The following is a 144,179-nucleotide window of genomic DNA, read 5'->3' on the forward strand; positions in this document are numbered from 1 at the left end:
CTATTCGAATTTATACAACTGATGCTGCTGAGAAATGTATCAACTAATGTAGAAAATTGCAACAGTTCAGAATCTGCACCTGAATTACTGAGCGGTCAGAATGAAACACCCAAGACACTAACATTAAATTGGAACTCTGGCTTCCAAACCAAAATTTTATAAAGAGGCCTACATAACACAGAAACCCCTAATATATCGGTCACGGTTACCTGTTACTTCAAAAAGTATGAATAAATGCCATTTTCTATGCTGAAATCTAGCTGTTTAACAGTTCTTCTCTTTCTACATCATTTGGAATACTGACAGGGAAACAGCCTGAAAACAACTGAACTGAAAAAAAGTGTTTGGAAGGTGACCAACCTCTTTAAGGTGCCGATCAGCATGCTCTGCAGATGACCACCTACTGTATATAGTCGATTCAGTTGGAATTACTTTACCTACATTTATTTATTTCTAAGTACATTCCATTCTTATTTAGGCCTTATACACAGGCAACCCACAGCAAAGCTCAGTAAACATTTTTCAGCCAACACCCCATATGTCTCATCAATCTCTCACCCCTATTCATCCCTTACATGAGGCTTCTGTACAAGCAATAGATGTTTCCTAAGGCATTATTTTTTTTCCTTTTACTAAAAATGTCTTCCTTCACCATTAATAATAATGTTTAAAACTATTTTTACTCTAGTAGGTTGTATGTTTTGTGTTTCAGGACTAAAAAGCGAAATCACTAGTAAGACTTTAGACCTGTAATATGCTTGACCCAAGCTTCGGAACTATGTTCACCTTTTGCAGCGATAAAAGGGACTAAGGATGCACCAAACCCAGGATTCGGTTCAGGATTCAACCTTTTTTAGCTGGGTTTGGCCAAATCCAAGCAATTGGCCAAAACGAATCTGAATCCTTAAAATCATGTTACTTTTCGTCACACAAACCAGGAAGTAAAACATTTTTTTAGCTGTGCACACCGTTCTCTTTAGCCCTTCCTGATCCTTACTTGTATATGCAAATTAGGGTTTGGTATTTGGCCAAATCTTTCAAGTACGATCCTTGATTAAACTGTATCCCAAAATCATTGATTTAGAGAATCAGGGACATTCAGTTGTAGCAGTCCTTCCACAGAGAATCAGGGTTGTTGTTGTTGTTAACATGTTACAGTAAAGACAAGAATTCCATCATCAGGGTTATGTACAAGCAAGAAAAAATTCCCGCTTGCCTTGTGAACTATAGCAACCAGTGAATGCACCCATCTGATTGATTGCTATGGCATACAAGTCGGGAACAAATTGCTTCCCCTTTAATGTATAGGAACTGCGCTGCAATGTAACAAGTGAATGGCAATTGGAAGAGAATGTCCATATTGTTTGTACTGTAGGCAGCACATCTGTGGTTTCCTTGAGGTGCACAAGTTATGCGTAATCAGAAATGGTGGTTGGCAGCTGGAGCAAAATACAATTGTCCTCTATGTGCCATCAAATTCTAAGCTTATAACTAGATCTGTAATACAGATTTATAATCTGTTTTACATGGAGATCTGCTACCTCTTTCTCACACATACACACACACACATATACATTTTCTTTTTTTACTATGCAGATATTATCTTTGATTTACTGTGCAAGGTAGTAATTGCAGGTTGTGCTGGGCACACCACTCATCCCCTGTTCTATTACTTTTGAAGAGCAATAAAATATGCTTTTTAATATGATTGTGGTGTGTGTTTGTTGACCTGTTAATTTGATTGACTGTAACTGTGCTATTTGTCTATGCATGTATTCTATTTTATTTGTCACAGAAAACGCAGATCCTTTTTTTTGGGCACATTACCATATTGGTGTTTTGGGCCAAAATAGGTACGTTTGTGATTAAAGTTCAAAAATCTTTGCTATAATGTTCTCTAGGTAATATTTCCTTAAGCATTAAAACTAAGAGATGCATTTCTCAGGCCAAGTGATTCCCAACATATAAGTAACAATAAGGGTTATATCATGTGGATTTGCAGGACTTCATGCTTCATCACCGAAAAAAGAAATCCAGTCTGGGATGTCATGCCTTAAAGGACCTATTTTCCCTTAGGAAATTAACATTTTTATTTAGCTACTAAAATAGTATGTTGAAGTAATAGTTTAGATAATCTTTTTATACATAAAATATGCCCTTAACTGGTCTAAAAAGCACATTTCCTCCACTACCCATTCCTCTTCATGGGTGCCCTGATACTGTTCAAATGACTGAGAAGTTAGATGTTGCCACCTTAGTCTTTGCTCATATTCCTCTCTACAAGTCCCCTAGCCTGTAACCAAAGATTGCATAGAATGCAACTTTTCTTTTATGTCAGACCAGGTGCTGTTATGCACTCCCTAGGGAAGTCGTCTAGGGACCTAATATTTGGTTATAGTGTCACTTCGCTTATAACCGTTACAGATATACATAAATATTGCTGATTCTGTGATTTTGCCAATATCTAAAAAATACTGCAACTTGACCTGCAAGCTTTCTTTGTGACTACTGCTAAGAGAGCAACCTGGCATTGCAAGCATGTCCTGGTATTGCTTGGTACCTGACTCTGGAGCATGGAGAGTTTATATCTTAGGCCAGGGCATAACTTCCTATATTCTGGTCTCAAGGAGACTTTGGCAAGGAAATTAATGGTCGTGTAGTGTGGTCCAACTAAGGCCACCAGGGCCGGAACAAGGATAGGCACAAGAGGCATGAGTGTGCGTGCACCATGGGGCGGGGGGCACGTGGCTGGCTAGACTGGCCCATTACTGGGTTGAACTAACTGTGTCTTTATCCTTTTGCTTAAAACAATGAAAAGATAAACATGAGGACATTTTTCTAGCAAAGTTGTTTAATTAAAACCTAACTGGTGTTTGAATGTAACAGGCAACTACACTGGTAGTTGCCCGTTATGTTCAAACGCCAGTTAGGTTTTATCAGTTGACTGCAGTGTGCATAATGAAAACAAAGCTGTTGCTAAGGCTACTCTCAAACATTGTATTTTAACTGCCAGCTTTTGTACTCTGCCCCCTCTGTTTACATGTGTGTGCATTGACAGGACTTTAGTCTGGATTTTCTGGATGAAATCCACCTCATGTGTGCACTGACAAAGTGATGCACACACATTGAGGTGGACCTGTGTGTGTTCCCAAGTCAACTACAAATTCTCCATTGGATTTAGATCAAACTCTAACTCATGCATTCATTCTACCCTCCCAAGCCTTTCAGGGCCTGCTGCAGAGAAGCACCCTCATGGACTCTTTGACTCTTTCCAGCTTTCAAATGGGGGTCACTGACCCCACCTAACATCCAAATACTACGTAAGGCTACAAATGTATCATTATTGCTGCTTGTTATTACTCATCGTTCTATTCAGGCCCTCTCCTATTCATATTTCAGTCTCTTATTCACATCAGTAATGGTTGGTATGGTAATCTGGACTCTAGAAACCAGATTGCTGAAATTGCAAATGCGGCCAAATGCGGCCGTACGGAGGGGGGCGGGGCCTCATGCATTTTTATATGGTCGCAGAACTCCTCGGTTTATTCACTATATATAATCTTATCTGTAAGTCTCTGGGCTCAGTGCAAAAAAGAACAGGAAGTTAAGCTTCTACAAAAATACCCCAGGCTGGTGAAGTTCTCTGCTAACATGAGCACTGGCCTGGGGTATCAAGTAAGCGATTATATAACCACCGAAGGGTGCCTAACTTGGCACCCCCAAGTGATTTATACCTTTATCTTTCCTTTAATTTGCGCACACACGCATATATTTACCTTTTCCCAAATTTAAGCACGGAGCCCTTTTTTAACACAGTCTCTTTCTCTTTCACACGCAGCATCATGTGACGAGGCCGAGCCTAGGAAAAATACCATGTAAAAAACTTCAAGCAGCAGCCTGGCAGAGACCTGCAGTGTTATTGGGAGAGAAGCGCATAATCAGTGGTTACTGACATTTAAAACACCATTACATGTCTCCTATATGGCTGCCACCGTTTATGTTTTTTCTTTTTCCTTTCTTTCCTCTTTATTCAGAAACGTCTAGCGCAATTTTTAGCACATTTTGGCTATGCCTCCTTTACTGTTCCCATTACACCCACAATATCTGTATATGGCAGACCCAGACCCCTGAAACGTGAAGTGCATTTCACACATCCTTGCCAAATTCCCATGTTTGCCTGTCTGTCAGAGGGTTAGACAGGCAACCATTAAAAAAAAAAAGCTTATATAAATTATATTTAGGGTTGCCAGCTTTTCTGGAAAAAAATACCAGTCTTCCTATATTCTTGCCGTTTTTTTCCTATTAATAACATTGGCGTCAAGCATCATTTTTACCAGGCAGGCCGGGTCGCAACCCTAATAATAATCGAAAAAAATAAGATTTCTGCTTCAGACTTGTTATGGGTTCAGCTTCAGCATTGCTAGTTTTATTTTTTTAACATTTGCAGGGACTTCCAGGAAGGGATTTCAAATTTTCAGGCCAGTTTCGGTTGTTATAATAATAATAATGTTAAAACTGTGTCTAGCAATGGACTATTCTGTATATATTTATTCATTAGCTCACATTAACAATGACATTGAACCTGAAACCTTAGGGGCTCTTAAGAATAAAATGACTTCTTTGACTAGCCCAGTGTATCCCACTCTGTGGAGACGTCCTCCCCCCACCATTTTGTCTCAGTTTTACATGTATTCCACTGCTTTTTGTGTTTGAAAATTTGAAAGCTGCTTGACTTTGCCGCCTGAAACTGTTGCCATAAAACATGACGCGTCACAGCAACGCCGCGCCCACCACGCTCAGCATCCAATTGGAAAGCTCCAATAGGAAGCTCCGCCCGTTTCAGGAAGCTCCATGGAAACTGAGGTCTCTGGGAAGCAGCTGAAAACGTCCCGATCTCATTGTGTCCGCGACGTCCTGAAGTAGCGGCAGGGACAAGCTAAGGACTGAGAATCGGGGCTCCAGTAATAAGGGCAACGGTACGTGTAGCTGAGGGAAATATGTGATCTAGGGCGGGGCGAGGTGGGCGGAGCCGCAGGCAGTTGCACTCGTTCTGCCGTCGCTCGGTTGAGATCGGCTACGTTGCGTCTTCCGGTGTTGGTTCCGTTTGAGTGACAGCTACAATTCCTGACGGGAAGGCCCATCTAAGCAGTGAGTGCAAAGCAGAAGGGATCAGGTGAGGCGGGTGGATGAGCTGGAGAGATCGCCTGTAGGGAGGGCAAATCCGATCATAACAATAACAAGTCTTCAGAGGTGGGAGGCCTCACCGAGTCAGGGTAGAGCAGACAAGGCTTTCGCTCTCGGCCTCCTTGAAGCTTAAAAGTATAAAATAGGCACAATACTTGTTGGTTCGGTCTATTGAGGCGGGATGTTCAACCTGGAGCCCTCCGGCCGTTCTTCTGCAACTCTATTGGTGGCTTGTAGTTCAACAAGAGCTGCAGGTTGGACATCTCCGATTCATGGAAAGGGATCCTAGTCCTTCTGCTGCGGCAGGGGCCTCTCTTTCCTAACTCGGCCCTTGCCTACAAACAATATGGAGGAAAACGCTGCACTGGGGAGAATCACGGAGATCATCTTTTATTGTTAGCTGAGGGGAGACTAGTTTGTAATGGAATTGAATAACTGAACTTCAAATCCCACTTTCCTCTGGCCCTAGATCTGCAGCCAAGGTAGCTTATGCTTTATTCTTTTCTTCTACATCTCTATTCAGCCCATGTATTTGTCAGAAGATTTTAGTAGCAGCACAGGAGAATAAGAAGGGCGTCCCAGAACCATTGCCTTTCACACCAGATCACCCCTTTAACCAGGGATAGTTATTCAAAAAGAAACTGTTTCCAAAGTCTGCAAAATTAAAGGGGTGCTTTGATCCTGCTTGCTACAGCAGTTTAAAGACGTTGTAATGTTTTGGCTTAGATTGTATCCATTATTTATTGGTTCTCCTTTAATTTGTTGACAGTTGGGATCATTGGAAGCTGCGAGATTGTGAGGCACAGCACAGGAAAAAGAGAAATCCCAAGCAAGAGACTGCCTACGGAGCTGTGCTGATATCCAGAATCAATTGAGAGGCTCTTGCATTCTCCCTGCCAACATGGAACAGCTCCCCAGCAATCTGCAGGTTCTTCTGCAAGCTGCTGAGTACGTGGAGCGAAGGGAAAGAGGTTAATATGCATTCATATATACGTCTCCACCTTGTAATGCTCTAGTCCACCAGCAGCTGTCAGGCAATACAGAGAGATGCCAAAAATAGTCTTAGTAGCTCAAGTTGCTGTCCTTGTCCATGGGTTAACCAGAGTCTTAACGGTTTATGGGCTAGAGCAGTGCTTGTTTTGACTTTTTTAATCTCAAGCCCCAGTTGTGGGTCCAACCTTTGCTAAAGCTATCATTAGCTTGTATCAAGTTTACTGATATAGGTGTGTATCAGCCATAGTTTCTAGGATCTTATAGGAAGACTAATGTTGTAGATAAAGTTCTGAGCTTTTATACCAGCCCACAGCAACCACAACCCTTTAGCAGTAAAGATCTGTGTCTCCAAAGATGCCCCAGTAGCTCTACATTTTCTTTTTAGCTGATTTACTGCACATGCTCTGTGCTGCTGTCACTTACTGAGCTTAGGGACTGACTCAAAATATACAGTACACATAGAATAGAAATGTCACATTATAAGGCTAATTTATACAGATAATTAATACATGGCAGCACAGAAACCAGTGCAACTAGCGTTAGAATTTAATAATCAGCCTATTAACTGATAAGTTCAGTTTATAGAATATGGAATTTTTAGCTATATTCATGTTTAGGGTTTAGTTCACTCCAAATCTCTCCCTAACTGACCTATAAGCTTGGTGTAGCAAATTATTATTCCCCCAAATCTCACCATAACTGGTCTTCAGGCTGAATCCTCCTGCTATTGCTTTAGGCCCCATATCTATTATGGTCTACATAGGCCCTGCTGTATGAGGCCAACAATGGGATCAGCCCCATTTGGCCCAGTGCTAAATCTGGCTAAATGACCCGATCTTTCTGTGTATGATCAGCTTTTTTTTGCAATTTACTTCACTGCTGTCCTTGGAAATTGTATAATGAATGTATAAGTTGGTTGTAGTGGTAAATATTAACACGTTAACCAGACTTTGTTATACTAATTTCAGAAGCAGAGCATGGTTATGCCTCCATCTTGCCTTGTGATCCTGCCACCCCTGGGAGGCGAAAACGTCAGAGAACAAACAGCAACCCAGATAATGTCAGGTGAGATCCCACTGAGCGCCCCCTTCCACTAGCAATCAATGCAGTCTTGTAGGTGGCACGCTTCTGATTTTAGTGATGAAACTCAGGCTGTTTGCAGAATATCTATTGGACCTTTACAGTTTTTCCTATGAGAGCTTGTTGTTGTGAATAGGAATAATTTGGACTATGGCTCAGGGGCAATTATTTTAACTAATTCTGTTCAGAAATAAAGGCTTACAAAGTTTTTCTGTGTTTCAAAAGCCTGCTCAGGTAAAATGACCGAAATTGCCAAGGTTTTTCATAATGAAACTAATGCTTACTTAAAGATGTCGAAAGTACAAGCAATCTTAAATAGGCCCCCGTCCTCCATGTACAGGATGATGGCTCTTTATTAGCACACTGACACTTTCACGAATTACATTTAATACATAGAAGAAATTTAAGATAACTCGAAAAATATGTAATCTCTAATCCTTTTAGCACATTCAGTGATTCATAGTCCCATTACCTCCGTGTAATTTATATTTCATGGGCAGAACTAACAATACAACACACAGAAAGTCATTTTTCATGATACTTCACTGTGTGTTGCCATGTGTTTCTAGAGTTTTTCTCTGCAATGGATATTCAGTCACACCGACACAATAACTGTTGGTAGACTCATTGGTCAGATATTGACATTTGTCTTCTCTTAAACCTACAGATCTGTTCACAATGAGCTAGAGAAACACAGGTGAGTCTTATGATCTATTTAAGGTCTCAGCAATTCTCTATTTTATTGACAACTTAAAACACATTAAAGTTATAATTATGGAAAGGGAAACAAAGGCTGTGCCATTCTCTTCTTGCCCAGTGCTGAATGGGTGTGCCATTCTCTGCTTGCCCAGTGCTGCTTTGGGTTGCCATTTTCTGCTTGCCTTATGCTACCTGTGGGATGTAAGCCTGGTAGTGGTTTGTTCTGGGGGTTTAGCATTTCGAAATTGTTGTTAGGAGCCTCTAAAGTGTTTAATCATGTGTTGGGGGGTTGTTGTGTTATCCACAGGGGAGGAGGAGGTATATGGATTTAAGGCTATGTTTTAGCAGTGAGCACCAACCATTTGGTTTTTGGTGTGCTACCACTGTTAATGTGGATATGATCGTAAAAGTTTTTGTGGTTTACAGTGGGTGTGTTTTAAAAGGGGGCGTGGTCAACACTGACTTCCATTATCGGCCCTATACAGTGTAGGCCAGAAAAATTTCGGCCCTCGGTACCACAGAAGTTGGACAGCACTGATGTAGTTTATATATTTTCTCTCACCCAGCAACATTTTTTTTTCTGGGGAGAACAGTGCTGGTAGCAGCTGAGCAGTTTGTCCTCCACAAGAACCACCAAATTGCATGCAAGGGGCTGTCTACAGCATAATTTATATGTGCATAGGAACAAGAGCTTGTAATTGTATTAATATAGGCTGCTAAATATTAGCCAGGGGCATGGTACACAACTGATATTTATTTCTGTAGGCGAGCTCAACTTCGAAGATGCTTAGAGCAGCTTAAACAACAAGTGCCTTTGAGCATGGAAAACTCAAGGCATACAACGCTCAGTCTACTACACAGGGCCAAGCAACACATCAAAGTAAGTCTGAATCTTGTTGGAGGATGGGGTAAGACTGTCTGATTTTAAATAGTGGCTATAACAAAGAAATAATGTATATAATGCACAAATTCCCAGCATCCCCTTAGCTAAATGCTAGTTCTCTATCTAAACTGTAGGGATGTCTTATATCCTAAATGGTTAAAAATGCTGATACATAATAACATTGTTTAACTTGCAATACTCTGGTCAGCACTCACTGGTCACTGTGTTCTGGATAGTTCCATTTCAGTGCAGACCTGACTGAGAGATCACCTGCCTTTAGTCATAGTACAAGGGAAAAGACAATTAACTAGCTGATTAACTTAGCTATGCTGAAATGGCTTTTCCATGCTCATAGAAATGACTGCTTTCTAGTAAAGAACCAAAGGCAAGTAGTGAGGTCAACCAATATGGTTCAAATGCCGTTTTGTTTGATATGTTTAACCCTTATACCAATGCTCTGTGCAGAAACTGGAAGACCAGGAGCTAAGGGCAAAAAGTTTGAAGGAAAAACTGAGGGCTGATCAGCAGAAGCTCCGCCAGAGACTAAAACGGCTTTTACCTCCTAACACTGAGCGGATTCGAACTGACAGCTTAGATTCGTCAAATTTATCCTCGGAGAGGTCTGATTCAGATCAAGGTAGGTAGAAGGGGCTTGAAGATGTGTAGTTATAAAAATGGCAGCTCTGTGTAATTTTCCCCTAGTTCTCATCTGACTGCTAGCAGATTTAGTATTAGAGAAAATATATGGGTTGAGATAATGACTACAAATGCATGTAACAATTAGAGTTTTACAGGGGACCAGGTAAAGCTTATGGCTCTTCATCTTGCCTGTTTTAAATATATCTTTGAACCGATATATCTCATACTCCGTTAGGAAGCACACTGTTTAAATGTAGCTTCTATTTATCAGATGAAAAGAGCTGTTGCAATATTACCTATCTCATACTGTCAAGATAGCAGCATGTTATATACATGTTTTGTATTTTACATCACTAGGAAGGAAATGACTGAAACTTTCCTTGAAACTTGCTTGTTAGTTACTGGGTGTTGTGTTAATGAATACTTTACATTTTTAATGTTTGGTGAACTATTCCCTTGTTCTAACTGATCTCTGTTCTCTATCTACAGAGGATTTGGAGGTAGATGTGGAGGGAATAATTCTGAGCGGCAATGAGGGTGAACTCTTTGTTTCATTTAGTGCTGGGCTGGAACACAGCTACTCTACTCCAGCTCATGCCTGGCTATGACCTCTGATTACCAGCACAGCACATGAAACATCAGCAGACTTACTATATTGGCAGCTCCCCAAATCAACTTACCTTGCAGATCGGAAAACACTTGCTGATGTGGCACACGCAGGATAACTAAAATCATTTGTTTTGGCTCACCTCCATATAAAGATGTGCTGTTACAGTCTTGAAAACATTTGAAGGTGCTTTGGACAAACTATTGCTGGAACAGGTAGCACCATACTAGACTTCTGTTGCCATTGATTGGTAATGTTTACGTTGCAATGTTGAAATGGCAGTTTTTTTTTTTTATTAACTAAACCTACAGGAACATTTTAAGACTGCCCTTTGCAAATCTGTCAGGGCAGTAAGTATTTCATTTTAAAGGTTAGATAAGGGTATAGCTTAGTAAGTTACAATGTCAAATAGCTGGACTGCTGTTCATTTGTTTTGCTTCCTGTCGCTGCTGCCTTTTCGTAGTGAAAATACTTCTTGGAGGGAAGATAGATTATCTTTTTGCTACCCTAATGGGAGGGGGCACATTTGTGTGCCTTTTTTTTTTTTTTTTTTTTCCCCTTCAAGATTGCAATCCCACTACACAGCATTTGATTTCTGCCTTGAGCACATTACATCCGGTAATTATTAAGGATCAGCCAGTGTCCTGACGTTGTATGCCTTGTGTGTGTGTGTGTATACATAAGGGCAAGGCCAGACACTGCGTTTTTAAAAAAGCTCAGTCTGCGTAAATATGTCACTGAAAGCACACGCGACCATCAACATGCGTTATTCAGCAAGTAGGTTTCTTTTCCCAACATGCACTTCTCATTGTTCTCGTTCCCCATAAATCCGCTGGCTGGAAATAGAAAAGCTATTTAGAAATAGAAAAAACTATTTACATGCAAAATGGAGCAGGAATAATCATAAACACACAACGTAATTACGTCACCAGCCGTAAAAACTTATATGCGTCATTTATCTTGCGAGAATTTGGATGGCATATTTAAAAGACGCTGCATATTTACGTAAAGTGTGGTTTCAAACTTGCAGATCCCATAGAGTCTATTGATTTGGTAGTTTCTTGATGTATTGGCGTTTCTGCTACAAAACCCCAAAGCGTCCCATGGCGGATTTCATCTTACAAGTGCCCTGTGAGAATTGTCATAGTGCATTTTCTATTCGTTTCAGTGGTAGGGCAGTTAATGCGTATTTACGCCGACTGAGCTTTTATAAAAACGACATGTCTGGCCTTGCTCTTACACCATTTGTTTGCTAGTGCCCTGGCTACACAGTGAAGTCTTATTCAGAAGCACTTAGTAATTCAGCACTTAATGGGATGCTGCAATTGTACACACTAAATATTTTGTTTTTTAAATTATTTTTTTTTAAATTGCTTACCTTGTTCATGTGGGGTTTCAAACAGGACAAAGTGGACCCCACAGTCAGCTGACACATTTACTGTGGTCCTCCAGCTACCACGTACAAAGGAACACATAGTAAGGCTACTTTTTACTATGACTTTTTATTTTGTTTATGATTCACAGAAGAGAAAACGAAAAAGTGCATTTTTTAATGTCTCTGCCGCAGTGTTGGCACGGAAAGCATTACCTGGGTCTCTTTTTACTCTCTACAGAACTGCTGCTTCTTGCCATATATGTAAAATTAGACGCCAATGATTCCTGCACTTGGGAAAAGTTAGGAGTCTGCTGCTGTTAGATCAACATTCTGACGCCTCAGTACCTGAGGAGCAACAAATCTGGTCCTGCAATAGTATTGCCTGTTCTGTAAAACAAATGGCAATACCCAATGTCTGGGTTTGACAATTATTTATAAAACAATCATCTTAGGATGCTACGAGAAACTGCCCCTTCATGTGCGAGGGTGGAGCAAGACCTTGCTTATCACATTCCTGAACCTGGCAAGCATTTGTTCTAAAGATGTGTTCTGTCAGGCTCTAGAGGACAAATCCTCAGACTTTTTATATTTAACCTATATTTTAGTAAATGTGTTTTGTTCCATAACATGGCTCGTCTTCTTTATTGCTTTTCTGCTTTAAATGTGGCACTCATATTCAACTCTATCATTGTACGTTAAATTTACAAGACAGAGGCTCAGTTTTAACACACAAAACCATCAAACTCTGACCAAGAACAGAGGCTATAGTCTCTAAATATCACTTGCTATAAATTCTAAGCAACATTGTAATTTCCAGAGAGAGAGAGAGAGAGAGATAAATATATATACAGTATATATAGATAGAGATATAAATATATATATATAGATAGATAGAGATATAGATATAGATAGATAGAGATATAAATATAGATATAGATAGATAGAGATATAAATATATAGATATAGATATATATAGAGAGATAGATATATATATATATATATAGAGAGATATAGAGAGATATAGAGAGATAGATATATATATACCACACACAAAAATATATATCCATTTTATATGCAAATGTTATTGTTTGTTTCTCTGGGTCTCACTATTCTAACATTCTAACTGGAATCTATGTTCTTCAGGTCTGTTAAACAGCTGCCTTGCAACAGTTTCAGAAGTCAGAGCCAGGAGTGCAGAGAATAGAATGTCAGACTGATTATGCTTTCGGTAGCAGTTACATTTACAAATAATGTGAATTAAAATTTTAGTGGTTTAATGTGTACTAAAAAAAATCATTTTCTGTCACGCAAATAATTCTGCTGGCTGGAAATAGAAAAGCTATTTAGAAATAGAAAAAAACTATTTACATGCAAAATGGAGCAGGAATGATCATCAATACACAACGTAATTACGTCACCAGCCGTAAAAACGTATACGCGCCATTTAGACGGCATATTTAAAATACGCTGCATATTTATGAAAGTGTGGTTTCAAACTTGCAGACCCCATAGAGTCTATTGATTTGGTAGTTTCTCGATGTATTGGCTAACCAAAAAATGTATTTAATCTGATTCTGCCTGCAATGTTAAAACACCTGTATAATGACTACACAATACATTGTTTTAAAATGTTTATTTTTGCATTTTCAAAACATAGGACATAAAATATCATAAAGAAAGGAAAGAAAGTAATGAAAGAAGTAGAGGTATGGTGCGCTTTGATATCAATGACATAAAAAACAGAATACACATGTCAGAAAAAATTTGGATTTGCTGCCCAGAGGTAAGTAACCCAATGCCCTGTTAGGTTGCTGATCGTCGTTTCACACAACAGCTGTTTAGGAGTCTATATCATTTATGGGATGCGTATCTAGCCATGGGGCCCAAACCTTGTCAAACTTCCCCGGACAACCCCGAGAATCATACGTTCGCTTAATGGAGGGGAGGACTTTATTTACCAAGTTAATCCAGTGCTCCACGTTGAGCGTTGAATTCCCCATCCAGCTCATTGCTATTATTTTCTTAGCGTAATATAAAAGGACCCTTGCTTAGGACCTATTCTTGTTTAAAGGAAGGAGATCGTCCACGAGGCCAAGGAGACAAATTTGTGGATTGCATGTGTTAGGGAAAGCTAAGTTATCCACCATGTACTTAACCACCTCCCTCCAATATGCTTGTATAATTGGGTATTCCCATATTAAGTGAAAGAAGGAGGCATTCTATCTTGGCATCTAGCTTCTGTTTGGCCCCCATCTTTTTCAATTTCAGTGGGGTGATATACAATTGGTGGTTGATTTTAAATTGAATCATCCTATCCTTTATAGTGATTGAGGGGCAGATTTACATAGGGTCGAATATCGAGGGTTAATTAACCCTCGATCTTCGACTGTCGAATGTAAATCCTTCGACTTCGAATATCGTGTGGGGTCGAGTTAGTTGTGGGTCTAGCCTCGTAGTCTTCTAGTTTCCTGTAGGGGAGGTTCTTAAGGGCTTCCCATGACTCTAGTCTAAGGGCCAGGAGAGTCATGCCAGTATCCGTTTCGTTGATGTGTAGCCAGCTATGCACATGGTGTATCTGACTCGCCAAAAAGTAAATATAGAAATGAGGAAGAGCAAGGCCTCCTTTGGCAATCGTGGTAGTTAACAGGGTCCAAGAGAACCGAGGAGATTTATTAGCCCACAAGAAAGGAATGAGGATGGAATTGATTTTCCGAAAGGTTACTTTGGGAATCCATATTGGAGAGTTATGGAGTTTATACAAAAATTTTGGCAGGAAGATCATCTTGAATAAATTGACTCTTCCCCACAGGGTAAGAGGGAGGCCAGACCATGTTGTTTTTGCGGTTCTAAAATGACAAGGGGCGTGATGTTTTCCTCTATATATAAGGAAAGTTCGGGTGATATTGTAATACCAAGATACTTGAGTTTTGTGACCCATTTGGTTTCTTGTGTGCTCACTGGCTGATTTGGTACTGGGTCTATCGGGAGTATTACTGATTTCTCTTTATTAATTGTAAGACCAGAGTATTTTGCAAAGTTTTGAAGTACATCCAGTGCTACAGACTGTGATTCTTGGTGATCTGCTGGAAAGAGGAGCAGGTCGTCTGCGTAAAGTGCCAGCTTGTCCTCCAGGGAGCCCAGCTTAAAGCCCTGTATGTTTGCAGTTTGTCTAATGTGAAGAGCCACAGGTTCGATTGCAATAGCAAATAGGAGTGGGGATAAGGGGCATCCCTGTCTGGTCCCCCGTGAGAGAGGAAAGCGATCCTCCAATTTTTATCTGAGCTGTGGGTTTCTGATACAGCAGATGGATCCAGCTAGTGAATCGCGGGCCAAAACCAAAGGGCCTTGGTGTTTCCTAAAGGTAGGGCCATTTCGACTGAGTCGAACGCTTTAGTTGCGTTCAAAGCCACCATTATCCTAGAGCCATTATCATGAGGGGTTTGTAGGTGGGTGTAGACCCTTCTAAGATTTGTTGCAGTGGATTTGCCGGGCATAAATCCAGATTGGTTAGGGTGAATTACTGAGGTTATTACTTTCATGAGTCTTGTTGCTAATAATTTAGCAAATATTTTTGCGTCTGTATTAGTCAAGGAGACTGGCCTATATGAGTCGCACTGTTCTGGGTTCTTGGCTTTTCTATATATCAGAACTATAATCGCTTTGTGAAAGGATGAAGCAAGAGAGCCAGTCTCAATGGCATTAACATAGGTATAAGGGTAAGCCCACATGAGGAGATTCGGGAAGATTTTGTCGCCTGGCGACTAATCGCCTCGTCTTTTGCGTGACTATCTCCCCGAACTGCCTCTGCGTTTTTCCCCATAGGCTAGAATGATAAGTCGCCTGCGCTAATGCACACGCGGCGATGCGTTTTCAATAGTTGCCCAAAGTTGCCTCACTGAATCTCCCCGAATCTCCTCGTGTGACCTTACCCTTAAGTAGATGTTGAGTGAGATTTTTGACATGCAATGCATACCAGGCTGCTGGGAAACCATCTGTCCCTGGTGTTTTACCTTTTGTTAGAGATGCAACTGCCTCAATCACTTCCTCTTCTGTAATGGGGCTGTCGAGATAAGCGATTTCATCTGCTGTTAAGTGTGGAAACTCAATGTTGTTCATGTAGTGGTTCAACTGCTCAGTGTTATATGCAACCTTGGACTTGTACAGTGTTTCATAGAAAGAGGCAAAGCTATCTAAGATAGTCTGAGGGTTAGTAACCAGGTTCTCTTCAGTGTCCATGATTAGAGTTTGGGTGTCCCTACTTTTTGCTAAATGGGCTGGCTAGAAGACTCCCAGCTTTGGCGCCCTGGTCAAACACACGTTGATTAGAGTATAACAGCCTTTTCCTAGTCAATTTAGTTAGCGCTAGTTCAAAGTCTCTTTGTGCTTGTGCTAGAATAGTCTGATTTCTCTCTGACTGGGCGGATTTGTATCTGCTTTCTGCCTCCTAAAGAGCTTGCTGTGATTCCTCCACTTCAATGGCATTTTGTCTTCGGACAGTCTTTTTTAGAAAGGGTCAGTGGCTCCCATTTGAAAGCTAGAAAGTCAGAAAAAAAAAAAAGACCAACTGAAGAGTTGCTTAGAATTTGCCATTCTATAGCAAACTTAAAGGTGAACCACCCCTTTAATGGCCTTGTGCATTACAGCACCCTGTACCTAAATACATGTAGGTCTGATTTATCAGCCTTATGGCCATCAGATAGTGTGCAGTAGTGATGTGCGGGCCGGCCCAATACCCGCAGGTCGGACATGTTTGGGCCGACCTTGCTGCTCCTCTTGTGGGTCGTGGTTGAGCTCTTGTGCCTGCTGTCCCCGCCCGCGACCTTAGAATGCCAGCTTCCTGTTTTATAGGCTTGCTTCTGCCCCGCCCAACTTGTATTAACCTCTTATCATTGCCCCAAGCAGTATTGGTGCTTAACATTGAAGTACTGGGGTTTGGGGTACATTTCTGACTAGGGCACCGTCTCTGTGGTGGAGGGTTGTGGGTTTTCCCCATATTTGAGTGACTTGGATCTGGGGTCTCTGATTTTCTTTAACAGCCCAGACTACATTCTTAGGTTAAAGCTAAAACAGACCCTATTGTGAATAATAAAACAGGGAGAGATGAACATTATAAAACTATCTACTAGTTAATATACTAAGGACTGTGATAGATGTCAGTGCTATATAAAACAAGGCTGTTAATTTTAAAAAAAAAACTCAGTCAAAGAGCATAAAACGTAAAGGAAAACTTTACCCCCAAAACAGACATTTTATATTAAATTCAGTGGCATATTAAAGAATCTTACCAAACTAGTACATATATATTTAAGTAAATATTGCCCTTTTACTTATCCTGCCTTGAACCACCATTTCATGATGGTCTGTATGCTGCCTCAGAGATCACCTGACCAGAAATACTGCAGCTCTAACTGTAACAGGAAGTGAGGAAGCAAAAGACAGAACTCCGTTAATTGGCTTATGTGACCTAACATGTATGGTTTGTTTGTGTGCACAAAGGGACGGTCCTTATTTTTTTTTTTAAAATGGTAATTTTCTATTTATGATTACCCAATGGCACTTACTACAAGAAAAGTATATTATGAAAATGGTTTATTTACATCAGGGATCCCCAACCTTTTTTTTTTTTTACCCATGAGCCACATGGAAATATAAAAATGATTTGGAGAGCAACATAAACATGCAAAAAGTTTTTGGAGTGCCAATTATGGGCTGTGATTGGCTATTGATAGCCCTTATGTGGACTAGTAGCCTACAAGAGGCTCAGTTTAGCAGTACACTTGCCTTTTATGCAACCAAAATTTGCCTGGAATTCAAATATAAGCACCTGCTTTGAGGCCATGGAGAGCAACATCCAATGGGTTGGTGAGCAACATGTTGCTCATGAGCCACTGGTTGGGGATCACGGATTTAAATATGAGCGGTTTCATTCAATATCTTTTTCTATATTATACATTGTTTGGGGCTGCATAATTGAGGGTGTTGGAAACACACACACACACACTACAAGGCATTTCAATTAGTTATTTAATCATAATTTAAAGCATAGAAAAGAGTAATTTGTTATTCGTTGTATTCACATTTTCGTTTTCTTTTTGGATCATAAAGGAACTAGAGGAAAACAATATGATTTCTAGTCATAGTAGGGTGGACATTGGTTCAGGTGATAGATGAACCCAGCATAACTGCCAGCTTCTGGTGCCTGAATGGAGTAGCCCGTGGTCAGGGCCAACAAACCTTCACACATATTGCTGCTTCTTCGTTGTAGTTGCCTTGCTGGCCAAGTCTTTGGCTTTCTCCTTTGCTGCCAGTGCAGTCTCCTTTGCTTTTTCCGTTGCTTCTTTCGCTGTTTCAACAAGGGTCCTGTGAGGCACATCACCTGAGATGAGGGGGAAATAAATCCGTTATTCTAAAAAGCATCTCTTATTCATAAAATGTCTGCAGAAGTAGTGGGACAAAAAAAAAACTATGCAGCATAGTCTTCCTTTGGGTATTTATTTATTTTCAGTTCCTTCATTTCTTTATTTTTATCCACCTACCGTGCATTTTTCCCAGAATGAATTCAAAGCCCTTCATTGCCTTGGTCACATTACTTTTAAAGCGAGCGAGACCAAACTCCTTTGGAAACAAACAGAAGAATTGCCATTGTTAAACCAAATATATTTAGACCTTTTCCTCTAACACAATCACAAAATGTAGTTGTGTAAACAATGGATCACTGTGTATGTACAGTAATTAAAAGCATGTTCCAATTTATTTGAATTAGTCTTATAGTGCATTGCTGTTGTGTTGCTTCCCACAGTTGCTCATAACCCCTCCTCCCCCACAAAAGGCAACCAAAGAAGCCTTATGACATAAGAATAGTTAAAAGTATCATTCTTATGGGCTTAAGTTGCGAATTATGTGGAAAAGAATCCTATAGCTGTATCCATCCACCACCCATCCATCCTATGTACTTGTTGAAGGATAAGGCCCCCGGTATTTTCATTTGCATAAAGATGTTCAATTGTGATGATATGGCCAATTTGTTTCTTTTTTAAAGACCAGAGAGTCAGGGAGGTTAAAGGAAAACTTTACCCCCAAAATGAATATTTAAGCAACAGATTGTTTATATTATATTAAGTGACCTATTAAAGAATCTTACCAAACTGGTATATATATTTAAGTAAATGTTGCCCTTTTACATCTCTTGCCTTGAACCACCATTTCGTGATGGTCTGTGCGCTGCTTTAGAGATCACCTGACCAGAAATACTACAACTCTAACTGTAACAGGAAGTGTTGAAGCAAAAGACAGAACTCTGTCTGTTAATTGGCTCATGTGACCTAACGTGTATGGTTTGTTTGGTATGTTTGTGTGCACCGTGAATCCTACGAGGGGGCGTCCCTTATTTTTTAAAATGGAAGTTTTCTATTTATGATTACCCAATGGCACATACTACTAGGAAAGTATATTATTATGAAAATGGTTTATTTACACAAAGCAGGGTTTTACATATGAGCTGTTTTATGCACTATTTTTTTTATAGAGACCTACATTGTTCAAAGGTATAGTTTTCCTTTTAAGGAACAGTAACAGCAAAAAAAAAAAAAAAATATTGTTTTAAAGTAATGAAAATATTATGTACTGTAGCCCTGCAGTGGTAAAACTGATGTGTTTGCTCTAGAAACACTACTATAGTTCATATAAACAAGCTGCTGTGTAGAAATTGAAAAAAGGCTATATGGCACAGTGGATAACAGATAACACCATTATGTTCTACAGAGCTTATCTGCTGTGTAAAGGAGTCTTTTCTACTTTGGATGGCTGCCCCATTGCTACACAGCACTTTATTTATATAAACAATAGTAGAGTTTCTGAAGCAAACACACCAATTTTACCAGTGCAGGGAAATACTGAATTATATTTGTATTACTTTAATTAACTTTATTTTTTTTTTTTGATGTTACTGTTCCTTTAAGGGTTAAGGGGCCAACCATATGGTACAGTAAACCAAACTCATCTGTCCAATTAGGCCCAAGAACAGTCTCAGTATTCACTAAAATATTATTCACTATCCCAAACTGTCATATTGGCTACTTATTGATTTATATATCTGGCTGGCTCACCTGAATAGCCCTGGTGAAACCAAACACTTTGGAGGACACCCATGCTTCGCGTTTGATCTCGGTCCAGTTACTGTTCTCAGAATTTTCACAGTACACACAGCGCTCCTCCACAGACTGCAGCCATTAAGAGAATCAAGACAGGAGTGAAATAAAGTACATGCACAATTCAATGGCCAACAACATAAATTTGGATACAACATTGTTACTGAGGCTTGAAGTCCCTCTGATTTCCAGAGTTCAGATAGTGTTTATGTGTGTTTTTTTTTTAATAGAAGATCAAATGTGTGTGTCAAAAAGGGAGTAATTTTTCCCTTGAAAAGAGGAAGAGAATGCTCTCTGTTGCAAAGACAGGCGTGAGCTGAAACCATAGGTAGGGTGGATTAGGAAAGGGCCAATAGCAGACTGGATTAGGAAAGGGCCAATAGCAGGCTGGTAGATTAAAAAAAGGCAACCGTAGCAGATTAGATAAAGTAGATTAGGAAAGCACTTGTAGTAGGTTAAATGCAGTCTAAGCATCACATGAAAGCCGGTGGCACATTCCTGCTAGCAGAGAACCACATACACAATGTCATTCATATGCCATGTTTTCTGGTTGAAAACAAATGTGCCTTTTGATCTACAGCTTTCATTCCTATCAAAGACAAGAAGCATGGTGGCCCTAAGAAGCTTTTTGTGCCTGGTTTAAAGTGGACCTGTCACCCAGACACAAAGACTTGTATCATAAAAGTCCTTTTAAAATTAAACATGAAATCCAATCTCTATTTTTTATTAAAGCATTCATAGCTGTTGCAAACTCATTTGAAAATCTAAGCTGTCAATCAAATATGGTCTGCCCCTCTATGCCTTAGGCATAGAAGGAAAGAAATGTGGTGTTTCTTTTGACAGAGGGCTTAAAACAGCATTACTTTGAGGGTTTACTTGTGTATTTATATAGACCTTTCTGATAATACTTACTTAATTTTAGCCTTTCCTTCTCCTTTAAAGGTGTTGTTCACCTTCCAAACACTTTTTTCAGTTCAGTTGATTTCTGATTGTTCCCCAGAAACAAAGACTTTTTTTAATTACTTTCCATTATTTATTCTTTTTTTCCAAAATCTAAGTTTAAAGTTGAATGTTCGTGTCTCTGGTGTTTCAGTCTGGCAGCTCAGTAATTCAGGTGCAGACTCTAAACATTTAGTTGATATATTTCTCAGCAGCATCTGTGGAGTATTAGCAACTATTGTATCAATTCTAACAGCTGCCTGTAATGAAACCCAGAGATTCTGCTCAGCAGGGACAAAGATGAGAAATGTATCAACTAAATGTATCAATTTAGAACTGTTTAGAGGGTCGGCGGCCCCCCCTCCCAGAGCTGCTTTAGAAGGTGAAAAAAAGACACTTAACACTTCAATATTAGAAAAACATCGACATAGAAAATAGAAAGTAATTGGAAAAAGTTGTTATTTCTGGTGATATACGGAAAACAATTGTTTGAAGTTGAAAAACCCCTTTAAGGAGCCTTATAAAAGTAAAAAGAGTAAAAGTAAAAGAACCGCACAGCCGCTAAACAGAAAGAAGTTACAAAGATCCAACTTACCATGATCGAGACATGATTGATGTTCCATGTATATGTGGTCATGGTTCTGCTTAAAGGATCTATGATGGAATCTTCTATGACATGCACAGCTTGGGCCACATTGGCTGGGAAAATGCGCTCGGCCCATCGGGGCAATCTATTGGTCTTGGTTAGAAGTCTCCTGGTCAGCAGCTTGTGGTCAGGTGTCACCTCACGGTACAGAATGTCTTCAGTTAATACATGTTTGCTATAAATACAGGGAGAGAAAACAGAAGTCATATGAAGATTACCCTCATTTCTATAGAAATGTAAAATAGGTATAGCACATTTGTATCACTGATTGGCTAGTTATAATACCACAGGGGTTAAGTGAACGAATGAGTTATTTAGACTATTAAAAAAAGGATGCAGAAGGATGACCACCTGAGGCTGAGTTGGGTGGGTGGGCATGAGGCAAAGATTGCCCTGAGCCTTCTATGGCTCCAGTCACTTTTTATTTATTTTTTTTAATAATTTTTTACTGTTTTTCTAAAATGTACAGTTTAAAAAGTAAATTTTATTTTCTCCCCCCTCCATCATTCTAAACTATACTTCTGCACTTAAAGGGGTGGTTCACCTTTAGGTGTACTTTTAGTATGTTATAGAATGTCCAATTCTAAGTAACCTTTCAATTGGTCTTCATTATTTTTTTTTTATATATAGTTTATGAACTATTTGCCTTCTTCTCCCGACTCTTTCTAGCTTTCGAAAGGGGGTCACTGACCCTATCTAAAAAACAAATGCTCTGTAAGGCTACAAATGTATTGTTATTGCTACTTCTTATTACTCATCTTTCTGTTCCGACCCTCCCCTATTAATATTCCATATTCTCATTAGGGATGGGCGAATTTGAGCCGTTTAAATATCACTGCCGGGGGAAAATGTTGGCAATGCCCATTAAAGTCTATGGGTGTCAAAAAATTTTTGACGCACGGCGAAATTTTTTTTGATGCACGACGCCATACAAGTCTATGGGCGTAATTTCTGCAAAACAAGGCGAAAAAAATTGCCCATCCCTAATTCTCATTCAAATCAATGCTTTGCTGGCTGCTAGGGTAATTGCTAGATTGCTGACACTACAAACTGGAGAGCTGCTGAATAAAAAGCTAAATAACCACAAATAATAAAAAATTAAAACCAGTTGCAAATTGTCTCAGAATATCACTCCCTACATCATATTAAAAGTTAACTGAAAGATGAACAGCCCCTTTAAGAAACTTAAATTGTAGAAAAACAGCAAGCAAACCGCATTTGGAAAAATTTCATTTCTGGTTTACTATTTGTAAACTAAGCTTTGCAAAGGTGAATTGTCTCTTTAAAACTAAACTGTAGGGGTTGAATGTGCCTTTTAACGTCAACAAATGAGTGCTAAGGAGCTTTCGTGTTGAACACTTCTTTTGCTACATAGATCTTACAGGCTAATCAGGAAGTTCGGAAAGCTATTAATCCAACAGCCCATTGCATCAGCTTCAGAATGAGGAAGGCTGGATTTAGAAATGTCCCAGAAAGCAGTACAGCACACAACCAAATTAATATAAGAAAAGGTAGGCAGTCATTAAAATTTCAATAGGTTCTTTTTTGTATTTGCCATCTGTGAAAAGGCTCAGTCGTGTTCTAAAAAAAACAAACTGAATTTGAATGGGTCAGCTAGAATTAATGTTTGCCAAGCAGTAAAGGAGATGTGCACACTGGGAGATGTCTTGAACTAAAGGCAGAACTGGGGATTCAGTAACAGACCACAAATAAATAAATATATATATTTCTTTTTTTGTAATCTGTTGAACGCTTTTAAATTTGACCCCTATTTCCGCTTTAATAAACTACAGACAGACTATGTCATTCAGCTGGCTTACCTTCTGCCACAGTACTACAGAGACATACTACATGCGTTACGGGTTTTTATTATAAAGGGGTGGTTCACTATTAAAATTAACTTTTGATATGATGTAGGCATTCTATTTGCAATGGTGCTTTTTTTTTTTGTGAGTTGGCTTTTTTGTCAGCCACTCTGCAAGTTAAGCAGCTATGGATGCTATGGTCCAGTTTACAGTGCCATGTAGTTTGAATAAGAGACTGCAGGATGAGTAGGGAAGTGATGTAATAGAAATATAAATGATAAAAAGTAACCATTATAAAATTGCAGCCTCATAGAGCAATAGTTTTTGTCTGAAAGCCGGAAAAAAATAAACAATGAAGACCAACTGAAAAGTTATTTACAATACAACATTCTATAACATACTAAAAGTTTTAAAGATGAACTAGCCATTTAACTGTGCAGAAAAGATGTATCCATACTGCTAGAGCACTTGTGTATCTTTAGAAAGAGGCAGAAATTCTCACCTGTAAGGGTTTGGATAGCGCTGCCAAAAAGCAGCAGATACTTGGTCCCATGAGTTTTTCAGGATACTCATTCCTAAGAAATACTTCACCATTGTTCCCAGTCACAGTAGAAATCACTGTGTCAAACAGGGCAGGCTGCTGAAACCATCCGAGGCTGGTAGTGAAGGGGTGTGGAGGTATCCTGGCAGGAACCGTCTGGAGCCAGCTTGCTGCTGGAGAGCGTCTTTCTGTCTGAACAAAAAAATACAGGTGCTGGTTCAGTAAGTACAGGTATGGGACCGGTTATCCAGAATGGTAGAGACCTGGGGGTTTGCAGGTAAGAGACATTTCTATAATTTGGATCTTCATACCTTAAGTCTGCTAAAACATTACTGAAACATTCATTAAACCCCATACTATTCTTGCCTCAAATAAGGATTCATTATATCTTAGGATCAAGTACACGGTACTGTTTTAGTATTACAGAAAAAAAGGGAAATCACTTTTAAAGGAACAGTTCAGTGTGAAAATAAAAACTGTAAATAGATAGGATGTGCAAAATAAAAAAAATGTTTCTAATATAGTGAGTTAAGCAAAACTCTGTAATGTATAAAGGCTGGAGTGACTGGATGTGTAACATAATAGCCAGAACACTACTTCCTGCTTTTCAGCTCTATAACTCTGAGGTAGTCAGTGACTTGAAAGGGGCCACATGGTACATATCTGTTCAGTGAGTTTATAATTGATTCTCAACATTAAGCTCAGATTCAAAAGCAACAGATATGACCCATGTGGCCCCTCCTCAAGTCACTGATTGGTTACTGCCTGGTAACCAGTCAATGTATACCAAGAGAGCTGAAAAGCAGGAAGTAGTGTTCTGGCTATTATATTAGACATCCAGTCACTCCTGCCTTTATACATTACATTTTTGGCTAACTAACTATATTAGAAACATTTTTTATTTTGCACAGCCTATCTATTTACCCAGTTTTTATTTTTACACTGAACAATTCATTTAATGATGTAATTTATGAACAGAAGCCACTTCCAATTGTGCAACAAAAAAACACATCATTACATCCACAATAAGTAGAAAGAGATGAACATGTTATTCACTGCCTGGTGTACGGAGTATACATCTACATGCTAACAATACCTGCCTATGCACCAAATACTTTAAAACTAGACAGACGCTTCATCAATACTTTATAACATGGTCAGCCTAGAGGAGCGGTGTTATAGAATTACAGCCTGACAGGCATGGGGTTTGATTACAGTCAAGGCACTATCTGCAATGAGTTTGGATGGTCTGCTCCCAGGTTTCCTTTCACACTCTGAAACCAAACAGGCAGCTTCATTTTTCTCCTAGGTTTAGGGTTGTCACATTTTCTGAAAAAAAAAAATACCGACCTTCCTATCTATTTTCCCTTTTAATAACATTGGGATCAACCATCATTTTTACCGGCTAAACTGGTAAAATAGCAGCCGGGTGGCAACCCTACCTGTGACAGGAATTGTAGATTGCAAGCTCCACTGTGGAAGATATCTGCTATCTGTATAAAACTGTGGAATATGTCAGTGAAGCATGAAAATAATTATAATCCCTCCTTTTAAGCCAACCATATCAAGACTCCATCAATTTCCAGCAATCCAGTGTATAAAATATCAACAAGCAACACTGGTATTTCATTTCCTCCCAGATCAGGTAAAAAATAATCTGGATTTTTTTTTCTTTTAGCCAATTTTAGTAGTATAATCTACTAATTTAAGGCAGCCACAATAAACTATGTGCATGTCTTGCGCTCCTATAGCCCTGCACTGATGAAAACCATTAAACATCACACAAGTACATTTCCAAGTTGTTTTAAAATAGAATCACTATTCTACAGCCTCTGTCATTCACAAGCTGACACCACCCCTCCTGTCATCCGTTTACCCACCTCATTCGGATACTCTCATCTTCCCTGAGCCGCCATGAGGGTACAGTAGGACATCATGACACTTCCGGGCTCGCGAACTACCTCTCTCAGGCACGTGACCGCTAAACATGTACTTCCGCTAGCACGTTGGAGCCCTTGAGCAGAAAGAGTAGACGCCAAGGAGTAGTAGGCGGGGATACTGAGTTGAGGGCGGAGCCGAGCCCTCGGCAAGGCTTTGCGGTGGGCGGGGTATAATATCGCTGGGCGGGGCAACTGTAGAACAGTGACAGATGAGAGAGGCCGCAGTGGGAGCTGCTACACCATGAGATTTGTGTTGCTGCGTTAGTGACCTACACAAAGAGGGGTGAGCTTTCGCTTGTAAGACGGGGCTTGTAACATCGCTCAGTCTATCAGGTTAAATGATGTATATATTATATATATATATATATATATATATATGGCTGAAATCTTCTGTCTGGCTACTGCAGTACTACATTTCCCAGCATTCTAGCCTCGCCTGGCGCTGAGGGAGAGGGTGGTAATGATAGTTAACTGCACACTGGCCTGAATACACATGAATAGAACTAGCAAGTGGTGGGGGAGATTGACTGATACTAATAGATAGATAAATAACGCCCTACTAGTTCAAGGGGTTTATCCTACTTTCCTAAGGTGTGTTATTATTATTATGGTTTGTATGGCTCATGGTATCCTGGGTGAGAGTAACCAAACAAGCAGGGAGAGTGTTTGTTATCCCTAGGGTTTTGTCTTCATTCAAGCCAAAATGTCTGTTTTTCACTTTGTTTGTGAGCCCTTGCCTCATGGGGGATAACTTTTCTGTTGCAGTTAGAGGGAGATTGCTTTCCCCTCTACTTTTTATTGCATAATGAAAGGACATTTTAATTCAACGCAACTTTCCAGTGTAGATTCATTCATTTTTTCCCCCAAGTGGCTCATTCTAAAGTTATTTGTAAATTAAATTGCTGGTGAAGGCAGTTTGTTGCCTGCCCTTTGCTATTGCTTTCCCCGTTTGCAGATACCTTCTATGCAAAATCCTTTCCACCAGCCAAGCCTCTTATTCCCACAATGCCTTGCACACTTCTGTTATTCCTCCTCTTCTTTCCAGGTCTGTTAATCATGGAACATGTTAGGCATTGTTGGAAATGGAATCTTGCCTGGAGGAGAGCTGGCTACTGATGCAGTGTTACAGTGGGAAGACACGTGCCTATTAAATGCCTTTTAAAGAAGACTGCATACAGTCGACCAACGATGATTCTTATATACTTACCTTTTTCTAAAATAAGTTGGCAGTTTCATAGCAACTTTCTAGCTCCAATAATTTGATAGTGATGTGTAAGTTCCTCTTTTATGTTGTAACTATCACAGAACAGCCGATCTCAACTCCTGTGCTCTGTTCAGCAGATGCCGTTGCCCCTGGGCACTCACCAAACTGGACAACTGCACTTACTGATCCAAGGCACAGTGCTTGGGTAACAAGGAGGGCAGCATGAGTGGGCAACGCGTGGACGTTAAAGTGGTGATGCTGGGAAAAGAATCCGTTGGGAAGACAAGCCTTGTGGAGAGATATGTGCACCACCGCTTCCTTCAAGGACCCTACCAGAATGTGAGAGCTTGCGTAGTCTGAACAATTGGCCAATACTTGTATTAAACCAAAAGTGAAATGAAACTGCATTCTTTTCGCAACCAACCTCTGAGACACGACTATTCCTGAAAAGCAAGATTTATAGGAAGTCAAGCTTACTAAACACAACGGGCTTAGTTCCTTAGTGCCGAAGTACTTTGTACTGGGAGTAGTGTAATAACGGCTAGTAAGTTCTATTAACTCATAGCAACCAATTAGCATATATCATATTTACTAGCTTGTTGTTTGAAAGCAGTTGTTATAGATTACTAGACCTGGAGGAAACATTGCACCAGTTATTACATCACCCCTGTGTTGTATTACTGCACTAATCCTCAGGGCTTCTGCTGCTTTTAACTGTAACCCTCATCTGTGACACCACACGTCTCACCAGACGATGCTAAACAATGCCAAGCCATGTATTTCAGCATTGACTGGAATGGCATACATAGGACAGGTTTCAGCCTACCACTCAACTGTGCATTTTCATGCAGATATAATTATTTTTTTAAAATGTAATGGCTGGTAAGCCCATCAGCACCTTTGAGATCCTCACATGTTTCGATGATGAGAAAATAATACCTGCAAAAAATTTAAAGAAAACTGCTAACGCGTCAAAAAATCTCATTCTGCTTTTTTAAGTCAAGCTCAATCTGCTGAAGGATGTCATGGATGTTAATCAATCTGCCCTGAGTGTAGGGTTGGGAGAGAAGGCAGCCTATCTGCATGGACTATCTTATTTTTCCTTATTTAGTTTACTTTCAGTACGTGTATATCTTATCATGGCACATAGTTGTTAACAGAATGACCCACACATAAGCATTAATAATTAAACATCTGGCTATTAGCGTTAAAGGCTACATAAACATTAACAATGATGATGCATAGCCAGTATTTATTACCCCCATGTATGAAGATATGTCTAAGCAGTTCCAATTGGAGAATAGATGATTTATTAGTATCCTTTATTGATGTAGCACAATCATGGTATACAGCGCTCGGGTCCACTGTACAGGAATTCTCAGTCATAGAAAGTGCTCTAATCGCTCCCTGATATAGGCTGGTACATCCTGCATGGCTGTTTACTGGATGCCTGCATGCTGGATGTGACCCTCTAGAGTATTTTTATGACCCTCTTTCTACTTAGGCCTCTGTAGGCTGCTGTGTATGATATCTTCAGTTTGATTTCAAATGTAGCATGCCAGCTAACTGACCCACAGCAGGGAAAGCGTTGGACAGCACTGCTGCAAGGTATCAATGATTTAAATCACTGGTGCAACCATTGAGGAATCATGCCCTGTGTTTGTTGGGGGCCCCCTCCCCAGCTACAATCCTACCTGCAGGCTCAGAGTTAGGGGGAGCCTGGCGCCGACCAGTTATGACACTGATTTAAAAGGTCCCCTGGAACTCTAAAGTACCTGCACTTATAAGGGTGATTTATTTAGCATAATTAGACTGGAAGGTCCCTTGGAACTTTTTAGTACCTGCACTTATAGGGGTGATTTATTTAGCATTATTAAACTGGAAGGTCAGACTAAAAGTAAGCCTCCCATTTGATTGATACTTAATAATTATGTTGGTTAATGTTAGATTAAGGTTCACATGACTATAGAAATGGTAAATGCTGGAGGGATGGATGCATGATACAGAGATAGTCACATGACTAGTAATCAGCCTCGCAGGAAATGGTCTTTTTTTAAGGAAAAAAAGCTGGAAACACTCAAGCAACACTTCCTGCTGATTCTGACATTTTTATTTGTTCCTTAAAACCAGCGGCAGGATAGTAAAGGGATCGACTATTTTGCAGATAAAAGTTATGCCTGAAATGGTGGGTGAATATAATGATTCTGCTACTGTAAGAAGAACTTTTTGGGTAGGGCAAAAGATCTGATGGCCAGAGGAAGTAACCACTGTCACAGAGCAGAAACCCCCTTTTCAAAATTGCATTTTAACAACTAAAGACAAGGTTGTGAATTGTACTATGAATGGTATTATGCACAAACCTATAGCAGAAATAGTTTTAACTAGGATATACTGGTAAATGGCTGCTATGCTATGTGTGGTGTTCCTATACATAATAATATGATTATAATATTCAGGCCTGTAAAGTGTCCTACAGAATGTATGTTTATTCTCAACTATCTATGTAAAAATGTTCCCATTCATTTGATATAATTCATTATCATAACTTTTATTTCAGACCATTGGAGCTGCATTTGTTGCCAAAACTATGTATGTGGATGGGCGCAGTCTAACATTGGGAATATGGGTAAGCATTTTGTACCTGTATAATAAATGAAGTCAAAGCAAACACAGTGTTGATGTCCTTAAACTCATATGTGCTTTCAGGACACTGCTGGCTCTGAACGTTATGAAGCCATGAGTCGCATCTATTACCGAGGGGCCAAAGCAGCTATAGTTTGTTATGGTAAGGATTTGGTCATTTTCTGCACTGTTAAAAGTATATAATGGCTGTTGTCATTTATTAATGAGTGTGTTGGTCCTCTTGTGAAGAATAGAGCAGTGCTGGCTTGAAACAATCGACCATCCAGCTATGTTCTCACTAATGCTAAATTTCCATCTCTAACACCTGGAAAAAATCTGAAACCTTGTGGGGAAGGCTAAGTGGTTACTAGCCCAGTTAGACCGACACTTACTGACTAGTACTATTATGCCTATTAATGTGCAATTCTTTCTGCCATTCTAGATCTCACTGACGCCAGCAGTTTTGATCGAGTCAGATTCTGGGTGAATGAGCTGCAGAACTTTGAGGAGGTTTGTACAGTCATTTCCTATGCATAATGGTAGCAACATATTCCTATTGCAGTACAGGAACTCATTTATGGATCTTTTTATATTAACAGCACTGCCGGATTTACATTTGTGGTACCAAAAGTGACTTAATTGAAAATGATAAAAGCCTGCGTCAGGTGGACTTCCATGATGTTCAGGATTATGCCGAAGGTAAGCTTTTCTTTTCTAGCAACACAAGCTTATTTCTGATAGGGATTTCTGATTGAATGAACAGTTCATGCAGACCACCTACTATTGTTCTCCTGTTACATAGCGCTAAACTGAAGAACCTTAAAGTAAATAATTAGGTTACTGTTTTAAAATGAACAAACTAGATTTGGGGCTACAGTTGTCCTTTTTCAACTACCAGACTTCTAGAATTTTGAGTATACTCAGTTCCCAGCACATCCATCTTATGTTTAACAAGGCAGCAACCACTAATTAGAAAAGGGCCAATATGCTCATAGAAATATTGGCACTAGAACTCTGAATGTATCTTGTGGTTTAGTACAACTTCACCTTATTCTGTTGTAGATGAATATATTTGTTATGCTAGTGAAGTTATTGCCAGCATTGTGTACTCCAGATTTTAGTTAGTGGCTAGTAGACCAGTGAATAGCAAGGGATTTTCAGGAGATTTGTCACCAGCAGTGGTGCAGATTGCTCGTGGGCAACAAATCTCCTTGTGCTATTGCCCTTATGTAGACTTGTGCCTAAATATCTCATTTACTATTTAGAGTTGTGAAGCACTCTCTATAACCCTATTTCTTATGATGATGTGTTTGCAGAGATAAAAGCTCAAGTCTGTGAGACATCTAGTAAAACTGGCCAGAGTGTCGGTAAGTAAAGATGTCCTTTTTTTTTTTTTTTTTTTTTTACATTTTTTTGTATGTTTGAACTTTTACTTTCCTAAAAATGCATTTATATTGGGTTAATGTCAACCAGGCTTATAACACCTTAAGTGGGGTGCCAAGAGAGACTGTATAACCTATAATGTGGGTAAGCATTTTCTGTACTGGATTTGGGTTTCAATTTTTCAAACATAATATAGACCTTTTGTATAATTCTGTATTTAATTCTAAAACCACACTTATTAATACATTTCTCCAAAAATACATTATTATTTCATTTTGTTATTTCCATTACAAACTTCTTTGATGGCTATCACACAAATCCACTGTTTTTGTCTTTTCCACAAGTGGAAAACACTGCTTGGGCACCAATTTAAGGGGAAAGCTTTGACTTTAGAGCTACCTGCATTAGGCTGCACAGGTAGGTAAGAGGGCCCAAAAAAACACCTGAAACACACTTAGCTTTCATAGGTCCAGGGACGCTGTGCCAAAGAAGCAGATAAAGCAGGCTGTACTGTGATTTTCTCAGAGGAAACTGCAGTGACCTATAAGTCCCAACCTGCTTGCTGCAGAGTATGGTTGCCCTTAAATGAAACTTTTTGTTAAGTGTGTAGTCTGTTTTATGCAGGTCATACTTCTACATGTGTTAACTAATGTAGCCTTAAGGGCCATGGTATGCATTCTCTTGAACAGATTTTTCCAGGATTTTCCTTTGTGGCGCTACATCTGACCATGTTTGCTTTTGGCTTAACCGTTTTACTGCATGTGAATGGGAAGCACTTTCACATGACATAAACTGCTAAAAAGGACAAAGGGCACCATAATCACTATAGTGTCTATTGTATAGTAAGACTGTTCTTGCATAGCCTAGACACTCCAAAAAAGAAGCTTCTTACAGACCATCTGTAACAACATTTCCCAAGTCACCCATGGCAGACAATTCACCAACATGGGTTAATCCCGCCTATCAGGTCACTGGACAGGAAAGAGTTAACGATCGGTATAAATACCTTGCTCCTCCCAGCAATCCTCGTCTTTTTTCCTGTCCAGGTCACGACAGGCTGCTACAGACTGCTACAGGCTGCTACAGATGGCTAAAAGGCTGCTAAGCTTACCATACCAGAGTGGGTCTCTCTCTCTCTCTCCCCTCTGATGCCTCCAAGTGCACCCTATACGGGTTGTGGTGAGAAGAACCCGTTGGGCAGGGTTGTGTGCTGGAGCTGCTGTAAGAATTCCCTCCTAAAGGTAGAGAGGAGGATGAAGCAGTCCAGAGGATCAGCCGTTTCAGATGGATTCGAGGCTGGGTAAAGTGTTTTGTTCCATGGAAGAGCACACGCGCCAATACTGACGCGGACGCGCGTCGAGTACGGACGCGGAAGCGCGTGTAAGACGCGCGCCTGAGTTGACGCGAACGGAGTGACGCGTGCCGGAAGTGACGCACGCGGAAGACGCGCGCTCAAAGAAGACGCGCGCCCGGAAATGGACGCGCGCGCCCGGACTGACGCGCGGGAAAACGGCGTCAGGAAGTGACGCAATAAGAAGACGCTGGCAGTGTGTGCAAGGCTGGCGTTTTGGCTGGATGTGTTAGTACACTTCGCCGGAAGTTGGAGAGCGTTGGTTCACTCGGCTACAGACTGTGAGTGCCTTTCCAGTGGAATCTTGCTTTTGTAATTGAATTTATGCTTATGGAATAATGTGTTACAGGTTACTATGGATCAGCCTGGCTCTGGAAAAGGATCTCAGCTCAAAGGTCCTAGGTAAGCTGGCTGTGGATATATGGATGTAATGAGAGAGAACGATAATTAGTGGCTGATGGTTGTCTTTTCCATTTTCAGCCTACATATGTCAACTGAATTGCAGAAAGGGGAGCCTACTCTCTCAAAGAAAGCGGCTTCAGCTACGGACCCAGTAGCGTCTGCAGACCCTCAGCCTTCAGGAGCCCCACAATTGGGATGCTCTGGTCTCCATCATCAAGCAAGCTGTAGTACAAGGCATGCAAGAGGCTACTGCTTCTACCTCTGGGGTACAGAGGAAAGCTAAGAGGGTCAGAGATTTGCCATATGAGTCTCTATCGGATGTGTCAGATGAAGAATTGTATTCTCCAGGGGACGCACATTCAGAACTCTCAGAGGAGGGAGAAGTGTTTTCTGAGGAAGAGATTGCATTTGATCCTACAGCGATAGAGAATCTGGTAAAGGCAGTAAGGAAGACGCTATGTCTTTCGGAAGAGCTACCTAAGTCTAGTTCAGCAGATAAATTCTTCCCATCGGTCAGGAAAAGACAGGTGACTTTCCCGGTGCATGATTCAATTAAGGAAATCATCAGCTCTGAATGGAAGAGAACAGAGAAAAAGTTTGTTATCCAGGGGAAGTTTGCAAAAAAGTATCCGGTGGAGGAGTCTTTCTCTAAATTGTGGGACAATCCGCCTAAAGTCGACGCTGCGGTGGTAAGGTTGGCAAGAAAGACGACGCTGCCAGTGGATGATGCAGCAGCTTTCCGTGATCCAATGGAGAAACGGATCGAAACCAACCTCAAGAAGACGTTTATAGCGGCAGGAGCAACTTGTAGACCGGCAGTAGCTATGACCTCCACATCAAGAGCTATGAAGGTGTGGTTGAATAACCTGGAAGATGCTATTTCTTCTAATGTCAAAAGGTCTGGGTTACGTGAAATGTTGTCTGAATTGAAACTAGCGGTGGATTTCCTGACAGATACCTCTCTAGATCTGGTACATCTAGCTTCAAGAACTATGGCACTTTCGGTGTCCTCAAGAAGGGCTTTGTGGTTGAAGCCATGGCTGGCGGATTCAGCCTCTAAGGGGAATTTATGTCAGTTGCCGTTTGAGGGAGAGATGCTCTTCGGTGAGAAACTCGATTCCATCATTAAGAAAGCTTCCGGGGGCAAGAGTGTATTTTTGCCGCAGGAGAAGAGATTCAGGCGTCAAGGGGGGAGGCCTAGTTCCCCCATTAACAGGTCCTTTCGGGGTTCAAGACAGCCTAGATATGGAAGGACTGCCGGAAGACAGACGAATTGGAAGCCCACAAGGGGGGAAAGTAGGCCTCCCAATAGGAGAAGTTCTACTTTCAGCTCAAGCCATACAGAGAAGAAGCAATGAGATCAGGCCGGCTCAGACCAGCAGAGTGGGGGCACGTCTAACATCCTTTTATGCGGTCTGGGCCTCAAAAATCAGAGACCAATGGGTCCTGAGGGTGATTCAGGAAGGATATCAGTTGGAGTTCCACAGGGTGCCGTCTCGCAATGTGTTCAAGATGTCTTCAGTCCCGCAGGTACCAGGTTCGGACCAAGTGTTACAGGAGTATGTAGATCAACTCCTGAACTCGGGGGCAGTGGAATGGGTTCCGAAGTCCCAACAGGGCTTAGGTTTCTATTCGAAGCTCTTTCTAGTCCGGAAGGCCTCGGGGGCATTCAGACCGGTACTGGATTTACGCCCTCTGAATCAGTTTGTCAACTGCAGGCGCTTCAAAATGGAATCACTGACGTCCATCCTACAAGCAGTTCCTCCACAATCATGGCTAATAAATCTGGACTTGAAGGACGCATATTTCCATGTACCAGTGCACAAGACACACCGGAAGTATCTTCGATTTGCTTTCAGAGGTCAACATGTCCAGTTTACCTGCCTTCCCTTTGGCCTCTCAACGTCCCCAAGAACGTTTACGAAAGTCCTGGTCACGGTCGTGGCTTTTCTAAGAGTAGAAGGTGTGCCTATATTTCATTACCTGGACGACATTCTGTTGGTGGCTTCATCAAGAGAGGAAGCTCTGAAATTCAGGGACAGAACAATCCTGGTACTCCAACAGTTCGGTTGGGTAATAAACTGGGAGAAGAGCAGTTTACTTCCGTCACAAAGGATGGTCTTCTTGGGTGCACACCTGGATACGCAGGAAGGAATAGTTTCACTTCCTCAAGAAAAGATACAGCATATATTGAGACAAATAAGACAGTTCAAAGAACAACAAAGAGTCTCAGTAAGATCATGCATGTCGGTCCTAGGTCTCATGGCATCTACGATCCAGATGGTGAAGTGGGCCAGGTGGCACATGAGGCCTCTCCAACAATTCTTCCTTAGGGAGAATGCTTCAAGACAGTTGAAACTAAATTCACGAATTGTAGTTTCAGAGGACGCCAAAGACAGTTTAAGTTGGTGGCTGGTTGTAGGAAATTTGACTCAGGGGATGGTCCTCGCAAACCCCCCGTATGTGGTGATCACGACAGATGCTTCAGAGAGAGGCTGGGGTGCAGTACTGGAAGGCCGCAGTGTTCAAGGTCATTGGAACCTGCAGGGTGTCTCCTCAAACATTCTGGAACTACGGGCCGTGAAAGAGGCATTGCTGGCCTTTTCAGAAAAGATTCTACATGCCTGGGTAAAGATTCAGTCAGACAATGTTACAACTGTGTCTTATGTGCAGAAGCAAGGTGGCACCAGAAGCGCCCGACTGCTAAAAGAACTGGCCCCAATAATGACGTGGGCAGAGGAAAATCTAGAAGGGCTGACAGCCTTACATATTCCAGGCAGTCAGAATACGGAGGCAGACTTTCTCAGTCGCAACACCTTGCAACCAGGAGAATGGAGTTTATGTCTGCTAACCTTTCAAGGCGTAGTACAGAGGTTCGGAAGGCCAGAAATCGATCTTATGGCCACGGACAAAAACCACAAGTGCAGCAGGTTCTTCTCCAGGGCACCATGTCCTCTGGCAGAAGCAGTGGATGCACTCCTCCAGGATTGGAGCAGGATATTTGGTTATGTTTTTCCGCCCTTTCCAATGATTTGGAGGGTGTTGAAAAAGGTGGATGTCGAAAAAGCCTTGGTCATAGCCATAATTCCGTATTGGCCGAGACGCCCTTGGTTTCCGCTCCTGCAGAGTTTGGCAGTGGAGCCACCTCTGAGACTGCCTCTTCAGCCGGATTTGTTATCCCAGGGCCCAGTGGTCTACGAGGCATGACGGCATGGAAATTGAAAGGCAGAGGCTAGCAGAATATGGTTTCCAGGAAGATCTGGTGAATTTCTTATCGAAGGCTCGGAGGGCTTCTACCTCGGCTCAATATTACAGGGTCTGGAAGTGTTTCGCAGAATTTGCAGTACAACACAAGTTTGACCCAAAAGATCCTACTGTCCAACAGGTGATTCAGTTCCTGTTTGTGGGTTTCCAGAGAAAACTTAGCACAAGCACCCTGCGAGGTCAAGTCTCCGCATTATCTGCATTGTGTGGTCATTCCTGGGCGGAGGAGCCTCTGGTTAACCGGTTCTTCAACGCAATGAGAAGGGTGTGTCCTTTCAAGAAATCCAGAGTTCCACCTTGGGACCTTACGATTGTCTTACGAGCCTTAATGTCTTCACCTTTTGAGCCTTTGCGGAAAGCCTCGGACTGGCATGCGACGTTGAAAGTCCTGTTTCTGGTCGCTATTACCTCAGCTTGCAGGGTTGGTGAGATTTCTGCTTTGTCAGCAAAAGAGCCAGACACAGTTGTCTATCCGGACAAAGTGATTATGAGACCATCTTTTGAGTTTCTTCCAAAAGTAATCTCCCAATTTCATGCCGATTTGGAAATTACACTACCTTCTTTCTGCCCGTCTCCAAAGTCTAACAAGGAGCGAGAATGGCATACTTTGGACTTGGTGAGGGCCGTTTCGCATTATCTGACGCGAACGAAGGATTGGCGAAAATCTGACAAGTTATTCCTGATTCCGAGAGGCCCTAGAAAGGGTATGGCACCAGCTAAATCTACGATTGGCCGCTGGATTGTCTCCTGCATTGCTCTAGCTTATCGGTTGACAGGCAATGAGATTCCTAAGGACCTGAGGGCTCACTCTACAAGAGCCATGGCTACTTCCTGGGCGGCGGAAGCCAAGGCCCCGCCAGACCTCATCTGCAAGGCTGCGAGGTGGACATCTTCTTGTACCTTCATTCGTCATTACAGACTGAATGTGATGTTGTCTCAAGATGCAAAGTTTGGAAGAAAGATTTTGCAATCTGTTGTTCATGCTAAATAAAGTTTTTTGGTTGATCGATAATGGTCCCTCCCTTCTTTAAGCTTGGGGAAATCCCATGTTGGTGAATTGTCTGCCATGGGTGACTTGGGAAATATAGAAATTTTTTCATACTCACCGTAATTTCTATTTCCAAGTCACTTCCATGGCAGCATTCACCAACTTCCCTCCCTTCTTCTGGAGCTTGTTACTAGACGAGGATTGCTGGGAGGAGCAAGGTATTTATACCGATCGTTAACTCTTTCCTGTCCAGTGACCTGATAGGCGGGATTAACCCATGTTGGTGAATGCTGCCATGGAAGTGACTTGGAAATAGAAATTACGGTGAGTATGAAAAAATTTCTATATTTCTTACTTTTTGATGTGTTTTTTTTTTATATAGTCCATTGTTTATAGTTACCCATTGCAGTGTATTTCATTCTGGACTGGCAAAAACAGGCCCTGCCATTTCAGGTACACAGAGGCCCAACAGTCGCCCACCAGTAATGTTCCCTCTAAGGTGTGCGCTTGTGTGTACACACAAATTTGAGGCCAATGCGCACAACAAATTTTGTGTGAAAACACAAAATTTCGTATTAATTCTGACCTGCGCACAAAAGTTTAAAATGAGCACACAAATTAATTTTTTTCCCACACATAGCCGAGTAGGAATTTGAGGGAAGATTGCCCACCAGCCCACTAAATAGTGACTGTCTATGGCATCTTACAGCAGCCCCTCTGGCGTTTGCCACAATCCACAGTCCAGGCCTGCTGCCCTCTACCAGTCCTAAGAAAAAAACTGATTAATACAGGAGATATAGAGGACCCTGCTCAGTAAAGCTTGCAATCTAAATTGATTGATTTAGACATAGCATCCAGGCAATTGTTAGCTTGGGGTGTGTTTTGAGACACCACGGGGCCGATTCATCAAGGGTCGAATATCGAGGGTTAATTAACCCTCGATATTCGACTAGGAATTGAAATCCTTCGACTTCGAATATCGAAGTCGAAGGATTTAGCGCAGAAAATTTGATCGTACGATCGAAGGATTATTCCTTCGATCGAACGATTAAATCCTTCGAATCGAACGATTCGAAGGATTTTAATCCAACGATCGAAGGAATATCCTTCGATCAAAAAAACTTAGGCAAGCCTATGGGGACCTTCCCCATAGGCTAACATTGACTTCGGTAGCTTTTAGCTGCCGAACTAGGGGGTCGAAGTTTTTTTTAAAGAGACAGTACTTCGACTATCGAATGGTCGAATAGTCGAACGATTTTTAGTTCGAATGAAAGTCGTAGTCGAAGGTCGAAGTAGCCCAAAAAATACTTCGAAATTCGAAGTTTTTTTTACTTCGAATCCTTCACTCGAGCTTGATGAATCGGCCCCCACATGTTCTATAGTCGTTTAAATCCTGGGAAACAAAGCATATGCTTTTAATATTCCTTCATCTTCATGTTTAAACAAAGGAGCAATTTATTCTTTGGCTGGTGAGACTGAGCTAGAATCACACGACTGGAAAATAATGGGTCCGTCAACCAGGTACATAAAAAAAAAGGGGGACATTCGAAAATGGAAGAAAATTATTTTGTTTTAAAAAAGTTCATCTCTTTCACTAAACTGTACATGTGGTTCTGGAAAAATTCGCCTGGCGCTAATTTGCGGCAAATTTCCACGTTACTTGTAAATTATCAGGATATTAAAGTCACTTCAAGCCTTCAGCCTTGGGCTTTTATACGGTCATGAAACTCCTCGGCAACTTATAATATTGTTATATATTTTACAATACTACTGTAATAGTTTAACATCATTCTGCACAAGAATCTATACAATAGCATATTAGTGTGTGTACATTTCTACAAGGTATGAGAACACCAAGGTACCTGTATCTGTCCCTTCTGTTACTGTACAGCCCTGTCTGGCTAACCACAGTCACAAATTATATCAGAGCACACCCTTTGGTTCTTAGGATGTGCCCACTTCTGGATTCTTATTAGAAACCTATAATACAATGAGAAGTCTGTTTAAGAATGTTTTAGCCAGGGGCTGGTAGACAGTGGCAGTTTAGGTATGGCTAAAACTACAAGCTAAGCAAGTAACACCTCTGGAGAAACTTGGAAAGCACACAAAGTCAATGTATAGTTTCACACTTATATATTTCCATTAGCCAAGTTCAAAGGGATTTTATTTTTTAATATTTTTTTAAATCTGCGCCTGCTGCACAGGTCTAAATACAGAAACAAAATGCTGCCCGGAATCGAACATTGTCAGTGTTCCTCTGATTGATGTTTTTCTCTTTTACAGATGAGCTTTTCCAGAAAGTAGCCGAGGACTGTGTGAACTTTAATTCTATGCATGGTCCAACAGGTGAGTGGGATCACTAACATAACTAGAAGTTACATGGCTCATCAGAAATCCTTTAATGGACCATTTCCCCAAATGTCTATGTCTATGTTCAAATCGCGGTACAGGTATGGGATCTGTTATCCGGAAAACCATTATCCAGAAAGATCCGAATTACGGAAAGACTGTCTCCCATAGACTCCGTTTTATCCAAATAATCCAATTTATTTTAATTATTTCCTTTTTTTCTGTAAGAACAAAGCAGAACTTTGTACATGATCCGAACTAAGATATAATTAATCCTTATTAGAAGCAAAACCAGCCTATTGAGTTTATTTAATGATTTTCTAACCGATGTAAGGAATGAAGATCCAAATTTCTGAAAGATCCGTTATCCGGAAAGCCCCCAGGTCCTGAGCATTCTGGATAACCGGTCCCATACCTGTATATTTATTTACAAAAATTAAGTGGTTTTACCAAGAGACAAAGAAAGGAGGAGTTCCCTGTTCCAGGAATTCCACCATGGTCCTTATATTTCTGGACTCCCAGCTGCTGATTTAATGCCTTCTAAGTGCTCTTCCAGGGACGATTATGCATGTGGCAGTTTGGCCTAAACAAGGGAATAAGGCATTTTCCCACAATTTAATTAGATCCGCATTGATCTGAATCAAAGGGTATTTTCAGACAGTTTATCCCCTGCATGAAAGGTGACCACCTGCAGACTAGAAAGCACTGTGTGTGACATTACTTGACATAGAAATTAAACAACTAACATGGCTGTTTTAGTGGAAGTAGGGCAGCCATGCATGGTGCTTGTTTGTCTTACTGCATACACAAAGCATTACAACACCCAATCCAAACAAAGTCAGAGCCATACATACAGTAGTATCAACTTTCAAAAGTTATTATTTGTCTTACTGTATTCAGATTGCTTTAGAATCCAAAGAAAGCTCAAGCAGTACAGGAGGAATAATCTGCCTGTTCAAAGAGGCCTTAAAGGGCAACTAAAGTCTAAAATAGAATAATGTTAGAAATGCTGTATTTTGTATACTAAATATAAACATGAACTTACTGCACCAGAAGCCCAATTAAACAATTGATTTATGTTTTAAAAGTTGGCACAGGGGGCTGTCATCTTGTAACTTTGTTAAACATCTTTTGAAATACCAAGACTTCGCACATGCTCAGTGCGGTCTGGGCTTCAGTTGGGAGGTTAAGCTAAGGGATCGTCATAAATGATCAAAACCGCACAAGTCAAATAATATCTGCCATAGAAGCTGATACAGCAAGACTGATTAAAGTACCAGTAAAATCAATTTTTTTTCAAAAATAATTCATTAGTATAGAATGAAAAAAAAACACAAAGACAAATAAGTCTTTATTAAGAAATAACTTACCTAAACTCCACTTGCGCTCCTCTTCAGGAAAGGCGACACGGCGACGATCCAGCATGCAGCGCTTGATTTCTCCTCCCTGGCTATCTCCTATAAGGAAGGCAGGGAGGAGAAATTAAACGCTGCACGATGGATCCCCGAAGAGGAGCGCAAGCAGAGTTTAGGTAAGATTTCTTAATAAAGACTTAGCGATTTTAAAAATTAATTTGTCTTTGTGGTTTTTTTTCGTTCTATACTAACAAATTTTTTTTTTTAAAAAAAAAACATGTTACTGGTCCTTTAATAATCAGCATATACAGACTGCACTGGGTCTGTGGATACAAATCTACACAGTTGTTACAGGGAAAACAAACAAAGCTGCTCGAGTTCTGGGAAGTAAGTTGGGGTGGGCTCCCCAGTCTTTTGAAAGTATGACTGTTTCCCTGCACAGCAGTTAGGGACCATCTGAAGGAAAAAGAATATGACTAGAAACTGGTGACCTGTAAATGCTATGTGTTATTGCTCCTGTGCAAACTTAGTGCCTTTTATTAAATAACACCATAAATTTGCTGCAGTAGCCCAGAGGTTCAACAACCTTAGAAAAATAATGATAAATCATTAAATCCATAAACCATTTAAACCAAAAATCTATATTTTTTCTTATTAATTACAAGTGTGCTTTTTAAATGCGTTTTTTTTTTCTTCTAGAGGCAAAAGGTGTGGATCTGAATCAAAAGCGAAATTCCACGATGTACTCCTGCTGCCATCACTAGGTGTCATGTGCCCAGGCACCCACCTCTATCTCAGACTGCCTTTTTGTTCTAGATGAGTTTTTTTTTTTTTCTTCCTTACAGTGACTTTTACGAGGTGATTGAAAGGAAAACTGTATTCTTCATTCCTGGAAAACGAATCTGTTGCCAAATATGTCTACTGCTGTAGTTCCACATGTCTTGCTCTGTGGCAAACACACACTGATGTACAGAATAAAGAACTCTCACTGGATACAACCAACACGGATTGTCTGACACTTCTCTAGGGTCCTATGTATATATATATATATTATGTACAGATTTCCGACCGCTTGTTCTGACATGCTGTAAATTCAATCAAATTCATGAATGTTAAATACGCCTGACTGGAGGTGAAATGATATATGGTTAAGTCCTTTACAGACAACTTTAATGTACTTACCTTCTATTCATGGTGCCATTTAAAGCTCTTTCAATTTTATGTGCGACAGTCACCTGCCCCTGTTTTCTCAGTGTGTGACAGGTATACAACGGATATACTTTGTACTGATCTGGTGCTGGTGCATTGTGGTACCTGTGCCAGATAGAGCCACGTATACATATTTTACGTAACGAATAGTTGATGAGATTTTCCATCAGCTGCAGGACAGACAAGCAAACTATATATTTGTGTATTTGAGCCTTCTATTGGCCATCACAATATTAGTATTTCACATATACTTCAGACTTTGCAACTCCTTATAGATTAGACAGCCTATGCCCTACTGACTAATATCTTGTAGGAGCACAACCAGATATCAATCAAGCTGGCTTGAAAATCCCTTTAGGGACTGCCAATTTTGTACTTTCTACAAAAGGAGATATTTCTATTTCGTGAGGATTTTGCTCTGTCTTATAACAAAAAATTAATTCAATTTTAACCATATTGGTTAAAGGATAACACTATACTGTCACAGTCATAATAAACCTGGTGCTTTAATTCTAAGCACCCCGGCTATCAATACTTCCTTCCAGCAATGGGTCCCTGAGTTTGATTTGCACCAGGGCACTGTCAGGTTGGAGTTTCTATGTTCTTCCTGTGCACCAAAAACATACAGGCATATTCATTGGCTCCTGATGAAACTAACTATAGTGTGCATGGTAGGGGTCTCGGGCTGGAAGCTCCATTGGGACAGAGGAAAATGTGATTGCTAAAGATCTATGCTGTATAACATGCCAATACTATATAAATAAAGGAAAATAATAGTAAACATATAGGCAGGACCCGAGGAGATTGGCTCTATTGTGGGCAAATGTGATAGGGACCTTAGATAGTAAGAGCCACTGGTGCAGGGACTAACGTGAATGATATATAATCTCTATATAATATGTCAGCACTGTATTGATGAAGGTTTATAATAAAATAGCACCCTGCATTCTTTGGATTTTTCAGCTCTTAAAAGACGCAGAGAGCTGGAGTATGGAAGTGCTGGTTTGCATTACCTGCCCGGTGGTAAGGTCCTTGCACTTTTTAGCTGCCATAGAGAATATTTTACTTGTCTGGTATAAACCTTCATGTATATGGTTCCATTGCCTTTTTCTTTTTTTGGCTACAATTCCTAACAATTGGAAATGTCCATTTGCATTGTGTATTTTGCTTCACTTGTTTTTCTTAATTTGAAACCTAGTATGCATTACAAATAAAAAAACATGGGGCATTGTTTTATTCTCTTTTTTAGCCTCTGTTGTACCATTTATACTGTTTATTAAAGGGAAAGTATTCCCAAATAATAATATCTGTGGTAGTCATTTTTGTATACATTATGTAAATGTCCACATCATGGCCATAAATGCTATGGTCCTAACCAGTATTTATCTCCAAAACAATAAATTGACTACACTGAGTGGGGCTGTCTCAACCACAAAACATACATGCATATGGACTAATGTCCCCACTAGATCTAAACTAAAAATCCAGGTATCAAATGACAATCAATGATAATATATTGGTTTATTGAAACTATTACTTTGAAAACACCTTAACCCTTCAAATCTGCAGACAAAATGAAAGCTCCCCAATTAGCTGCTGGCTGTCAAATATTAGGCTGGTGGCACACGGTAAAATTCGGGGGAGATTAGTCGCCCAGCGGCAAATCTCTTCTTCGGGTAACTAATCTCCCCAAATGCCTTCCTGCTGGCAAGAATTTGAAGCACTGTCGGCATGGCATATGTAGCGCTTCGTTTTTCAAAGTCACCCAAAGTTGCCTCATATGGAAACTTCAGCCGACTTCAGAAACCTAAGCCACCCGCCGGCGATTCACAGTCTTGTAGCCCGAAGATCACTGGGCGACTAATCTCCCCCGATTCATAACGTGTGCCACCACCCTAAAGGCACTTCAATCGTGGGGGTGATTATATCAGGGGTGGAAAGTGAGCGGAGAAGAGGCAATCCACAGGGACAGCTATTGGCATTTAGGGGGATCCAATCAGAGGGGTACAGACCAGGCCCAGACTGGCAATCTGGATTGTGGCAAATGCTAGAGGGGCTGCTGGAAGATGCCATAGACCATGTCACTGTTTAGTGGGCTGGTGTGAGGCTGTTTGGGCCTCTATGTACCTGAAATGCCAGGGCCTATACTACATCCCAGACCTAGTGCAGATGGTACAGATTGCCCATGGCAGATGGGACCTGAGAAGGAGTGATGTGCCAGCTGAAAAGGGGCAGTCGAGGCAGGAGTCGGTGGAGTTTGGTACAATTAGGGATTATGCAGGGTGTATCAAGGGTATGGCAAGAGGAAGTAGAGCAGCCACTGTAGGGCCCAGAGTACCCAGACCATAATTGTCAGCCCCAAATTAACCAGGCTCTATGTCCCTGGGACTTGAAGCTTTAGTACTCATTTTTCAACCTCAGCAGACAACTCAGTAGCTACTGGCATAACCAATATTTCAGTATGGAAGCACCCAGAAAATACTGGTGGCCAAATGGTGGCATGAAGGAACACAACAAACAGATAATGATTTCTAGTAGAACATCATTGTCAAAGTATGACTTGCTTGCCCACTAATCTCCAAGTATTGGACAGAAGTAGTTGGCTACCTGCAGGAACACCTGGTATTCCCTTGAGCCTGTACGCCATTAGTATGTTTGCTGGGAATAGCGGAAGGTGTACTCCCCTAGTTAAGACCAGAACACTTATTAAAACTGTGTTATTTTATGCTAAAATAGCCCTGGTCTTGAAGTGGATGGCCACCAGCCTCCCACACTACAACTTGGTTGTCACTGATAGAAAAGGCTTTGGTAAATATAAAACTGACATGGAGTAATATGGTCCCCCTGGCTGGAACTACACTCAGAACAAGAGCCCTGAATGTGCAATGTAAATAAACACCTTGGGTCCCACTGGGTGATTACCCTAACCATGTACTTAATTTGTGATAGTTATAAGTAACTCATGCCTCTGACTTGAACAGCAGACATTACTATGTATGTTTAATTAATGTATGTTGTATTGTAACCTCTTATCCCCAACCCCTTCCCTCCTTTGCTTTCAAACAAAGTCTGACTTGATATCTGGATGATTGAAGTGCCTTCCATTTAAACTTAACACTTTCATAAATGTGCAACATGGGGCCTTTGTCCAGGGCCCAGTAGGATAGTGTAGCCCACCAATGTCAGCAGCAAGCACAATTAAGTCAATGTGTTCTTTTAGAAGCACTGGATAATGCACATTACTGAATCCTCCGCTAAGCTGTAATTGGGCTGGACCCTTCTTAGCACAGCACATGGAGGACAGACACACTAACATTTGCCACCACAATAAACTACTTGTTTTCGATGGAGGCTTGTCCTAAGAGTGTCAGTCCCTTAAAGTAACCCTGCATCTCGGTACCTAGAAGAGAGCAAATGCAAGTGCTAAGCACCACCACATTAGTATGAAGACAGTTGTTTGGGTAGTCAAATGAACTTCAAGTTTCAGTGTTTTATCTGCATTTGTTAGATGGGAGGAAAAAACTGGATAAACCTGTTGGTATGGGAAAACAATGTCATTGTGTCCTCTAGGTCACAGCCAGAGCTGCAGTTCCTCATTCTAGCAAGGGTGTGGGCTTAAAGGAACAGAAACATCAACAAATGTAAGTGTTCAAAAGTAAAGTGCCCTGCACTGGTAAAACTGATGTGTTTTCTTCAGAAACACTACTATAGTTCATATAAACAAGCTGCTGTGTAGCAATAGTGGAAATTGAAAAAAGGCTATATGGCACAAGTTAAATAGTGGATAACACCATTATGTTCTACAGAGCTTATCTGCTGTGTAACCTGAGCCTTTTCCCCTTTGAATGGCTGCCCCCATTGCTACACAGCATCTTATTTATATAAACAATAGTAGTGTTTCTGAAGCAAACACACCAGTTTTATTAGTGCAGGGCAACACTGCATTATATTTGTATTACTTTAAAACAATTAATTTTTTTGACGTTACTGTTCCTTTAACTTGGTACATACAAATTACATATAGCACCATAAAGGCATGGTCTGTTACTCTTTGCTTCCTGATATACACTTAGTTCTTGCACAATTAAGAGGGGAAACTCCATATCAAGCAGTACTTTATGTATAGGTTTTGCTAGAAATTGTGCAAGAGAATGCAGTACAGGTGTGGGATCCGTTATTCGGAAACCCGTTCTCCAGAAAGCTCCGAATTAAGTACAGGCCTTCTCCCACAGACTCCATTTTATAAAATGATTTCTTTTAACTCTGCAATAATAATAAAACAGTTCCTTGTACTTGATGCAAACTAAGATATAATTAATCCGTATTGGAAGCAAACCATTGGGTTTATTAAAGTTTACGTGATTTCCTATTAGACTTAAGGTATGAAGATCCAGATTACAGAAAGATCCCAGGTCCTGAGCATTCTGGATAACAGGTCCCATACATGTAGGATATTTTCTACTGCTTAAACATGGAGACTTTGATTTACTTTCTGCCTCCATATCCCTACCAAGGACTTGTTTTAACTATATCGTCACAGAGTTTCATGTTAAACCTCCCTAAATCATTGTTCTCACATCACAGTTTTTTTTCCAATTAACTAGGATATATTAGATGTACACGATGCCCAAAACATTGTGCAAAATTCCTGTTTTCCCTAACAACACATTATCGTCATTTTTTATCGACTTCTTGTGGAAAATGAGATCAGCAGCAACAACTTTTGGATATTTAATGAATTAGTAATTGAAGTACAGGTATGGGATTCATTATCCAGAAACCTGTTACCCAGAAAGCTGTGAATTACTCTTAAAACCTTTTTGTAATGAATTAAGGCAAATTAAAAAAAATACATATTTTTTTTCTGTGTAATAAAAAAACAGTACCTTGTACTTGATTACAACTCAGTTACAAATAATCCTTATAGGTGGCAAAACAATCTTATAGGATTGGACGTTATAGGATTTAATTGTTTGCAATTTTTTAGTGGCCTTGAGGAATGGAGATCCACATTACAGAAACAAAACACACGTGGAGATTCGTCGCAGGGCGACTGGCAGCAGTTCGGGTGACTTGGGAAAACAAAGCTCTTGCGAGCCACCCCGCGATTTAGATTCTAGCCGGCGGGAAGGCAGTTCGGGGAGATTAGTTGCCAGATGAAGAGATTTGTTGCCAGGCGACTAACATCCCCGAATCTCCACGTGTCTCTGCCCTTATCCGGAAAACCTGAGGTCCCGAGCATCCTGGATAACCGGTATCATACCTGTAATGCAATTTGGTTAAAGGGGTTGCTCACCTACCAAACACTTTTTTCTTTTTTTTTCATTTCAGTTGTTTTCAGATTGTTCACCAGAAATAAAGAGTTTTTTCAATGACTTTCCATTTTTTTTATTCTTGTCCATTTTTCCACAATTAGATTAGATTAGATTAAGGGCGAGGTCACACGGGGCGGTTTTAGTTGCATTTTTAAAACAGAGTTTTCAGCATAAATACGCATAAAATGAAGCCTTACACACTATAGCAATTCCCATGGGGTACTTGTGAGCCAGCTTCCCCACATTTAACCACTTACCTGCCTGGGACTGCAAATTCTGCTGGCTGCCAAGCTCAAAGATGACAAGCAAAGAAAAGGGTTAGCGCTTACAACCAAGTATGCTATCTGAATGTCAGGGTCAATGACCCCTATAACAAAAAAACAAAAAAAACATACTAAGGGGGGGGGTCTTTAATTTAATTGCATATTTTCCGTAATAGGCCCTCCCCAATTTACATGTCAAACTGACTAGAGTAATATAGGACGTATCGATCAGAGAAGTCTAAATTACAAGCCTTGGTGCTGCAAACATCATTCAATAAATTAAAAAAAAACAATATATTTTTCATTAAAAGCAAGTTTATATCTCAAATCAGAAAATCCTCTAAATCAAGGTTAATTTAACCTATTACAAGCTGATGCTTGCTTCGCTTTGGTCCTTGTCGATTTGCATTGAACTTCTGCCCAGGGTTTAGCCTAGCTACTAGCCTGAAATGGGAAACCTTTTTTTTTTTACATTGTTCTACCATGTCATGTTTGTATCAGAGACACACACACACACACGTTTGTATCAGAGCCACACACACACACGTTTGTATCAGAGACACACACACATACACAGACACACACAATAAGGAGACGATAGAAAGAAATCAATTTAAACTTTACAGTATTTTTCTTCTATATACAAAGAATTACAGTACATATTCATGGAAGAGTCAAGAGATATCTTCCATTAGTGACAGAAAATGCAAGAACTTAGTAAAACAGGGACAGTAACAAAAAAAAGGTGAGAAAATATACGATGTGATCCTTCCCTTGAATGACATACAGTGTTAAAAGCCACAATCATGTCAGATGATCAAATACAATGCTCCAGAATCAAGTAGCACCATTTCACGATCCATGAACAAGGTGGAATGTGAGGAAGATGTAGGAGCCACCAAGTCATGTATTGGCCTTCCGTCCATGTTAGCCCCTAAAATAGTACCACCCCATTCCAAGATGCCCGCAAGACAGATTTTACATTTCTGTAAAACGGAGAGAAAGAGCAGTCTCTTGTATCATGATGCTTGGCGTTTTCTGATCGTTGAGAACATGGAGGAGCTTGACTTAAAGGTTCAGCAGCAGTGGGCAAACATTAATGATGGTTGATCTATGTTTAACAGATAGGATGGCAAGGATCTTTCCCAGGGCTTGTTCTTTGAGTATTCTTTCACATTGTATAAGACAAACATTAACAAATGTTTCCCATTGAAGCCAATATCAAATTGTTGGGAAAGTAAAGAACTGAGGAAATAGCCTAACAAAACATCTTAGATCTGTATTTCCTGCAACTTCAGCCTTAAGTCCCTAAGATGTCCAGTGGGCAGGGCAATGGTGTCCTCATCCTTTTTATGACTCAATCTGGTCCAAAAACCAAGCAATGTGGGCTTTCATTTTAGGCCGATACCATGAGATGCTAGCTAGATGCCAGAGAGCAAGACTAAGTGCCAAGTCACCACCTTGAAGGGGGAACTTTACATGGCAGCGACTATATTCCAGATAGTTATAGCAGGGTATATGCCAACCCAAGGAAGAAAATATGCAGCATCAGAGTGTTGGGCAACACACAATCTGTTAAAAGACAATTGCTTTATGTGCAACTGAAGGCTAAAATCATGTGGTGTTTAATCTTTTAATTTATTTAAAAAAATAAAAATTAAAAAAAAAAACAACAAGCTAATGAATGCCAGCTTTCTTTTCAACTCCTAATCCATAACTACTGTGCAAGGATCAGGGAAAAAAAAGGCAGGAGACATCAACACAAAATGAATCTCTGGATCGGTCACATCAATGAGGCACTGGTACAGGCACCAACACCAAGATTCACAACAAGGTTTTGGTTTAAAATAAAAAAAGATATATATATATATATATATATATATATATTAAATACAGTAAAACACTACACACAGCTGCCTGTAGCACCATGATTTCCAGCGTAAGATTGCTTATATTCAGCAAAGGCAGAATAAATTTCTGTCGACTGGGAAATTTGTGATTTTGTGGAGTCACGTGTGCTGCGTTAGGGATATATGTGAATGCACATCCATAAAGCTATTACTACTCTCAGCTCATCAAATCTGAGAAAGGGCCATTTATAATAAACTGTACCACTAAGATACAATATAGGCTTTATTTACACAACGTCACCTAAAAGCTTTTGGCTTAGCACCACATAAATCCTGAACTGTGCCTAACAACACATTCAGACCACTCTGGACTGTAAACTCAAATAATTGTAGTTCAGAAGAAAACCCTCAAAACACTGTACGCTTCCCAAAGAAAACACAGTCATATATGGGAGCGAGAAATGTCTGTGGATCCCTAGCCAGCTCATAGGGTAAGCTCTCTTGAAGGCTGCAGTCCTACAGTAGAACTTACTTACCAATAAAGCATTTCCTTTCCTTCCAGAATAGCTTCCTAACTCTTAACTTCTTTCTAGTGAGACACTGTTCTCTACCGGCTTCATTATAGATATAAAAGGACTATCTGAAAGCTACTGAATGCACCATATAGCGAGACCTGACCATTTGGTGGGTGGAGGGTTGGTACTGGGAGATATCAGTTACCTATACTTTTTAAAAAGGTGCCCGTCCCACTTGAAGTTAGAGAAGCCCTGATTTAGTGGATGGAGGCTATATGATGCAAAAAGGCAAATGAAGCCTAATATATGCTGCAGAAAACTTTGCCAAACTGGAAACTGTGACCAGGAAGTTCATGGGTTGTTTTTTTTGGCAATGGTTAAAAAAGGCTTCAAAAATTATTACATAAAGGTTTCTAGCCAGTTTGAACATGCAATTAGAACTAGCAGGATGATACCAGGCACAACTGAAGAACGCTACTCCAAGAAGCTCAATCATCTCATCCAATGCCCATTTGAAAAAAAAAGCTCCCTGAAGTTCTTCCTCAACAGTTTACTACATTTCACTGGAATAAGGCACCTCTCTGTTTTATTTGCCATTGGACATCCCTATGATTCTAAGATCAGCTGAGCTTGACATGTCTACCGAATTGCTTGTTTTTTTTACATCATAAAGCAGATTTCTGTGATATTAACCAGACAGCACACACATTCACAGATGAGGTATGGGAGTTCAGCCGGCAAACACTTCACTGCCTTTGGCCATAGTGTCATCTTGCTTCTTAACCCTTTTACTATAAAAGGGGGGTCAGGGATTGCTGCAAATACATTTTAAGGAATGCAATGGTCAACTTGTCTTAAAAGGTGGTTCTTAATATAATCACCACTTCAAAAACATTATTTAACTATTCCATAAGAGTTCTTCATTCTCAGAATACTATGTGCAGCATAACCCCCTAGTGATTTCACACCAGCCTTCACAAAATGTTACTTTTCTTTGCACCGGGAAGCACTCTGACAATGACTGGACAGTAATGGTGGCTGGCAATTTGAAGAAAGGCTTGGTTCAGTGGAACTAGTCTTCTCTTGTACAACAGAGCTGAGTGACTTTTCTGAAGTGCTAACTGTTTTTTCTGAGGAGGCAACTGTAAAAGATATTTCTCTAGTGCCCGATGAGTTCTCTGGAGGTGCTGGGTTAGAAGGGGATTTTGTTGCAGATAAAGATCTTTCACTTGGTGCAGTGGGCTTCTTCTTTATAGTTGGAGAAGGAGAATCTTTTATTAGAGTTGCATGGTTCTCTACCTGGCTGGTTCGGACAGACCCTTCCTTTTTGGATGAAATTTGAAACCTCTCTTTATGTGCGCTCAGGGAGTTTCGAGAGGTTGGCAAGTTTGACCTCTTTAAATGTGTCTTAGGATGAGCTTCATTGTCTGGTTGAACATGCTGATATTCTTTAGGCCTCCCTGTGCGGGATGGAGTACAGGTTCTTTCCTTTTTGCAAGGGCTTATAGGTTTCTGAAACCCAGCTGTGTGGTTTGGAGACAATGGTTGCTCCATAGTAGCATTTAACTTATCTTTAGATGGGTTATTAAGTGGCTTTTTAGTTATGCGATGTTTAGTGTCAGAGTCTGATGAATGCTGGGTGTCTTTAACATCATTCTGTTTATCTGCCTTGTTTCCATCCAACTGATTCCTTTCTGCAGATGCATGCTGGTTGGCAGCAGAGGCCAACAGAACTTTAGCTGCTGTTGTATATTTTCCAGATGATGCTAACAAAACCTTTCCTGCTGGTAATGAATGCTTCCCTGGTGTGGATAAAAGCATCCTACCAACAGATGGTGAATTCTTCCCAACAGAGGTCAGCAGAACTTTCCCAGCAGAGAGGTGTTTCTTTCCAATGGAAGCCAACAATACTTTACCAACGGGCAATGTTTTCTTCCCCAAGGAGGTCAAGACCACCTTCCCAGCAGGCAATGATTTCTGAATTGCTGAGGCAAGTAATAACTTATTGCCACTTGTACACTTCTGCCCAGCAGATGCAAGGAGTATTTTACCAGCAGACAATGGTTTTTGCTCAACAGACACCACATTTTTCTTGCGATCGTGTTTTGGGTTTTGCTCAAGGGCCAGAACCACATTCCCACCAGATGGGGAACCAGCTGCTGCAGGTGTAAGCAACACTTCTGTCAGTGAAACATTTTTTTTGTGTGAATTGGAAGATGATGTGTTCTCCTTTCTCTCCAGTGTTTGTTTCTTTGGAAGTGAGGGGCCAGCAGAATCATTCTGTTCATTAGAGGAGTCATACTCCCTAATTTCTCCTGGCTCTAAGGGATGAGGCCCACATGGGTCATGATCTGTGCAAGATAACCGTCCATCAAGCTTAGAGATGAAGAGCATGCCTTCACGGTGCTGCTTGCAAAAAGAGCTTGGACACATCTCACATAAAGAAGCAGCTTCCTTGTGACAAATGTCACACTGATGCCAAGGACACTCCCACTTACCTAGAGAGAAAGATTAGAACAGATATCTAATTAACATCTAAAAGCTTTAGATATTCAGTGATCTTACCGGTGCCATATTTATTAAAAGTGCCATGGGGATACAATTACAGTGCATTCATTTAACAAATATATAGAGAGAGCTGTAATGTTTGCATTTGGCAAGTAAACCTAGAAATAATTAGCTATTTCTTAAAGGTTTTGTCTTGTAGACTTACCAGCTGGCCTACGGGTTAAGTTCAAGCAATCTGCGTGGTATACTTTAGGGCAACCGTGCTTCTTGCAAGATACGAGCTGTCCGCCATCTCCACAGCTGAAACACTCATCTTCGTGTTCTTTGACTACCTCACTTTTTTTACGTTTCACATATTGCTTCCGCTTTTTACCCTTGTCCTCAGATGACACTGGTTGATTCTGAAGGAGCAATAAAAATGCCTTATATAAACCTACAGAACTACAATGCAGTTACAATGGTAATATCCGTCTGATTCTCTATTTTAATAAATACTTTGAAGGAGTAGTTTAGAAACTTTAATAATGAACTTTGGCATCTGGTTGCTAGGGAACCTGCTATGATATGCAACCAACCAGTGCGTTGGCAGTCAGAAAGAAAGATGAATACGAAAGGCTTCAACTGAATCAATACAAAACAATAACAACTAGAAAATATAGCCTCACATGGACTCAATATACTCGGTTACCACTTGGTTTGAACTACGAGTTTGATGTTACATTTTTTACGTAAATTATAATGTAATTGGATATGCTTATAATGAGGTGGATATAGAGCTATATGGGGCAGATAAGAGAATGTGACATATATAAATAATAATATTAGGAGAGAGAATCTAATGCAATGGGGCAGTGATTGCCATTTAAATGCTTGTTTAAATGTGGATATCCTAATATGTGAATTAAATAGTTCTGAGATGTAACAAAGTATAGGCAGAGAAACAATGTTAATATGACCAATTTGATGAGATATGTATGTTGCTTTAAGAAAAGAAACGTGAGGTGGCAACACGTGATTGGTTTTAACGTTTGGGGAGGGATTTCCTGGGGTATAAATTTTGTGACCAAATGTAACAACAGTAATGCCTATGAATAAGTGCCTGTGGGTGCAAAACGCGTAAGGCGGAGCATCAATTGGTCTGTATGCCTACTTTTTAATATTTATGCTAAATAAAGATTGATTTATTAACTTTGAGAATATTGACTGGGAATTTATTTTTGGACTTTTGATTTGGGTGCCCTTTGGAGTTGGGGGCTATATTCCAGCATTTTTGGCCCTTTTTTGACTGGCCTGTGTAGACTGCAGCAGCTGAGTAACAAGTGTCAGCAGTCAAGAGTGACTGAAATTTAGATGTTTGGGGGCACCTGGTAAAGTGACAATATGTCTAGCCCTAGGTCCGATTTCAAAATTAAATATTGAAAAAATTCTGTTTGCTCTTTTGAAAATATTTCTGTGCAGCACTATTAACGGATGCATTTTGAAAAAAATATTGTAACACAACAATACAGATCAACCTGCAAAGCACTACTATCAGCTAAACTTTTTTCGATTACTGTACCAACTGTGATAAGGTTGGACCATAATTTTAACACCATAACATCTAGCGCTATTTGGCATAGGACATATACTAAATGCTGATTAAATAACAAACCTTTGGGCGCACTCCGAGAAAACCACTGCAGTTTGGTGCTCCACATTTGCAAACAGTCTTTCCATTCCCAAGACACTCCAAGTTGTAGTTAAACGTTAGCTCTATCCCTGTAGAGGGGAGATAAGCTAAGTGTCAGTATTTTCCATAGTGCTGTATCAACTCCACAACTTTGTTGAGATGTTTTATGAGATTTTCATTATCAATAAATTACAAACACTGAAGACGACGAGTCAGCGTCCTCTGAGAAACTGGCTCCCAAGGACATCAACAACTTTTTAAAATGAAGTAACTGTCAGCAACACTTGCACCCCTGACAAGATCACTGTAAGATGCATAAGGCATCGGAAAAATGTCCTTCGCAATTATAGTGCAATTAGAGGAAATTACTTACCAAAAGAAACACTGTATAATAATACAAAAAAAACATGCATAATAAAGCTGACCATGCACCGGCCGATATTGGCTGCTGGCTCAGTACCCTGGATCAATCCCATAGCTCATTGGCCTGTGTATGGGGCAAAGCAATGGCCTGCCTCTAAGATACAATGCGTGGATCTTCCAGTATATTGTCTGGTTGATTTTACAGTATAAGGTTTACAGACGTAACAGTAAGGCTGTGACAAAAGCTGAAGGCAGGTGAAAAGACAAAACCTGCTTACCTGCTTTGACATCACACAGAGCAAAGAGCCCAACTCTTGTATCACCATTCACAGTCCATTTCTGAGTCTCGCAGTTAGGCTGGCAGCAGTGATTCATAAAACGTGCAAAGTTACCCTTAGGCCCTGCATCAATCACACGGTCCTAGAATGTATCAGGGAGGCGATTAGAAAAGAAAAACAAAACATTTTCTCGTTAAACAGCTATCCCTGATAACCTGGCCTTCTTGAAACCCCAAATTAGGATTAAAGTTAACTACAGACAAAACTTTTTATTTCAAAATATTTTTGACATTTTAAAGTTTATTTCAAGAACTGCAGTGGGGTTTCAAAAGCCCTGTCTTGTCATTCATTTCTGCTGCTCCATTCCCCCTCCAACTTAATATCACAAGGTGTGATACTTACCTTATCTAGTGTAAGCATGTAGAAGTTTGTGATGTCATGCTCTTGGGCATAACGGATACGGGCACGGCATTCCTCTTCATCGATCATTTCACCCACATATTCATTGACAAACTCTCCCTATAAACATTCACAAGTAGGTAACACACACATAGGTACTATTGTGCTAAAAGGGGAACTATCAAGAAAATTAAAATTTAATATAAGCTTTATCACAGAGAAATAAGAAATTTATACAATCAATTAAATATTCTGAATCATTTCTGAAATAATCAAGTTTATCTTCACTATCCCTTTCCCAGAATCTGCTTTCTCTTCATTCTGTCTTCTTGCAGCAGTTGGGTGTCAATCCATTATTTCTTATAGGGGGGGGGGCTTCCTTTCCTAGCAGCTGAATTAGGGCTCAGTTGGGTGTCAATCCATTATTTCTTATAGAGGGGGGGGCTTCCTTTCCTAGCAGATGAATTAGGGCTCACTCAAATAATGGATTCCAGTACAAACAAAATCTAACAAAAGAACTGCCTTGTGCACAAATCCTTCATGTAGAGAGACGTGATGTCTGGTGATTTTAATAGAGTGAGCTCCAATACATCTTCTAGGCAAAAGGAGCGCCCCCTATAAGATATATTGGATCTAACAGTCAATGAATATCTGACACTCAACTGCTGCATGAAGAGAGAATGAAGAGAAACAGATGCGGAGAGAGGGATAGTGAACATAAACATGATTTCAAAAACAGTACAGAACTTTTAATTGATAATATTAAGAAAACTTCTTATTTCAGTATGCTGAAGCTTATATTAAAATTTCATTTTCGCGATAGATCTCCTTTAAAAAAAAAAAACATTTCAAAATTGAATAAGATCACACTGAAGGCTGGCAAACTTACAGCTGCTCACTTAACTGTATGTAGATTAATTCATTGTTAAAGGCATTACATTTTGGTGCAATCCTTGCCTATAATTAGGACATTTTCAGTCTTTGTAACCATAGAAGCTATACATGGTCACAGAATTCACTTAAAGGAACAGTAAAACCAAAAAATGTAAGTGTTTTAAATTAATGAAAATATCATGTACTGTTGCCCTGCACTGGTAAAACTGCTTCAGAAACACTACTATAGTTCATATAAACAAGCTGCTGTGGAGTAATGGCGGAATTTGAAAAACGGCTATATGGCACAGGTTAACTAATGCATATCAGATAACACAATTAGACAGACAGAGCTTATTTGCTATCTGCTGTGTAACCTGAGCCTTTTCTCCTTTGAATGGCTGCCCCCATTGCTACACAGCAGCTTATTTATATAAACAATAGTAGTGTTTCTTAAGCAAACACAGCAGTTTTACCAGTGCAGGGCAACACTGCATTATATTTTCATTACTTTAAAACACTTATTTTTTGACGTTACTGTTCCTTTAAAGGAGCTGGATGTTACAGCTTCGATATGAACCTTGAAAACTGAAATGGTAGTGAAATTATATTACATGGTAGTGAAATTTATTATTATAGAAGGCACTATAAACAGACTTTGTTTTTCTGCAAATCACTAACTATTGGAATATCTTCCCACACCTTTTTAATGTCAGTCTTACACCGCAGCCCCCATCCACGACTCAAAGTTCGAAAGATTTCAACTTCTGGGTACTGGCGCTTGGAGAAAGCTTGATTCTGACAGCGCTCCCCTGCTGGGCACACTGAGGGATGGCACTCATAAAGCAGCATGCGGTTAATGCACTCCGAGTCCTGCCCACATGGGGTTTCATCAGTGGCCTTGCAGTTGCAACGAGGAATTTCGGAAAGATCTGCAGTTAAAATCTGAACTTTTCCAATCGGCCTGTTGACCTGCCACAAAATTGTTTGGGTTTAAAGATTATTTTATAATAAATCAAGTTAAAGAACAGGCCATGATAATACTAAAAAAAATGTAGCAAAACCTAGTTGGCCATTTGCTTATTATTTGCACCTCCACTGGAGCCTGCTTTACACTGAATCAGAGAAAATGTGAGTTTATTTGCTGGCTTTTGATCAATTTTTTTTTTTTTTAATAAATGCAGTAGGGTTTTTGACCACAAATTGGATGCACATTTTAGCTTTTGAGAAAAAAACATTTGGCTCTTTTGTATTTTATTGCACAGTTTGTCACACTGAATGTAAAAATGTAAAATCTAACAAAGGGAACCCGAGTCAACAAAAAAAAAAACAAGGTTTCTAAATTGTTCCTGCATTTAAGAAACAAATTAATATAACAACCATATCAGTCATGCAGAGAAGTAAATGCCCTCTTAAATGTAATAACTGCTTACACCACCCTTACTATAAATAGCTGCAAGCAAAAAGCTTCCTGTAATCTGGTATCGGTTTTTACAATGCAACGGATGAATCTTAGTCACATCTCCCATAGACTCCATTTTAAAGAAGAAGTAAAGCTACGGAGGCAATTTATTGCCAATAGATTAGCTGCAATAGTGCAAGCTAGATTGCTATATTTATTCTGTAGAATGTTTTACCATAGTTGAGTAAAAAGCTCTAGGATCTTCCTGTTTTTTTAGGATAGCAGCTGCAGAATTAGCTTGATGTGACATCACTTCCTGCCTGAGTCTCTCCCTGCTCACTTATAGCTCTGGGCTCAGATAACAGCAGAGAACGGAGAGGGGGGGGCAAGAGGAGCAAACTGAGCATGCTTACGCCTGGAGCAAGGAGGTTTAAGCTGAAGGCAGGAAGTCTGATACAGAAGCCCATGAGTACACAATAGAAGGAAAGAAATGCAGTGTTTCTTTTGACAGAGGACTCAGAGCAGCATTACTTTGAGGGTTCACTGATGTATTTAGGTGGACCTTTCTGATAAGGCTTACTTAGTTTTTACCTTTCCTTGTCCTTTAAGCAAATAATTAAACATTTTTAAAACGATTTCTTTTTTTTTCTGTAATAATAAAATAGTACTTTGCACCTGATCCCAATGAAGATATAATCAATCCTTTTTGTAGGCAGAACAATCCTATTGGGTTTAAATAATGTTTATATGATTTTTTTTAGTAGACTTAAGATAGGGAGATCCAAATTATCCAGAAAACCCTAGGTCCCAAGCATTTTGGATAACAGGTCCAATACCTGTACCCATAGTTTTTATGACGTGGAAAAAAATGTATTTCCACTATTTCTTGAGACCTTTTGCATAGAAAAAACACCAAAATAGGTATAAGTAAAGTCTACAGGAAGAATATTATATTAAATATATTCTTCAAACATGTACACATTTTTATGTAATGGAATGTGTCACACAATCCCCAATTCCCACAGACTTTACAAAAACACCACCACAGACACAGCACTTTGCTCTTATTGCAGTCAGGCTGTTGTTACCTTTATGTGTTTATATGGTGGAGGTTTCTTGTCGTTCTTTTTATCTTCCTGCAACTGTCTCATTTCTTTCTGGGCCTTTAATTCTTCAAACCTCTCTGCAGCTTCCATCAGTCCTAGAGAGAGACAAAATAATTACAATAAGTGGCACAATACAAGTTATAAATGGCAAAGAATTATTTCTGTTCTTTTCTTTACCCTTTTTGTAAACAGCGTCCATCCCCTTGCTCATTTTGTCTTTGTTGAGAGCATCTCCTTCCATGTATGGGAACACTCTGGCCTGGTGTGTCCACAAATAGTCTTTGGAACCAAAAAAGACTACTGGGAACTCGCCAATGTCATGCTTCATCTTCTGGATGTTAGCTGGAATGGTTTTTGGGGGACAAACCTCTGCTGGCCACCACCTGGGAAGACCCAAAAAAAGCATGGTCCTTTGTTATCAGTAGCCACAAAACTCAGCTACTTGTTTCCCTTACACTCAAAACAAATGTTCTCACCTGTATCTCCCGACCTTCACCCACACCACTTCTTTGTAATGTGGTTTTTTACCAGCTTTGCAATCATTGCAGAACCAGCTTCCCTCCGGCATATCAATATTTAGACATTCTCTGTGAAAAGCTGCAGGACAGGATTCACAGCAAAGGAGGCTTCCACCTGTTTGAAACAGAGGAGAGTTTTTAACTTCTGTACATACAGTAGAGATCACAACAACAAAAAAGTTTCTATTTTGGTTCTTTGGCCATTTTCTGAAAGCAAAGGTACAACTTTGGATTCAAGGAAAGACCCGATAGCCATTTTAGAGTCAGGAAGGACCTTGCTACAGAATCCTACAATCTACTTGCACTTCAAACCATTGAATCGTGCTTGCCTATATATACAGATAAACATAATGCTTGAAGAGAGCCTTACTCACCTTCTGAGCATACAAAACACCAGCTGACATTTATGTGCTCGTGGTTCTTGCATCCACGCCTTGGGGTGAAGTGGTTGGGGCAAATTATACTGTTGGAAGCCAATGTAACTGCTCCTGCTGGCAGGCAGAAATCATTTGCGTGGTATGCAATCGGGCAACGCACGCATCTCATCAGGCGGCCTGAAACAAAACTTGCAGTTAAACCACTCAATGTAAACGACTCTATGCAACCCACTCAAAGAAAAATACTTACAGAATACTTTGGGATGCTAGGAAAAAATACATACATACAGAATAAAGCAGTATGCTACATAAATCAGAATGTAGAACACAGGTTTGATGGACATTAACAAAAATTTATGATCAGACTATCAAGAAAAATATTTGGATGAATCCAAGTCTTTTTCAGCAGAATTCGGGCAATTCCAAGAGCCTGGCCCAACCAAATCTGGATCCTACAAACAAAAATTTGCTCTGCGAGAAACTATAATTTAGGCCTGCTGAAAGGGTTCACATTCATTTGGGAAGTGCCCAGAATTATGTGTGAAGGATTTAGAGAAATCCCAAAAAAGGAGGATTTAGTGTATATTAGGCTGAATACTGAAACTACCAGAAAAGATTTGGTGAAATCCTCAACATGAAATTACATATGCAAATTAGCAACGCCTCACAATGATACACACATTGAAATAATATTATATATATATATATATTTTATTTTTTTTCTCTTTCTTTTTCTCATGTGTACAGTATTATCTCACCTTTGGATGCAGAGGGGTTACTTGGATTGGTGGAGTAACAGGTTGAACAGATATGGAGAGAACAGCGAAAGCCTCTGTTTTGTTGAGATGTAGGAGGGTATTTCAGGGCACAGTCTTCATGATAATACTTGCCACAAAGGGGCAGCATACAGCGCTTCACTCCTTGGTCTGATTCCTTGCAAACAAAGCAGGTGTGATAGCCTGAACAGAGACAAACAAGCATAAGTGAAATTAAAAGAAGATTTTGTATACTCACCGTTAAATCTCTTTCTCTTCAGTCGTTTGGGGGACACAGGGACAGTGGGGTACAGCTGGTACCACTAGGAGGCAGGACACAACCTTAAGAAAAAACCTCCTCCTACCCAGGCTCCAGCAGGAGGAGCTTAAGTCAGTTTGTACCAAAGTCAACAGGAATATATCTATTAAATTTGAACTGAATAACATTAACTTTAGAACTATGGTATCACGTCTAACAGAGAATGAAGGCCTCAAACTAAGGGAGGAAAGCCCGGTGTCCCCCAAGCGACTGAAGAGAAAGATTTAACGGTGAGTACACAAAATCTCCCTTTCTCCAAGTCTGCTTGGGGGACACAGGGACAGTGAGGACGTACCAAAGCTGTCCCCCTGTAACCCGGGTGGGAGAATGAGGCCTATTTTTAGGTAAACACCGTGGCCCGAAGCACCTTTCTGCCAAAATGAGTGTCAGAGGCCTCAAAGTTATTGAAATGGTAAAATTTTTGAAAAAGAGTGAACTGTCCACGTAGCTGCCTTGCACAGCTGTTTTGCTGAACGCCCAGGATGTACTGACACCTTTGGTGGAGTGAGCGGTGAGTCTGTTTGGAGGAATCTGGCCTTGTGCAGTGTAAGCTCTTTTGATGGCATGTTTGATCGAACGGGAAATGGTTGGCTTGGAAGCTGAGGCACCCTGGCGTGGCCCTGAGGGAAGGACCAGTAGTGGGTCTGACTTGCGGATGTCTTGAACCCTCTGCAGGTAAAACTTGAGAACGCTGACAGGATCCAGAGTGTGCAAGTCTGCTTCCTTCTGATTAGCTGGTGCGGGGCAGAATGTCAAAATGACTCTCTCTTAGTTTAGGTGGAAGTTTGAAACGACTTTCGGCAAAAAGGATGGAATTATGCTAAGAACTGCCCTGATGGAAGATGAGATAGGGGGCTTTGCATAAGAGTGCACTGAGTTCTGACAAACGTAATATGATTTGCAAATATAGGTAAATGAGGAGCACACCTAATTAGACAATATGCAGGCAAATATTCAAAACGAGGTGCAAATAAACCAAAAGTCGCCCCTACTGAGCGACACAATATAACAAGTATAGAAAATTAGTTCTGCACACTCAATAGAAATTTCCAACTCAGGTGGTAAGATTTGAAAAATGCTTTACTTGATAAAAAGACAGGAACAGTGACATCATCATCACAATAAACAACAAACATTTTGCATAGTCATAGTATACATACCACCCTTAGGTACAGAATAAAGGCAGACAAGAAATTACAAGTGGCGGATACACCTGCAAAAATGAGAATAACCCCAACGTTTCGGCAAAATAGCCTTTGTCAAGGGGATTCTGAATCCCCTTGACAAAGGCTATTTTGCCGAAACGTTGGGGTTATTCTCATTTTTGCAGGTGTATCCGCCACTTGTAATTTCTTGTCTGCCTTTATTCTGTACCTAAGGGTGGTATGTATACTATGACTATGCAAAATGTTTGTTGTTTATTGTGATGATGATGTCACTGTTCCTGTCTTTTTATCAAGTAAAGCATTTTTCAAATCTTACCACCTGAGTTGGAAATTTCTATTGAGTGTGCAGAACTAATTTTCTATAAACGTAATATGATTGCCAGGAGAAATGTTGTCTTCCGGATGAGCCACTGAGGTGGTACAGAACCTAGTGTTTCAAAAGATGGCCGTTGTAGTGCGCGTAATACTAATGTGAGGTCCCAAAGGGGGGCCGTACTGGGTGAGCCACCCCTGCATGACATCAGGTAGGAGTGCTAGACGTTTCTGGAAAAGGACTGAAAGTGCTGAAATCTTCGACTTGAGAGAGCCTAGAGACAAACCCTTGGAGAGGCCCTCTTGCAGGAATTCCAAGAACTTGGGAATAGATAGTAACCTGAATCTTACTTTGTGTCATGAACACCACTGGCGGTAGGTAGACCAAACTCTGTGATAGCCGTTGGCGGAGACCGGTTTTGGGGAGGCGCACGGTCTTGGAAAATCCCTTCTGTGTTAGGATTTGGGTCTCAAGAGCCACGCCGTCAAGTTGAGGCTTGATGGATTTGGGTGTCGGATGGGCCTTTGAGAGAGAAGGCATCGTAGCGGAGCTAAGGTCCATGGTTGTGCCACAGAGTTATTGAGATGTTGAGAAGATTGGTGAACCAGGCTCACCGAGGCCACCTTGGCGCTATTAGTATGAGTGTGGTCTGCTCTCTTTGCATCTTCCTGATAGTTCTGGGAATGAGTAGCAGGGGAAGAAATGCGTATGCCAGACGAAAAGGCCAGTCAGCTGTCAATGCTTCTGCGGCAATGGCCAGAGGATCCCTGTATCGGGCAAAGAAGTCTGCCAACCTTCAGTTGTGCCTGATTGCCTCTACCTCTGTGCCCCACCTTTGCGTTAACTCGTGAAACATTTTGCCCTTCAGAAAGCACTCACCCTGGTCTAGAGACTGCCTGCTGAGGAAGTCTCCTTCCCAATTTAGCAACCCTGGAATGTAGCTAAGCTTCAGCCCAATGGAAGATGAGCTTTACCTTGTTAGTGCTCCCCTGCTTCTTGTACCCCCCTTGGTGGTTGGTATAAGCCACCGCTGTGGCATTGTCTGACTGTATTTTCACAGCTTGACCTGTTAGGCCCTGTTGACAATGGAGCAGGCCCACGTGGATTGCTCAAATCGAGCAAGTTGATCGGTAGCTTCTTTTCGTCCAGTTTCCATTTTCCCTGTGCGGACTTGCCTTCGAGAACTCCCCCACCAAATAGACTGGCATCCATTGTTAGAATGCGCCAACAGTGTTCACCCAGGCGTTTTCCTCTGGTGAGGTGGTTGGTTTGTAACCACCAGAGCAGGCAGGACAGACGGATCTCCTGGAGTAGAGATTTCCGTTTCCAGAAGATTATGTTCCACTGAAGCTCCTGAGGTGGAGTTGGGTGAATGGGACTGCTTCTATGGTCGAAACCATGACTCCCAGTACCTTCATACAGAATTTTGTCATATGAAGAGGCTTCTGAAGTAGCTTCTTTACCAAAGTTTGCAGATGAACCACTTTCTTCTGAGGAAGGCAGATCCTCTGCGTATTGAACTGCATGCTGAGGAATATAATGGATTGGCTGGGCGTTAGGGAGGACTTGTTCATATTCAGGGGTCACTACCAATGACCGTTGGGCCTCCTGAAGGGAGGGCGCCTTGATCAGGTCGTCCAGGTACAGAGTGATGGAGATTTCTGCATTGCGAATGACTGCAGTGGCTGCGGCCATGATTTTGGAGAAGGCTCGAGGGGCTGATGTGAGGCGGAAAGGAAGGCTTGTAAATTGGTAATGGCGATTTTGGAAAGCAAACCACAAATATTTCTGGTGCGGAGGGAAAATGGGTATATGCAGGTAGGCATCCTTTATGTCAAGAGAAATAAGGAATTGCCTTGGGGACATAGCAATGATCACCGATTGGAGGGACTCCATTTTGAATTTTCGTGGTTGAATTAAATGGTTTAGTTCCTTGAGATCTAGGATGGGATGGACGTCCTTTTTCGGGACTACGAAGAGGTTTGAGTAGTACCCTTTGAAAAGCTCCCCCGGAGGAACGGGGACGATCAATCTGGTGAGAAAAATGCTGGAAATGACTTCCTGGAATGCTGTGGATTTGTTTGGTTCTTTTGGTAACCTGGACATGAAGAAACTGTGGGGAGGAATCGAGGAGAACTCCAGGTGATAACCTCGGGTAACTACCTTTTGAATCCAGGAGTCTTGGATGAGTGTGCCCCATGCGTCGGCAAAATGACTCCCACCTATAGGTGCAGTGTCTGTGACCTAGGCGTCATGCTGAGGTAGTTTTGTCTGCAGACTGAGGTGTGTTTTCGGTTTTGCCAGGTTGGTCTTTGTTTGTTTGCAAAGTAACCTCTGATTGTGAATGACTGTATGGGAGGAGAAGACCTCGAGTCCTTGGTTTGGGGGCCATGAAAAAAACTTGCCTCTCCGAAAGGAAGAGCGTGGTTTCAGTTGAGGAAGTAAAGTGCACTTACCTCCTGTGGCCTGACATATGATTTAGTCCAAGTCGGGCCCAAGAGAAGTCTCCCCTTAAAGGGAATGGATGTCAGAGACTTTTTGAAAGAAAGGTCCTCCGACCATAACTTCATCCATAAGTTGGACTCCAGTCCTTAAGAGGGATATACATGAGCTGGAGAGAGTGCAGAGACGTGCAACTCAATTGGTTAGAGGGATGGAATTATGAGGGTAGACTGTCAAGGTTGGGGTTGTTTTCTCTGGAAAAAAAGGCGCTTGCGAGGGGACATGATTACACTTTACAAGTACATTAGAGGACATTATAGACAAATAGCAGGGGACCTTTTTACCCATAAAGTGGATCACCGTACCACCCCTTTAGACTAGAAGAAAAGAACTTTCATTTGAAGCAACGTAGGGGGTTCTGCACAGCCAGGACATTGAGGTTGTGGAATGCACTGCCGGGTGATGTTGTGATGGCTGATTCAGTTAATGCCTTTAAGAATGGCTTGGATGATTTTTTGGACAGACATAATATCAAAGGCTATTGTGATACTAAGCTATATAGTTAGTATAGGTATGGGTATATAGAATTTAATTAAAAGTAGGGAGGGGTGTGTGTATGTTTGCTGGATTTTCATTTGGAGGGGTTGAACTTGATGGACTTTGTCTTTTTTCAACCCAATTTAACTATGTAACTATAAGGACCTGCGGACCATTACTGTGAGTGCCAATCTGCTGATGACTTGTGTTGCATCCAGTGCAGCATCACCCATGTAGTCATTTGCTTCCTTGATCTGGGAAGCCCATAGGGAGAATTTGTGGCACGGTGATCCCACCTTTATGACGTTGATGAGAGAGTCAGACCAGGACTGTATGGCTTGGCTAACCCATGTCATAGCTAGAACTGGGCAAAGGGCTGAGCCTGATGCAAAGAAAATTGAGCGTAGTAGCGCTCTAACTTTTGTCAATGGAGTCTTTGAAGGAAGAAGCGTCAGGGACTGGCAAGGCTGTTTCTTGGAAAGGCAGGATACAGGTGTGTCTACTGATAGAGGAGACAACCATTTATCTGTAAGTTCAGCTGAGAATGGATAAAGTTTTAGGAAGCGACGATTGGTTTGGAACCATCTCTCTGGTTTGTCCAACTCCTGCTGGATGATCTGATCAAGTTGGAGGGAGAAGTTAAAACTGGTGATGTCTTGCTGTGCTTTTTGACGAGAGCTTTAGAAGAATCAGCGGAGGCTGCTCGTCGTGATCTGAATCATTGGATAGCTCGCATTCTGAGCGATCCCGATCTTCACCTGAGTCTGGTTTTGAAGGCCTTGCTCTAAGATTGTCTAGGCGTGAAAGAAGCCGGTCTAAAGACTGAGTCAGCTTCGGTATCCCTGTGGCCAATTGAGATGCCCACACAGGGGTAGGGTGGTCTCTGCGTGGAGAGGATTCCCTGCTGCTAGTTGAAGGCTCCCACTAAGTAGCCTGGTTCACCTGAGGTGGAGTACATTCTAGGGATTCTGCACCTTGTGCATAGTGGTTGTTTGTGCCCTGGGGCAGACGTTTGCAGCATTTGGCACATGCCAGAACCTCTAATTGGTGCTGGAGGTGCTCCCCTAAAGAAGAGGCTGTCACTGAGCTATTTGGACATGTTACCAAGGGTTAGAAGTGCACCAGGAATTTCTATGTGCACTAGTGGCCACTATGGGGTTAATGGTAGTCACTAACCTGCTGAGGGTAGGTAGGAAGGAGGAGTCTCTGGGTCTGGTAGTGATCAGTATTCCCTACTGGCAGAGCACTGTGGGGCTGTGCTGCGGTTTGAGGGAGAGGAGCGCTTGCAGGTGCTCATGTGTGTAGCCAAGCTCAGACCGACCATTTAAAGATGGCGACCAACATTCCAAGAGGTGCGCAGAAGAGATTGCGAGAGAGTGCAGAACCACCAGGCACAAAGAAAGGCGCCAAGTTTGAAAATGGCGCGACTCGATGATTACCCCCTCCCGGGCCCCGGATGTGCAGCCGCTAGTTAGAAATCTCATAGGCGATGCGGGGTTAAGTGCCGCCCTTCCCTACCCGCCCTACGCATTGTAATTGCCCGGTCTGTAAGGCAGAGGCTGTGAGGGAAGCGCGAGGGCTGTTTGCTCAGGATTCTGTCTGCGTAGTGCTGACTGGACTACAAGGTCTGAGGCAGGAGTAGGGAAGGAAGGAGGGGATGGAGAGGAAGAGCCCCCAGCAGTCTTACCTGTCCTGGATAGTCTGTGCACAGCACCAATATGACCCCGGCAACAAATTCCACATTGGGGGATGCAAAAGAGCTCTTTTACTTTGTGTAAAAGTTCTGTAAAACCCCTGGTGTCAGAAGACGAGAACATTTTTTTAAGTCCTAACCTCCGGAGGACACAACTCAAACTGACTTAAGCTCCGCCTGATTGGGGTATAGCCAGTGTAGGCGTCCGTTTTTTCTTAAGCTTGTGTCCTGCCTCCTAGTGGTACCAGCTATACTCCACTGTCCCTGTGTCCCCCCAAGCAGACTTGGAGAAAGATAATTTTCAGTTCAGAATTACAAGCATTTCTCATATACACCAATCATGGGAATAGATATACAATTTAAAATACGCCACATATATATATCCCCTCCTTATACAAGAAGAGTAAATAATGTTCATCCAAAGACAAAATTAGGCATAGGTTATGAAAGTATCACATTCTATTTAAAATGTATATGTTTAACATATTTTGCAAAAAAAAATGAAAAATACAATTAAAAACCTATTGAAAGAAAAGGTATTTTATATTTTAATCACCAATTTTAGATTTGCAAGCAAGCACCCTGCCATTTTCCTGGTGAAGATAAGCATCCGTGGTCCAATTAACTGTTATGTATAAATAGTGTTTATAAAAAGTTTACCTCTGCAGAGTAGTAAACAATTTCACTGAACAAATAAAGTACCTGAGGAACACTCTGTGCAGACAAACTTTCCTTGTGGCATGGCTTCCATGCCAAGACATTGCAGATGAAATGCTCCACAGCACTGGGCCTCACACAGCAGCAGTTCTCCAGGTTTCTCACACACCTGCGTGGGAACCAAAAACAGAAAGCTCAGCACTTATTATGAAGTAAACATTATGATGATACTAGACACGGCTTCAAGTCATTGTACTGCTTGACTGTTTAGTTTGGAAATTCAGCATATGTATTGAAATGTGCAGGATAATTAACAGAATTTAAGAGCAGTGCTGTCCAACTTTGCGTTTGGCTGGAGGGGAGATAACTACTTTAATACTGTTTCAACTATTCATGTGGTCAGACCCTGCAGTACCGTAAATAGCAAAGGACAGGCAGATATTGCTTTCAATAACAATTTCATAATGAAAACGTGTAATTAATGTATACTGAAAAGTTAATTAACATTGCATATGGTGTCATTATGCAAAATGTTATATTTGAGCTAACAACCCTACAAGGGGCATCACCTGGATAAGGTTTTAATCAGAGTTCAAATGCTTTTAATGTTTGGTGAGTGCTAGTTCACTGGTAAAACTGCTTCATGGTGGCTTCAGTTTGTTGCTGGCCATTGAAACATGCAAAAAAAAAAACATCCAGTGTTAGAGGAGCTTCCTAGTGCTACTGAAATATAATGGCAACTCTCACCTGGCATACATTTTCTTTCATTGCTGCTCCCCCACCACTACGTTCGCCTTGATTCTTCTTTGAGTATGCTCCTGTGAGCTCATGTTCCAGGCCCTCCTCAGCAGTGTCACTATAGCTGGCAATGCCATTCTCATGAGGCTCTTCCTATAGCATATAGAACAGAAGGAAGAATGGTCACAATTGAATGCCTCACCTACTGTGACTAACAAAATACAGCCATCTCTAGTTAAGAGAAATCAAAAGCTCCAGCAACAGCTGCAACAGGAGTTTGGCAGAGGGAAAGCTATACTTGAGCCTTCATGTCCTGTGAGGGATGACGGGAGACCAGTAAAAACAAATTGTCGATCAGCTCAAATGTTTCACATCGCGACTTTCATGCATAAATTTAAGTACCTTTAATGCTGCATTTAGACCTAAACCAAAAAGACAGGAGCCTGTAGATGATCACAAAACCAAAAGAAATGTTCTACATGCATCCAAGGCTTGTGGTTACAAAGCCATACTTACAGCATAAAAAGAACTAACTTTCTCAATGTCTGTGCAGGATCTGATTGTTTTAAGTTAATTGTAAAGGGCAAACCCCTACATGAACACATTTTTTTTTTATTGAAACAAAAATTTAAATTTTTTTTAAACCTGTCCACAATTACAAAACTTGTAAAAACGAAAAAAAAAACAAAAAACATTTGATCAGCTATGTAAATTTAACAGACCGGTAATGTCTGAAACACAGAGTAAATTAGGCAACAATTACTAAGGAGTAGGAAGACTGTCTGGAAATCCGGTTCCTTTTCTTCTTGAACTTCCCTGCAAGCCGAATCCTCTTACGCCTGCTCCGATTCTCTGGCAGCATGGATGCTCTGGATGCTGAGGATAAAAAGAAAAATCATTGCTGTTGCTATGTATTCATTTAATTATTATTATTTGAGCCCTAAATCAAAGAAGAAATGGCAAGTCAGAAAAAAATGCCAAATTCTCCACTTTAGGAAGCTGAAAAAGAAGCTTCATATGAAATATATCTCTTGTAGCAAGAGGCATCTCTTATCAGTATCTCTTATCAGTATCTCCTGTAGCAAGAGGCATCACTTATCAGTTATTTTAAAAGATTTGCAAATTTATTAAAATGCAAAGGTTCATTACCTTGTTTGCCTGGGTATGTGAAAGTAAGAACAGCTCATTGTTTCAATGCCCCAGTATGGTTATTCAAAATGCTAATTTTTGAAATGAAGCATAACAAAATGGTGTTAAGGGGGATAACTTTTTATAACTAAGATAATAATCACAGCAAGCTTCCAGAACATTTAAGTTCCTCTTTCAAAGCGAATTCTCGATAACTGACCAATATATTAATATTCTTATTGACATCATGTAGCCACACAAAAACACGCTGTATATAACTAAATATTTTGTACTAACTGCCTCTAAAGTAAGGGCTGAGGATACATTCTGCACTGTACACACTGTATGGGTTAGTATCGTACATGACATTTCATGACTAAGCTTGATACAATTTACACTCTACACTGTATTCATTGATTCAGGTTTCCACTCTTACAGGAAGGAATGAGGAACAGGATGACACCATGAATGGGGCTTCACGGAACAGAATTAATTTAAAAAAGATCCATAGCAGAAAACCACCTACCTGCTCTGTACCTGAAAGATGGCTTTAGGACACTATGCTTGAATGAAGTAGTCTTGGCAATCTTAATGAGAAAAAAACACAATTTGAGAAAACAATTTTAATGAGGGCCGAGCACAAACTCCCCAATAATCAACCAATAGTCATATCCTGTGCATATTTTAGCACAGTAGCTTTTTATGCTGACCATACACAGGAGCAACGTGGTGACTTTATAGTGATGGAGGACCCTGACAACGCTGCTTACTTTGTGCATTGAAGGTAAGTGAACATAGCAGAAATAATAAAGATCTGATAAGATTGACAGAATGTAAGCCATAAGGAAAGGGGTCCTTTTTACCTCCTGTATAGGTCACTACATGAAAATAATCTATATGCTTGATGTATATGCACTTCTGTAGTGAAGTGCAGTGGAATCAGTTGGGGCATTAAAAAAAGGTGCCAATCGTAACAATGAAAATTATTTCAACAGATATATTAATTCATGTGCCCAATACAAAATTATTTGATGTAAATGTGTCTTCTTTTGATGCTAGCTTGTTGTTTATATACACAAGATAAACATACATAGGCAGACATATGGAAATTTAAGGCATTACATGAAATCAAGTCATATTTCATTATTTTCCTGTATTTGTACTACCTTAGCAGGGGGTACTGGATCTTCCTCCAAAAGCTCAAGCTGTTCATCTAGGTCATCAAATTCACACACCCTCGGAATGAGTTTGCTCTTGCGCCTGTTTTCCCGAACTGCAGCAGGTATTAAAAATATGAATGAAAAACGAATGAAGACTACCAATATCTGAAACAATTACAAGCGCACATTTGCAGAGAATCAGCTATTGATTGTCATTCCACTGGATACGCAAGTTTTAACTGGACATCTTCATTAAAGGCATCAACAAGTCATGTAAGAACAGAACATCATTTGGTATTCGTTAGGTGTTACTCACTTTGCAAACATTTGGAACAACCAAGCTGAGCTGCTACTCACTTTGCAAACATTTGGAACAACCAAGCTGGTACAATTGTTTTAAAGATTAATGGTACTCTTTCAACATACAAATAAATAGTGGCCACAAGCTTTTTAAGTCTTACCAATTCAGGTTTACTTTCAAGATTATATTGTTTATGTTGCCCATGTCATTTATGCTGCCCACTTTGTATATAGTTATGTTAAGTATAAAGGTACAAGAATAAAAAAAAAATCTTAAGGACATGGTTGGCTGTTTCATACCAAAAAACGGTAGTTATAAGCACTGCATGTGTGGCTCCCCTCTCCTATCCTACCATTACGTTTTGGTGCCTGTACATTGACACCTAAACCTCAATTTTTTCTGGTTGAATTTTTAAAGGGGAAAATTAGAATTTTGTGAGAAAAAAAACCCATACATTTTTAGAGATTTATTATACCCCAAAGCTGCTTAAAATCTGAATCCAAAAAATACTCCAGCTAAAACATGTCGAGGTCATGGAGAAGTCAATGGCAGATGTCCCTTTTACAATTTGAAGAGGTCGTTATCTACTGGGGATTTTGTTTGATAATCCAAAAATTTGGGGTTTTCGGGTGACGACTTGAAAAAAAATCGAGCAATTCGGGGCATCAAATCTGAAAAAGTCGCACAATTCGAAATTTCGTTAGATTTTATAGAGACTTTTCCCACATTGACCATTTCAAGCTGATTATTTGATAAATGAGTTACATTCGTGGAAGGGAGTTAGGTCGACTGTTTTGATAAAAAAGAAAATTTGATAAATTCGAGTTTTAGTAAACCCCCCTTACACTCATTTACTGCTTCTCAACAATAGACATTTTCTGGCTTCTATTTGGGAAACTTGTTGGAATTCTAGAGGTTGCTGAATGAGGAAATTATAAATTTAATCAATTTAGATTAATGGAACCAATACAACAAGGATGGTTTAATAATAAAGGAATGTGAATGAAATACATCCTGGTACCTGGATTGACTTGAGACTGAGCTGGTGTACTTGAAGTTTCAGAAAAGCCATCAGATAAAGACTGCTCTGGTGAAGCAAGACCATGTTCCTCTTTCTCAGAGGAATCACTGTTTTCTTGATTATCTGGACTTTTGGTGCCTTTTGAATAAGCCTTAGCCATTTTGGCAAACTGGGAAGATGATGTTGCTTTACTGCTAATTTCACTCACAAAATCTGCAGCAGGAAGGATTAATTTAATGTTCTTCTGCTTGCCAACTTCCAACTGTCAAAAGAACAAAGAATTGTGGGCAAAATATCTTTCCCCACCCGACCTGCACATTAAATAGGCTAAGCTCCTTACATAAACAAGACTCTTTCTCATCTACCAAATTTGTGTCACACACCCATTAAAACAAATACCATGTGTGGCCTGAACCCTTCAGATTCTACAGTTGTGCTCATAATTTATATACCTCTGGCAGATCAAGGGCAATCTGTGTTTTTTCAGTTGTCATTATAACTACTTATGGACACACTATGGGATGATAAATCGTATCACCTGACCAATATTGAAAATAAAAATAGTGTTTTGCAGGATCACTCATTTGCCAAAAAATGCTAATATTTGTCAGAAGTATGTAAAGTTATGAGAACAACTATAAATGTAATTACTAACAGATTGATCAGTTGTCTGTATTTTTAGTACAATATTAGCTTTGTGACCCTTGATACAATTTGTCAATATTCCGTAGGCCCAAGTCACTGGGCAGTTAAGCCCAAACTTGTGACAGAAAGTAAATAGCAGGAGAAATAGTCATGGCTATGTCTGCTATTAAAGTACTAGTAAAAAAAATGGACATTTATTTTACTTGATATACTATTTATGAAATATAAAAAGTTTATTTGTTTTTTGTTATGTGTTTGTTGTCAGCTTTGCTGAACAACATGTTAAATAGTGCCAAGGTTAATACATTAGGAATGTACTGAATCCATATAGCCGAATTCTGAACCAAATATCAAGTCTAATTTTCATATTACAATTTGCTAAAATAAGAAAAACATATTGCATGAGTTTTGGATTCACATGACTTTTACAGTTCAAATTTAGTTCAGCTGGACATTTAAGATTTGTTGAAATCCTGCAAAAGTGTGTAGGCGAAGTGAACATCATTTACAGGATGTTTTGTAAATTACGGTTTTCCTCAAGATTCTACATTTAACCAGTGGCTTGGAACCCAAAAGTAGGGGCCCATGATGTGGGCCAAAATTAGCACAGTTAGAAAATATTTCACTAGATCTAAAAAAAAAATTTGGGTTGCAAAACGAATATACGGACTTCACTTGGATAACCCTAGAAAAAGGTTATGAAATACTGTTCTATATAAACATTACAACACCTGCCTTAAATGGGTGAGAAAATTCATATATGTAATTAGGACAAAAGTATACAAATAGTGAGACAACTATTTCTCATTCCTTATGCTCAAGCACCATGCAATATTAAAATTATAACTGTAATGGAGCCTTAAGCAAACCCCTTTCGAAGGTAACAATTAGTTACTTTAGCAAAACAAAATATATTATGCCCTCTGATGCCCAGGTACCTGGAGAGAGAGGCCCAACTTCTTCTGCTTGTTATTTTTGGGGGTGCTTGTCTTAACATGTTCACTTGAACGCTTGTTAAATCTCTTCCTTTTTTTATATTTCTTTCCAAAATTTGCCCCTGTTATTTCCACAAAATAAAAACCAAGAGTAAAGTACGGTTACAAGAAAACAGGAATATTATACAGGAGAACAGGAATAGTGTGGAGTTATGACGACCACAAAAGCAAGTGAAATTTCATACTCATACCACGGACATGTCACAAATGAAAAGAGATATTGGCATATACACAGATGTTAAAAATTGCGGCTTGGACTCCTAAGTTTGATACCAGTCAGTGGAGTTTGTATGTTCTCCCTGTGCTTGCATGGGTTCCTCCCATACTCCAAAAACATACAGGGAGGTTAACTTGCCCCTGATAATCCCAACCATAGCGAGTGTGAATATGACTTTAGCCTGTAAACTTTACTGGGTTAGGGGCGAATGAAAAATCTCTACTTTTATAAATATTTTTGCTACTGTATTTACTACTAGCAGGTCTTTTCATCTATTTTTGAGATTTCCAATACTTGGCAACCTTTGCGCAAGGATTGCATATTTTATTTTGCAGAAACACTTTCTGGTTCCAAGGAGAGGAGGAGAAGCTGATAAGACTAAATTACCAGTGAGCTGAAAGGCTAGTGCCACATGGGAGTTGAAGTTGACCTACTGAAATACACAGGCCAAGAATCAGCCCCTATTTAGACTACTCTCCTGCACCAGGAACTGTTGAGTCCGCTCGGGTGCAGGCATAGTGTTTTTTGATATAAACTGTCCTTTTAGTCACTGTTTAAAACAGGAAAGCATGGAAACCACCCCGCCTGTGACACTGGCAAACAGTTCTCAGAAATGTGAAAACAAGCATTTCTTGAGCAGTGGCCATCTGGAATGGACAGCATCTGCTATACGCAAAGCACTTTCTTTGTTTCTTTTATTTAAAAGTGGTGGCGAGTTATAAATGGTGCTTTGGCTGCTGCTGCAGTCCTGCCTGAAAACACTGGTGGTCAATACAACAAGTGTGACTTATACGGTTTATAACCTCTAACAACCAAGCAGGGGCAACCCATTAAGGGTGAAGCCTATTGGTACTAGGGTGTGATGTGACATCCCTGGGAATTTAGTCAGGCAATTGGGCTAATAATTTGTTTAGTTCTCCTTTATAGTATTAGAAAAAAGAAAAAAAGTTATCCTGATCACAAATTTGTTGGATATTGGACTTCTGGCAGCAATTAGCAAATGCTGCTCTACCCTTGATAAATTAACTATGAGACATGGGAAGTTGGGGCAAAATTGACAAAATTTGGGAACCTTGGTGTGGCCCAGACATCCCGCCTTAGTTATCCAGAAATAATTTAGTATCACCACTTATTGTAATTAAAGAGAATCTGTAGGGATTGCGGGAAGACTCTAAAATTCCTATTGAGAGCACCAACGCCTTACCTCTCTTAGGAGCTTCTGGCTGTGCTACTATACTGGAAAGCTCAGGTTCTCCCAATGTAACATCATAATCCTGCAGCAGTTTAGGCACTTCTGAAACATCTTGCTCCTTGTTGCACAAACTAGACTTGTTAGAGGCCTTATTCGAAAAATTTGTGCTGTTTTCTGGGCCATTGTTTTTGAGTTTCTGCCACCTCTTTTTAGGCGCAACACACTTTTCTGATTCCCATCGAGAGCATTCGTTGCTCTGTTCTAAGTTAGGTCCTGTTTCCACTGGGTAACTTGCTCCAACTTCACTTGTGCTGCAATGATAAGGATGGGTTATGCTCTTATTAGGACACTCACCCTGCGACTGCACCGAGGTATTATGTGAATTTGTAGCTAGCTCTGTACACTCAGAAGATGCACTGACTTTTTGTGAAGAAATCTGGACCTTTTTATACTTTGCCACCCTTTTTGACACCAAGGATGGCTTTTTCTGGGATGTGGAGTTTTTTTTAGAACTGGACTTTCTGATCATCTTAGTTTGATCCTTAGCACCCAGTTTATCTTGATGGTTAGATTCTTTCACCATACCAACTTCATTATTGTATATGTGGCTACCAGAAACACCACCTAACTCAGGCATGATGTCAGGGCTACTTTTAACAGAGTCTTCACATGTGCGGCTACAGCTCAATTCAGTGTTTTGTCCAGTCATTAGCGGTCTTTCCTTTGTTTTATTATCATGCAAATCTTTCAACATCATTAACAGGTTGCTAAATTTGTAATCTGGTTCCAAAGGAATTCTATTTTGCCCTGGAGCTGAAGGGAAAAGCAAAGGTGTTGATGGTTTGGATATTGTATTTTCAGCTCCGTCTTCACTTTGAGACCTGGAGGACAGTTCTTTGAGACCAGATATAACACTGTTTACTACTTTTGTCTCATTCTTCATAGAATCACATGATTTTTCATGCATATTACTTAAAAGATTCATTGCTTCAGGACGTGTGGTTTTACTAAGAGAAGCCTTTACAGATCTGTGGTCAAGTTTCGAATCCAGAACATTTTCAGATTGTGACTTTTGGGATGAGGAATCGTGGGCTAAACTGTTTTTGTTTTCAGGAGTCAGTTTGGGAACATCTTTTATTGGACACTGACATGGGCTGGGGGCATCGCCTTCCGATAAAGAATTGTGCAGGTTCTCACAAGAGTCAGATAAAGAGACCATAGTAAGGGGTGAACCGTGTTTGTTTTTAACAGAACTGTGCCCATGAGCCAAATCTTCAGTAACCCAGTCTTTAGAAAAAGAAAACTCCTTACTACATTCAACATTTTTACTTGAGTCCAATGAAGATGCAACCAGCCTCTTGTTTGCACGACTTAATTGAGAATGAATTCGTAGTCGCTTTCTGTTTTTAGCCATGCCAGCATATCTCTCCTTTTGTACAGAGCTTACCCTTTGTTTTGGACAACGCTTAATTTCCTCCTGTTCATTTTCAACTCTGTGTCCAGTTAAACGTTTTTCTAATTCTTCCTGTTCATTGTACGATTGAGACTTTGTTCTCTCCAACCTCAACTCATGCTCTAGAAGTTCTTCATTTTTATTCCATTTCTTTGAAGACAAGGTTTCATTTTTTTCACGACTTGTGCTGCAAACCTCCTTAGATCTTGGCTTGGATACATAGCTCTCTTTTTGAGATGGTGCCATTCCAAACTTTGAGTTACAAGTTTGTCCGCTAAAAAATTCTGGAGACCCTGGTTCATCTGTTGTTCTTGAATCTTCAGTTGAAACATCTGAGAGATATAATTCCTCTTTTCTATGTTTTACTTGTTTTATAGGCTTTAAACGTCTACGTTGTTTTTGTGAGTCCGTTTCGGTGCGTGATGACAGGTCAATACTACACAAAGAAGATTTTACAAATCCATTGAATAAATTGTTAGTTGGACCATTGGAATGCTTGGCACCATATTTTGCCTCTTGCTTGTTATCTTCAACATTATCTATGTTTTGATACTTCTCAGTTCCTCTCAAGAGACAGTCTTGGGCATGTTCTATACTGGACTGCCATAGTGATAAAAGTCTTGGGGGAACCTAATAAACAAAATTAAACAGGTTATATAAATGAAAATAAAAAGTACATAGAAAACGTATTTTTTTTCCAAGCTGTTTTCAAGTAATTAAATATTTGCAATGATCGAGTAGGACAAAATGGGATGCAGACAGGGTTGTATGTGTGCCATCATACATGGATGTTATTCTTTATACCAATATAGGGAACAAATCTGTGACAATTCACTGCAACTGTAAATTATAAGAAAGATAAAGCTTGAGCCAAAAAGAGTAAAACAAAAAAAAAAACCATAAGAAGACCATATTATTTATGATTGGACACAAGTGGCAAGTAGATTACTAAAGGGTTCAGCACCTCCCCTTCTTCATTAAATAATTTACATTAAGGTTTTTTGCCATTTTGTAGTATTATAACTTACAAAAGACAATAGACAATGTGTAGTAAATAAAGGGGCAAGCACTGAATTTGCTAAGCACAAATTACAGCCATTAATTCTGAAGAATATGAATAGCAACAGCTTTATTTTGCTTGTAGTGTGTAAACATAAGAAGCCTTGTGAGCACAAGTATTCCCTGAACTATGCAGAGACATTAGAGTAGAACAAAATACCTTATGCTTAAAAGACCTTTCTCCCTGCCTTTGAGTCCGCCGTAATTCTGGCAATCCCTCAAATTGGTGTGCCCCCCTGTACGGTACAAGTGCTTTTGCAGGAACCCAGATCTTCTCAGTTAATTCTCCCAGAGTCTCGACATAATAATTCCGGGATGGCCTTTTGCTAAAAGCTGAAAATAAAATGTATAACATTAAAAAAAGATGCTCTGTGCAGGTCATGGGTCAGCATATTATGATGCGTAATATGGTTATACAAATCAATGTTACTTAATGCTAAAATATCCTAGAAATTGAACAGTAGACTAGAGAAACAACATGACAAAGAGCAAAGTAAATTCAAAAAGCTCATAGCTGTGCAGACATTGGCCACCGTCAGCAGCCTATTTTCAGTTCTCAAACCATAGCCTCCCTGACTGAACTTAGTTTGGGGCCCCAGTCAGGTACTGTTTAGTAAAATTAGGAAATCCCTTTCAGATGAATCAACTGAAAGAAGTCCCAAGCCAAATCATCTGCAAGGGCTTACTCAGGTTTGAGTCAGACATGCTTGTTTCTCCACCTGCATCTATTTTGTCATTTAACTGCATTGGCCTGTATGCAGGCACACAGAACGTATTTTGACCCAAAAATGCATACTCCTGTGTTTATACAACGGCCAAAATGTCTGCCTAATTCCTTGGGCTAACAATGAGATTATCTTGTGTTGACTTATCACTAGGTCAGCCCAGGAAAACATTAACACATTTCACCATCTAGCAAAAATTACCAAATCTCTTTTTTTTTGGTCAATTTAAGGCAGCCTGTGGGAAAAGTTACATAAGTTGTAAGACAGGAAAGAAAAGATCAATTCAAAATTAACAAGCCATCAAGTCAATTCTGCACTGGTTTGTCGAATTCAATTTTATAAGGGAGCCTCTTGGCACCCAATATGATTTTTGATGATGTTTGGTTTGGACCTGTAACATTATCCAAACTAGGTGTTTGTGATGCTAAATAACTAACATATATCCACTGATGTGAAACAACTCTAAATGGATCTGTATACAAACATCTAACTGCAAGCAGGGCCCTCGCATTGCATTGTTTCATTCTGTTAGTTACACTGCCAAAAAACAGCTGTTGCTAAAGAAACAATCTCATAATTCTAACAACACTTATAGCAGATTGCTGCTTTGGCTAGCAACTTGTAGATCTTGCCAAATGGGGCTGGCCAAATACTACTCTACCATGAAATCAGGTCAATAGGCCAATGCACCAGTCACTCACCTACATGGTGCAATCCTATAGGACTGCTGAGGTAACATACCTGCCCAGACGTTTGGGGTTGTAAAGTCAAAATTGACCAAATATGGATATTTACTTTCATTTACTGTCATGTAAACACAATGGAATCCAGTTCCTTTTACCTTTTCTTTGGGGTTGTCCCTCTGGGTCAGAATTGGCACAGATTCTGCATGGCCACCAAGGGCGCCGGCTGAATTTGGCCCAGACGACATCCCCCTCGTCATGCCTTACAGGAGCAGGTTTTTTTCTTCTTGGTAACTGCAGCAGAGAGAAAAGGCAGACAGCAGGAATGACTAGGCAGCAGTGCTCCACCTACACTCAGACATCCTCTAGAGGGAAGTACAGTGCAGGTTAAATGAGGACACAGAGCAGAATCTACAGCGAGAAAAATACTGCACAAACACTGCAGCACAAAATACAAGTGAGAAACAGTGTTCACTGACATTATATGGAACTTGGAAATCACTGCACTATGGATATGAAACAGTGGGGTGTTTAAGCTAAAGGCATGTGGTGCATTTAGACAGGAAAAAAATGTTGGTGTAAATTCCATAGAACAAACGCAAGTTGCCTTATGGTGATAGGATTTAATTAATCCATTTGGTCAGTTTTGCCCAGAATGCCCATTTGGGCAACAATAGCACATTGTAGGATCAAACTATCCTGAAAGAGTTAAAAAAAAGCATTCGAATAATAACGTCCAGTCAATAAATGAAAAAAACAAGTGATTGTGAACATAAAAACAGTTAGATCCAATATATCTTATAGGGGGCTCCTTTTGCCTAGAAGATGTATTAGAGCTCAGTATATGAAAATCATCATGTCTCTCTACATGCAGCATTTGTGCAAAAGGCAGTTATTTTGTTAGATTTTGTTTTTACTGGGATCAGTTATTTGAGTGAGCTCTAATTCATCTGCTAGGAAAGGAAGCCCCCCCCCTCCCTATAAGATATATATTGGATCTACGGGTCAATGAATATCTGATTGAAGAGAAACAGATGCTAAGACAGGGATAGTGAACATAAACTTTATTATTTCAGAATCAATGCAGAATTTTTATTGTATTAAAAAATGTATTGTATTGTATTTAGGGAAAATTTATTTCAATGTGATAAAACTAATATTAAATTTTCATTTTTGCAATAGTTTTTTTTGCCATAAAGGCTTTTTGAATACTGTACTGGGGACTAGGTTCCCCTTGAAATTATAATGTATATTTTCTGCTGTTTTGGACAGATCAGTAATATTCCTGCACTCTCTAAATTAACTTGTGAAGCGTTCGTATGGTCTTTTACTATTTGTAGCTCCTGATCATCTTCCCAGCGCGGGGAAGAGAGGCAGTCATATGAGCATCTGGCTATTTGCAATTCAGCTCACATCTGCTTCCAGCACTTGTTCCGAGCATTTGTTCTGGTGCACCTGTAGGACACAAGCCCCACAGCGGTTTTCGATGCAAGTCTACAAAGCAATACTCAAAAGCCAGACCACTTAATAGCGGCATTAACAAACAAAAAAAAATTAAAAGGGAGGCATAATTTTCCTTTCCATGCAGCAGTGATGCAGTAAGAGAAACTAACAGAACCACATGGCTTGAGCAATAGAAGGGATGATCTGAAATCTCCCACCTGTACAAATAGCTTATTTTTAGGAATTCTAAAATAATCCCTGCATTTATTGGGATGACTTATCACCCCCTTTAAAGGGAAATGAAACCTAGTCGGCGCAAACTCTTCTTCCACGTGATCTTCTTCCTGCTTTGAACGGTGCATGCGCAGTAGGATCATTTCGCCGGTACGATCTACTGCGCATGCGCTTGACTTTTGGCGCATGCGCAGTAGATCCGTACCGGCGCAATGATCCTACTGCGCATGCGCCAAAACGCCGTTCACAGCAGGAAGAAGATCGCGTGGAAGAAGATGTCGTCGTTGAACTCCTTGGACTGGACCTGCACAGAAGGGTAAGTAACAAGTTAGGGGCATTTGCCCAGCGGGACGGGTAGGCCAGGGGGGAGGAGGGAGGGTGGGCGGTTTGCGCCGACTAGGTTTCCTTCCCCTTTAAAGGTTTGCATTTGTCTTGACTGAACGCAGAATTCAGCTAAATAAGAATCCAGCAAAAAGCGCAGGGTCGGTATGAAATCGTGGGTTAGACAGAGTGCTGGCGATTCCTTTCTGTGATTCGTGTACAAATTGTAGCCAAATTTTGCCTATAGTTGCCATCCAGCCTTTAAAACAGGGAATGATTTACAGGTGTATGCTATTGGGCGGGGCTTAAAAGCTCCCTGCCTTCTTACTAGAGTTAAGGGTAAGTGCACTGTTGGTCTTACTACTCAGTCACACTGTTTGCTGGGGGACTGGATTTTAAATGCACTACATACTGAGAATGCTAATGGATAGTGTAGGACTCACGTACATGAGGGGCCTTGACGTGGTACGTGAGCTTACATATTTAGGGCAAAGTGTGGTACAAACTAATTTTTTGTAATTATTTTTAATAATAATTTAATAATTCATTTAATTAATTTAAAGGGGACCCGTCAACCAAAAGAAATTATTCATAATCCTATTTTATCACATCAGTCAAGCAAAATGAACTTTAATTACACTATATAAATTATTTGAATCTTTCTGGGAACTCATAATTATAGCAAGCAGGCAGGAGCCATTTTGTGGACACTGTTATTAAGGCAAGCCTTGCAACATCTCAGAATCTTGTTTGTGCACCAGAATGGGGGACCTGATGTTCATCCCCATGCCCTGGCTACAGAATTAAAAGGTGAAGAGAACGGGGAATATGGAGAGGGCAGTGACATCTAGGAAGTGCTGAATGGAAAGTGAAAGTAATTGTCTGCCCCGCCTCTATGCCCAGGCCATAGAGGAGGGGCCGAAAATATTTTGATTGACAGCGGAGATGATTAAATGAGTTTACAACAGCTATGAATGCTTTAATAAAAAACAGAAATTGGATTTTCGGGTCGGCACTATTCGATCAAATATTAGGTCGACTTTTTCCATAAATAACCTCCCATTCAAGTTGTGAGTACATTAGAATTTATTACCGTTAAAAAACAATTCACAAATTCAAAAATCGACCTTTGATAAATAACCCCCTAATGTCATTACACTTTTTTTTTATTAATTAAAAAAATTCAATGTAGCAAAACCTTATTATTTTCAATTTTAAAGTAGTGAATCTGGGTTATGTTTCTATCCTTCCTCACTTCACTCCTCTTCCTTCGCACACAAGGCATAGGGGGTTATTTATCAAATATCGAATTTTAGAGGTTTGTGAGCTTTTTTAAGACTTTGGATGAAATCACGACTCGAATGGTTTTTAATTTGAAAGAAAACTCAAATGTAAAAGTGAAGTTGGGTGAAAAAAAAAAGACTTGAATCATTCGAGTTTTCGGGCAAAACACTCTGAAAAAAACTCAAACATAAAGGCTAATAACATCTTCAAATGGTTCAAGGGACCGCTGCCATTGTCTTCTACATGACAGGTTTTTAGATGGTTTATTTCGGATTCAAGCTATTTACAGCTTTGTGGTAAAACATTCAAGTTTTTTTTTTTTTTAAACCCGAAAAATCTAATTTTTCCTAAAAAAATTCCCTCTAAAACTATTTTTTTTGTGGAAAACATAACTTGACCTTTGATAAATAACCCCCATTATCTCCCATTGGCGTATTTCAGCAATTGAAGAAGCAAGCAAAACGGACACTGCCTTCAATGTGAATTCTTGTCACAGTCCTCGTGCTGGTATTTTTAGGGCAAATATCAATAATTTTCTAGGTATTTTATCAGTGAATCAAAAAAACAAGCACCATGCAAAGAAGTATGCAACGCAGATGCAACAACGGCATAATTTTTTGGATTTAGATAAACACCATGTACTTTATTTACTGTATATGGCTGAAATGACAATAAAATCTACTTGACTTGACCAAATTATTCACAATATATGTGGACTAATGTCAGAATGAACACCAATTCTAATTTGCATATTCAAACCTGCACAAAATCAAAACACAGCATCAATGATTAAAAATAAAACGGTCAACTTCAAATCCAGTGAATATAATTCACTTGAATTTCAGGTTTTGCCAAATACTAGGAATCTGGCTGTATCTGAATTCGGCCAAGTGAAAAAATGCCTGGATTCATGCAAATCCCACAGTTGGTACATTCCTAGTAAATAGACAAGTGTACACCTTCATAACCTTTCTGCAACAAACTTGCTAGGCATTGAATCATATGGCACCCATATGCAGAGTAGTAGGTTAAATCTATCAACATACATAGAGCTGGCAGTCAATCTCACCCATAAACAAACAATTGTAACCATATAGAGACAGACAAGCTTTTGGTACTATAGATAATGTTACTGATGCAAGACATAAAACCTTTGGGATTGGGAAGGTAAAAAGTAAAAAATAGTCCGGGATCTTGCGCTCAAAACAATCAATTAATGACATATATAGGTTTGATTCCCCACAGGGCACAAAGTACATAAAGCTTCTAGTTATTTACCAAAAATGATAGGAGAATGCAGCCAACTACCTCTATAACAGTTGCACATTAATAAGTACATGTTCCTCAGCAAGTCCGTCAAACACCATCAGCACCTGCCATAGGAAGAGATCCCACTATTTTCTTAAACGGATCCGGTCATTGGAAGAAAAAAAAAGAATTCTGCACTGAAATCCATTTCTCAAAAGAGCAAACAGATTTTTTTATATTTAATTTTGAAATCTAACATGGGGATAGACCAGGGGTCAGCAACCTTTACTATCAGAAGAGCCATTCTGCCCCGACTTCCACTAAAGAAAAATAGTCTGGTGCCGCAAAACATAACACAGCATATAAACTCTTAAAAGAATACAACAAACAGAAGTGCAGTGTGTATGTGTACACACTTTGAAATAAATTAAACACTGAATAGCCCTATTAAATGCTAGTGTCCTCATCTGTATAATGTGACTTCTGTTTCTGAAGCTGCATGCTGAATTTCCCTCTCTTGTCTTGTGTGTGTGACCGCGGTAAGGACCATGATGAATCATCTTGCTGCTGCTTGGTCTTGCCTGTCACTCCTGGGACGTCTATACAGCCCTTGCACCTGCTGGCGGCTGTTAGTTTACCACGGTCGCACACTGAAGAAGCAGACAGCAAGTGTGAGGGCTGTATAGACGACGTGACAGATAAAGCCGCAAGACAGAGCCGCAGCAAGCAGGATGAAGAGCCGCATGAGGCTCCGGAGCTGCGGGTTGGCTAGACATATTGTCGTTTTCCAAGCTGCCCCAGTCATGTGACTTGTGCTCTGATAAACTTCAGTCACTCTTTACTGCTGCACTGCAAATTGGAGTGATACCACTCCCCCCCCAGCAGCCTAACAATAGAACAATTGGAAGGTAACCAGATAGCAGCTCCCTGACACATGATAACAGCTCCCTGGTACATATAAGAACAGCACTCAATAGTAAAGTCCAGGTTCCACTGAGACACATTCAGTTACATTGAGTAGGAGAAACAACAGCCTGCCAGAAAGCAGTTCCATCCTAAAGTGCTGGCTCTTTCTGAAAGCACATGATCAGGCAAAATTACCCGAGATGGCTGCCAACACACCAATATTACAGCTAAAAAATACACTTGCTGGTCCAGGAATGCAATTTTATATTGTAGTGTTTATTATTTGCAGTATAAACAGTGTAATTTAGAAATAAAAACTACATCATAAAAATCATGACCGAATCCCTTTAAGAAATAGTGATGGGTGATCAAGGATGTTTTCGGGCACTGCAGTCAAAATGCCATCTGTGCCGTATCGAAGGGTTTCTTTTTAAATCGAAAAAGTGATGAGCTACTGCACTGGTTTTCTCACTGGCTTTGTTAAAATGTGGTAAAACAATAGCTGGCTCTCGCACACCCAGTGTAGAGATGCGAAGTCTGGTGCTCAGTGGTAGAGGTTCGGCCACCTCACAGTAGAATCCAATAGGAAAGAAATCCACGGCACACAGGCTGCTGCAAGCAAGGAACCCCTTGCACGTTTAATGAGGAAGTGAGCAACGTTTCGGGGTCACACCCCTTTGTCAGGCTTGACAAAGGGGTGTGACCCCGAAACGTTGCTCACTTCCGCATTAAACGTGCAAGGGGTTCCTTGCTTGCAGCAGCCTGTGTGCCGTGGATTTCTTTCCTATTTGTTAAAATGTGACAATGATTATGAAAACACTGTATCCAGAAAGAATGTGAGGACCTCCAATAATAAAGAAACAAATATATAAAAAGTAGAAAAATGTATTAGGACATAAGACCTAATGCGTTTCGTGCCTATTGGGGCACTTACTCATAGGAGGTCCTCACATTCTTTCTGGATACAGTGTTTTGGATTTTGCGCCTTGGGACTGAGGTGAACTGTGAGTGAATCCTCCGTTATTCATTCAATAACAATTTTGTATTTTTTTTGATTTATCAATTATTTTTTGAGTGGTACTATTTATATTTTCCTTAATGTGGCAGTAGCACAAACTCTGTCTTTATAATGATTATGAAAAGTCAAGTCAATTTGTATACCATCACACTGCTGTTAAAAGTATAGAAAACCAAAAAAAATTAAGTTAGACTGTTCCAATGCAATCAATATATATAAAATTAGGGCTTGCCATTTTCATATAAACATTTTTAGCTCAAAGTAAATAATACATCTGAATACCAGAGACCAGAAACAGAGGGCTTATCTAAATCAGGGGAATCTCTAGTTTGTCAACTCACTCTCTTTATCATGATACAATTGACAGCATTTTGTGAAAGGCTTAGGCAGCATGGAGAAATAAAGTGGATAGGTTAGAGGGCATGGCATCAGCTATACAATAAACACATCCTTATTATAGAGGAAGAAAGCACAGCAACTTATGAAAGTGGAGGTTGGAGATGTGTAAGCTGAACATCAATTGCAACATTGCAAGCATCCACTTAGTGATTACAAGTACACAAAAGGAAGACACACAACAGCCTATTCAATCCTGTATGAAACCACAGTAACTGCAGTCAAAGTAGATCACAATAATGACGACAAATAAAGGTATGCCATTTTGATCCAGAGATTGACCACCACGGAGCTCATATGATTTGAGCACATATACAGCAGGAACTGCCTCAAATGCCTTTGCATTGTAGTTTTTAGAATTCTCCTGGATAACTGCAGATGTAAGTAACTATGGTTATTGCCAAAACTGAGCAAAAATTGCTACTACGTGACACAGGGCCTCAATGTCAAGCTATTTAAATATATATATAGAAATGTTCAACTAATAAAGCAAACAGTTCAGAATGCATCTGGATTTCTTAGCTGCCAGACAAACATTAAAGGGGTTGTTGAACTTCCAACACTTTTTTTCAGTTCAGCTGGTTTCAGATAGTTCAGCAGAAATAAAGACTTTTCCAATTACTTTCTATTTTTTATTTGGGACTGTTTTTCCAAAATTGAAGTGGCAGTAATTTTTTCTCCTTTCTAAAGTTGCGCTGGGAAGGGGGTCGCAGACTGTCTAAGCTGTTCCAAATTGATACATTTAGTTGATACATTTCTTATCTTTGTCCCTGCTGAGGAGAATCTGTGGGTTTTATTAAAAGCAGCTGTTAGAATTGATACAATAGTTGCTAATATTCCAGAGAAATTAGAAATGTATCCACTAATGTAGCAAAATTGTAACAGCGCAGAATCTGCACCCGAGTTACTGAGCTGCCAGACTGAAACACCAGAGACAGGAACTTTAAACGCTAATCTTAGTTTTGAAAAAACAAAAAAAAAATAAAAAATGGAAAGCAATTGGTAAAAAAATGCTTTATTTCTGGAGAACAACCTAAAACGTATTTGGAAGGTGAACAAAGCCCTTTTGAAGTAACTTCAATTTGAGAACAGTCGCAAATAAAAAAAATATATAAAATATATAGAAGGCAATTGAAAAAAAGTCTTTATATCTGGTGTACTATCTGAAACTGGCCATAGAAGCAAAGATCCGATCGTACGAGTCATCATACGATCGGACTTTCCCATCTCCTGACCTGCCACTAACCATTCCGATCAAATAATGTACAAAATAACAGATCAGCCAATGTTCTGCCCCTGACAGCAATCGTACGATATCTATGTCCAACAAGAACTAGTGACAGTCTCCCTCTGAAAATCGTACGATCGGCAATACACGCAGAGATATTATCGGCAGCCGACAGAAATCTTTTAACCTGTCCGATCGACCAAACAACCAATCTCCGCCTGGACGAAAAATGTTGCGAATCTCCACACACGGTCCGAAAATCTGATCTTTGCGTCTATGGCCAGCTTCAGTTGTTTATGCAAAGTTTTTATCACAGTGTTCGTCTATGCATAAAGAAATCTAGAATTGTGATGTCCGATATTTTGTGCCAACTTTCACGTTTAGGGCTTAGACTATAACAGAGTGATATTTTACAAAGATATATCTAGGACGTTCCTAGGCATACCAGGTCCTATATCTACAAAAATCTTGTGGAGGGCCACAAACATTCCATAGCCCTGCAGGTGGAGAGCCGTGACTTGAAAGATGCATGAAACGCACAAACTTTTCTGACCGACTAAGAAAGCTTCATCATATTTTCAGTAAGATCGATTTTAAAAATAAAGGGAATCTACAGATAATGTGCGTGTTCCCCCTTTATAAAACATTAATTTGGTTGGTGTGTAGATTCAGATGGAGCCACAAGTAATATAAATAATGAATCTCAAATCTCATAACTGTGTAAACAGATAATAAATAATAAAATAAGTACAATTTCCTGGTCTAGCGTCAAAGATCTTAAGAAAAGAGCTGCAGGTGGTGTTGATTCCACTACAGTTCTAGAGTGATTTCCTTCTAATATTTGAAATGAATGAGAACAGTATTGTATGTATAACTGGTGTAAACAAAACCTTATTTACCCTCAATGACATCACTCTTGTTAAAGTGGAACTGAAACAAGCCACTCTCTTTACTCATACAAAGTTTTATAACTACAGGTACTATTAACAACAAGGCCCAGAGTAGCATCTTCCTATGTAAAACTAGAAACAAAAAAAGCAGAGCAGTAAACCTTAAATATCTTGATTTGCTAATTTGTCGACGCATATAAACAAGTTGATGTGTTAGATGTACATTTACTTATACAAAGTGTCTAATTTATACATACACACAAAGGCCTGCAACATAATGATATCCAATGCATTCCGTGCATACCAAACATAGAATGCAATGGTCTTTTTGGTGGTGGTTGAAAACAACCACCAACCTTAAAGTGGTGGTTCACCTTATAGTCAACCTTTAGTATGTTATAGAATGGCAAATTCTAAACAACTTTTCAATTGGTCTTTATTATTTATTTTCTATAATTTATAGTTTTTTAATTTTTTGCCTTTTTCTTCTGAATCTTTCTATCTTTTAAATGGGGGTCACTGTCTAAAAAACAAATGCTCTGTAAGGTTACAAATATACTGTTCTTTCTATTCAGGACATCTCCAATTCATATTCCAGTCTCTTACTCATCAATGAATGTTTGCTAGGGTCATTTGGATTAGATTGCTGAAATTGCAAACTGGAGAGTTGATAAATAAAAAGCTAAATAACTCAAAAAAAGACAAATAAAAAATGAAAACCAATTGCAAATTGTCTCAGAATATCAGTCTCTACATCATACTAAACGTTAACTCAAAGGTGAACATCCCCTTTTAGTGCACAGACTAATCGACAAACTGACGGATGTCCACGGTACAAAGACACCAGTCAGCATCCAATCAGCATGCATTTTTGTGTATATGTATAGCCAGCTTAAAAAAGACTTAGCAGCTGCTAAGATTTACTGTTTTGTGGCCCAATGGGACACAACAATGTAAACTAAACAAAAGCATTTCTATGAAGATGGCAACATGTGTGAGAAAAAAGGGCTTTGTATAAGTGTATATTTCCTTTTGAACTTGATAATTAAGATGGGGGCAAAAATATTCAACTAGAAATAAATCCTCACTTTGAAAGCAAGGCAAGCACCTCAGACACCTGCTAACCCACCCAAGATTTGCTTACAAATTGTAATCTTGATGGAACTGGAGATAGCTCATTATGTGATTCCAAATCATCTAGTTCTTCTTCTTCTACAGATACGGATTCATCATCAGTGTGTTCCACTGTTGGCAGTCCTTGGTCACTTATCCTGCCATCTAACTGTAAAATTGTACTGTGATCCAATTCCCCATGAGCGACATTTTCTGGAGTAGTATTAATGGGTGCACCGTTTGGAATTTCAGCATCCTGAATCATTGATAAAAAAGACGTTTTCGTGTTTAAATTTTCATTTTCCATTGGGTCCTCTCCATTGCTAGTCCAACCAAGTGGAACTAAATCCCCTAATTCTGATGCAAACTGAGGTGTAGGGTTTATTTTAGATTGATTCTCCCCAATATTTTGCTCCACTGGTGGCTGTTGCCCATACACTGGCACATCGAAACCTGGCCCAGCGAGACTGTAATTCAACTGTTCTGTACCATAATGTGGCTCATCCATTTCAATGTGACAATAAGAATCATAAGGATGCATCCCATTTTTTAAATTTTTGGGTTTCACGATGAGGTCTTGAGAGAATGGACGAGCAGATTCTGGGCGACTGGCATGAACTCTTGGCTCATTTGTAGTAAAAAAGTAGGACTGTGGATTTGGTTGTGATCCATTGGCCTCCATGTTTTGAGATCCATTCATGCCTTCGATGTTTATCATGGAGGCCAGATCCTGGAGTCTGCGCAGAGGAATGTAGTGGGAGGGGGGATCCTGCCCATAACCCGATTTGCCACTTTGTGTGGGTGAGCTCAGCGGAATGCTACACCCATTTGGTAGTTCCAAAACTCCCCTGTCCCCTGTGCACGGTTTGCTTTTGACATTGGGATCCGCTGAGTTGTAATAGCCTGGAGTACTCCTTAGTTCACAGGCTTCATCCATCCTGCGCAGGCATTAACCTGTCAATACAGGATGGATTAGAATAAGGAATAAATACAAATAAATATATGAGTAAGATGAAAACATGTTGAAACATATATTTGAGATGTAGTACAGTGCTGTGGGATATTTTGCTGCTTTATAAATACACAGTAATTACATTTTATATAGAGACACATTAAAGGACTGAAGTGTAAATGTTGGCTTAGGCCCTACTTGGTGATGTAAAACAAAGCCAGACCCAATAACCACTTATAAATTCTTCCGCTACCGGCCAAAATGGCAGCAGTCAGAGGCCTAATAAACGTGTAGGCAAATGTCTGGCTCTGCCGGTGCAGACACTGGAGCACAGTCTCTCTTTGGCCGTGGAGCATACCATGAACTATGAGGGGGGGGGACACACATGGAACGGGTCTCATCCGCACAACTGTCTAACCTGCGACCCCATCAGCTGCCTGTGAATCACGGCTCTCCCGTCGGCAGACTCTGAATAATGGGAATTGAAGTTTAAACACAACTGCAAGGACTGTATTGTTGCAAGAGAAGTTAATCAGATATGCCGGCTTTGTCCCTGTATGTATGCACATGTATCACTGGCCAATAAATGCATCCCTCTACGTGTAATGGAACAAGCCCATTCAACCCCACACACGTATAACATAAAGCTACAAATAAGAAATCTGAATGCAAACAGTTGGAGGTCACCGGCAGCAAAACAAGGGAGTCCGAAAACGGTAACCTATAGGTTAGAGAGGAAAACGACGAATATGGCTCCCCCTGCCCACCCCATGCATGATCCACCGGTGCAGTGCAGTAGAATGGGGACAGGTGACTCCATCCGTGCAGAGCAGGGGGGTTAAAGTTTGCAAGCTGTCCAACAACCCACCGGCCTTACCGTGCGCCTGCCCCTCATCACACTGCGCTAGGCCTGGAGCCCGCGGCGGTCTCTGCACTACCTCCCCCCGCCGCACAGCACGCAGCGGGCTATGCTGCCTCTTTCCCTTGCTGGAGGAGGCGTGCGGAGTCTGAGTGGGGGAGGGGTACCTTCAGGAGGAGGGTGTGCTGCTGCTGGTGGGGGTAGTTAGGTAGTGGGGGGATGCTATAGTGCAGGGGTGCTATAGAAAGGGCAAGGAAGGACGGGTATGTGCCGGGTTTGGTAGGGGATTTTGCCAGGCAAGCTCACACGTCCTTCCAGCTGTTGGGCTTCCACTCCAGACAGCCAATAGGATGTTGGGACATGTAGTTCTGCAGCAGCTGGAGTGTCACCGTGCAGAGTCCCTTGAGGGTATTAAAGTGGTCTGGCATAGATTGCAGTTGGTTGGCGGGGGTGCAGATGACGCAAGAGTCTCTGAGTACTACAAAGTACCGACGGACAGGACAGCCTCGGTGTTCTGTTATCTGATAACACTGAGAGAAGTCCATTTCCCCTAGCATTGGGGAAAACCTGTAAAGAGGCGCAACACTCTGTACACTGTATTGCAAAGGTCTCCAGATGGCAGCTTCCCTCCCCCTCTAATTCAGTGTCCCTGTCACATACAAGGAGCACGGCCCTCGCGCCTCCATTTTAGTTCTTCTGCAGTCCCCTCTCCCTAACACAGGGCGCCCTTTAAACGTAACCAACGTTCCCTCATCCTGTCGTATAAGCCAAGCAATGGTATTAAATATAGGGTTGCCATTATCTCCCGTCAAAAAAAATGGCCCAGCTGGTACACGTGAGGCAGACTATTGACAATGTCAAAATGGCGTCCCGGGCGCGGCCTGGACTCCTTCCGCCAGCCTTAGCCTGGGCCTTAATTGGGAGGCGCACGGCGGCCTGCTCGCTATTAGTGAGATAAGGCGCCAGTATTAGTAATGGAACATGCCCTGCGTGTTAGAAGACATTAGCAGCTCTCAAAGGAAAACACGCTTAGGCAAGGAGCTCTATAGCTCGGAACTTGCTTTTGCTGTTTGGTTAGTCATGGCTGGAACCGCTCAGCGGCCTCATAATCATGTCATGGTCATGGACTAAACTGAACCGGGCTCCCTCACTAATCCCGCCTCGTTATACTGAAGAATGAAAATTCATTACACCACCACCACTGTGTGATCATGTGTTTTGTACAGAAAAGTCGAACACACCTCATGCTCTCTACTTTGTGCTTGGCCGCCTACAGGAAGCCTGGGGAAATGCCGGCCATAAAGTTAGGCCTTGTTAGAAGGGGAAACACCAGTTTATACGGGAAATCTATCAATCCCGGCTTATTATTATTTATATAGCGAATACATATTATTAGTTTATATGTTATTCGTGTCAGGCCCTAGTGTAGCTTATCAAATCCACACACACTATGATAACTTCTGTCTGGAGCTAATTAACTTGCCTTGTAACTAGGGTTGACACCTTCTCTGGAAAAAAAATACCGGCCTTCCTATATTTTTATCTGTTTTCCCTATTAATGACATTGGGAACAGCCATTAACCCTACATGTGACAGTGTGACTTTTGGAGTGTGGTACCAGAGTATTTGATGGAAATCTAAATACGCGTGGGGAGGTCATATATGAGCTCAATGCAGATAGTGCACACTATTCATCATGACAGACTGGACAGGCAATCTCTGCAAGTATCCTCAAGTGAAAGGAGTGTGTCCCTAATTTTAAGGAACTTCCCTGAATTTCATTTTTTAACCCTAACAATGTCAGTTTGTGGGAATGGCTTAGCCCAGGAATGTCAAACTGGTGTTTGAGGTCATTAATTTAGCAATTAAGTTACGAGTTCTGATGATGGTGTTGTTTCAGGGCTGGGGGGGGGGGGGGGTTATAATTGCTAAAACTGTAAAAATCCCAACAAGTTAGGCCAACCAAAAATATGAGCTATTGAAACAGCATAATATTCATTTTGTCGCTTCAAGAGTAGATCATTTTGTGTACTCCCTTATTTACCATAGTATTACTTCTCTATTGTGTATATGGTCCCTATTTCTATAGGTGTGACTAGGGTTGCCACCTTTTAAAAAAATCTCTACCGGCCTGTGGAGGTGGCGGGAATAAAAGTGTGGGCCCTGCCGTCAAAGGCGATTAGGGGGCGGAGCCACTGTGCAAGATTGGCTGGATGGGTCGTGACGTCAAAGGGGGCCACATCGTGCGTTTGGCCTCAAGCCGGCAGCAAAAAGGTTTGTTTTTACCAGGCTGGGGGCAGGCCACAGGCTTTTGTTTGTTGTATTACAAATTTACTGGCAGCTACATTGCCGGTAAATTTGTAATACCGGCCCCGGTTTTGGCAGGTGTTTTACCGGCTAGACCGGTAAAATACCGGCCGGGTGGCAACACTAGGTGTGACCCAATAAACTCTGTTCATATCTGGCCATAGACAGTCAATGTAACAATCTACAACTAAGTAGGAAAATTACAAATCAGATGATGTTCTGGCCATTAATTGACAGCAATCTTATGAAAGTTATGTCAGAGAAATAGTAGAGACACTCACGCATTGATATCATCAGTATACAAGGCAATACAATCCTCTCACCTGTCTGATCGACTAAATGACAGATTATTCTGACTCCACATGTGGCCTGAAATTGTACAAGACTATATCTTTAATTTAAAGGTGAACAACCCTGCTCCCGGGGGGCCTGGGCTGCTTCCTCAGTAAGGGGGTCCACAGGTGAAAAATGGAAAAATTTGTGGGGGACAACACAGGCCCCCAAAGTTATGCCACAGGTCTGCTTAACAGGGGTTGATCACCTTTTAATTGTCTTTTAGTATGATGTAGAGCAGTGGTCCCCAACCAGTAGCTCGCGAGCAACATGTTGCTCTCCAACCCCTTGGATGTTGCTCCCAGTGGTCTAAAAACAGGTGATTATTTTTGAATTCCAGGCTTGGAGGCAAGTTTTACTTAAAACCAGGTAGTAAAAACCAGGTGTACAGCTATACAGAGCCTCAATGTAGGTTGATAATCCACATAGGGGCTATTAAATGTTCTATCACAGCCCTTATTTGGCACCCCAAGAACATTTTTCATGCTTGTTTTGCTCCACAACTCCTTTTACTTCTGAATGTTGCTCACGGGTTCAAAAGGTTGGGGATCCCTGATGTAGAGAGTAATATTCTGAGACGATTTGCAATTGGTTTTCATTATTTGTGATTTTTGAGTTATTTAACTCTTTTTTCAGAAGCTCTCCAGTTTGCAGTTTAAGCTATCTGGTTGCTAGTGTCCAAATTAACCTAGCAACCATGCATTGATTTGAATAGGAGACTGGAATATGAACAGGAGAGGACCTGAATAAAAACATGAGTAATAAAAAGTAGCAAGAACTCTAAAAAAAGTAGCAATAACTATAACTGCGTAGCTTTACAGAGCATTTGTTTTTAGATGGGGTCAGTGACCCCTCCATTTGAAAGCTGAAAAGAGACAGAAGACAAAGGCAAATTATTTAAAAACTATAAAAAATAAATTATGAAGACCAATTGTAAAGTTGCTTAGAATTGGCCATTCTATAACATACTAAAATTATCTTAAAGGTGAATCACCCCTTTAAGTGAAGACAGCACATCATGGTCTGCAGTTGTAAAATTAAAGGAGAAGGAAAGCTACAGAGGCATTTTATTGCCAATAGATTAGCTGCAATAGGGCAAGCTAGAATCCTATATTTATTCTGTAGAATGTTTTACCATACCTGAGTAAAAAGCTCTAGAAACGCTCTGTTTGTTTAGAATAGGAGCTGTAGTATTAATGGGGTGTGACATCACTTCCTGCCTGAGTCTCTCCCTGCTCTGGGCTCAGATTACAGTAGAGAAGGGAGGGGTGGGGGGAGAGGAGCAAACTGAGCATGCTCTTGCCCAGGGCAATGAGGTTTAAGCTGAAGGCAGGAAGTCTGATACAGAAGCCCATGTTTACACAATAGAAGGAAAGAAATGCAGTGTTTCTTTTGACAGGGGACTCAGAGCAACATTACTTTGGGGGTTTACTGGTATATTTAGATGGACCTTTCTGATAAGGCTTACTTAGTTTTAACCTTTCTTTCTCCTTTAAATACACAACATTATAGTGAGAACAACACCAATTCCTCAAGCCACTGCTTTACAAATCCCAATTGAAAGTACCCAGCAGGCTGATATGTAACTGATTGTGAACAATACTGGGATGATTTGATCTATTAGTCACTTATTCCAGATCTGGTAGATCATGATCTGCCTTTTGGGCACCTGACTTAGAAGTTTAAAACTGACAATCTGCTCAAAGGACTTCTTACAATGATCTTATAGCTGGCAATGACTTCTCACTGTCTGCTCTCTATTTTTACAACTGTGCTGCTATAAATGGCATGCCCTAAAAATAATTTCCAAATATTGGAAAATATGCAGTGGAGTTGCAGTCTGCAGACACTTGTAAAACCACAAAAGTGAAATCTTTCATTCTGTGCCTCAATATGGATTCTGTTTAGGTAAAAAGCAACTTTTCAAACCAGGTCAGATAATAGCGCTCCTCCAGCACAATCCTGAATTGGAATATTTTTTTTTTCCTTCCAAAGAGCAAACATATTTTACAGTTATGTATTGCTTTGTAGCTGCATTTATTTCATATGTAATTCCACTGCGCCACCTATAGGTGATATAGGATTATGTCAAACTGTATAGTGGTACAAAACATTATAGATAATTAGACAATGTCAAAATGACAGTTCTCATATAATGCACATTTTATAGTTATACCTAAAGCATTTGTTAATCCTTACAGTGTTTTGGATTCTGGAAAATAAATCAATTTGGACATTCCACAGAATTAAGTCTAATTTATTAAATATGGGACAGCTTTCTTGTCACAGGGTTTTTAAAGGGGAATTAACACACTACACATATACCATATCAGTTGCTTGCTTTCAAGGTATACTTTTGTTAACCTATTATATATTTGTACAAATGTGCTATGTTTTTTTGCCATGCTGGAGGATCAGATTTCCTATATTTATGTATGTTTTACCTGCTTGGGTTTTCCCTGGGTACTCCAGTTTTCTCTTATACTTACAATATAGACAGTGATCCCCAACCAGTAGCTCGTGAGCAACATGTTACTCTCCAACCCCTTGGATGTTGCTCCCAGTGGCCTCAAAGTAGCTGCTTATTTTTGAATTCCAGGCTTGGAGGCAAATTTTGGTTGCATAAAAAACAGATGTACTGCCAAACAGAGCCTCAATGTAGGGTGACAATCAGGTCTGGACTGAGAATGAAAATGGGCCATGGCATTTCAGGTACACAGAGGCCCAATCAGCCCCCACCAGCCCACTAAATACTGACTTTCTATGGCACCTTATAGCAGCCCCTCTGGCATTTGCCAGAACCCACAGATTGCCAGTCCGGGCCTGGTGACAATCCACATAGGGGCTACTAAATGGTCAATCACAGCCTTTATTTGGCAGGCCAAGAAAATTTTTCATGCTAGTGTTGCTCCCCAACTCCTTTTACTTCTGAATGTTGCTCAAAAGGTTGGGGATCCCTAATACAGATTGTAAGCTCCACAATGGCAGGGATTGATGTGAGTGATGAATGATCTGCCATAAGCGCTGCAGTGATATATAACACATAATAAAAATGTAAATATTCTAAGTTCTCATCAAAGGACATGTAAACCCCTTCCCACAAAAATGTAACTAATTAAATTTTTAACAATAACTAAATCATTTTTGTCCAAAAAAACGCACAGATGCATACCAGCCTTGTAGTTTATTAAAATGTTTTTTTTGTGACATTTTGCATCTTTCTTATGCAATAAATAATTTTGGACCTTTAAAAATGCATACAAATATTAATCATATTAAAAACTGAATATTTATAGATATAAAGGGGCTAACAATGTATGATCATAGTGCCCTCAACTGGTTGATTCTTGTAAAAGCATATGACAACGAGGGACCTAAAAATAAGTAGAAACATCAGGTCAGATTCAACAGAAAACAAACCAAAACTCAAGTCCTTTGACACGAAACACGTTAGATGTAAATCCCCTCCTTTATCATTTTTAAAAGCGCATAAATAAAGCTGATACATTGATATTAATCTTACCAGACTCCAAGAATGCTTTGATCAGCGCTCCGCAGCGGTAACAGTGGTTTGATAAACCAAAACTCATGCCTGAGAAACACAAAGTCTGATGTGCCCATTGGTTTAAACTGACCTCAGCAGGTTAGCTCCTGAATATCTCTTTAAAAAAAACGCAGACAAGAAAATGTGAAAAAAAATGAATACATTTATAAATATTATTTTATTTACCTTTTATTAATCATCCCCATAGAAACAGATTTCTTAGTATCACTCATCTGTGTTCCAGAAAGCAATACAACTCGGGTTTGTTCTGCGTTTGGCCTGTGCAGATACAAATTTCTTACAAATACAAAATGAGTAAATATGTTTTTCTACTTCAAACTAAACACAAGTAATGAACAATAGTGCTGGAATAAACAAAAGAATTGCTAAAAATCAAATAAAGCTATGCAAAACTACACTTAGGGACAAATTTACTAAGGGTCTTGTTGTGTTTTCTCACTTCACATAGGTGAGTGTAATCAAATTATAGACCTGAGTTCTCTGCAGGTTAGTGTTCATTAAAGAACCAATATAATATAAACAAACACCAGAGGGACAGGGAAAGTAGAGGACTTTAGGACCCTGTACACTCCAAGCTAACCAGTTCAGATGAAATTATTAGATAGAGTTCGTGAAAAATAACTTAAAACGTAACTTTTAATCCAAATAAGGCAGGTGGCATAGGTGGACGGTGGGCAACTAGCTCCCACTTGTTCCCCATGTAGCTAGGTAGAATTTTCGCTGGGGAATGACTGGAACATGACTGGAACATGGCAGACACTTTAATACTTTAGTAGTCAGGCTGCAAAGAGAACGCTGACTACACTGTTTGTCCATCGATCTATCCTATGCCTGGTTTTTAAATGTATGTATTTTTAGGGACACGGTCCTGGACTTCCATATAGATTTATTGGAGTCAGTCTCGGCATTGTCTGTATGGGTGCGGGTGTGCTTTTACTTATTTGGATTAAAAGTTACGTTTTAAGTTATTTTTCACGAACTCTATCTAATAATTTCATCTGAACTGGTTAGCTTGTTGTGTTTTCCAAGAAAAATTAGTTTTCAAGGGTATTTTTGAGTCAAAAATAGATTTTTAGGTTAAAAAAACTCACATTTTTAGAGTTTATATCTCGGTCAATTCTAGTTTTCGGTTTGTTAATTCCAACTTCATTGATTCAAGTTTTTCACATTCGAGTTGTGAGTTCATTCAAGGTCTAAAAAAGTTAGCATAGCTCTAAAATTTGACCTTTGATAAATAACCCCCTAAATGTAGCTTTTTTATGAAAGTTCAAAAATCGCCTCAAATATTTCAATGTGCAGCAGGTTACGGTATCTCCCACAATTCCATTCATACCAAGATAAAACGTTGTAAAAATGAATTCCAGGGGCCTTCTAAAGAGTTTGATGCGCAATATGCATAGATTTACCAAAGTATGTGGCATGTACCGACTCCATACATGACACTCATGACACTCTGGCTGAAAAATATAAGATGTGTATTATGTGTCATAAGACCCCTTAACAGTATGACAACCCTGGAAAACTATGTATTTTTGGAAAGTACATATTCTCATAAATACAAAATGGGTAAATATTTATTTCTACTTCAATGTACAAAGCTATGCTAAATGCAAGTAACAAACAATAAAATATGACAAACAATATGCTATAAAATAATTTAAAACCAAATACAATGACACAATTCATTAATTTAATATTGGATCCAACAGATTAATAAGTGGCCAAATTACCTGATCCACTAGTTAAGCTAAATAAAGAAACAAAGGGCAAAAAGACACGTAATGGTCTATAAATGGGTGGAAAAAGCAAGGGAAAAAATTACCTTTGTGTGTGTTGTACACGTGCTTTGTATGGGTGCACGTGTGTCAGGTCTAGACTGAAATTCCAAATAGGCCCTGGCATTTCAGACCCTTCACAGGCCCACTACATAGTGACGCATAGGGTAGCAGCCCCTCTGGCATTTTCCAGAATCCACAAATTGCCAGTCTGTGCCTGGTGTGTGTATAGGAGTATGTGAGGATATAATTCTGTAATCATTAAGGAGTCACGAAAGGAGTTAGAGGTTTTTATAAAAGCTTGGTGAGCACAGCCCCAGATGGTCTTGAAATCATGAACAGAAGATAAAGCAGTAGGAACATCTACTTTGATGAAGGCAAAAAGTAGAGCCAGAGAATTGAGGTCATATGTACAGAGACTCGTGGTATATATTATTATGGGCAAACTCAGCCCAGGGAAGAAGCTTAGACCAGTTATGGATTATTATGGAGAAGAAACTTCCAGGTCTTGATCAGTCCTGTCAGTCTGGCTGTTACTCTGAGGGTGGTAAGCAGAAGAAAAGTTAAGGGTTATGTCCAAGAGCTTCCATAAGGCATGCTAGAACTGGGAAACAATCTAGACACCCCAATCCAAGACAATGGAGGAGGGAAATCCATGTAAAAGAAACATTTATGTGACAAAAATCTCAGCCATAGGAGCATCAGACAGGAGCTTATGCTGAGGATCAAAATGGGCCAACTTACAAAAATCAATACACTACCACAAGGACATAGTGAAATTGACGGACTTAGGTAGGTCAACAAGGTCAAAAAGTCCATGGAAATATCAGACCAAGGCTGAGCTGGAACTGGCAAAATAAGTGTTCTGTTGCATTCAAATAGTACAAGCGGCAACCTTGCGACATCCTGGGCAAGAGAAGGCCACCAAAATAACCTGGAAATAAGTTCAGCAGCCTTCTTAACACCAGGATGGCTGGCAACTTTGGAAGAATGGCCCAATGCAAGGACTTTGGAGGACCTAAGGTTGAGGAATAAAGTTCTTATACAGAGCATGCTTAGAGGAAAGCACGGAGGAAGGCAAAGTCCACAGGACCAACAAATCACTGAGGGGGAATAATGGTGGAGGGAGGGACCAAGAACCAAGTCTGTAGGAAATTAGAAAATTGAGTCTGGAGAAGAAAAGTTCCAAACAGGCCTAGAGTGGAGTTTCTCGTGGTCTTGAGGATGATGACAGGCTCCACAGTTTCCTCGAAAAGGTGGCACCACTCTGCCAAGGCTAGTTTCACAGTCAACAACGGCAGGAGAAGAAGGTACATGGGTGCATGGAAACTTGGAGATTGGAATGCAGAGATAAATTGGCACCCACCCCAGAGTTTCAAAGTCTGAAAGGCCTTTTTGGCTTCAGGTGACCAGTAGACTTCAGAATCTTTGCGGGTAAGGGCAGTAATGGGAACCACAATCTGTGACGAATCTTCAAAAAAGTTGGCAAATCCCAAAAATCACTAAACAGCCAGGAATGGCCCGGTCCAATAGTTCAGAAATTAGTGACAGAGGGTAGCAAGTCTTCACTGCGATCTTGTTCAAGAGTGTGCCCCTTAGTGCTTATTTAGGGAGTACTTATTCCCCAGTTTTGGCTGAGCTCTACACACCTAGTGCTAGATAAAGAATCTGGCCATGACTATCCTCACTTGCCGTATAATGAATTTTGTAACAACGGCGCTACCTTTTTCTTCAGGAAAAAAAAAACATTGTAAATTGTGTGCTTAGAATAGCTCTCTGATCAAGTATAATTTAAGTTATTTTAAAGGTTTACACTTGCACATCAGTACACATCTGGGGAGGGGCACATTGCATCACTGGATAGAGTCTGTGCTTTGGGGTGGTCAGAAATCATCAACACATTAGAAGTGCCTGATGTAACAATACTGATTATGAATCAAATTTACTGCAGAATTCACCTGTTTCTATGCTGTCAGGTAATGTATATTGGAATAATTATCATTTGTATTATACATTGTATACTGTATATATGTTTTGGACACACGTATGAGCATAATGAGAGAGCCTCCTGTGCTTACTATGTGCATGCATGTCACGTAAGATCAGGAAAGCAGTTGGCTGATCCTTTATTACATGCATGCACATGATTTAGCTTTCTGAGAGCCCAATATGGAGACCAGAAGGGTTAGTGGCTCACAGTGTCACCCACCAATACATGGACTGAAGGGGTGAGGCTCAGGAATAGAAGATTCCTGGCATAAAGCACCACTGTGAGCGTCCTTCTAGTGCTGGGGACTAGTTTGCCTATAAGCTTGTACTACCTCAGGGTGTATTCTGCCTATGCCCAATTCTGCTTTATAGTTGTTATGCAACTGGATGACGTATTTTATGCAACTGTGTAAAAAGGTTGTGTTGAAATACACTAAGCCTTCACCACTTTAACACCGCAGTATATATTGTAAATTTAGGAGTGTAACAAAATTCTGGTGTAAAAAGAGTCACTACCTTGAAAAAGTGGAATTGAATTTCAGCGTGCTTTACTTAGCTTTTTACAACACTTTGTTGTTTAGTGCCTGAATTTGTCCTTTTCATCTTATTATGCCAGGTCTAAGCTGATGTAAAATAACAGTGATAATTAAAATAAATTAAATACCCTTTTAGATATTGGAGTTAGCTTTTTTGATGGATTATTTACGTGACTGCAGCGTATGGTGTTAAACTTCGCCGAAGCGCCTAACGCTAGCGTTAGGCATTTTTGTTACTTCGCAAATTCACTAATGAACGCTGGCGTAAATTCGCTAGTGTTACTTCGCACCCTTACGCCTGGCGAATTTGCGCAACGGACGTAACTACGCAAGTTCACTAACGGCGCATTGTTCTGAATGCTACCTTTTACACTAGACTTCCTTCGCCACCTCAGACCAGGCGAAGCGCAATAGAGTAGATAGGGATTGCTTCAAAAAAAGTTCAAATATTTTCTAAGTCCTAAAAAACGCTGGTGTTTTTTCTATATTATTGTTGATAGGCTGAAAAAGAACAAAAAAATTTTTGGGGCTCCCCTCCTTCCCCCCTACATTTCCTAACTCATGGCAACTTAACTATACAGTGGGCACATGTGTAGGGCAAAATAACATTTTTATTTGATGTTTTGGAGGTTTCCCAGGCATTTGTAGCGCTGCTACATATTCCTCCATTGAAAATTGAATTTGGCGCCGTATGCAAATTAACCATCGCTAGTGTAACTTCGCTTCGCGAATCAACGCTAGCGCAACTTCGCAACCTTACGCTACCCCTGAGCGCAACTTCGGATTTTAGTGAATTTGCGGAGTGCAGGCGAAACTACGCCTGGCGAAGTGCGAAGTTACGCCTGGCGCAACTACGAATCTTAGTGAATGTCCCACCTAGTCTTTTATATTTACTTAGTCTATTCTTCCATTATTAAGTATTTTTTCCCATAAAGAAATAAGGAATGACCATGAAATTGGCCACATATTTAGAAGCAAAAGGGCCCACTGACACCTGGGCCCACTGGGAGTTTTCCTGGTATCCCGGTGGGCCAGTCCGTCACTGCTATTTACTGTATTTCAACCACTTTTTTTCTTAAATCATTTGACACACCTAATGTGATCCCAAGCATTGTTCCATGTTGTACCAATGTTTTCCATGAGATGGCAGAATTGTGTTAGGAATCCCGAGCAAAGAATCAAAAATTAAAGGGGTGAGGTGGCAAATTTAATCCCAGCAGAGCAGCAAGCAGGTTTCCAGAATATTGGAATGACTGGCCACGTAAACCAGCCCTAGGTCCTTGCCTTTGTGGCATCATTTACATGGGTTGACTGTCACGGCAAATTACCTGCACTTTTCTTAGATGTTAACAATCACTTAAAATTTCTGAATTAGCTGGTTTTGTGGAAATCACTTGAACCATTTTAAACTTTTATTTTTTTTACATTTTTAAAAAAGTTTCAAAAGTTACATCACAAGAGGAAGGCACGTCATTCAAAATTATAAAAAAAAAAATTATTAAAAATAAAGACAATGCAAAGGGTGCTAAGAAAAGGACATTCTATAGCAGTGATCCCCAACCAGTAGGTCGTGAGCAACATGTTGCTCTCCAACCCCTTGGATGTCCTCAAAGCAGGTGATTATTTTTGAATTCCAGGCTTGCATAAAAATGAAGCATAGTGCCAAGTAGAGCATCCTTTAGGCTGCCAGTCCACATAGCCCTTGTTTGGCACATGTTTACATGCTTGTGTTGCTCCCCAACTCTTTTTACATTTGCATGTGGCTCACGGAGGAGCCCTGTTCTATAGCATGCTAAAAGGTCATTTCAACTGCATAGCACATCTAGTGGCCATTAATAAATTTGCAGTTCGGCTGATCCCTGGTTGCTGCATCCCCTGCAGTAGTTGTAGTAGCTATAGATAAGTCATTCCTTATCAATTCTTAGGCTAAGGGCACACATGGTGTGGAGCAAAGCTGATCTATCCTGTATTTGTCCTGCCTGGGTAGTAACAAGATTAAGAGCAAACTGTTTCTATGCATACAAGGTGGAGAAAAATGCAAACACAATTATTTTTTGGCTAAAAATGGAACCATGCGTCAGCTGGTGCTCCATATTTTGCACATCTTTATGATGGATAAGTTGGGTGGGACACCAGTGAAAAAAACAGTGGACGCCAACCGAGGCCCGATCCCGTTCGGGCAAATACTTGGTGGACTATTGCATTTATGGTTTAGTGGACTGGGGAAGCTAAGTTTCCACTGAACACTAATGTTTTTTTTTTTTTTAAATCTCTGGCCACCAATATTACTTTTAACTTTTATGGGGGGGAGCCGTGACCACCATTTCTTTTATTTAATGGGGTGATCCTGGCCGCCAATGTTTTTTTTTAACTTGGGGGGGCTGGCCACCAATGTTTTATTCAAATTTGGGTGGAGGAGCTTGTGACTGGGGCAGGGGTGCAACTAGGGGCCATGACTGGAGTGGGTGCCCTGGACACCCCAGTCCAACACTGCATGACTACAGCTCTGTTTAACAAATTCAGTGCTGTATTATTTAGGAAAGTGCAGTTCCCTGTGCTCCATTCTGGAGTGCAAATACCTGCCCTGCATAGGGTTGCCACCTGGCCGGTAAAAATGATGGTTGATCCCAATGTTATTAATAGGGAAAAAAGCCTAGCCCTGCCTGCTCTCATGGCTGGGCACCGTGCAATGTATAAAAAGAAATATGGTGGCGTGTGTCTGCTTTTTGCACTTTGTGTTCTGCCCTGCCAATTGCAAATGTGTCTATAATATTTTGATTTTGTGTTAATCACTGCCCAAATTCCTCAATATTTGTCAGTGAGGTAAACACTACTAGTTCCTACTAGTTCACTTCCTAATGAAAACATGTAATCTATTATCTAGAATATTTTTGGACCGGGGGTTTTCTTGATAATGAGCACCAACACAAAAAAAAACATTTAGCTATCAAACAAGTATTTATTCCGTAAAGTGTGAATAAATACTTGGGTTTTTCCCCACCAGTATGGATTAATGCTAGCTTACAGTAGTTACTAGCACGTACAAGGGACTCTCATTACTACAGAGAAAAAAATCAAGCATTACAAAATAAGGATTGTTTGATTAAATTGGTCTCAGTGGAAATAAATTATATTCCTGTGTTTCTGGATAATAGCTTTCCAAATAATAAATCTTATAATTGCTAATTAAGAGGAATCATGTATGACACAAGTATGTACTCACCCAAAAACAGGCAGGTTTGTGTCACTGGGCAATAGGTACTCCATAAACCCACAGATGAAGTGTCATAGGAGAGAGAGAACTCGTGTATGTGCCTATGTTCTTTCTCTGTATTCTATTATATGTATATAGAATAAATATTACAATTTGTAGTAGCTTAAAATCACACATACAGGGGAAATATGAATTTCATTACAATAACCACTCTTTCTTTTAGATGCTTACAGTTAGATTACATATTATTCAATGTTCTGCCATGAAGGCTCCATGTAGGATCAGCCTCCCATATTGATTTGCAACACACATAGCATAAGATAACTATTGTTCTGCCACATGTCCACTCATTTGGGTGTACATTAATGTATATTTTAGTTAGTTTCTTGTAAGATTAAACATCTTCTGGAAGCACATCACAATTTGCATTTGTTTTATTAAAATAGCTTGACTTTTTGTGCAAATTTAAAGTTAGGGTTTACCCTTGAAACAGATCCTGTATAAATTATATTTACTGCTCCAGAAACAGTCAAAGGCTCCCTTGGTATCTATAATACTATGTTATTTAGGAAAAAGACAGCAGGTCCATCATTCACTTCCTCTCAAGAGACCAACTAAAAATTCTACTACTGATAATGGCTTTAAAATTATAGCCAGGAATTTACAGGCAAGACTCCTAACTTCTATTCACAGTCTGAGAACTCCGCTATCTATATGGAAGACAGAAACCTATAAAATTCAGAATCAACATTCAACTGTGCATGTATCAAAGGGCATTAGAGCTAAAATAGGTACTGTTAAAACAAAATACAGATGACGGAGACAAATAAATCAAATTATATTTATATATATATTATGGGAGATTTTAAAAGGCTGGTTCCTCGGCTCGCTGTTGAACGTTATTTTCCTCTTAAGAAAAAAAACGAAAAAGTTTGCCAGGTTTCAGGTGTCAAGATTTTTACGTTTTTCCCCATTCTGAAAAACGACTTAGCCAGCAAGCCGAGGTATTCTAATGCAAAAACCAAGCGTGACTTTAGGTACTCACGTGTGGTTTTAAGAAATGGAGGCTCAAGCATTAATAAATCAGCCCCTACGAGATGTTATTTAAAAAGTCAGTAGACTCCCTTGTTCAGCATGAGTTCAATGAATAGGGATTGTGACAAACATACATTTTTGCTTACTGATCAAATTTTTAGATTTTTATTCTCAAAGCTTCATATGTTTATAAGAATTTTAGCAGACATAAGAAATGAAAAAATGGAAAGACCTTTATCTGGAAAACCCCTAAATCTGTCCATTCAGGTAACAGGCCAATCAGCACAAACTATGGTCACTTTTCTATTGATCCATTCATTTGGACTGACCCAAAGAAAAGGTAGTTCTATCTCTGCGTCACTTCCACATCTGCCAGTGAGTCAAACACTGGTAAATATTGTGCATTGGTGATCGATAGATCAACTAATATCCATAGTGCATGGATAGTACATATTGCCCTTTATTGGTTTGCGTAGGGCCATCTTTAGGGCTGGGCAGGCATAGCCTGATTTCTTTTGTTAATCTGTTAAAGTAACGATCTGGAACGGTAACAGGTTTTAAAAGACACAAACACATCTGTGATTCAAAGGACAATACTGTATGGAAATTATATCAATTTAGCATCATTACAGGAGTGCAAGAAAAGCCCCTGATTGACAGGATCATAATAACCCAGCAAGGACTTACTGGTGCTCCAATTATTACCATCATCATTATGAAAACTGTCTCAGCAGAAATTAAATAAAAAACCTAGAATGCAGCTTCCTGAAACTAAATAAAAATATAAAAACCTCAATCATTTTTTTGTGCACACAAATATAATAAAGGGTATCATTTTGCCTCATACATATTGCAGATTTTGCCTCCAATAAGGATTATTTAATTATTTGCTTAAAATGGAGTCTATGGGATATGGCCTTCCTGTAATTTGGAGCTTTCTGTATAAAGGGTTTCCAGATAATGGATACCACTCCTGTAATAATGTACACAAGTAGCTTAGTATAAATAAAGATATATATAGGGTTAATCCCCTGTGTCTCCTGGTAGGACAGGTAGTAAACAATTAATACAGCCTTTAAAAACCCCCACAGAGCCCCTCCCACTCCATGTTATTTTCCTAGCTCCTTATTCACAATAAACACACACATTTGATGCTCATATATATTTATTCAGGTAGGGTATATTTGTACTGCCTTACGGACTAATGGAACAGAAAATTTAGATGGTAAGTATACCAAGCACATAGAGGGAATTTACTAGCTTCCCTGATTTGGGAGGGACATTATGCCTTCTTTGACTGCACCGCCTGGAGTACTTTGCTACCAAAGGCTGTATCTTGCAGAGAAAAAATGTCTGTAGTGCTTTGCAAACGTATTGAGGTTGTACCATGTGGCTGCTTTACAGATTTCTTGTGGTGAAGCATAAGTTCTCTCTGCCCACGACATTGCCATTCCTCTTGTTGAATGAGCCTTTAAGACTTCAGGTGGACTTTTTCCATCTAGCTCATAGCACAAAAGAATTGCCTGTTTAATCCACTTTGCAATTGTTGACTTGGAGGCCTTCTTTCCCTTGTTCTTTCCAGTAAACAGGATAAACAAGTGATCCGACTCCCTGAAAAGTTTAGTCTTGTCCAAGTAGACTAATAAACACCTTTTTAAGTGCAACTTGTGCAAATTCTCTTCCATCTCTTTTCTTGGTTCCGCACAAAATGTAGGAAGATTTATCTCAGCATTAGCACACCAAGATGTAGGTACTTTAGGTACAAAGTAAGGCAAGGTCCTTAAACATACCTTATCTTGACAGAACTGTATATATGGCTCTGACGCTCCCAATGCCTGTATTTCACCAACTCTTCTGGCCGAAGTAATTGCTGTTAAGAAACCAGTCTTAAGAGTTAACATCTTAATCTTGACTATGTCCAATGGTTCAAAAGGCATTGCACACAGTTTGTTCAGTACAAGATTCAGATCCCAGGAAGGCACATATGATTTTGAGCGAGGTCTTAACCTAGACACTGCTTTCAAAAACCGCATTACCAAGGGATTTGCTGAGAGTCTTTTACTTAAATACACTGACAATGCAGAGACTTGAACCTTCAATGTACTGGGCTGCAACCCTTTGTCAAACCCTTCTTGTAAACATTGAAGTATATGAGGTATTGTCGTCTGTGATGAAACTAGTTCCTTGTCAGGACACCAGGAATTGTACTTTTTTCATACCCTATCATAGGAACTTGTTGTAGATTTTTTCCTGGATAACAACATAGTCTCCACCGCCTCTTGCGACAGCCCTTGCTCTAGCAATGTCTTGCATTCAGTGGCCAAGCCGTTCAATTGAGTTTGTTGATTTCTGGGAAGCATTTTCCCTTCTGTAAAATCAGATCCGGCTTCAATGGCAGTATCCAATAATTCCCCTGCGACAGATACAACAGTTCCGGAAACCAAGCTCTCCTGGGCCACCCTGGTAATATGGCTATTACCTTCGCTCGATCCTCCTTCACTTTCTTTATTACCCTCTGTATCATTGGGACTGGAGGAAATACAGTATGTAAGCCAACCAATGAACCCAATTTATGGAGAAAGCATCCAAATGTGTCTGTCTGTCTTGTCGGTAAATCGAGCAGAACTTCTTGCCCTTGGTATTCTATTCGGTTGCCATTAAGTCTTTCTGAGGATAACCCAATCTCTCCGCTTTTTGACAGAATGTCACTTGATCCAGTGACCACTCGCCGGGAATAATTGTTTGACGGCTGAGTCTGTCTGCCCATTTGTTGTTCATTCCCCTGTTGTGTAATGCTGATATGTGCATCAATTCCATTTCAGCCCACTGCATCATCTTCGCACATAGTTTGATCAATCTCATCGATCTGGTACCACCTTGGTGATTGATGTAAAAGACTACAGCAATATTGTCCGATTAAATCAAGACATTGTGGTTGCTGATTTCCTTCCGGAATTCTTTCAAAGCTCTCCATACAGCTTTCATTTCCCTGTAATTTGAAGATTCTTTTCTCTCCTGTTAAGACCACAGGCCTTGAGCCAAAACGTTTTTCACATGGATCCCCCATCCCCATAGAGATGCATCTGTGGTTATCACCACTGTAGGGGGAAGATGAAAAGACAAGCCTTTGTTGAGGTTGCGAACATGTGTCCACCATTCTAATGACTTCTTTTTACTGACCGATACTTTCATCATTCTGTCCAGACCTGAATTCTTCTGGTTCCATGCATTAAATATTTTGTTTTGAAAATACCTCATTAGTGCTCTTGCCAACGGAACTGCTTCTATCGCTGCTATCATGTGTCTTTCATTGTCTGACAAATTTAAATTAATCTGGTCTGCCATAATTCTTGAATTTCTTGGATCATATTGTTTACCTTCTCTTGTGGAAGACTTATTTTTAGTCTGACTGAGTCTATAACCAACCCAAGGAACTTTACACATGTGGAGGGTTGAAGATTTGATTTTTCTTTGTTTATAATCCATCCATGTGCTTCTAGAAAACTCAATTTGTTCCAGATGATCCTCTATTTCTTCTAGGCTTGACACCTTGAGAAGCCAATTGTCTAGATAAGGCACAATAAATATTCCTCTCTTCCTGAGAGCTACTGCTATGACCACAATTATTTTAGTAAAAACCATTGTTGCTGAGGTTATCCCAAATGGCAGAGCTCTGAACTGTAGATGTCTTAACTTGCCTCTGATATTCACTGTTACTCTGAGGAATTTTCTGCTTCTGTGATGTATTGGAACATGCGGGTAAGCATCCTTCAAGTCTATCGTAGACATTAAGGGGCAAATTCACTAAACAACGAAGCGCAAGCGAAGCGTGAATGCGCCAGTGTAGCGCATTTTTGTTAATTCGCCAATTCACTAACGGACGCTGGCGTTAATTCGCTAGTGTTACTTCGCACCCTTACGCCTGGCGAATTTGCGCAACGGACGTAACTACGCAAATTTAATGACGCTCAAATTATTATGAACGCTACCTTTTACGCCAGACTTCCTTCGCCACCACAGACCAGGCGAAGTGCAATAGAGTAGATAGGGATTGCTTCAAAAAAAGTTAAAAAATGTTCTAAGTCCCAAAAAACGCTGGCGTTTTTTCATTTTCAAATTAACCATCGCTAGCGTAACTTTGCTTTACTTGGCGAATTAACGCTAGCGCAACTTCGCAAACTTACGCTTCCCCTGAGCGCAACTTCGTATTTTAGTGAATTTGCCTAGCGCTGGCGAAGTGCGGCAAAGCGCGGCAAAGCGGGCGCGGCAAAGCGGGCGCGGCAAAGCAGGCGCTGGCGCAACAACAAATCTTAGTGAATGTCCCACCAAGTCTCCCTTGTTGAGGATACTGTTAACTGACTTGATTGATTTCATTCTGAATTTCTTTTTGAATATATTTGTTCAAATATCTGAGATCTATGACTATTCTCATCCTTCCTCTCTGTTTTGGAACCAGGAACATCCTTGAATAAATTCCTTGTTTCCATTCGTGTACTGGAACATCTTTCAATACCTTCAATTTTATAAACTCTTCCACGAGTTTCTGAAAACGTTCTTCTTCTTGAAATGACTGTAAGATTCTTTTTACTGGATGACGGAAAAATTTTATTTGGTATCCACTTTTTATTGAATTCATTTGTCTGTTGTTGATCTCTCCCATTGATCGTAAAAGAAGAGTCTGACTTCAACTTCTTCACACTGAAACTAATGCTATTGCAGGCTTAGCGACCGCCGCTGCAGCTAGATGTGGTCTTCTGAGTGCTGTATCCACTCTTCTATACATTCTATACTCTTCTATACATAGCAATCCTGCCGTGTCCTCTACTGGAATTGTTGTTCTCTTCGACAATCTGGCGATAGAAATATCCACCTTAGGAGGTTCTTCTTGTTTGTGTAATAAAAACATCTGTTTAAACCTTCTAGACAATTCCGGTCTCTTGGTAGGATCTATCCATTCTGCTTCCAACATCTCTTTTACTACTGGGTTCACGGGAAAAGTATCCGCCTTTGTTTCAAGAAAAAAAGTAGTGAATCCTTAGTAACATTTTGTTCTTTCTTTTTGTTCTGATCTTCCATCACGTTATTAACGGCTGTAATTAACCTTTATGTCTTATCTGCCAGAAAAAGAACTATGCCTTCTTTTGCCTCCTTTTTTGCCAAAACAGATGCAGTGGAAGAAAAAGATGATAATTCACCAGACTAAAGGTGGCCATACACGGGCCGTTAAAAGCTGTCGACAGTGTATGTGGCCCTCCGACGAGCTTCCTCGATCGATATCTGGCTGAAAGTCATCCAGATATCGATCATCTGTTCGTTGATTTGGTCCCGTGATCCGACCGCCCGATAGCCATCGTTAGGATCTGATCGTTGGGCCCTTGGGCCCACGATCGGATCAGCCCGATATTGCCCACTTGATCCTCTTCCAGAGTATTTTTCATACAAGCCATGCAAAGTCTTTGCATATGTTCATCAGGTAATGGCTGTTCACATGCAGCACATAGTCTGTGTTTTATCTTTTGCTGACGCTTGGATGGTGACTTAGACATCTAAATTAAATGTCTGTATAATCAGTACATATATCTGTATGAATGTGCAGGGAAACACCAAACATATGGTGTAGACATATACATACCTTTTCCTTATGAACAGAGTTCACCCAGCCTGCTAGCATGCAGTACTAACGCTCCTCAGTACATAAACACAGACCTCTGTCTCCCTTTTAAGGGTGTATATATACATCATGCTCACCTTGAGCGTGCAGAAAACAAACCCCCTCAGCGTCCGCACCATCCTTGTTCCTGGTGCGCCAACCCGGAAGTGACGTCATAGCGAGTCACAACCCAGAAACGAAGCCACGATCCTCCGCTTCGATCCAGTCTGGTACCGTTCCGACGCATTTTTACATTATGCGTCGTGCCTGCAATGCCTGTCCCTAGCTGCTTCCTCCAGTCAGCTATTTGGAATGCACCTTTGCTACAGGATAAACACATCCCCCTCCGCTCACCCTCAGGTAGAATGGCCTGCAAGTCCCTCAAGACCTGGATCTTCATCCACTTCACTACCTATCCCAGGTAGGACAGGAAAAAACATGGAGTGGGAGGGGGTCTGTGTGGGTTTTAAAGGCTGTATTAATTGTTTACTACTGGTCCTACCAGGAGACACGGGAGATTAACCCTCTATGTGCTGCCTGTAGGACGTAATGGAATGGATATTGTACAAAATAAGGCTATACAGGTTATCCGGAAACCAGTTAGAGATTTCCACAGTCCGCAGAGTGAAATACATCCTCTCTCCATTCATTTCTATGGGATTTTTAAAGGCGTATTTATCAAATGGTTAATGTTTACATGATCTTCTAATAGACTTGGGGCATATTTATCAAAAAGTGAAGTTAGGGATCGCCAAAGACCTTTAGTGCCACTCTCCATTCATTTCTATGGGATTTTTAAAAAAGTATTTATCAATGGGTGAAAGTGAAAGTTCAACCTTGGATAAATACGCCTTTCAAAATCCCTTAGAAATGAATGGAGAGTGGCGGAATTTCACTCTAGTGGACTGTGGCGATCCCTAACTTCACTTTTTGATAAATACTGTATGCCCCCTAGGGTATTAAGATCCAAATTATGGAAAGACCCGTTATCCAGAAAACACCAGGTCCTGGGAATTCGGGATAACAGGTTCTATACCTGTATTATGGCGACTAGGACTAGATTCAATGGTCATAATGTCAGTTGTTGCTTTGTTTCCAATTAACTCGGAGAGGCCAAGGCAGCCGTTTCAAAGCCCCACTACTTCCTAGGCCAGGGATCAGGAACCTTGGCTCTCCAGCTGTTAAGGAACTACAAGTCCCACAATGCAATAATGGAGCCTTTTGAAGGAGTCTAAAGGCAAATGCATTGTGGGACTTGTAGTTCCTTAACAGCTGGAGAGCCAAGGTTCCTGATCCCTGTCCTAGGCCATTAAACTCTGTTAATTTGAAAAGGAAGTCATAAAGTAGCCACACAGGCAGCAGGAATAAATCCACTTTACAATGGATATTATCACCAAAGTCTGCTAATGGGAGAAGTATATTACTAAGAACTATATAAAGTGTCATAGAGGCAAGGCACCTGGCTTTATTCTACCATTCCACAGAAAGGCACATTAAGTTATATGTCAGATTTGTCTGTCTAGAGACAGACAGTGAAAGAGACAGCCTTGAATCCCCTGTGCCAAGAGACTGGTGTTTTAAATTTGTTGACTTCCCCCAAATGAGCAATACTTGTATGCTTGAGTCAGCTGGATTCCTTAATATAAAAGCGATATACGGTGCACGTACCATCAGTGGTCCATCCTCCACCATTGATCCAAAGAAGAAGTTTTCGTACAGCACCAATCAATTTAAAATGCCTTTATTGGTACATTTTATGGCAAACAGCCTGGTCTGCGACGTTTCAGGCCTTCAGGCCTTTTATCAAGCTCTCACAGTACGAAAACTTCTTCTTCCCCCAAATGAGTACAGGATGTAAGAGAGCAAAAAAAAAACTGGAAAGCCACAAAAAGCCATTGAATGCATCTAAACCTTGGGGGACTTAATCAATAAGATTAGTCTTTTGGCCAAATGCTCCTTTTTGAGAGCTTAAATATTATGTCATATATTATTATTACTCTTTATTTACATAATGTTGACATGTTCCGCAGCACTATTTTCTTCTTCTTCTTCTTATTTATATACATAATTTAAATTCGTCCCCGCCACAGTGTAACTTAAAGCCTCAATGAGCCTGGTTCACCAGACTGATGCTAGGCGCTACAAAAAGGGTAGTGTAGAATTTGCTAGTGTTGGGTCAGTATTTGTCATATCTTACTGCAGCACTAAGAGACTGGTCATAATTAGTGGGATTAGTACCCTAGCAGATATTCTAGCATTTAGGGTCACCAGCGCCGGATTTCAATGTGCGGCGCCCCTAGGCCGCGCGGTCCGACCAGGCGGCCGCGCGGTCCTAGCGCCCACCTCACCTCCCCTTCCCAGCGTGCCGGCGTTTTTTCGCCGGCGCAGCTGCTGTAATTGAATGGGGACGCACGCGTCCCCATAGTGCGGCTGGGCAGCATGCCGCCCCTATTTTTTTGCCGCCCTAGGCCCGGCCCTATGCGGCCTTGCCGCAAATCCGGGCCTGAGGGTCACAGCTGAGAGTAGAGGGCAGAGAATGGTGCCCTGATGTCTTCCGACGTGGCAGCCCCCTAATGTTTACTTGAAAGGCACCTTGTGGCACCAACGAGTATGCTTCATTCCATAGCATCTGGGCATTAACTAGTACAGGTATGGGCAGACTCCGATTTTCCTATACGGGCGCCCCCATTCTTAACTCCCTCCCGCCTACCATCACACGCATAACACGCCCCCAGCATGAGCTGTGCATCCCCAGTGTTCTGTAGAATGTGACTGGGCAGCCACCCCTAATATTTTGTCACTCTGGGCCTGGGTATGGGATCAGTTATCCGGACACCCATTTATCCGGGAAACCCATCTCCCATATTCTCCATTGTAATCAAATCATTCAAATTTAAAAAAATGATTGCCTCTTTCTCTGTAATAATAAAACAGTACCTTGTACTTGATCCCAGCTAAGATATTACAATACATATATATATATATATATATATATATATATATATATATATATATATATATATATATATATATATATATATATATATATATATATATTGATAAAGGCCCAGGCATGGGCCAAAACGTTGGATGCACAAGTTGAAATAAAAATCCTTTTTTTCACGAAACATTGGAAACAATTACTGTATGCTAAAGCTTTGACCCTGCACCCACAGTAACCTCAAGACTGGATCAGAGTGCGTGCGTTTGTATATATATATATATATATATATATATATATATATATATATATATATAGATATATATATATATATATATATAGATATATATATATATATAGATATATATATATATATAGATATATATAGATATATAGATATATATAGATATATGATTTGAAAAAACAGATTGGGCAAACCGTATATCACAGAAGCTTATTTACAAGATATGATCTTGCGGCCAAATGAAAGCCACAGCAATGCCAATTGATCCCCCCCCCAGCTTGGACAACTGGGAGCTGTATACAAAAACCATGACATAAGGAGGTAACAGACATCGGAACTTCCAGTGCTTTAGACAAAGCCCCTTTCTGTCCTGCACACTCTACGCCAACTTTCACTTATTATTATTTATCCATCTGCCTGCCCTTCCTGAGGTTGTTATTAACACCTCTGACCCTTGAAACATTCACTTCCTGCTCCCCTTGCCTTGTTTGTTCTGCATGTTGTCAGTAAGTGCTTACCTCTGGCCTCTGACCTCACAGATGGTGGGAGCCGAGCAGCAGCAGCAACAGCAACCTGTATGACTAGAACAATTATCAGTCACTCAGAAGGTGCTAGCCCATGCACTGGAAGCGCACAAAACAAAAAAGAGATGTTTCCCTGTTCAGCCCTTTAAATGACAGATTGGTTTGAATCTGGACTCAATCTCTGTAGCACTGGGGTTTTACTATAGAAGAACATTTCTTTCATACATTTCTTTTTTTATTATGTTGAAGAAATGTAAAATGTGAGGGGGTACGCACATATTTGTAATATGTAACAGATATTATTATAACATAATATGTATACATCTAATTGCAATTCAAGCATCTATTGTTTTACAAAGAAGGTGTGATTTTTTGTTAAATCCAGGAACCCATTATTCAGATGGCTTTGGGATACAGGAATCAATCAACCAATATTTCTTCATTTTTCTTCGATTTTATTTTTCTGTACAATAATAAGACAGAGCCTTGTACTTGATGTTAACTAAGCATAGTCATATGGGTTTTATTATGTTTACATTTCATAACTTTAAAAGATGGTGCTTCGTGTTATGGAATAACTTGTTCGACTCAGGCTGGGTTCTATCCACCTGTCCCTACTTCTCACAAAGTTGTATGGGAAATGCTCTACATAAAGCAGATGTGGCAGTAACAAGTATAGGGTGTTTTAACCATTGTTGGTTTCTCCCTGAGGGCTGCCTCAGTCAAAATGCTACATGTGCCATAGGACTAAAACTGGCCTGTAAAAGTTACTGGTCCACAAAAGAACAGCAGCTGTGGCTGTGGGACAGCTTTACACATTGTTCTCCCTTTGTAAATGAGCTTCTGTCCTAAGAACTACAACACAACTGTTGTTTACTGTTATCCCTGGTGGCTTTACTATGGGCCAGCTATTGAAAAAGTGATTTTGCAGACTATAGACATCATTCATTTGTTATGAAAATTGTGCACAAGTGAGCCTACTGATGCAGAGGATCGCTGGAGCTACCGTCCCCAAGTGCCTAAAGAATTTGTGACTTCATTTTTATGCTGAGCATTGGAAGTGACATTGCCTAAATTATTTAAGAGCAATACATCTGATTCAGTCACAATTGTCTCTTATGTTTGCATCATTTTCCTGTAGACTGATAACCTAAAAAAAACAGACAATCCTGAAAAATCTAATAATACAGTAATACAGTAAAAAGTAATACATTTTGTTTGATTACTTAACTAGCAATGTATATCTTCAGCTCAGAAGGCATTCTCGTTTTTTTATATAACCTATATAAGTATGTTATAGGTTATGAGCCTGATGTAAATATGTCTTTGATCTTCATCCTCCCTTTCAGTTACCACAATTAGGTCTAAAAACAGACAATGAAGGAGGACTGGAGTCTTGTCTCAGGAATCAGGAATTTATAAATTACAACCCTCTAGCAGCAGGATGGCATCCTGGAACTCAGGCGTTGAGCTTCTAAACTGTAGTTCAAGATAGTTCAAGCTGGAGATGTCTTTATATATTCCCCGAATGATTTTCACCCGAAAACTTTTTTTAAGATTTCTTATCCTTTTTTTGCTCATCCTTTTTGCTCTGAAACCTCCAAAAACTTCTGGGTATTGCACAAACCCAGCAAACATCACAAAATCTTTGAGACTTCTCCCATTGATTTATATGCAACCTCGACAGGTCTGAGATGCCAGATTTTCCAATTTGGACTTTTCGATCCTCGAGGTTTAATTAATTCTGAAAAATTTGTGATTTTATAAAGAAAATTTTTTCGGGATTTTTGCATTCAGAATTTAGTAAATAGCTCCCTAGGTCTACTAGAAAATCATGTAAACATTAAATAAACCCAATAGGCTGGTTTTGCTTCCAATAAGGATTAATGATATCTTAGTTTGGATGAATTGTTTGGCACATTTTTTCCTCTATGGTACTGCTCTGTTGCAAATTAAAAAAATGCTCTCCCGTGTAGCTGCAGCAAAAGAATATTTTCAAATTGTATTTAATGTTCACCCAGCACAATGTTTCAGGTACGTGGGTTTACAAAATTCAATATGAACAATTCCATGAGAACTGTCATAAGAGAATAATACTTGTTCATATGCACATGCCAGTTCATATTTGATGAACTTTGATTCTGCAGAATATTGCATCATTAAATGTGATGACAGCTTTCCCTTTAAGCTAAAAATGGAATCCATCCTATTACAACCTGCCCTTGGCACCCTTCTGTCTAACCCCAGCACTTCTCCTATCTATTTAAGTAGCTCAGATTTATTTAATCCTTAAAATAGTTTTACATCTACCCCTCCCGCTCTCAAATATCACACAGTTGTTGCAGGGTGCCATGGTCACTTTGTACTAGATTTATGGGGTACCAGTTCTGCAGTCTTTTAACCGGAGGTGCTAGCAAACTACACAAAGGCAATTCCCAACTGCACTTGGTGATATATTTTGCTTGCTGCTATGCTATCACAGAGAATTGATATCTCACATTATGCTATATAACAGCATGATATACAGTACAAAGAGTTTAAGCCGTAGAATCTTTATGTTTAAAGAATCTCAATATTGCTTAAAAGATCTGTAACACCATAAAATAAAAATGTATGTTTTTATATTTAGCGTTTGTATCATCACCACCTACAAATACTATTTCTCAGCTGCAACTGTGCTGTTTTATACAAGGGAGGCTTTCATTCCATAGTTCTGTAATGACATTTTACCCCTGTGCAACCTGTGTAAGAAATAAACCCATTGTATTCTAAATTATTATCTGTTATGGAAATGTATGCCATATAATCCAGAATTATCTTGAATGACTGGCTCCTGTGGCTACACAGCAGTGTATTTATATATACTGGTGTTATTACTAGTGCAGGATATCAGTGCATTTCAGTGGATGCTGGTTAAAACCAAGTATAGAAGGTGCAAGTCATTGCAGTTTTATGAAAAATGCATCAGCAGAGGTATGCAACCACATAAATGAAAGGCATAAATGCAAATTTGGAAAGATCGCCTTCCATGAAGAAGAACCTACTATGAAATCAGTTTCTGGCACATGCCATAGGGGAGACTGAGAAATGCCTGAAATCTAATGCTAACATAGATTGATTTTGACTGGTGACCCCAGCCCATGCATGGGACCAAAATAAATGCCTCCTCCATTGGTATCTGATTAAAATTCAGCCTGATATTTATCAGGAAGGCTGGAAATCTCAACAGGTCTGGATATCCATATGTGAATGTGACTGTATTTTTGTATTTATTTATATTCTGTAATTTGTATTTGTCCCTGCTGTTCTGTTCATGTGTTGTAGCCAGGGATCCCCAACCTTTTGAACTTGTGAGCAACATTCAGAAGTAAAAGGAGTTGGGGAGCAACACAAGCATGAAAAATGTTCTTGGGGTGGCAAATAAGTGCCGTGATTGGCCATTTGGTAGCCCTTATGTGGATAGTCAATCTACAGTGAGACTCTATTTGGCAGTGCACCTGGTTTTTATGAAACCAAAACTTGCCTCCAAGCCTGGAATTCAAAAATAAGCACCTGATTTGAGGCCACTGGGAGCAACATCCAAAGGGGTTGGTGAGCAACATGTTGCTCACGAGCTACTGGTTGGGGATCACTGGTTGTAGCAATGTACAGGGCTGTGAATACAAATCGTGCTATAAAAAAAAACCACTTTGCACATCAGTGAAAGGTACAACATATTGAAGCATTTAAAGCATGTTTTAAAGGAAACATATACCAATGTAGGGCTATAAAACCCTGCTGCATGTACTGTATATATGCCTTTTTCACAAAAAATACTTTTATTTTTAGCAGTATGTCCCATTGGGTAATACTAAATAGAAAATTGCCATTTTAAAAACTAAGGGCGCCCCCTGCAATCATACGATTCAAAGTGCACGCAAACAAATCAAACAAACCATACATGTCAGGTCACATGAGCCAATTAATGGATGGGGCATGTATTCTTCTCATTGTGATCCGATTAATTGGGCCCTAGGGCCCATGATCAGATCAGACCAATATCGCCCACCTCAAGGTGACGACGTTGTTAAACAAGCTATATGTATGACCAGCTTTAGAAGCTGCAGTATTTCTTTCAAGGAGATCTCTGAGGCAGCACCCAGACCACCACAAAATGATGGTTCAAGGTAAGAGATGCTTAGTAAGAGATGCTAAAGGGCAATATTTACTTACATATATATTCCAGTTTGGTAAGATTCTTTAATATGATATAAACTATAGTTTCTTTTAATATCCCTAAGCCATGTTGAATGTTCTATGCCATATTCGAGGAAAAATACACAATATGCTTATTTTCACGAAAAAAAAGCGGATACTGAAATACCAAAAATCTAGTATGGTTGTTTTTACACAGTGACAGGGATGCCTGCCAGTGTGTGTGGTGTATTTGGATGCTGTTTTATATACAGCATGATAAGGAGTCCCCTTTGTGTTTTCCATTCATTGCTGTTCATTGGTTTGTTTTTAATTTATTCATGTGTGGGATCCTTAAAAATCATGTCGAAAGTTGATGGCCAGGCTTTTGGACAAGGCAAAAACTACCTTTGACCATGTCCCAAAAAGGGGCATTAGATAAGTGGGATCCTTGTATCAAGAACATAGCTAGATTATAAAGCTGCTGTAAAAGTTCAATGTATGCCTCCACACTGGAGCTGGAGCTCCACACAGTTCCTCAACTTAAAACATGTGTGAGAATTCTTAATAGAACTCATGCCCAGACTAAAACTGAGTTGACTAAGAAACCTGAGGGGTCATTCACAAATGACCTGGACACAAATGCAAATTTGCGCCACATAGTTCTCATTCACTCACTACCTGCAACCAAGGCATTGCTACTCTCTTCACCGTGTGCTAGATTAAAATATTAGTGTCTGAATGATGTGCAAGGTAGGGGCAGGATGGGGGATAGCTATGTACCTCCTCTAGCCTCCTCATGAATACAGTGATACTGTAAACACTCATAGTACATAGTAACATAATAGGTTAGGTTAAAAAAAGACACACATCCATCAAGTTCAACCTTTCCTGTTTAAATAAAACTATAAAACCTGCCTAACCGCTAGCTGATCCAGGAGAGGGCAAAAATCCCTGATGAAACCCTCTTTAATTTGCCTCAGAGGGGGGAAAAATACTTCCAGACTCCAAGATGGCAATAAGACTAATCCCTGTAGCAACGTGTAGTAAGAGCTATCTTCATTAACCCTGAATTTCCTCATGAAGAGGACAGACCTTTGCTGGTTGTTTGCACTTTGTATACTGCCTTGCCATTTATAAATGAGCCCTAAGGAAACTTAAGAACAAAATGAAGGTGTTAGGTGATTTGGCCAGTAAAGAGGGATAGAATAAGGTAGTATTGCACTGTACGTTATAATATTTGGGCCCATATTTTGCAGACAATTTGATTAAAACTCATTAATGTTACCATATTTAAAACTCAATGGACTGCCAAAACTTTATAGTGCTTAGTGTGTCTGCCCCTACTCCACCAATGGTAGTTCTACTTCTGCTAGGGAATATCTTTAGTATTATTACCTGCTTGCACATCAGGCAAAGAACCAGATAGAAAAGCAGTCCAACATACATTAAATCCAGTAATAGGATTTTTATAAAGAGGGGTGACGCTAGAAACATATAGTGTTTGTGATTAAAGGCACTTTTTGCAGCAGTACTTCTGCGCTTATTTGTACCCATACCTATTACTGGATTTAATGGAATTTTTGCTTTGGATGGAAGCAAGGCATTGGGTTACTAGAAGTGGATTTCAAAGGGTATTGATACCATTGTATTCTGACCAATCCAACATACAGACAAGACATCTTCATTCTTCATCTATGCCTTTATCACTGAACAGTGTGGTAATACAATAGTAAATAATGATCTTATCTAGTTCTTAATAGTCAGCCTTTACCTTAGCCTGCAGATTAAATGATGAATTGTATGTGTATTCATTTAACGCCTCTAGGCTGAAAATATGTCAGCATATTATTCAAGGTTTTTTTTAGTTGAGCTGTCACTTTTAGGAAGAAAACACATGAAATTTTACGGCTGAAGCCATAAGGCAGCTTGGTAGCCATGTAATGCAGGTTGCAAGTGGATGGTTGGCTACATAGCATAAACTGGTTTTGACTTTTGAAGGTTACAGAGAGTGTGGGAACGGCTGCTTAGTCAGGAAACAAGAAGGATTTAATGGCTCCGGTGGAAAATCCTTTTTGCAGGGAGCTTTACATTCTCACTGCACATACCCAAACACTGCACAAGTTGTGCACACTCTATGCCCGGGACATGAAAACAAAATCAACATTTGAAAAAATGATTAGGGGTTATTTACTTACTGCAAGTGCAGCGTGCAAAGTGCCATTTTGAATGCCATTGCCATGTTGTGTTTTCCTTCAATAATTCCAGTATCATTGCTTGAGTGGTGGTAGATGCACCTGACTTAATTTGCAGCCCATGTGCGAAAGCTTCATTTGATGCAGTAAGTAAAGGACCCCTACTGTATTGTAAAAGGTCAAATCAATACCAATATAAGAGCCATGGCTCTCTTCATCACTCTTCTCAGGCTACCCACTAGGTTACAGGTATGGGACCTGATGTCCAGAATGCTCTGGACCATTTCCAGATAACGGATCTTTCCGTAATTTGGATCTTCATACTTTAAGTCTTCAAGCAAATCATGTAAACATTAAATAAACCCAATCGGCTATTTTTTCTTCCAATAAGGATTCATTATATCTTCGGAGCAAGTGTAAGGTACTGTTATATTATTACAGAGAAAAAGGAAATAGTTTTTAAAAAATTGGGATAAAATGGAGTCCTTTGGGAGACGGCCTGTAATTTGGGGCTTTCTGAATAACAATGCCATATCTATACCACTATGTAAACTGTATACACCCCTTCATAGCCAACATATGGCAGAGCAAACAATCAGCAGGAAGCATTTACTTGTCACCTGTTTAGGGTAGGGACACACTGGGCGATTTGGGGAGATTTAGTCGCCTGGCGACTAATCACCGCGACTTTTCTCCCCGAATGCCTCCCCTCGCTCTGCGCCTGGCTAAAATGAAAAATCGCCTGCGCTAATCACACGCGGCAATTCGTTTTCCGAAGTCGCCCGAAGTTTCCTCGTGAGGCAACTTCGGGCGATTTAAAAGCAAGCATTGTATTGTTTGCTATGAATTACTGCTCCTAGACAAAATAAGTACCTTATAATAAATTTGGGGATAAGACTTTTATGTAAATACACAGATAGAAGTCTATGAAGATTTTCATTTATTCAGGTCATGACATATACAGTATCTAGTAGAATTAAGTCAAAGGCAACTGGACATTCAGAGTTTTTTTGAAACCTTTCACCACTCATCCGAGTGGAGTGAAGGAGATGAGTGGTGAAACGTTTTCGAGGGAAAAAAAACTCTAAGGGCTATTCCACACGGGGAGATAGCCACGCGTTTGCGGTCGCGGCGACAAAGCGCCGCGCCAGTCGCCGCGACCGGCGCAGGCGACAGTTTTGTATGGGCGCCTATGTACATAGGCGCCCATACAAAACTGTCGCCTGCGCCGGTCGCGGCGACTGGCGCGGCGCTTTGTCGCCGCGACCGCAAACGCGTGGCTATCTCCCCGTGTGGAATAGCCCTTAGAGTTTTTTTACATAGGCGCCCATACAAAACTGTCGCCTGCGCCGGTCGCGGCGACTGGCGCGGCGCTTTGTCGCCGCGACCGCAAACGCGTGGCTATCTCCCCGTGTGGAATAGCCCTTAGAGTTTTTTTTCCCTCGAAAACGTTTCACCACTCATCTCCTTCACTCCACTCGGATGAGTGGTGAAAGGTTTCAAAAAAACTCTGAATGTCCAGAATGGCGAGGCATTTTCAGGCGACTGTTGAAAAGCGCATCGCCTCGTGTGGTTAGCACAGGCGTTTTTACATAGGCGCCCGTACAAAACTGTCGCCTGCGCCGGTCGCGGCGACTGGCGCGGCGCTTTGTCGCCGCGACCGCAAACGCGTGGCTATCTCCCCGTGTGGACTAGCCCTAAATGTCCAGTTGCCTTTGACTAAATTCTGCTAGATTCTGTATACACAGACAGAAGTTGCACAAACATCATTCCCTGAGCTCTTCCCACTTAGCCTCCTTGTCAGACATTATTATCAGCGAGGCTGACTTATATATTAGCAAAGTCTGCTTTACATAATCAGCTTTGTAACTGCGATTAGGTTACTGCTAAACATTGAAGAAATGATGTTGCATGATTCCCTCTGGCATTCAGTAGTGCCTGTGACCTCCTGCAGCTTCTCTGTGATTAACTTGCTGGTTTTTAGTTTGTAGCGATTTTATTGTCATATCGTATTAAAGTACTTATCTCAGTGACATAACAGCTGATCTCTAAGAGGATTTTTAGCTCTTGTATAAGCAGATACTTCAGTTACAGGCAACATCTACACATTTTCTGTAGTTTATGTCAAACATTATAAGAATGTGGTTTCTATAGGTTACTAGACATGGTAGATTTTGCAATTGTGTTTACATTACACCTTGCAATAGTAGGGCAGGGTCTCCTTCATTCTGTGTATCTAAACATGTGGCAGTGGAATTTGAATATTTCTCATTTTTGTTAAACAGGTATGGGATCCGTTGGAAAATCTGGTATCCAGAAAGTTCCAAATTACCATCTCCCATAGACTCCATTTTAATCAAATAATCCTAATTTTTAAAAATGATTTGCTTTTTCTCTGTATTAATAAAACAGTACCTTGTACTTGATCCCAACTAAAGGTGGCCATACACGGGCCGATAGAAGCTGCCGACAGACCGAGCCCTCCGACGGGCTTCCCCAATCGATATCTGGCCAAAAGTCGGCCAGATGTTGATCGGACTGAACTAAAAATCCCAGTTCCTTTTCATTTTTTTATTTGTGGTTTTTGAGTTATTTAATTTTTCAATTAATCAGTAGCTCTGTTTGCAGTTTGCAAGTTTAGCAATATGGTTGCTAGGGTCCAAATTACCCTAACAACCATGCATTGATTGGAATATGAATAGGAGAGGCCTGAATAGAAAGATGAGGAATCAAAAGTAGCAATAATAATACATTTGTAGCCTTACATTGTGTTTGTTTTTTTAGATGGGTCAGTGACCCCCATCTGGAAAGAGTCAGAAGAAGAAGGCAAATAATTAAAAAACACTAAAAAAGGAATAATGAAGACCAATTGAAAAGTTCCTTAGAATTGGCAATTCTACAACTTGCTAAAAGTCAAGTTAAAGGTGAGCAACCCGTTTTATGTTGGCTTCTTTCTTCTTACAAGCTCGTTTCATGACCGCCGTTTTATTTTAAAGCACAGGGAAGCTGCTATGGCATTTAGGAGGAACTGACTTTGCCGTGTAACTGTAAGAAGATAATCATGTTGAAAATAATACTAGAGAAATAACTTTAGAGGGCTCATTTATGATCTTAGTGCAAAGTGCATTTTTCGCCTGCATCATATTTTTTTTTCCTATAATGCAGTGTGATTTCCTAGAATGTTCAGCAAAATTGCAACTTGCCTGCAATCCACCTATAAGTACCCAAATGAGCCAACTTTTTTCCGTAAATCACAACATTACTGTCTTTTTTGCTTGGCCCAATTCAGTACTGTACACTCTGCATAATGGACTTCTGCTTATCTGGGAATTGGTAATTGGCATTGGTAATCTAATTATCTACCATCAAGAACCTAACATGGAAGGACATACATTTCCTTGTTTGCCATGTTTAGCTCAAAAAATACCAAAAAAACTAAAACATTTGACATTAACACCAAAAAAGTGTTTTAGAGTAATGAAAATATCATATAGTGTTGCCCTGCACTGGTAAAACTGATGTGTTTGCTTCAGAAACACTACTATAGTTCATATAAATAAGCTGCTGTGTAGCAATGGTGGAAATTGAAAAAAGGCTATATGGCACAGGTTAAATAGTGGATAACAGATAACGCCATTATGTTCTACAGAGCTTATCTGCTATCTGCTGTGTAACCTGAGCCTTTTCTCCTTTGAATTGCTGCCCCCATTGCTACACAGCAGCTTATTTATATAAACAGTAGTGTTTCTGAAGCAAACACAGTAGTTTTACCAGTGCAGATCAACACTGCATTAAAACTGTATTACTTTAAAACACTTTTATTTTTATGTTACTGTTCCTTTAATGATCAAAAACAATAGGCAACAAGACTGTTTATCACAAGCCCTATTCATTGGACTTATGTTAAAAAAGGGGTATACTGTCCCTTTAATCTAAATTATCCCTCTGCGCCCACATATTTTTCATGATTTAGGGCCGAAACACATGGCACGGCTTGGTGAGATCCGACGAGATGAGACGAAACGGATGCGACGAAAATAAGGTAAGTAATAGAAATGTGGGACCTTGTAGTTGCATGCATCCAACACAACACGACTGTCAGGTGAGGATGTACGCAGTGACAAGGTCCGACATTTCTATTACCTTATTTTCGTCGCATCCGTCTCGTCGCATCTGTTTCCTCTCATCGTGTCAGATCAGACTAAGCCGCGCAGTGTGTTTCAGCCCTAAAACAATAGGAAAAGAAGTATGTTCAGCATAAGCCCTGTTCATTGCACTCAAAAAATGGATTGACTTCTTAAAGTGGATTTTATTTTTTTGTCTCAATACGGCAGATTAATTTGACTAAGGTTAATTATTTACTGCAAAACTGGAATATTTTCATGCCTTGATACCTCAAGCCGAGGAAATAATTCTCTAATGTTGTTCTTGTTTTAGTTAGTCAAGTCCTACAGCGGGCAGACAGATGCTAGAGAAACATGCACATTCAGATTCCCTGTATCTAATACCCCTTGTTTTCACATACAATCACTGTCTTATTTCAGGGATTTGCCACTATTTATCTCCCCTATACATATTGTTTCTCTTCTATGGGATGCAAGCTGGTCTCTCACAGCAGCTCCAGTTGGCGGGCCTGGCAGTGATACATGATCCAGTCTTGGCAAGAATGCTGCATTTCCTAGGGGAGGGCATCCAAACCAGCCAGGAGATAGGGAGGGGAGCAATGCACAGCTGCTGAACCCCAGATTATTTTACAAGCAGGAGGTGGAGGCAGGTGGATGGGATCTCAGCGTTGCAATTCCTTGCATAGATGGGCAAAGCTGTGAAAACAAAAACAAGTCAATCTCATAACACATTTTGCATCCTATATCTGAGAATACATGTGTGATTCTGAATCCATTTCTTGTGTGTGGAATTATCTGGGCATGGCCCAAACAATGGCCCTTCAGACTGTTGCACACTTTATTGTGAGAAACTGAAATGTTTGGCACCATCTCCAGGGGCGGATTTACATAGCAGGCACCCCTAGGCCCACTGCCGTTCATCGCCCTGTCCCCTTCCCTTCCTTTGTGCACATGCATACATTGTCAGCATCAGGTTCAGAGTAGTGGGGATTGGTGCAGAGGAAATTTTAAAAACGATTGTATCTCCTGCGAATCCCCAGTGCTTCTGAACCAATGTGGGTCTGGTTGGGCAGCATGCCACCCCCCTAAAATTCTGCCGCCCTAGGCTGGGGCCTATGTGGCCTTTCCACAAATCCAGGCCTGACCATCTCTGATTATATTCATTTTATTAAGGTTTCACTGCATTAGAAGTTAGTAGGTTCATTAATATTTCAAATACAGGTATGGGACATGTTATCCAGAATGCCTGAGACCTGGGGTTTTCCGGATAAGGCATATTCCTGTAATTTGGACCTTCATAGCTTAAGTCTACTTGAAAATGATTTATATAGTAAATAAACCCAAAAGGATATGTTTGCCTCTAGTAAGGATGAATTGCATCATAGTTGGGATCAAGTACAAGGTTCTGTTTTATTATTACAGAGAAGAAGGAAATATTTTTTTAAAAAATCTTAGTCATTTGATTATAATGGAGTCTTTGGGAGATGGCCTTCCTGTAATTCAGAGTTTTTCGCTTTTCCGAATAAGGGATCCCATACTTGTATTGCCAAAGTCAGGAAAAATGGTATTGTCAGGAAGTACAAATCATTGTGCTAAGGCCTTTGGTGCATAGGATGTTTTGTTTGTTTGGCAGTTGCAGACGAAAAATCTCATATACATGTGCACATATTTACCAGCATTATGTATTTATTTTATCCATTTACAGATGTATGCGCTAAAGATAGATCTGGCCAAATCTGAGTCTTTTTTTTTGCAGGATTCAGGTTTTAAGTGACTGAACAAACCAAATCTGAACCCTAATTATCACATAACTATAGACAAGAGGTTTATGATTTTATTGTGATCATTTTTTTGCTAATTTGAGTTTTTTTTATTAAGTTCGGGATACAGACAAACATGTTTTACCAGTGTTGTGCATTCGACACACCCCTACTTTTAAATGATCGCGAGTTGTGGCATAATTCAGGATGTCTGAATAAAGGTTTTGATGAGCTGAGCATCATGTCTGAGATACATTTTTTCACTTATTTGTAATAGGCTACATGGTCATGTACCTTACAAGTTGCCAAGAATATTAGCCTAGCCTGTCATTGACTTCCATTGTGTTCATGCCAACTGAAAGCAATAAGTCTTTGGTTGCTCATGAGTTGGCAGCTGCTGATGTGATAAGGTTCTGTCTGTGGCATGACCTCAAGATGAGCCTTTAGCTGTTTAATCAGGCGAGTCTGTTGCATAGTTTTGGTTTTTAATATAATTGGTTGCTGGGGGTAAGAATTGGTTGAAATTAGCCCGTGAATTTATTTAGGGGACCTTGAGCATGTTGCATCAGGCTGGCAAGATTTTGCAGGGTAGTTATTATAAGGTTCATTGTCAGTAGTTGTTATGTTGGGGTTCAATAAATCAGAGTGTGTTTATTTATTGATGGCATGAAGATTGCTTGTCCCACATAACAAAGCTTTTCTAAAAATACCCAGCATTCAGGAGAAGAAAGATCCATTCTGATCCATCTCCACCTGGATCATGTTATGGTTTTACAGTAAAATACTAAATAATTGCAGATTTTATCTTATTCTATTCAAAGAAATGAGTTGCAAATATTTTATATTGCATGCCACAAAAGAAAAATTCAACCCATATTAGTAATCACAAGCCACAACCACGGGAGTTCTTGTTTTCAAAAAACTATATTGTACATATGCATGAAAAGTAGAGGTTTGATTTCATATTCTAACTTAGTTGGATGATCAAAACTAAATGCTGGCTGGTTGCCATTAGCAATATGTTAATAAATCAGCCTTGATGTATGTACACAATAAGCAGCGCCGTATGGTTGCACACCATAACCCAAGATTACAGGCATCAGAAAACTAACTCAGATTAGCAAGAGTGTATTTAGCACTCTGTCCTAATACTCGGTAGATTGGTAATATAATCCTACTAATGACAAAGAAATGGTAATCTGAAACATGCCAAACATGAATAATTCCCTAGTGACCCTACTCTGGAAAGTAAAAAGGGATCTCATTACCATAGACAAATATACTTGAGGACATAAAAAGTCTTGATTGGGCATTAAAGGCTAGTCCTTAAAGGGAGTTTTCCACTCCATACCAGAGAACTGAGTGTCACAGAAGCAGCAGACCTTCTGACCCCGGGATTCAAACAAAGCAGCTTTAGGATAGATCTTAAGCAGCTTCTGTCGTTTTGTGTTTTTTTAAAACGCCATAAAATGAGCGACATTGACATTGGAAAAAGGAGAGGACTAACATTAGACTGTAGCCCAAACAGTCTTTGGTTCATTAGATTTTTGTCAGCTTTTAATTACTGTTATCCCTAATTTTCAGAGAAAGTCAAATTTTTTAATAAGAAAAAACAGAATCAATGAGGAATTTCAGTTTTCAGTGAACAGAATACACATTTTTGAGGCCCATTATCCAACATTCATTTTAGTGGTTTTAGAGTGTTTCAAAACTACAGTTAAACTTATTTCTCTTAAATCACTAATGCCTCGTAATTTCTTAAAAGATCCAAGTGAATAAAAGTGCCGAAAGACCTGAAAAAAATATACAAACAAAATCTCTAAAATTGTGAGTTTTTCGGTTATTTATTAGTGAAAAAATTATGAAAACCTCTAAAGGTCTGAATGGCTAAAAAATAGACCAATAGGATCAGCGCAACTCCCATTGACTTCTGAAGCACTTTGACTGCTTTTACTTGCCAATTCGAATGGTATATTAGTTTTCCTCCGAAAAAAACTCTCAACTTTTGCACATGACATTTTTTGTGACGACGCGCAACATTTTTTTTGACAACATTTTATGTCTCCCATTGGAGTCTATGGGGAGTCATTTTCTAAGTGAAACTCTGTAAAAATTTGGGCCCATCGCTGCTATTTACATCTTCATATAGTTCAAGGTACCTCTGTCATTGACTTCTACATTCTACTCGGCAGGTTTTAGGTGGAGAATATTAGAATTAGAACTGTTTCTAGCGTCGAGGTGTGATACAGCTCACATTCAAATTCAAATTTGAGTTGGTGGTTTTTACCAAAATAAAATCGAAAATGTGAATTTGAATTTACCATTCGAAACTTAGCAAATCTGCCCCTTAATGTTTGCTGCTTATGGCCAAGGTTGTGCCTCTTATGAGGTGCCCAGGGGTGTTCCTCTCATGAGAAGAATCCTTGCCACAGATAGTGCTATTGGAATGAACATATGGAAAGATGAATGGGTTGTCACAAATCAGTATTTGCCAAACTTATTTGCTTCAAGACCCCCTTTGAAACCTAATATTTGGCCAGGGCCCCCTTATCTTAGTACAAGGTTGCATATAGATGACAACATTGTAGCATCAGTCATTCAGTCATAGTTCCAAAAATGTTAGGAGATCAACAAAGTTTTTGTTCACTCCAGACCTTGCTCTCACTGACCTCTGAGATGGATTTTTGGGTGTATCTAGGAGAGCAAATAGGCATTCTCTCCAATTGCCTCTCCTAAATTGTACTGGGCCCACCAACCAAGGCTGCATACAGTTTGGTAAACACTGCCCCAACAGGAACAAAAACACTGATATATTTATTTATAAGTGTTCCCACAACATGTAGCCAGGCAACCTTATAGTGCCAGCCTATTATGTAGTACCAGTCTACAGTCTCTGGAATAGTTCCCCAAAACATAGCAACCATGAAAAAGCAACTTCTGTCCCTGTCATCTAGACTTGTAACTTTTTCTACTACTATTACTATCATAACTAACTTACAAGTTGTAGGTAAGTAAGTAAGGCATCTTTCTAGAACAATCAACAGGCTTTATTCAACTGACCATGATGAAAATGCTTTTAACAACCTTGACAAAAAAAAGGAAAAACAATGAATTTATGACAAACATACCCCATTCATCCTTTCAAAGTCATAATAGTAAATTAAACTGATAATTAGAAACAGAATTGCATCTGTCAGTTACCGCCAATGTGGAGCAGTTGCTGTTTTACAGCGACATTCATAAAGGGAAAACCCTCTACATTATGCAGTCCCTAATGGGCAGTGTCAGGGATGTACCTGTCACATATTTCTTGGAAATATTCATCTATTAACGCAAGTACCACTCATAGACAGTTGCTCAAGCTGTTTTATTTCATTCACAGGCCTGTTTTAATGATGTGAGGAAGAAAAGGGTCTCCACATTGGCACAAAATTGCTCTGCCCTAAAGACTTTTGGGTGTGAGGATGGTGTGGGAGCAGGTGGCCTGTGACATGGCTGGGGGTGCATTATTTGTCTTGCACATGGTGTTAGTGAAATTTGAAATCCTTTCCCATCCTTGAAGCGGTCACAGCTGTGGGATCAGTTACAGGCCTGTGCTGCTAGCAGAGGTCATGGTTACTTACTGTAAGAGGGGGGACTAACTCACAACAGATGTGCAGCAATACATCTCTGAAAGTGATACATAGGAATATAAGAGAATAAGTAGTGTGTGTGTGTACTAGCTGGTTATGTAGATCTGCCAAAACATGACATGAATCACCCTGTGTGGCAACCTCATTAGTCCAGTTCAAAATGTACAAATACAAATGTCCTTGAAAAGAGAGACATTTAAAAAAAGGAAATATTAACTGGAAGCCTACCAGTAGACCCCACCATTTATGTTATTTTGTGGGATGGGATCATTTAAGGTGTATGTATAGTGATTGCCTTCAGGACATTAGTTTATGGATTGTTTGGTGTGGATATGGTTAAGAGGTGTGTCATGTGATTGATCACCAGTCTGGGGAGGTGGAGGCTAAACTAATACATTTTCTACACACATTTCTTAGTAGTATCCCAGGGCAAATTCCATGTATAATACCTCAGGACATATTATAACATAATAATAACAACATAATTATACATCCCTGGATAAGAGACAAATAATGGCAATGCCCCTGTTACATGGTAATGATCCCATATCTGGAAACCAAAAATCCAGAAAGCAGTCTCCCATGTAGCCCACTGTAAGCAAATCATTTTAATTTTTTTTAATAAAACAGTACCTTGAACTCGAGGGTAACTAAGTTGCCTGTATCTATATTGGTGCAAAGCGGTACTATTGAGTTTATTTAATTACATTTTTCATTTGAATTTTTTAGCAGAAGAGATATGGTCCAAATTACAGATTACAAGGCAGGATAAATGCATGCATATTACCTCCTTCCTGTTTGTTGTAGGAAATGCGTTAGACTACACAAATGGAATTATAGTTCGGTAGGGTATCCAGTTTTGCTATATAAGGGTCTGAGTGCCTTTTTGTAAGGGCCCTTTTTTATTATTTCTATTTTTGTTTAATTAAATTGCCTTACCCATGTATTGAGCACTGCCTAGGGATATTGCTGCCTAAATTGTGGTGACTGTGTGCAATCCACTATCTATATTATATACAAATCTTTCCCATATGATTTTTTTTCTTGGACCAAAAGTAACAAAAACAACCTTCCAAAATATACGCAAATAGTGCAATTTACTGGAGTTGCCCCATTTCACATAGTCACATAGTTCTGAGAACTATTTTATGAAATACTTAGCACATTACCTTTCTTCACAGTAGGGTTGCCAACTATTCCTGAATGAGTTCCCAGAGAGGTTATTAACTGAATGATATGTGTTTGTCATCAAGGTCTGATCAAGCTTGCTATTAAAAATGTCATTCCATCCTTTTGCTGGAAAAATCCATTCCTAGAATTTTCACTCTAATCCTTAAGAAGCTACCAGAAAGGAGAGAGAGACTTATTATCTTGTTTATAACACAATGAAGTGCTTGTAGAATATGAGGTGGTAGGAATACCGATGTCTTCGATTTTTTTTTTAAAGAGAAACAGTAAAAATAAACGTGTGGTCAGGTCACTGTTTCTTAAAAATGGACCCATTCTAGATCACTTAAATGGTTCATCTTTAGATGTGGCCCTTTGGAGAAGTCATCAGCCAAGCATAACTGTCAATCAGCAAGTGAAGCACTGACATCATTAATCTGATTAGTGAGGCAATCCCAGACTCACTCCCTCTTCTAGTTGTTGTCAAGACATTCTTCTTAATGCGTCTCTGATGTTTTTAAAGGAAACGCCATGGGAGCAAGATTCTTCAAAACTATCACAGAACACATGTAGCATTCTGAAAGATTTCCCCATAAATCTGACTAAAACTTTCTTCACTTGACAGCTTAACTGGATTCAAGTTTCCTTTCTAAACCCTCCCCCATCCCCACACTTTGCTAAGATTGCATGGTGTTGGAATGTATTATACAACTAATCAACTGTCTAACAAAATTTACACAAATGGTGCTACTGTTATTTAAAAAATAAAAATAATTGGCAAAAAGAGCCACTTTGATTATTCCCTTTGTATATTTCTAATGAAATACTGTTTGTTTCTTTCCATCCCCATGATTGCCAGCTCAGCTTTTAATTTTAATCTAGACTGACACTGATTCTTAAAGGGATCCTGTCTTAGGAAACATGTTTTTTTCAAAACGCATCAGTTAATAGTGCTACTCCAGCAGAATTCTGCACTGAAATCCATTTCTCAAAAGAGCAAACAGATTTTGTTATATTCAATTTTAAAATCTGACATGGGGCTAGATATTTTGTAATTTTCCCAGCTGCCCCATGTCATTTGACTTGTGCCTGCACTTTAGGAGAGGAATGCTTTCTGGCAGGCTGCTGTTTTTCCTTCTCAATGTAACTGAATGTGTCTCAGCAGGACATGGGTTTTTACTATTGAGTGCTGTTCTTAGATCTACCAGGCAGCTGTTAGGGTAGGGACACACTGGGCGATTTGGGGAGATTTAGTCGCCTGGCGACTAATCGCAGCGACTTTTCCCCCCGAATGCTTCCCCTCTCTCTGCGCCTGGCTAAAATGAAAAATCGCCTGCGCTAATCACACGCAGCGATTCGTTTTCCGAAGTCGCCCGAAGTTGCCTCACGAGGAAACTTCGGGCGACTTCGGAAAACGAATCGCCGCGTGTGATTAACGCAGGCGATTTTTCATTTTAGCCAGGCGCAGAGAGAGGGGAAGCATTCGGGGAAGATTGGTCGTGGAAAGTCGCGGCGATTAGTCGCCAGGCGACTAAATCTCCCCAAATCGCCCAGTGTGTCCCAGCCCTTATATTGTGTTAGGGAGCTGTTATCTGGTTACCTTCCAATTGTTGTTTTGTTTGGCTGCTGGGGGGGGGGAAAGGGAGGGGGTGATGTCACTCCAACTTGCAGTACAGCAGTAAAGAGTGATTGAAGTTTATCAGAGCACAAGTCACATGACTGGGGGCAGCTGGAAAATTGACAATATGTCTAGCCCCATGTCAGATTTCAAAATTGAATATAAAAAAATCTGTTTTCTCTTTTGAGAAATGGATTTCAGTGCAGAATTCTGCTGGAGCAGCACTTTTAACTGATTCATTTTGAAAAAAATTTTTTTTCCCATGACAGTATCCCTTTAAGGACCAATAGCATAAAAAAATAAGTGTTTTCATGTATATTTAATGTACTGTTACCTTGCACTGTTAAAAACTATGTTTTTTCTTCAGAAACGCATTTCTATTTTATTTAAAGGATAAGTAAACCTTTACAATAAGTTATTGTAAAATTGATAAGGGTGCTATTCTAAGCACTTTTGTCATTATTTATTTTCTTTTTATTCCTAGATATTAAGGGATACATGTACTGTTAACATGAATGAATTTTGTTACAACAGCGCCACCTGCTGAGCATTTTCTGACCAGTCTGACTACCAAGTAGTCAAGGAAGTTGTCAGGAGAAAGAAAGAGACTGCTCTGATGTTCTTCTGCTTAAGAAAGATGTGAGAAATGTTGCTAATTTTTTTTCTAAGCAGAAGAACATCAGAGCAGCGTCATTCTTTCTTTGTTGCCAAAGAATATCTTATTTGTAGGTAGTGGATCAATAGACCTCCGGCTAGTCTGACATACTATCTCAGGACAAAATATGTGACCATTCTTTCATGTGTGAGATCCCCTGGCATGAGGGTTTTGACAAAAGTAAATTCTGGTCATGTATTCTGATCAACAAACAACCTGTAACAGCCATTCTTTCTTGGACATTTGATTGATAAGAACAACAGGCTGGACAAATAGATAAAGGTGGCCATACACGGGCAGATAAAGCTGCCGATATTGGCCAATGTGCTTCCAGGTGCAGACAGAGCAGGAGCAGCGGGGGAACGTTTCTTAGCAGGCTGAGATCCGCAATCGTCTGACCCTAGCCCTAAGGGGCACCCCATGAAGAGCCCCTTTACTTGTTATGTTTCCATTGTAATTAGTAATGGAGATATTAAAGGGCAGATTTATCAAGGGTCGAATTACAAATTTGAAATTCGAATTTTTATGGTCAAAAATGTCAAATTGACTAGGGAGTTATTAAAATTCGAGTTTTTAAAAAATTTTGATTTTCGAGATTTATCATGCGCTGGCCCTTTAGGAAGTCGAATTAGACTATTGGCCAGACTATTGGCCACCAAAAACCTGCAGAATTGCTGTTTAAGTCAATGGGAGATGTCCAGGGATCAATTTGGAGATGTTTGCAGCCTTCCTGACATTCAAATCTAGTTTTTTAAATTCGAATCGAATTCGATTCTAATTTGATTTGTTTTCGGGTCGATTTAATTAATCTGAGTTTGAAAAATTTGATTTTTTTTGAATAAATTTCGATTGGTCGAATTTCAAATTTATGGGAGTTTACGTGAGTTTTTTGAAAAACAACATGAATTCGAAATTCGACCTTTGATAAATGTGCCTCTAAGTTTCTATGAGTGATGTTCCATCTTTTAGAAGGCGAAATAAATTTAGCTTGAATTATCCCCTTTCAGTTCTAGACCTTCCAAGTTAATTTGACAACATCCCAGACTCATGGCTTACAGTGGCCCAAGCAGTCCAAATTGTATGGCTTTTCTATAGGTCAATGATCAATAGTCAATATTTTTTAAAACACAGAATAATGATGTAATCACCAGGTGGCTGTGCTGACTAAAATCTTCCCTAATTCTTGATTTGGGGGGAAAGTGCAGTACAACCTACATACTGGATTTCATTTGCTCCCAAATGCAGTGTTTTTCCCAGACTTCAGTAGGTTTAGCATAAATCATGCTTGCTAGTAGCCTTGGCTCAACATAAATACAATTAACATATTACAGTAGTAGTATTAAAAACTATTGTAAAAACTTCATTTTACAAAACCCTATAAAACTTTTAAGATCTTTCTTTTTAGAGGACCCTCTTCTCTTTCAGCTGGGGCTGTTTATAAAACTATAAAATTCTTCAAACTCTTTCTATTCCATAACATATAGGATACACTGTCACATTTACTAGTGTATACTATTTGTGAATCAAAAAACACTTGCAAATCTGATACAATTTTTTCCTTAGATAGTTTGTTTAGCAAGGCTGCACTAAGATACTGCGTTTCATTTTAACCAAGGCACAAGGGGCAAAGAATTTATTCTCCCTTTATCTTATTGGTTTTCCTCTTGGTGTTCTGTTGGGTTCATTGGTTTCTGATGAATTTGTCCCTAATGTGTTTGTGTGTAGCAGGGAACTTAAACTGTAAGCTCTACGCTGAAGTGAATGATGAAAAAATTCTTTAAAATTCTGTTCCATATGGTGATGTTGTATATAAAAGTGTAATACAATGTTTTTGCTGTCACTTTATTATTTTACGGATGAAGGTGGCCCTTCAGAAAATAAATAAAATAAAAACATTTAGACTGAGCTTTTCAATAAATTGAAATAGGGTTGCCACGTTTTCTTGAAAAAAATACCAGCCTTCCTATATTTCTATCTTTTTTTCCTATTAATAGTTGTAGGGTTTCATGAATTATCAGCAGTTTATTGTATGTATGCCCCTGATTCTTCTCTGATACATAGGTACCAGTTGGTAATTTTACGCCTGCAACATTCTTTTAAAAATTTTTGCCTTCTGCTCTTCTTCAGCTAGACAATCAGTATCCATCCATCAATCCTAGAAGTGGACACTTCTGATCTGAAGATAAATCCATTGACCTCTATTATGGTCAAACAGAATAATCAGGTCTTCACATATAGGAGCATATAGTTCATATTACAAGCTCCATAGTCCATAAGCTTCTCCCTCCTAATGCATTTCGTGCCATTGATTCTTCAGGAATGGCTTTTACTCTAAAATATATTACAGTGCCTCCCTAGTCACCTCTGCCTTGTAATAACATATAATTCCGTAGGATGAGATGTGCTAAAACCACCCATTCCATATCCTTGAATATTTCCCTTTAGTTTTCCTATCAAATCTTATCTCTGCTATTCTGATCTCTGGAGACAACTCCTGATAATTATTAACAAAACCAGGAATTATGTAAAAATAGATTGATATTGGCAATACTCTGTCTACTTGTCATATTACATAATGCTGTGCAGATGCTAAAGTTCTACTGATGATTCATATGGTGTGTCAATCAGCATGGAGGGACTAGTCATACATAGAACATCAAGGCCATTTAACAGCCCAAGTAGTGTTTTTCTAATATTTTTTTATGATGAAATTATAAACCAATGGGAATCATGACGCTTACTTTACATAGTCACAAATATTATTAAAATAAAAATTTGCATTTTTAGGACACCTACTGGTTACTGTAAGTTAGTTACTGTGCCACTGCCATTTCTGGGGAGGCAAGGTAAAGTAAAAATGCATGCAACAGTAATGTTTACAGATACTGTACCTATAACCCCAATAGTTAATACATTGGGAATGTTTCTGAAGGGTGAGGTCTGGCTTTTGACTATGACTATGATAAGTATGTGAGGATGCGGTGGCATTAACAACTGCTTTTCCAAGTGTGGCATATGCCCAGAAATACTGCCAACACATAATCTGTCAAAACTAGTTCATAAAAACAACTGGGGTCAAAACTTCTTAAATTAAAGAATAGATGAAGGGGCTGCACACAGCATGGCTGCCTTCCTATAGTTCCATTGGGTTCTCCTGAGAAAACTACCCTGGGACAACGGTAAAAGGTAAACAATAAAGAATCACAAATTGGAAACCCCAGATGAATCAGACTTTCCTTGTCCTTTAAGGTTATATCCAGTTGTTCTGGCACTGACACTAGCAACAGATAGTTTTGTAAAAACATTGAAGCCAAAGAAGATGGAACAAAACAAAGTCAGAATAGAATACTAAAATGCTGGGGGAAATGCAGAGACCCTTAAAGTATTTTACTTTGGGCGCAATCGATTGTAGTTAGACAGCCACCTGTAACCCTAATATTCGGCATGTCCACAGTTTTTGTCAATTCATCGCAGCTGAAGTGCAAAATGCTCAATTCCGGCTGGATGCTTTTAGAGGCAGATGTTAAAGCTCGAAGATGCCTAATGGCAGGTGATACTAAATTGTTTTCGTGGTATCCTGCTGCAAAAATCTCTGGCGTCCCAGAGTTAAAGCAATGATACGGTAATAAAATCATCTCAAGAAGTTGTCCATCTGGAGCTGCCAGGAGCCAGATGCAGCCTCTGTCTTACTCCAGCCCAGCATCTCATTCATTGCAGCTGGACACTGGAAACCCATTCAGTTGGGGGTGCTCATAGGGGGAGAGCTCTGTAATTGTTGTGTAATGATCAGGATTAGGGGAAAGGCCTGACTCTACTCCTCCAATTACAAATATGATCCCCTCTGAAAGGTCCACCTGATTCTTGTCTCAGTGGGACAGGAAGGAAGGGCTAAGGGGGAAGGGCTTTGTTTGCGGCCATCTCACACAGAGTGCTCTGTGGATTGGCCATGTGGGCGCCTGATACACTGAGCAGGGATTAGAATGACATGATTCGGTTCATGTGGCAAGGAAATTCGTTAACTATCAGTGCATGCAGAGACAAAAATACCATTGCACATGTTTTTTTAAATGATTTATAAATGAGGATACGATCTCCGATCTCCACTCTAACTGATGTACTGTATTTCTTCCGGAACTTGAACATGCCTTTAGATTTATTCTGGTAGAGATTTATTCTGGTAGAGATTTATTCTAGCGATAAATACTAGCTGCCATAGACAAATGAAAGCAAATTGTTGATTGGTTGCTATGGTTAACAAATTTTGCCTGTTTGACCAAGTAAGGCCATCCTTTAAAGGAGAACTAAACCCTAAAAATGAATATGTCCAAAAATGCCATATTATATATACTGCATTTATTGCACCAGCCTAAAGTTTCAGCTTCTCAATAGCAGCAATGATCCAGGACTTCAAACTTGTCACAGGGGGTCACCATCTTGGAAAGTGTCTGCGACACTCTGAGCAGTTGTTGAGAAGCTAAGCTTAGGGGTCGTTGCAAATTATCAAGCAAAAAAAGAGGTTAGCATATAATATAAGATCATGTCACAAGGCTGATTATCAAATTATCATGCTAGTTGCACTGGTTTCTTTGCTGCCATGTTGTAATTCTCTGTATTAATTACTAATCAGCCTTATATTGTGACATTTATCTTCTATGTGTTCTGTATATTTCGAGTCGGTCCCTAAGCTCAGTAAGTGACAGCAGCAAAGTGCATGTGCAGTGAATCAGCAGAAAAGAAGATGGGGAGCTACTGGGCCAACTTCGGAGGTATATATATATTTTCTGCTAAAGGACTGTGGTTGCCTTGGGCTGGTACAGAAGTTCAGAACATAATGTACACCATTTCTACCCTACTTCTTTAGTTAGGTTTTAGTTCTCCTTTAACAGGTTGAACATACCACAACATTCTTGATTGGAAGACTTTGCCCCGGTTGTACCATAGCCATGACCAGTTACACACAACCATGCCCTGAGCCCTGCTAGACCCCACCCAATTACACTAAGACACTCCCCTTTTCAGCTCTGCATATGGGGACAATCTTGGGCAACTGGAGGTATTTTAAAGACATCTGTCTGATTTCATACTGTGTGACCTCCCAGTGGCGAGGTCCTTTCTCTGTTAATAGCCTTCGTAGAACTAGCTCCTCTCCAATGAAACCTAGAAATAATCTAACCTTCACTTTGTCAAACCTCATATATCTCTGGAACCACTCCAGCTCCCATCTGCTCAATCACTTGAGAGTACTGTCATCCAAACCCCTCTCTTTGCCTTCGTGATCACCCCAATCAGGATGCAACGAGTAGCAGAATTCGTGGGAGACTAACTAGGTAACTTCTCCCGAAAGACTTCAAAAAATGGGTACTTTGACAAAGAGGTTCCATCAACATGCATCAGCAAATTGCCTGGCACCTCTGGTTGTACAAGATATAGTTCTTGAACAGAGCAAAGCTGTGCACCCCCCATTTTGTAAAGCCTCATTTTTGCCCTTGCCCACTTGGTCTGTCTTGGACCTACGCACAAATATATTCAACTGCTGCACTCCACAAACAACATCTCCCACTAGCAATGCCAACCACCAGCTCTGCTATGTGGCAGAGGGCCAGTTCCTAGGGTGACACTTTAGAAGGGTCTTTCCCCCATATGTAATATAAGGTACTAAATTTGTCCAGGAGCAGTAACCCATAGCAACCAATACATTTTTTTGCTTTTAAACAGGTGACTATTAAATGTTATGCTCTGAATTACTGCTCCTGGGCAAACTTAGTGCTTTTATTAAATTACCCCAATAATATGGTAAAATAATACTTTCTGATAAATCCAGCGGCAAAGATGAGGGTGGGGGGGATTACCTGGCTCAGCACATGTGATCGGCAGATGCAAAAACAGCTCACTAGACAGGACACAGTGCATCATGCTGATTCCCACTTGAGCATTCTATAAACATTCTATAGCCTTGGGTGGCTTTACTTAATGACAAGATGTCTCATTTATTTCTCATTTATCACTATGCTAAAATTGTCCTTTCCCATTTATGGAAGGAGAAGGATCTCCCAAATGGTTCAGTAGACTGTGGAGCATTAGAAGGCTATCAAGTGTGTTTTTAATGTGTATATACAAAGTTTGTTTATAAAGAGAATTACATTTTGGCACATTCCCTGCATGATTCCTTATGACCCAAATGATGTGCACTCATGTTGGCCTTTAGTTTATTGTTGTGCACTTCCCTAAGAGGTTGTTTGATTAGGGTGCATCTCAGTTGAGGCCCACCATAAGACCTAATATGTGTAGCACCATTTGTTGTGTAGACTTGACAGGCAGTAACGTACCTAACCTTGGCTGGGCTTGGATGCAGGATGTGCAACAGGGACCACTCCCCCTCCAGACACGTATTTTCTCACCAGTAGTGGTGCGTGTGCAAAGAAAACCTTCCATTCTGATGCTCCGGTGGGACCAAAGGGGGCACTGTTGGTAGGAAAGAAAGCTTGTCTGTATATCATGGAATTTTATTGGGGTTACCACTTCTAAAGGTCATTACATAAAGGGGAACTCCGGCTTCCAAACCAATTTGATAAAGAGGCCCACATAACACAGAAACCCCTAATATACCCATCACAGTTATCTGTTTCTTGAAAAAGTATGAATAAATGCCATTTTCTATGCTAAAAATTCAGCTGTTTAACAGTTCTTCTCTTTCTGCATCATTTGAAATCCTGGCAGGGAAGGAGGGACAAAACACTGATGTTGCAAATTGTAACAACTTCTCCACAGCTTACAGACAGCATGCAGGAACTACATAACCCACAATGCATTGCACTGTAATGTTCCTTTCCTTATTGAAATCACGTGTGAAGGGACTTGTGGGGTTTGGAGGATGCAGGCTGAGGACAGATGGCTGCTGATACAGCAGTCAGCCAGCTCAGGAAAGTAGTCAGACAGATCAGCAGAACAGCAGGGGGCTAGGCTTAGGGAACTGTCCCAAACCATTAAAAAACATCATAAAAATCTGCATATTTTTTAATTGATGCATACTGCAAAGTTGCTTGAAATTATGTTTACTTTCCAAAAAGCTAAAGTTATGTTTGTGTAGAGTTACCCTTTAATGAAACTCAGGCACACTTGGGAGCTTCTCTTTGCTGGCTGAATAGGCGCCGAATGCAGGAAAAATGCAGCATGTTGCGTCTCAACCTGCGTTCAGCGCCTACACGCACCTGTGTGAGTACATCCCCATTGGTAAAAATGTAATGCGTCTATTCCTCCCCTGCGGCTGAACACAGAAAAACGGAACGCAGGGGAGCGCGGGTAAAAACGCTCGTCAGTAAGAGCCCTTAAGGTGGTCATACACAGAAAGAGACACTTGTTTGGCGACGCTGCCAAACGAGCGGATCTCTCCCCGATATGCCGACCTTGGGTTGGGCGATGTCAGACTGATCCGAGCGTGGGCTCTAGGGCCCAACGATCAGATCTTAATGCAGGAGTACGGGTGGTAGAATTGCGGGACTGTATCAATGAACAGATCCAGTCCGCGATCCGACTGGATTTTTAGCCCTGCCCAGATAACATCTGGCCAACTTTCGGCTATATGTATAATCCATATATATATATATGGATTGGGAAAGCCCGTCGGAGGGTCCCATACACGGGCTAATAATCTGCTGACTCGGTCTGTCGGCAACTTTTATTGGCCCGTGTATGGCCACCTTAACTCCTTCACTTCACTGGGCTAAGATCATCCAGCAATGATGTAGTCATTAACAGGAGAAACCCCTTTAAGTTGTCTTGTCTTTTGCAGTGATCAACAACCAGTAGCTGGAGAATAACATGTTGCTCACCAACCCCGTGAGTGTTGCTCCCAGTGGCCTCAAATCACCATGACCAGCTATGCAGTGAGAATAGTGTGTGTTTCTATCCATTGACTGCTCTGATTACGTCTGAAATTCCCAGGCTTTCTCCACCCCCATGTTTCTAATAAAAAAAAAGTTTCTGGGTAACATGACACTGCTGAAGAGAATGTTGTGCATATATCTCATTAACTTCTCAGCTCCTGAACATTTTCGTTGTGGTCCAGGACCTGGGAAGCCCACTGACTGAACGGGTTAAGACAGACACAGTAAATCCACTTTGGAACTCATTAGGTCTTTAGAGGGTTTCAGTTCTGAAGAATTCTCCTTTAAAGATATGTCACTCATCTCTCGTGCTAATACCATAATAGGTCCTGCATCGTAAAACCTGTGTCTAAATCAGAGCTTGAAAACTGAGATGGCTGCTCTTTATATCCCTCTAAAACAAGTGCCCTACTAGACAACATGGATAGTATGCACACTTGATCTGCTTACAACAAATCACTGCATTCCTACCTTGTTATGACAACTGACTGCAATATTCCCACAGTCAAACATGACATAATTTTTAAATTACTATGGGGGATTTCAGAAAACAGGTGTAGCATCCCATAGCAATCAGTTATCACATATGGGGGTATATTTACCAAAGAGTGAAGTTAAAGATCGCCACAGTCCTCTAGAATGAAATTCCGCCACTCTCCATTCATTTCTATGGGATTTTGAAAGTCACATTTATCAAAGGATGAACTTTCACTTTCACCCATTGATAAATACTCTTTTAAAAATCCCATAGAAATTAATAGAGAGTGGGGGAAGGGGGTGTTCACCTTTAAGTAAAAGGGATTCAATCATAGAAAAAAGCATGTTGTTTTTACAAAATGCATCAGTTAATAGTGCAGACTTCTGTACTGAAATCCGTTTTTCAAAAGAGCAAACAGATTTTTTTATATTTAATTTTGAAATCTGACATGGGGCTAGACATATTGTCAGTTTCCCAGGAGCCCCCAGTCGTGTGACTTGTGCGCTGATAAACTTCAGTCAAGCTTTACTGCTGTACTGCAAGTTGGAGTGATATCACCCCCCTCCCTCCCCCACCCCAGCAGCCTAACACCAGAACAATGGGAAAGTAACCAGATAGCAGCTCCCTAACACAAGATAACAACAGAAAGAAGTTCCATCCTAAAGTGCTGGCTCTTTCTGAAAGCAAATGATCAGGCAATGAGCCAAGATGGCTGCCTACTCACCAATATTACCGCTTAAAAAAGTACACTTATTGTTTCAGAAATAATATTTTATATGGTAGAGTGAATTATTTGCAGTGTAAACAGTGTCATTTAAAAATAAAAACGACACCATAAAAATAACAACAGAATCCTTTTAACTTATTCTATGCTATAGAATGGCTAATTCTAAGCAACTTTTCAATTGGTCTTCGTTATTTCTTTTTTATAGTTTTTAAAAATAATTTGCCTTCTTCTTCTGACCCTTTCCAGCTTTCAAATTGGGGTCACTGATCTTATCTAAGTAACAAATGCTCTGCATTGCTAAAAATGTTTTGTTATTGTTACTCATCTTTTTATTCAGGTCCTCTCCTATACATATCCCAGCAGAGTAATTTGGACCCTAGCAACCAGATTCCTGCAATTACAAACTGGAGAGCTGCTGAATAAAAAGCCAAATAACTTAAAACCCCCAAATAATAAAAAAAAATGAAAACCAATTGCAAATTGTCTTAGAATATCTCTCTACATCATACTAATTAATTTAAGGGTGAACAACCAGTTTAAGGGCCCTAACACAGGTTGTGATTTGTTACCCGTAGATAATCAGCTCCTCTGTTGGTGACAAAGTGACCAAAAATACCTTTTTTTTCTGGAAGAATGATTTGTGGATTAAAGTTTATTACAAGCAGATGATCTGGTGATCATGCCACATTTCCTATGTACAACTGCAGCTCTGCAGAACCCAACTATGTGCAAGGCCCAGGGTAGTTGCCCTTGTTTGCACCCCCTAAAAGACACTCCTGTGTCCCAGAGGAATGAGACTTGCTCTGCCAAGCACTATATACCATTAGGTATTGTCTGTTTGTGACATATGGTTTATGTTGATGGCCATTAACACAGGGCTTAATTAAAAATCCATACCGACAGCTGCATTGCCATGAGTAGCTGAATGGACTTTCAGGTGTTTGACCAGGGCACCTGGGATGTTACACAGTTGCCTATAAATATTACATGTAATGTGTTCTTCTTCTTATTTTCAATGGGAATTCACTGTAATATTTAGCATTCAGTACCGTTTACCTATAGTTGGCCCTGCCCACGGCTGCCATTATTGTTCATACATTTCCTTGTGAAAGGATCACTGATTCTATCAAAGTGGATACTGAGTGGGAGAGGTTTGTGTGTACAATAAAATATGCGTTGAGAAAACATGCATTCAGAGACATATAAGCAAATATGCTACGGGAAAGATCATGAAGGAGATGTTTAACATTGACTGTACAAAGTGGTGACAAGAAATTGCGTTCTTTATATCTCTGGGCTTATAGACTATTGCAGCAACAACTATTATAGTAAATAAGTATAAAGAAATACAATAAAATAAAAAGGTTCGATGGAAAAAATCTTTTGATGTTTAGGACCCCTATTGTTAAATGTTAATTTGATGGATATTCTTGGTGTTCCTGTCACATCCCATTAACAGATGTCATAATGAGGGATAGCATTCATTTGAAGGCAAATAGACTTCCCTGTGAGTTGGGGGGGT

At 40.1% G+C, this 144,179-nt stretch overlaps 4 protein-coding genes across 17 annotated transcripts; 2 read left to right on the forward strand and 2 right to left on the reverse strand.

Annotated features, from left to right (window-relative positions):
- The first annotated feature begins 4,802 nt into the window (after positions 1-4,802).
- On the forward strand, positions 4,803-16,703 carry mxd3.L (MAX dimerization protein 3 L homeolog). 6 transcript variants are annotated; one of them, XR_005966005.1, is made up of 8 exons: positions 4,803-4,976; positions 5,954-6,155; positions 7,146-7,242; positions 7,925-7,954; positions 8,722-8,836; positions 9,305-9,476; positions 9,968-10,300; positions 13,118-16,703. XR_005966005.1 is itself a non-coding variant. In NM_001096719.1 (7 exon segments), coding segments are annotated over 6 exon segments (603 nt in total). In that variant the 5' UTR covers positions 4,868-4,976; positions 5,954-6,085; the 3' UTR covers positions 10,087-13,093.
- Positions 16,704-17,467: 764 nt separating this feature from the next.
- Positions 17,468-25,558, reverse strand: prelid1.L (PRELI domain containing 1 L homeolog). Of its 2 annotated transcripts, none has more exons than XM_018252233.2 (6): positions 25,419-25,558; positions 23,500-23,730; positions 21,142-21,367; positions 19,566-19,679; positions 17,997-18,075; positions 17,468-17,836 (listed from the first exon to the last, which is right to left on the reverse strand). In XM_018252233.2, exons 2-6 carry the CDS (start codon positions 23,589-23,591, stop codon positions 17,697-17,699), a joined length of 651 nt encoding a protein of 216 aa, XP_018107722.1. In that variant the 5' UTR covers positions 23,592-23,730; positions 25,419-25,558; the 3' UTR covers positions 17,468-17,696. The 2 variants fall into 2 exon arrangements, with proteins under 2 accessions (XP_018107722.1, XP_018107723.1); XM_018252234.2 differs by having other exon boundaries at positions 23,500-23,726; positions 25,419-25,555.
- Positions 25,559-25,619: 61 nt separating this feature from the next.
- On the forward strand, positions 25,620-42,911 carry rab24.L (RAB24, member RAS oncogene family L homeolog). Of its 4 annotated transcripts, none has more exons than XM_018251051.2 (9): positions 25,620-25,761; positions 26,820-27,021; positions 29,240-29,308; positions 29,389-29,467; positions 29,747-29,814; positions 29,904-30,003; positions 30,621-30,671; positions 38,976-39,038; positions 41,096-42,911. In XM_018251051.2, exons 2-9 carry the CDS (start codon positions 26,905-26,907, stop codon positions 41,158-41,160), a joined length of 612 nt encoding a protein of 203 aa, XP_018106540.1. In that variant the 5' UTR covers positions 25,620-25,761; positions 26,820-26,904; the 3' UTR covers positions 41,161-42,911.
- A 4,880-nt stretch (positions 42,912-47,791) lies between these two features.
- nsd1.L (nuclear receptor binding SET domain protein 1 L homeolog) lies at positions 47,792-91,284 on the reverse strand. Of its 5 annotated transcripts, none has more exons than XM_018252238.2 (23): positions 90,142-91,284; positions 88,338-89,275; positions 78,399-78,534; positions 76,993-77,165; positions 74,333-76,403; positions 72,855-72,973; positions 71,272-71,533; positions 69,956-70,062; positions 69,316-69,376; positions 68,425-68,537; positions 67,671-67,814; positions 66,969-67,092; positions 59,800-60,000; positions 59,039-59,218; positions 58,623-58,779; positions 58,324-58,529; positions 58,129-58,241; positions 56,341-56,610; positions 54,769-54,885; positions 54,367-54,508; positions 53,708-53,814; positions 52,262-52,457; positions 47,792-52,046 (listed from the first exon to the last, which is right to left on the reverse strand). In XM_018252238.2, the coding sequence occupies exons 2-23, from the start codon at positions 89,256-89,258 to the stop codon at positions 50,533-50,535; spliced, it is 7,434 nt and encodes a 2,477-aa protein (XP_018107727.1). In that variant the 5' UTR covers positions 89,259-89,275; positions 90,142-91,284; the 3' UTR covers positions 47,792-50,532. The 5 variants fall into 5 exon arrangements, with proteins under 5 accessions (XP_018107727.1, XP_018107724.1, XP_018107731.1 ...); XM_018252235.2 differs by having other exon boundaries at positions 90,151-91,283; XM_018252242.2 differs by having other exon boundaries at positions 88,353-89,275; positions 90,151-91,282.
- Positions 91,285-144,179: the final 52,895 nt, after the last annotated feature.

The sequence above is a fragment of the Xenopus laevis genome, chromosome 3L (assembly GCF_017654675.1).
Source record: "Xenopus laevis strain J_2021 chromosome 3L, Xenopus_laevis_v10.1, whole genome shotgun sequence".
Taxonomy (NCBI): domain Eukaryota; kingdom Metazoa; phylum Chordata; class Amphibia; order Anura; family Pipidae; genus Xenopus; species Xenopus laevis.

What these genes read in the sequence shown, in the direction of transcription:
- nsd1.L (XM_018252238.2), bottom strand. Translation starts at nt 89,258, where the DNA reads ATGGATGAAGCCTGTGAACTAAGGAGTACTCCAGGCTATTACAACTCA. An exon ending in TCAGTCTCAAGTCAATCCAG is followed by an intron (nt 70,063 to 71,271) that starts GTACCAGGATGT and finishes TACCTGCTGCAG; the next exon opens with TTCGGGAAAACAGGCGCAAG. An exon ending in ACATGCTTACACTAGATAAG is followed by an intron (nt 54,509 to 54,768) that starts GTAAGTATCACA and finishes GATACATTCTAG; the next exon opens with GACCGTGTGATTGATGCAGG.
- rab24.L (XM_018251051.2), top strand. Translation starts at nt 26,905, where the DNA reads ATGAGTGGGCAACGCGTGGACGTTAAAGTGGTGATGCTGGGAAAAGAA. An exon ending in AGCAGCTATAGTTTGTTATG is followed by an intron (nt 29,468 to 29,746) that starts GTAAGGATTTGG and finishes CTGCCATTCTAG; the next exon opens with ATCTCACTGACGCCAGCAGT. An exon ending in TTCTATGCATGGTCCAACAG is followed by an intron (nt 39,039 to 41,095) that starts GTGAGTGGGATC and finishes TTTTTCTTCTAG; the next exon opens with AGGCAAAAGGTGTGGATCTG.
- prelid1.L (XM_018252233.2), bottom strand. Translation starts at nt 23,591, where the DNA reads ATGGTGAAGTATTTCTTAGGAATGAGTATCCTGAAAAACTCATGGGAC. An exon ending in TCAATCATGTCTCGATCATG is followed by an intron (nt 19,680 to 21,141) that starts GTAAGTTGGATC and finishes TAATGGCTGCAG; the next exon opens with TCTGTGGAGGAGCGCTGTGT. An exon ending in CATTCTGGGAAAAATGCACG is followed by an intron (nt 17,837 to 17,996) that starts GTAGGTGGATAA and finishes CCCTCATCTCAG; the next exon opens with GTGATGTGCCTCACAGGACC.
- mxd3.L (XM_041585282.1), top strand. Translation starts at nt 6,086, where the DNA reads ATGGAACAGCTCCCCAGCAATCTGCAGGTTCTTCTGCAAGCTGCTGAG. An exon ending in CGTGGAGCGAAGGGAAAGAG is followed by an intron (nt 6,156 to 7,145) that starts GTTAATATGCAT and finishes TACTAATTTCAG; the next exon opens with AAGCAGAGCATGGTTATGCC. An exon ending in AGCAACCCAGATAATGTCAG is followed by an intron (nt 7,243 to 7,924) that starts GTGAGATCCCAC and finishes TTAAACCTACAG; the next exon opens with ATCTGTTCACAATGAGCTAG.